The sequence below is a fragment of the Sparus aurata genome, chromosome 8, assembly GCF_900880675.1.
Source record: "Sparus aurata chromosome 8, fSpaAur1.1, whole genome shotgun sequence".
Lineage (NCBI taxonomy): Eukaryota > Metazoa > Chordata > Actinopteri > Spariformes > Sparidae > Sparus > Sparus aurata.
In genome coordinates this window covers 24,647,355-24,756,233 of record NC_044194.1, presented here as the reverse complement: position 1 = coordinate 24,756,233, position 108,879 = coordinate 24,647,355, and the positions used below count along the sequence as shown (strand labels likewise).

The 108,879-nt window shown below is 43.7% G+C and overlaps 1 protein-coding gene across 1 annotated transcript; it reads right to left on the bottom strand.

Moving 5' to 3' along the window:
• Positions 1-3,547: 3,547 nt before the first annotated feature.
• Positions 3,548-108,345, bottom strand: tmtc2b (transmembrane O-mannosyltransferase targeting cadherins 2b). Its single transcript, XM_030426122.1, has 12 exons — positions 107,789-108,345; positions 62,518-63,094; positions 39,099-39,945; positions 36,374-36,488; positions 35,761-35,846; positions 33,771-33,955; positions 32,287-32,365; positions 28,761-28,882; positions 21,304-21,385; positions 19,302-19,416; positions 13,540-13,603; positions 3,548-6,028 (listed from the first exon to the last, which is right to left on the bottom strand). The coding sequence occupies exons 1-12, from the start codon at positions 107,869-107,871 to the stop codon at positions 5,849-5,851; spliced, it is 2,535 nt and encodes an 844-aa protein (XP_030281982.1). The 5' UTR covers positions 107,872-108,345; the 3' UTR covers positions 3,548-5,848.
• Between the last annotated feature and the right edge of the window lie 534 nt (positions 108,346-108,879).

The window sequence follows — 108,879 nt, the reverse complement described above, 5'->3', positions numbered from 1 at the left end:
GCTAACATGTGCACAATGACAAGCTATGCTAATGGTGAGCAGGTATAACGCTCGGCACGTTTATCGTGTTAGTGGAGCATCTTAGCATGCAATAAACTAAACATATAGCTTAGGGTGGATAGAATGTTGGGACATACTGAACAAATTAAAAATTTGCACTAGATGGAAAGTCAGGGGATCACTGAAGTTATTAGAATTCATCCAGAGGGGAACATAAAAGTTTGAACTTAAGTTCTCTTAAAACCACAAACGTCAACCTCATGGTAACTCTGGACTAAAATCCAGTGATCACCAACATCACTATGATTCATCCTCTAAGCAAACGGTATTCATGGTACTCCAGTCTGGTCCAAATGTGTAATCACAGGCCAACAGTTCTATGCTTTTTGGACACTAACTTAATTAGCTGGATTTCCCAGCGTCTTCTGAGCTCAGGGCGTGGAGATTTACTGAATAAAACTGTCGAGCGAAATGCGTTAAGCACATTGAAATTACCTCACATTACGTCTTATTTTGATAGTGGTGTGAACGGCTGACCCAAAACTGTCTACATGTGTTCCATTTGAAACAATAACTCCAAAGTAGGGCATGGCTTACACATCTATAACAGTATATTTACCTACAGCATACTGAGATATTTGACGCAGGAAACACCTGCGTTGTGAACTGCGCCTCGCTTTAATGAGCACTTAGTGTTTAAAAGTCGTAGCTTCTGTTACGCCGGGCTACAGTAGCAGATATTGCACAGTAACATAACACCAAAGAAAGACAATTTCCTTTCTGGACATCAAAACACTTCAGTAATATGAAGCAGAGTCTCATGCTTAATGCTTCTTCTGTCAAGTAATAACAATGGATATTGGGTCCAGAGGAGAAGACTTGTCAGCGTCACGCACAGCCGTCCACTCGGAAGAAACTGGCCAGCTGCTACGAGCGCCCGGCTCAGGCACTTTAGATCAAAGTGCTGATAGTTCATCAGCACATACCACAACATATTTGCTTGATATCAGCTGGCAGATTTGCTAGATCACAGCCTTATAAGATAAATTCCTTTCTCCCAGCTTAAACTCTTCTGGATGATATAAAGCAATGAAGTTTCGAAGAGTTGAAGGCAGACTTTGGATTTCCTTAGGTGCAGTGTATCCAGGGTTTATCTAATGCCGTGAGAGAAATGTCAATATTTTGATTTAAGAACAGGAAATCAAGTGTTTTCTCCAGAAGTAGGGATATTTTTTTTTTGTCTCAATTTACTTTACAAATTCAACAATCTTCTCCCATGTCATTTTTTAAAGAAATATACAGACTTGAATCAGTATTAATCAGGCTGTGATGCCATCTAACATCAATTTGTAATTCTTCAGATGATTTACAGGCTTTCTGTTTCACGTAATGACATAGTGTCAACGGGAAAGGATCCTGGACTTGGATTATCATTACCGCTCTCATTCAAGCCGTGCAGTACTAATAACAACTGGCAAAAATGACATGCTTGCATAAACACTCTGAAGGCAAATGAGGACACGAGAGCCCAGAAACATCACTGTTTGTTTAAAGGCCACTGACACTGAGATCCAAATAAACTAATAAGCTCAACGTGTATCCGCTCAGTTCGTTTAAGGAAAGCTTGCATGAGTGTTATGGCTGTAATAGCATACTATAGCTAGATTTGTGTAGATAATCTGAACAGTAAGTGGTGTTGCTGCATTACCCCATTTTAGCCTATTTACTATATTTAAAAAAAATCTTCTAGAACAGGGCGAAGACAAAACTGCCCCAACTTTTCAGTGTTGCAGTTCTGCTCAACTCATGTTTGATGCATTGTCTTAAAAGTGAAGTCAACCTCTGTTAACATTCTCTCCATGAATTTATGGCCTCCGTCGCTAGTTTAAAGTCTTCTTCAATAAATCATGATGCTCGTTTTGTAAATCATGGTCCCATTTGAAGCAAAATGGATGACAACGTGGATTAGGCTTCAGGGTGGGACTACCTTGTGGCTGACAAGATGCGACCGCGACACGTCCTCTAGTTCTCAGTCAGATCCAAGCAGAGTGTCCTCCCTGACTCCGCACTCGTGACCAAATGGCCGAACGCCAGATGTAGTCCACACACCTATGGGTGACGTCATGGTGTGGTTGAACTAAATGTTGTGAGGTGTGTAAGGTCCTGCTTAGCTAAAGTGGTGATTTGAGCTGGAAGCAAATGTCAGCATGCTAAAATCCTCACAATGGAAGGTAATGTTTACCACTTTTTTCAACATTAGCGTTTAGCGTGTTAGCTCACATTACACAGACTAAGACTGAGTAATGTCCTTCGTCTTGCAGCTATTTGGTCCCAAACCAGAGTATCAGACAGACTGAAGTTTTGACACGTTGATGGAACTACATAACCAAACTGATCACTGAGGGGAACATGAATGTATTTTTACAAATTCCATGACAATCTATCCAAACGCTGTGAGACGTTTCACTCGAAACCGCAAATGTGAGCCTTCCAGTGCTTGAGGAAAAGTCATTAGGGTATATGATCTTTGACAACGGATGTCTGCACGAATATGTGCCAATCGATCTAGTAAATGTTGAGATATTTTACAGGTTAAGTTAAACTTTCATCTTCTGGTGGGACTAGAGGAGAGGTCAGGGAATCATCCAAGTTATTATGATTCATGCTCTGGGGACCAAAAATCTCTGAACAAAATTGTAGCTCCTCTGGTGGTTGCTGAGATACTTCACAACATTACCATCCGTTGAGGGTTGGAGCTTGCATTTCTAGAATTGTTTAAGACAGGGCATTGACTGAGAAATTGCCTGCACAAATTCTTACTCAAAATAGTCTGTACTCTGCTACTGCTGCAACTGCCATATGTAGCGAACGTCTGATTTCCAAGACAGCGGTATGTCTAAGGCCTGCAGCCAAAAAAACGAAAGCACATTTGTAGCGTGATTCCACGGCCCGACAAACCAGCAAGCCTCACTATTTCATTATTTGTCAAGATAAGTGAGGCGCACCTGTGTTATGAGAAGAAGATTCAAACTGGACCGGACAGTGCAGGAAGCCTCTGCGCATTCCAGTCCAATAAGGAAAAGCCGGGCACCATGGTGAGCGACGATCATGGGAGCAGAGCCTCCATGTAGACATGTGAGAAACATCACAAGGCAGACTGCCTCGCTCACAGGGAAGGACCTTTTGCCTGTCAGCGGGGTCTGAATTGTGGGGGCGGCTGTATTCGAAGCACACCGGCCATATGTAGACGCCGCGCTACCCCTTCCATATGGAAATGTTTTACATGTCTTCTTTGTTGTTCAGACTTCAAAGCGGAGGAGATCCATTTGAGTTGATTTTATGACACATTTTAGCAAATTTGCAGGGGGGAATTTTAAATGCCTTGTAAAACCTGTTCCACAGCGTGCAAGACCACCCCATTAAGCCCGACATCCCACGTGAATACAAAGGAAATCTGACTCAGAACTGTACTTGCACTTGCTGCTGAGTGGGAAGGAAATGGCAGCGAATGACAAAATCCATAAATGAATCTGCACAGGACGCAACACAAAAGCAGAAACACCATAAATTTATTGTGGAAAAGAAAGCAACATCGGGAAGAAAAAAGTCTATCCTGGCACATTGTTCATCTTTTTTTTTTTTTTTATATTACAAAAAGGAGAGAAAGGCTACAAATCTCGATAATTTATACAAATACAACAGCTTTCAAAAATAAATCTTTAATTTAGTAAACGCTCTGTGAACACGATTCTGCAACAACCCACCGCTTGAGATCCCTGAGCAGAGACACAGAGTGAAACGCTTGTTTTTTTTGTTTTTTTTTGTTTGATTTTCTTTTACATCTTCACTCAAGCAGTAACGATTATCAGTGTTCGTTCATAAACACTTTATATACACACACGAGAGAAAATGATGAACGCTGCTTGACTATGGGGTGTGTGAGGGGTGTGTGGGGCGGGGAATGAAATGTGAGGGGCTTTTACTGAGCGTGTCACGAGTGTCGACACTGCTGTGACTCCAACACGTGACCAATATATTCGAAGTTTTTTATCCTCCGTTGTGGGCGTTGCTCTGTATTGTATTTGTAAGGGGGCCAACCAACTGCGCTAGGACATCACGTCTGCTAACTTCCTTCATTTAACATGTAAAAACAAACACAGTGCCAGCTGGTTCTGTTTGCTCGGCTAACACAAAGCAATAACTTTACAATGTATAAACTCAGGACACAGATAGCTCAGGAGGTTTTTTGCGGCCAATAACAACCAAATGATGACGACAACACTGTACATATTCTTACTTCGGGGGGGACGGTGCCGTTTCACTTACTGTATGCTGACGACAACAAGCAAACAAATAGACAAGTAGATGTTAATTACACAGAATATATACAAAGTGAGACCTTAAGACTGAGCTTTGACAATATTGGAAATACTTCACGTGAGGAACCAAACTCGCCCAGAATCTGAGCTTCCACTTTGAGTCTGGCTGCTTTTATTTTCTTTTTCGCTGCATGACTTTTTTTCTGTATACTGTACACAATGTAGGTATATATTAGGATTCATTTATACAAAACACAATGAAATTAGTTCTATTCCAATAAAAACAATAGGCATTAAAACATTTTCCCTCAGACGTGCTGTGTCTGTGCATTGTTCTGTGATGAAAAAAAGGTGTGCATCGGCATAGCTTTTGTATTTGGTTATAGAAGAGCCTTCATCTGTTTTGACCCCACGCGCTCGTTGGTGGAAACGTACAAACACGCTGTCACCAGGTCCGCTGTACCTGCCTCTGTGTTGTCTGTGACTTCCATGGGAAGATGGATTCATATTTCCATGTGTAACTTCTCACTGCGTCTTTGCCAGCACCGAACTTGAAGCAGAAGTGGTAAAAAACTGCCACCTGCATGCTACTTTACACTGCCGAAGAAGATTCACACCTTCTATTCTAAGGCATTACTATGTGAAAGGAGGCCCATTTCCTTTGCTTTTGAGGTCTCTTGCCAATACGTACTGTGTTTGGCAAAATCCAGCCTTCAGAGAGCTTTCGAGAGGCTACTGTTGTGCTGCGACGGCTGCCAGATTAAATTCCCTTTTTTCAAGTTTTTCACCAATTATGAGGACATCTGCTGTTTGCAATGATGGCGCTAATTTTCATGTCTTCATTATGAAGTGTGTGTAATCTCATTAGCAAGACAAAGTGACCCATTGAGGATGTGCATGGAGAATTAAGTGATTTAAACTTGATTAAATCGGTGATCCTTGATGGTATCGAATTCTTCATATTGCCTTAATTTCTTCATTATCTGATCAAACCAAGAATTTGATTAAATGATGATGGAAAATCCCCTCCGTGCAGCGCTCTGAGATTATTTTCTTTCTTTTTATATTTCATCTCACACCGCTCAGGGACGAATTGTCGCCGCTTTGAACTACAGCAGCATGTTTATTAAACCCTAATTCATCACAAATGTTGAAGGATGTACCTAACTCACTTCAAGTTCAAGTGCTCTAGTAATAGAAGAAGAAAAAAAAAAAGAAGACCAAATAAAGCGTGGTTCCTGTGAGAGCACTAAGTTTCAAGAAAGTTCTAAAGAGTCCAAATACCATGTAGCGCCTGCCAAACTGTGAGCAATGCTTTAGAGAAAAGCTGCTGGCCTGAGGTGTATGCAGAGCTCAGGAGTTATTAGGAGGGCCTGAGCGGCACAGTCACGGCCTCTCTGAGCAAACATCCTCCCTGAGTCTCCCTTCCATCTCTCCCGGATGACAAGAGCGAATGTGGAGCGCGTAGGCCATCCTCTCCCCCAGGTATGGCGTGCAGATGGCAGGTAGGCGGGCGGGCAGGGCTGAGCTCAGGGGCTCATGGTCCTCAGGCCCTGTTTCTCCATGATGTTCCACAGCTTGCGCAGGTTGGACTGGGTGATGGTGTCATCCGGTTTCAGATGAAGTGCTCGGAGGTAATTGGCTTCGGCTTCTTGCAGTTTCCCGTTGAGGTGGAGGATCGCCCCCAGGTTCATCAAGGCTGCAGGATACTGAAACCCAAAAAAAACAGAGGATATCTCAATCAGTTTAGGATCAGATCAGATTCATACACCTCGGGGTGGCTTAAAGTGGTCTGTCCAAGAATAGCAACACACGACTTCACCCCGTTATTGAGGAAGCAAAGAGTAGCAAGAGAGCGATTCAGCTGCTGAGACCAGAGTGAGCTGACATACAGTACAGGCAATAACAGTTGTTTACTCACCACCAAATGTTTGTTTATGCTAAGGATTGTTTTTGATAAAAAATGTACAACTTCAGAGGCCATGTGTAGATATTTGGTGAGATGAATAATGCAAATGAACACTGGGGGTATACATAATTCAGCAAGGACTGGAATGTGACCAGAAATGTTTTATATGTCAGCCACATCCAAACTTTGAACAGATTTAGATCTTATTTCTGTAAATTCTAGTATAAAAACCAAGGAAAATGTCAGGCTGAATGAACACATAAAGCTATAGGAAAAACAATTATTTTGACACCGTAAAAGAGCATCTGGTCATCTTGCGAGGCTTTAAAGCAGACCCCAACACGCTATTGGTTCCTGTTTTTCAGATTACCCAGACTGTGTTTGGTGTTTGGTTACCATGCAGCTTTTCCGCGTCCCTGTGTCTTGTCATGTCAGAAGGAGCAACCACCGCTTTGAAGTGAGTCCGCATGAATGAACTGTATAATCCTCCTGGTGCCGAGGGGCAAAATCGTCATCAGTGTGACAGAGGGGAGGGGTGGGTGAGTCACGATGAGGACGCAAATACAGAAAAGTGTCCGGGATGCAATCACAGCAAGACCGTGAGGTATCGAGGCCAAGGGAGGGACCACATCTGATCTCCATTTGAGTTGAAAGTGTGGAAAAGATGTCTAATCCTGCAGCGAAGCTACTGTTTTACTGCTTCAGACCATTGTAATTTATGTAATTGAATCTCCAAGGAAACAAGGAATGTTCAAATAAAACAGTCTGGGAGAAAATGGCCAATCATGTGCTTTAACTGCACAGTTTATGACCTGTTGTCCCGTAATTAACACTTGATTCACTGTGATCATCCAGACTGAGACATGATTATGGCATCTTAACATTTACTGATGTGTTGAACCATAAGCCTTCATTTTTTTCCCATGACCTATTGAAAGGTGCACCATGTAGTTATGGAGAAGAAATTTCAATTGGAAGAGGCAGGTCGTCATTGATTGAATTGTCTTCGTCTTTTTGTTTTCATGACTGATCAAACACACTGACCTTGAAGGACAGCACCATTTCTTTATTCTTAACTCAGTTTATATTTGTGGGCCCCTGCAACCTCTCTATCTTTGAAAAGTGTTCTGGGAACTTTATTTTCCTCTGCGAACAGCTTGTTTATTCAGTTATGGAAAAAATAAATATTTCTGTGCGTGTATTACTGAAACTATGTAGTTTGCAAAAAAGGGCAAGCGACCACAGATGACTTTTTGAACCTAAACACTTGCCGTACATCTATTAGAGTGAGTCTGAAGTTCATACTTTGTATTTTCACGGTTTACTTATCCATGCACCGAGAGTGTTTACCAAGCGCAACCGCGCCTCCGATCGTTCAGCCATTTATCTTGCTTTGTCCACGCTCTCGGGTTGTGTGAACTGCCCTCCTTTCCTCGGCTGTTCCACCCTCGTCTACCACACTCACAAAACTCTCAAAACATCTCGCTGTTTTTCCAGTGTCATGGTTGGATGAGTGATACCCCATGCATGAGAATTTCAATGGGAACAATATGTCTGATTGTGCTGCTTTTCTCATAGGCAGAATAAAATTGATGAATAAATCAAAGAGACTCTGGAACAATCCTGATGTCCCTTAGAGAGGAGCCAGTTTTCCCTCAACACATATAAAGCTTGCAACAGAAGCCCTGGGCCAAAGTAAAGGCTGGCATGACCATCACTTCTACTGCTGCTAACCAACCCCAAAAAAGGGCAGCATTAATGTTACTCGACACCAACGCACCACACTCCCTGCATATTGTGCAATTAGATTAATCCCCAAGCAAAATAAGATTTTCTCTCTGTCTTTCAATTATTGCTCACAGGAGCAGCCAGAGTTTTTTACTTTAATGGTCGGGGTAATTCTGAGGCTGTTGGCGCAGTAAATTACCTTCAGTTTGACCCGCCATTTTAAGGTCGAACCACAAAATAACGCTGGGGGATCAATTTGCAAGTTAGGGATTTTTACAACTCAGAATAATGCAAGCCAAAATCTAACTGTTTATACATATGGACATAGTTGGAAGTGACAGTGAAGGGGCCCCACACATAAATTATGTATCAACAACATGTAGGTGACAAGTAGGTGTATATTGGCAAATAAGTGTTAATGCTATTAGTGCCGTTGGTGATGATCCAGGGTTAGTGAATTGCTATTATCCCTTAGCCCCAGTCGAAGGCATTAAGTTTGGTTTCAGGAGAGTGTGTGTAAAAGTGTTTGACAAAAAACCCCAATCTCTACAATGAACCATTGATATAAAATGATGATTATTATTTCATTTTGATCTTTACTGCATAGATTGCCATCAGTTCTATAATCTGAACATTTCTGTAGTAGTCTGAAATCCTCAAAAGCTGCAAGCAACCCCAACAATCACCACAAATGCAGGGTGGCCTGTGTGTTGCCTGAGAGACAAAATTCAGGGCAAAAAACATCTGTCTAACCTTAACCCCAAACCTAACCCCAAACCTAAACTAAAAAAAAACAATAATACATTTACGTTATATTTTCAAAACCCAAGAAAATCTACAATTTTATTCAAAGTGACACTGTGCTTCAATTGGTCACCTGTCACTATGACACCAGTCGATACGTCAGAGGGTGAGGAAGTATGACGGCGAACATGACTAAATATAATGTAAATAAAACTTGCATATATTACTTCGTCATTGGCAATGATGATTGTTTAACAATGAAGACAACAACTCCCACGATCCCACAATACTTCACGACGTCATCAAACTACGTTTACTGTTTCTGTCATTTTGATTGAGAGAGCCCTAGTGGCAGAAATTACACACTGTGCGTTTAATCAAATTGAAACTGTAAATGTGAAGGGGGAAAATGAAGGATTCTGAAAAACAAATGGAAACATCCCCCCATCCAAAGTGGAAATTATGCCCTCAGTCTGTTCCTACGATGCCATCCAGTTGATAAGGTAACACGACTCAGAATAAATGGAGCCTCTGCAGTCACTAAACGAACAAAGACATTGGTCAACTAATACCCTGCTTGCCATGGGGAGAAACAGCTACTGTACATCTGATCGCGTGTGTGGATTAGAGCACTGGCAAATGTACACAGGAATGTTTCAGTGACAATAAAAGCTTCTCGTATCATTCTCTTTTGCCTGTGGCAATACAGTGCATTTGTGCTCTCACATAACAGAATGGATGGAAATGTCTCTCTGAGAGATGAAACAGGTCGCTGAAAAGGCTAATGGGGAGCAAGCTTTTCAAAAGATTTTTGCCAGAGTCAAAGGCATCTGTTCAGGAAAGAGTAGGTTTAAAATGGATGAGAGTTTGGTGAAGATCAACCACAATTCCGTGATGGGATTTGGGGATATAAATTGAAAACCTTTGTTGAATCATTGTTGAGACTGATCTTGAGAAAGAAACTGACCTGAAAGCCCAAACCCCACACTACTGAAAGCCTTCTGAAATCCAGCTCAGGCTCCTGGGTAGAATATCAACCAACTCCTGGTTTTCCTCTCAGTGCGTTGCAGCAGAGACCTGAAAGATCGCTTTCTTTTTCTTTTCCTCTTTGCAGAACTTATCAATTCCTGAGTTTAGTTTCCTTCCTCCATTCTTCCCTGCAGGTTCCCACCTTCTTCTCACTCAAGCATTCTCCCCCTACTTCATTCAGCTAAGACTCTTGATTTACACCCCTACTCCGGCATTCATCCTCACCCTGCAACACTTGCAACACTCTGCAAAATGTTCCCTTGTCAAGAGCTTTAATTTTTTCCTCATTTCCTGCAGCTCTGTAACCTCTCTGCCTCCCTACCCTTCCCAAAATTGGCATGTAGCAGCAGAGGCAAGGCCAGATGTGGAGCATATTAGCCTGGACCATAAAGCAACATATGCTATAAAGACTGAGAGTTAAAAGTGAAGCTAAGTTGGCCTGACCATAACGACTTCAGATTGGCATTTAGGTAAAGTCTATCGACGTGGAATGGGAAACTTTGAAAGGACAGATGTCAAAGGGTGCAGAGATCGACCAAAGCAAACCACGCATCCGATAGGATTTAGCTCATCTAGATAGTGGGAACTGTCGGACTAAAGGGCTAAATCCTTTGAATGGAAGGAATTGTCCTCTCTCACTCAGAGCGAGCAAACACATGTGCTTAATATAAAACACCAGGGCCTTTGGAGAGTGAAGAGTCAAGCCGCCGTAAAGCATGAAATGACAAATGAAGACGGACAGGGTACATGGCTTAAGTCAAGTCGCATCGGGAAGAACAAAGGATAATGGTAAGGAAGATGGATGAAGATGCTGAATTACAGTTGCGCCTCAGCTGTAAGCAATACAAATGGCAAAAGGCATCCAAGCAAAAGTGACCAAGTAGGGGCAAAAGAGTGCCTCTGTGTTTGGATGTGGACATCAAATGCGTGTTTGTACAATTACAAATACCAAGAAGCAGTAATGTGAAAATGTGAAGAATCTGGCCCTGTAAGAAACACAAGCATGTTTTTAATGAAATACATATCCATCAGTGGGTGGCAAAGCCGTGGTCTTCTCAATGGTCAACGCTGTCTCCCCACAATAACTCCCACAGGGTCCAAAGGCCTTAAGTTGGGAGAACTGTGGTGTGTAATCATGAATCATGAATGTGAAAGAACTGAAAACCAAACACCAAAATGCAGCTGTTTGTTTAATTAAAGTTGCTTGTCCTATTGCGCTTCCTGTTTTGCTTCTTCGTTGCGTGGTCCACTTCACATGTGTATTCGTGTCTCATGGTGTCTCACAGTCTTCAATACTTTGTTACAGACAAAAAGCTTTTCAAGGCTCTGGTAAAGTGTTACTAAAGTGAAATGGCTAGTCAATATTAACCAATCCTTTTTGGTTGCAGGGGGCATTTTTGTTAGCAAAGCTCCCTCGCCTTGTCATAACTCAGCCATGTTCCCTGAGAGGTGCAAAAACTGGCCTCTAAAGAATGATAGTTGATTGTTAAGTCTCACCCCCTGGTCGTCAAACACTGCTGCTTTAGGTTGGTAGATCAGGCTGACCACCAACCAAAAGCGCCAGTAATTGATGACCTGGGAATGGAATTCAACAATCAACTACAAGATTGCTCATTTAGACATGTATCGTGACTGGTGACTGAAGTATAGGCTACCTCTCGCCCAGTGCATGCTGAGTAAGGTCCAGGACCCATGACCCTCAAGGGTCCAATTTGTAAGACAGTTGAATGTTGAGTCTCAGTCCCAACTGGTCAAATACTGAAGTTTTGTGTTTCCCAATGTCAAATACTGACCCATCGGGCTGCTGTCCGGCCCGTCTGACTAATCAAAGCTTCAGTATTTGAACGCGCTGTGAATGAGACTGAACAATCAACTATCTTACAAATTGGACTTTTAAAGGGACGCACAGTTATTGGAAATGATTGGAGCCAGCAGAACCAACCACTATCTTATGTTGTTGAAAGAAACATATAAGTCTTGCTGGAAAATCACACTTTATTGGGCTCTTGGTCAGGTCGAGTCCCAACTACTCAAACATGCTTTATACTACTCAACACAATGTGAGAGTCAGCCTCCGGCTCTTCTCTTGAACCTGTTGTTCTGAGGGCAATTTGCACGTAATTTACACTGTCCACACCAACTGGACAGTTGATTTGTGAGGTAACACCCTGCACCACCAGGTTCCGTTCACATGATTTTGCAGCCCCTGAGTCCGTATGTGTGAACAGTCCTTTAGACCTCAGGGTTGGCAGTGGATCGTATTCACATATCACGCCGCTGTTTATTTAAATACAAGCTTAGAGTCCATATTCTAGTAGTCCTGCCTGCTGCTTATGCATTTTCCAATAGCTCACTGATGTTGCCAGGAGGAGACTGAACAAGCAGTGATCTGCTTGTGAAACAGTACCTGATTGTAAAATGAAGTGTCCCTTCAAGATTTCCAATCTTTTCTTTAAGATAATCCTTTCCTGATCTCAAGAGGAGAATTTCGGGAATTCGTAAATTCTTCAGCTCAAAACGTTCTGCAACCTTCTATAAACAGATAAAAACGTAAGCAGTGATTGGATGGAAGTGAGAGCATTCTCACTGCACAGAGAGAGAACTTATGGAAACATTCCCGCAGCTCACCTTAAACTCTACAGTTCTCTTACATTATGTGTGCATTTGAATTGAAGCGGCCCTTTAACCCTTTATCAGAATTCATTGATGGCATTTACATTAACAAACGCGACAAACAGACATTTCCACTATGCTGCCTCCAGCTGAGGGGATTTCTCCTGCATAACTGTGGCAATCCTGGTATTATCATGATGTCGTTTATCTGATGGAGATAGAAAGGGTTTTTTGTTCAAAACAGCATGCCGTCAATTAAGTCATCAGCTAAAAAAAGATTACTGCTCCATTAGTAACCCGTGTCCCTACCCTGCCTGTCTGCAAAGATATTAGAGCAGCGATACAGCTCAAACAGATAAAAGCGTAAGCATTGGTTGGATGGAAGTGAGAGTGTTCTCACTGCACAGAGAGAATTAATGGAAACATTCCCACAACTCACCTTAAACTCTACTGCTCTCTTACATTATTTATGCAAGCGTTTGAATTGAAGTAATGCGACCATTATTTTTCTTACATCTGGGTTTAATTAGCTGTTGAAAATAAACAATTCTCTGGCAAAAGTTAACTCTCCATCGACACTGAGAACAACAAAGGGGACAGGAGCTCAAATTTATGGTTACTGTAGAAATCTTATATTTTATCCTTTTGTTCGACCCAGGCTGTTGTTTGTCTTTTTGTTTGTCACTGTTTGTATAGATTGTGCTGGGGTTTCTGCATGCAGAACCAAACTTTAACGTCTCCATAACATTGTCAAGAAATATTTTGATCATTAATCCTGAACAGATTTCTTCTAATCAAGACCCAGGAACAAACAGGGGGACCACATGCCAAACATATTTCGCTCCCTCTGCGGACCTCGCTTTAAACAACGCGACCCCTCCTGTCAAAGCTCTCAGACTGGAACCCATCCATTTTCAAGATGTCAGAGTCCCCTGACCGAGTGTTATTATCATTATTCTTTTCAATCTACTTACCCGGGCCCGGCCTTTGAAGTTGGTGATGGATGCTTTGCAAACAGAGCTCTGAGCTTAGTAAAAACCTAGCCCTCATGTTTCTGACATCCACTGACAATGAAGGCCCTTGTGACAAGGCAGACTGGGCAGTAATAATGTTGGAAAACCACCCAGACTGTGATTGCGCAGTGTCAATCATGCTACACAGTAATGGGGATGATTAGCTAGTTGAGGCTGTACTCACATTAGGTCTCAGGCTGGCTGCTTGTCCGTAATACTTCTCGGCTGCCTCATTCAGGCTGGCTTGTCTGCAAAGGGAAAACAGGGAGAGAGAGGCAATCATTACTCATCTTTATTGCCCCTGGCTTGGGATGAGGCCTTGAACCCGGCTTGTTTATTGGCACTCAGGGGTCACTGAGAAAATAACAGGAGGGAACAGCGTGAGGGATGAGAGAAGCCGATCCAATCGCCTTTAGGTTCCTTGTCCGATAGCATCTTTACACTCGATAACATCTGTGCTGAGCAATGCACAGCAAGCACTTTCTGCTCTAATTGAACCTTGAGGTCAGGACATTTGGCTTATTGGGTACTTGCAGAGAACTCATCAACACACCAAAGCTGATCAGGAGCATTCTCCATACATTTCTGTGTACAGCCTGTGGTTTCATATGCTTGATGGAAGCTGGGAGACTGATTAAATGAGTCTGTGTTTCCACACTGTTTGCATTTCATCATACTATCATAACAACCCGGACAGCAGAGTAGATGGCAAAAAATACTGTATATGCCACACTGCGGCAAAAAGGATTTTTGGGGCAGATGGCTTGTCGGCATGACTCCCTGGAACCAGAAATGCTTTATTCCTGAGGACAAAAAGAAAAAAAAAAAAGAAAAAAGACTGCAGTCAAGTCAGGAATGTCCTATATTATGCTTCTTATCTTCTTTCATAACCCCCTGCTCTGCCTACTGTTATACACAAACCTATGGCTCCTCTGTTACAAGAGACTTCCTGTTATTAATACACCGGTATCTGAAAAATCACCTTTATGGTCCACAGCTGCATGCTATTCACTGATGGTAACAATCTCATTGCAAACAATTTAACTTTGACGAAGTCAAGGACAGAGTCAACGACGGCTGGCTGTGGCGCCCCTTAAGTCGTAATGATCAAAGGCAGCGAGGCCGTCGGAACCAAAGTTTCATTTAGGCTGTCGCAGTCTATTAAGGGATCATCATCCATATGGTTCCAGATAAAAGGCAAACCTTTTATTTAAGGATTACTGAGTCAGTGGTCTAAGTAAACAAATAGTATTTATATTTGGTCTGAAAGACGATGTCTTGTGTGTTTTAATATTGTAAACTAGTCTACAATGATGAATAGGTAGGCAATACATGATTTTCAGTTACACATACCACGGTGAAACTTCAAATGCAAATGCCTGGCCAATTTTTTTTTTTTTCAATTTATATCTTAAATGTAATACCACATGCACAGAAATAATGACTTTGTAAGTCAACTGATGTATATAAAAAATAAAATGTTAAACTAATTACTACCAAGGAAAGGCATTGGATATTTAAACACAAGTATTGGGCATGTTTTTGACTTTGAGTTCATGGGCACTGGAATAAGTAGGAGAAAAATAAGACTAAGGATCAATCCCAATTCCAATTTTTACCCCTATTCCCCCCTAGAGTTACAAGGGGTACTAGTTGAAATAACCCTCTATGAAATGGGACCACCCCTCATACTTCATCACTAGCAGTCAATGGCATTTACGTGACCAACAGACATTTCCACTATGCTGTCTCCAGCTGAGGGGATTTCTCCTGCATAACTGTGGCAATCCTGGTATTATCACAATGTCATTTGCCATTTATCTGATGGAGATAGAAAGGGTTTCTTTGTTGAAAACAGCATGCCATCAATTAAGTCATCAACTAAAAAAAGATTACTGCTCCACTAGCAACCCGTGTACCCTGCCAGTCTGCAATGACATTGTAGCAGCGGTACCGAGCACAACAACTTTGCTGTTGCACACTGATGTTTAGCAGGTATAATATTACCATATGCACCACGTTACTTAAGTATGTTACCATGCAAACATTGGTTATCAGCACTAAACACAAAGTACAGCTGAGGCTGATGGAATGTCAGCAGTTTTCCGGTTCATAAACATTAGTATTCGACAACTTACAACAAGTTTTGAACTCATATAGGAAGTACGAGGGTAAATCGTTCACATGGTAATAATTGTTGAGACATTATTGACATGACACAAATGTCCTGTTCATGGTAGCACTAGACCCATGGTTCTCAAAATGGGGCACAGGGACTGCCGAATGGGCCCATGGGGGAGTTCCAGGCCCAGAATAATTTATTTTCACTATAATTCCAACCATAATAAACGTTATGACAGAATGTAGGACTCTTTTGGTCATGGGTTTCATTCACTCAGATCGGGGAAACTGCAACAAAATCTTATAAAATAGGTTTCCATGGTCTAATTATGGGTACTTCAGATGAATACTCCGGATCAGAAGGATTCATCCTCTGGGACCCATGAATACTTGTACAAAACTTAATGGTAATCTTACAGATTGTTGGCTGACCAACCAAATCATGTTAACATGACTATAAAACAGCATTTTCATCTTAAAAAATCCTCTAAAAAGACCGGAGTTATCCACTTACATACTTGACTTATAGAGAGTGCCACTGCTGTTTATTTTTTTCAGTACTTTATTTTTCCAGCCATGTTCCAAAGAAGCATTTTACATTCCAGAGGCAATCCAGACACCGACTTTAGTTGCAGAATTTGTCCTGAGATTATAAATGCGGGTTTCACGTCCAACCACAACCATATGTTTGTTTGCCAGCGTAATATTTAGAAAGCACAACCTTATGAGCGAAAAAAAAAGAAGCACAAATCTAATTCTATAATATCATTATCACGTTTATAAACACATTATCAGAGGAGAACTGGACAGCTGCCACGCCATGGCCAAAGGAGCAGGGAGACCTCCAGGGGCCGTCTGCCTGCGGGTTCTGAGAGCGCAAAAGACAATGGAGGCCAAGAATGTAAAACCACTGCCTGGGTTTAAACCTGAGGAAGAGTCAGTGTGAGGCTACAAGAGCTCAGGGACAAAGAGAGAGGGAGGGATGGGAAAATGGAGGAGAAATGAATTTAAAAAATCCCCTGAGGTAAAAAAAAAAAAAAAAAAAAAAGATTCTTGACCATATTTCAAACCAGAAACTCCACCACTGATCTTTGTACACTGACATCTTGTTGTTTCGAGATGGTTTATTAACCCCAGACATGCACAAATCACAGCACTGACAGTATTGCTCATAAGCGTGACACTGTTGGATACTAATGACTGAGTGAACAAATTGCATTTTCAACAACAGCCAGATATCCGTGCTGAAACCGCAGCCGTCCCATCTGTCTGGAGTGCGGGATTACAAAACCCTTTCTGTTAGAATGCTACACTGAACACAGACAGCTTCCCTGAGGCTAGTGCTGAATATGGAGTTCACCTAATGTAACTTGCTACCATCTCCTTTTATTACCATTATAAGGTTATAAATTTAATCTAATTTATACACTTGGAAATTGGAATGGACAAATACGCACAAATTGGCATACCTAACATCATGACATGCCAGTAATAGAAAAAGTATGGTGTATTATATTATTAAATACGACACATGGTTTGGATCGAAATACAGGAGGTGAACTAAACAAGCATTATCTGCTCGGGTGTGTTTCTTCAGAGGTTCGTTTTCCCCTGACGTCTGTGAATACCTACAGATTTAACGTTACTGTATGATGTCACAGTTTTCACTTTCGCCGAGTTGTGACACATTACAGGCAAGTACACGCACAATCCCACTGGCCTCAGCATTCACCAACCTCTGCTGTCTTATAGTCCTACTATTAACCAGTTAGGTAGGAAAAAAAAGAAACAAGAAAGGAAATGTTCAAAGGAGGCAGAAGGAAATTATTAGTGTAGAAGCTAAATGGTTGAAAACCAAGTGCTCAAGAGAGTAATAAAAGACATTTGCACATCTGAGAGCCTCTGCCCCTCCTTTTAATCTCTTCCGTTCCTCCGTGTAGATTCACTTGTGTCCCCTCCAACCGAGGGCCTCTCCACGTCTGCGTCCAAGACAAACACATAAAGACGTTGAGCTGTGGAGGAGTGAGACCCCATGCCAAGCAGGCGGAGAAAAGTTCAGCCCCAGCGCTGCTTGAAGCTCTCTTTAGCTGCCAGGGGTCTGGACCCTGGAAGAGGCCCTCAGTACTGAAAGCTGTTGGTGGTGAAGATCCTGCGCGATTAGAATGGTGGGGGAAGAGCTATGCATAAAGCAGCTGGGTAAAAATCTTATACAGACTTGTGTAGCAATGCTGTACCCTTTGGGTAAAAGCAGCAGCTGCTTATTGGACTCTGGTGACTCAAAACAATAGTAAATGGTCTTTAATGGTTAGGTTTGAAGGAAGGGAGGAAATTTATACCACTCTCTCTTTAAATATGAAGCTACAGCCATTAGCCGGTTAGCATGGCTTAACAAAAAGACTAGAAACTCTTAAAAAGCTAATTAAATTCTGATAAAAAAAACTGTGTATAGCTCATGATAATCAGCTAAACTGATTGTATCTGAGTATTAGAAGATTTTATTAAGGTCTTTCAGCAGTGGTGGCATTGCAGCCATTTCAGCACAAGCTTGTTGGCGCCAAGTTGGCAATATTGTCACAGCCAGAAACAGTTCTCATGTCTGTGCTGGATAGCTGTTTCTGCCCGCCTCTAGCTGGCTTCATTAACAGTACAATCGCTTTTCTCACCTAAGCCTTGGTGTGAAAGATGCAAGATGTGAGGCAGGCTAACTAAGCTAAATAAGCTAGTTAAAGTCGCAATATGCAATAAATGTATCCAGAATTGCATTCAAATTCACAACATAATATGAACAAATAACCGTTTTGACGTAATGTTATGGCCACTTCCAGCCCAAAGCTAATGTTCTAGCTTGGTAAACAACACCAGCATACCCTCAGTGCTCCAAGCTCCCACACCAGAACACCAGCTGCTAACCGAGCTAACAGCAGTTGGCGGTAACTCTGTCGGCATGCTGCCCCCTGTCTGTTTGGAGTATGTACTGAAGAGGTGGCCAGTTATCACTTAGCGCACCTATAATGTTACAGCTCAGCAGAGGATGGCGACATTAATGTTTACGTCTGTTCGGTGGAGAGCAGGAGCCTCTCATCAGTGTGTAGATGCAAGCTGCTACAAAACTCTGCAACTCACACCAAAACAACCTTGACGGTTAAATATCACTTCTGGTAAGAGGAAAAATAAATATATTTGATTTTAGGGTGAGCTGTCCCTTTTAAAGATAACCATTTCCTTTCAGCGAGCTGTAATTTAAAATGATGATGTGTTTAAAGAAGGAAATCGCCACACTGGGTCATGCTATATAATTGTGTAGGTTTATTCAGTGAGTGGGGCGGCGTACTGTCAGTTGTCACTTGGCGGTGTTTATAAAATTTCCACTCGTGGCAGACAACAGCTTGTGGGCTGCAAAGGCTCATCATCAGATGAACCGAGCGCTGATTTGGAAGCAGACTCTTCGAGTATGAGCCAGGGCCAGCAGAGAGAGAGTGAGACGGAGGTAAGAGAGAGCGAGGGAGAGCATATGAAGATACATAGCTGCACAGCACGCTAAGACAAACCAGCAGCTCTCTGGCTGGCACTGCGGCGAGAGAAGAGGATTACAGAGTACAGCCAAGTAAATCACACTGGCTGAGGAATAATGTAAGCCCCTGGATAAACCATGCAGACAGAAGACCTCCCTCTCTCATAGGCAGCCTTTCTACTCAGCATTGGAAAACTGCGGCCCACCCATCTCAGCTCCAAGGAGGGAGATATATCCACTGTCCCTGTGCATGTGCTGGGGTTGTGGAAATCACCAAATAAAAAAAAAAAAAGAAGATCTAATCAAACACTCACCTGAGCATGTGGGCCGCGCTGAAGACCACATCAAACTCCCCGCTGTCGAGACGCGCAGCCTTCTCTGCCATCTCCGCCGCTTCCAGCAGCCGCGACTCTTCCAACAAAAACTGACCTGAAGGCGGGGAGAGAAGAGCGCGGCTGTTAAAACGCTGAGGCATCCCCGCAGACGCACAGAGGGATACGGCAGTCTGCAAGTGTTGAATTTGGCCCTGATAGACAGACAGCCTGGTCTGCCCCTGAAAACGTACACTGAAACACCAGATATGAGTGTAAAATACCATCATTCTTTGGCCATCTCTCAGACCCATTTGTTCACATTAGCCGACCTTGTTAGATCTGTTTCTTTAAAATGAAACTGTGTCTCGCCGGAGCTTTGTGTCTTATTGCGGGTGTGGCTGCGTTGGAAGTCAGCCCCCGTGGACCTGAACGAGACAGGGTAGTGGTGGCTTGACAAGGCCATGAACTGAGGGTGGACCCCTCGGTATGGGTTAGGTTTAAAGTGGAATTAATACCCTGTTGACTTTGGTTAGCCCCACTACTGGACCAGGATGCTAACCCACTATGTGAACCTAAGCATATTTCCTTAATAACTGTGGAAGAAACTGGCGCTGTGAATACAAGCCTGAGGTGAGAGACGGAGGTAAAGTGAGACCTCAGAGCATGACTGAGAATAAAATAAAAATAGCTGTAGGTTACGAACACCTCTGTAGTTATGGAGGGAATCGTAATTTATCAAATCTATGAGTCACAAAGGAAAGAGAGTACCATCAATAAATGCTAGTGCCCTGTTATATTTTTCAATATCTTGTAAAGGTGCTCTGTGTATTCAGACTTTGGTGATGTAATCATGTAGTGGGACTTTGAAGGGAATATTGCAAGATTTAGCTCTGAGCACAGAACATGTCCAGCTCCATGACAGTGGGAAACCCAATGGGGGTTTGTCACCTTTGTTAAATTGAAATTATGAATTTCCAGCAGTTCACAACACAATTGTGTGCATTTGCTTTTGATGGTAAACTGTAAAACATATGAAACATACCTTTATTGCCCAAACAGGTTCTTCTTCCTTATTCACAACCCGATGCCTACATCACCCACAATGCAAGTGTGCTAATCTAACCCTAACTCAATTTTAACCCTTTTCTGAGCGTGTTGTTACTTTCAGACAACTTGACTAGTGTTCATTTAAATTTCAGTATAAGTGGCAGCGGAATTAGTTGTTCATAACATGAATATAAACAGATGAGCTGAATTGTTTGTGCGTGAGCCAATAAGAAATCAGAGTTTGCTAAATGTGTATGCTTCATCATCAATAATTTGCCAACTGCATCGATGAATACCGTGCTTTGCCTTGGCAATGACACTCTTTCCTTGTGTGGATCAACACAGCTTATCTGATCTTAAATATAGTTATTAACCTTTAAAGGCGACAACTCAGACAAACGCTGCCTCAAAAACTCACCATAACCTGGTGAAGAGATGTGTTCAAATGTCAAATACAAGCTGGTGCGATGGTAGCAGCGAGCTGACACATCAGTTCATTATAAAATGCTGCTTCTGACAGACACGGCTTTAAAGGATTTTAAAGGAAGGAAGGAAGTAAGTTGCTTGTCAGCTTATTCAAACTCAGTTCTGCTATGACAGTAATTACATCTAAGAAGTGACGCGGCAACCTCAAGTCATGTTGAGTCGCGTGGAAAATAATATGAGCGGAGAGATGCTGGAAACGTCACGTATTCATCCGTATCCAGATTTCCATCAAATTAAAGAGCACAATCTGAGGAAACCATCCTTTCTTCTTGTGATCCTCCACTAACCACGTACAGACTGACACCGCGGCTGATTAGAGGAAGGGATGGCAAAGAGGTCAGCCAGCCCTGCTGTCCGAGCAACCTGCCAAGGTGTGCTAGTTCCTGCCTTTGTGTACGCATCCAATGGCCAAATTCAATATCAGAGGCTGTAGGATGAAAGTTAGGATATGTCACAAATCTATGCTTACCATAATGCATGTAACAGTTTCCCTTTGTGGGATCGAGCTGGATGGCCTTCAGGAAGTACCTCTCCGCTTCTGTTTTCTGCCCCTGAGGAAAGACAGATTAAACACAGTGTCATTATTGTTTCAACTGCTCCTCAAAACTACTCATTATAAAAACACCACTCTCGGCTCGAGGGCCAAAATACCTCTGTGTGTACCTCATGTCCCTCTCCAAACCGCAGACCTACTTTAACAATAAATCTTAATAAATAGACATGAAACACATGCACCACCAGGGTTATTCTTTCAGGCTCATGTGTCGTCCTGTCAAAGGGCACATTGTCATGCTTGGCACGGCCCACCAGACGGGGGCAAAGGCTCATTCATTACACACTTTTTCAGTGCAAATAACACTTCCAGAGCATAACCGCAGATTGCCGGTGTGTGTGGCCCCACCGCTATGAAGCAAGATGGAGGGGAGTGGAGGGGATCGGAGCGAGAGGGTGGAAAGGAGCGAAGGGGAAAGAGAAACGGCGAGTTTGATCATACATTTATAGGAATCTTTGTCATCATGTAGGTGCAGCCCCGCACACACACACACACACACACACACACACACACACACACACACATACACACACACACACACACACACACACACACACACACACTGATGCTGTGATCTGTGTGGGCGACGTTGTTCCAGCCTTTAGCGAGATGAAAGAATCCATAATGGGAGGGTGAGCATGCCATGATGAGGGAAAAGCATCACGGAAGCCCTGTGGACCTCAAGAGCTCCCCCAGGTCCTTTCCACTGTGACACGTAACCAATCACGGCTCAAACAGAACAGAGCAGCTGGCCAATAGAAGTGCCAGCTGGGACTCTGACACGTCCCTGCTCTCAGTTGGGCACCAGATGTCATCTGATCAACAATTAACAATGTGCACTCATCTCTAAAGACTGATGTTTTAGCATTAGCAATGCAACCATTAGTTTGCATTTCATTAAAATATAATGCCTTAGCATGAATAATCGCATATATTGTTCAACTGGACTCGTACCAAGAGTATAATGTACTTAAAATCAGCGCAAAAACACAGCAGTACTTCAGTTTAGTCAAACAGAAGAATGGGCTCCGATCCAGTCACAGGGTAGCATTAATGACTGTATACTTAGTCAAGCATATACGCTTCCAGAGAGCTGTGGATTCAATAAATACATAATTTTCTAATGTAAATATCTAAGTAGGGTTCTCCTTGATGCTGTGGAAAAAGCAAGCCGGCGATAAGCACATGTTTAATATAGTCGATAGTGTCCAAGTAGTGATCACAGTTCTCGTCTGAGAAGCGTAATCTCTGTATATTTTTATACTCGTATGGACAGATGTAGGAATGTGTATGTTTGAGGGCCAGCTGGTTTTGTAATAACAGAGGCCTGCGTCTGTTTGTTAGACCCTCAGAATTAAGTTTTCACTCAGTTAAATGAGCTGCAGTTGTGAGCGGATGGAAGATTTGGATTATGACACGTCTAAGTGCTCGAGTGGATGCCATGCCCGGAGTGAGTTTCTCATTATTCGTCGTAGAGGAAATGTTATTGCAGTTCTTATTAATCCCTCCGGAGGCAATTTGTTACACTTGTTATATTACTTCACCACTGAACCCCTTAAACTGGCAACTGTCTCCTCTTTCATCTACACATTTCTGGATTATAACTCATTTGGCTCACCTGTACGTCTCTATAAATAATCATGAAACACAACCAGCACTGGTGCTCAGGTTCCTTGTTTCAGTTTTCTCTTTTTAACAACATCTTTAACAACTCCAACACTTCTTTATTGAATATCTTCTTTGTCCTAGAAGCTCCGCTGCCTAACCTTTGCTCTGTGCGGATCAGGTTTGGTTACTGTCAAATGCAATTGAATTTTCTCTCCTTCTCTCTCTGACTGCGCCAATCTTTTCCGTCCAAGTGTGTTGTGTGTTGCAACAAGATATGCATTTGCCAAGTGCGAAGACGGAAAAAAAAGAGTATGGCCAAAAGTGTTGCGCACGCCTGGCCGACTACAGCAAACAGTCAGCGAAGAAAAGATGAGATGAAGCAGTGCGATCTCCAGTTCGGTCTCTTATTTGGCATGCTAAAATGTGCTAATTAGCACCGCAAAGTCAGGTTCTGTCAGGTTAGGACTGGTCTTACCAATATCACATTTTTACGATGATATGTGAATAGGATAGATGTGAACATAGATATAGATGTGTGGGTTTTTTCTGGCATTACGGGAAATCAATTTTTTCGGAATTTAACAGACAGCTCAACTTCTACAAATACCTTCGCCTTTACCCTCTTAGACATTACATAAAGATTTCTAATGATTATTTATCAAAAAATATGGGTTAATATTTTGTTAAAGTACCAGTGGTCATCCCTACAATATTGTCGCAGTGATATGAAGGTTTTCGGTCAAGAATATCGTTATGAATAAGAGTTTGTCACCCAGTTCTATAATATTTGCTTTTGTGGATACTGGAAAACATTAAGATATATCAAGATATCCATCGTGGAGCGCAATATAGCTGAAAAAGTACAATATTTTTTTAAGGCCATATCGCCTTTAACATGTATTTGGTTGTTAAACAGAAGTATCATAAAACCAATAATTTGACATTACACCGCTTTTTTTTTTTTTAAACCACCCATTTGCCATTATCCTGGCACGTTTACCTGATTTAATGCTGCCCTGTATTTTTCCTCCCAAAGTGTAACCTAAATATAATATCTACGCTTTGTGACACGAGTGCTAATGGAAGAAACTCAGGCAGGGATCAGCGGAACCCACAGCCAGCTTGCTCGTTGTCACTTTCCATATTTCCTGACACGAACGCTCCTCCGATGCTGAACTGGAAGCACCCTGAGGCCCCCAGCTTTGGCGAGGAGGGGGTACAGGAAGTTAATAACAAAATGCCAGACACCCTTCAAACCAAACTTTCCATCAAATACATCCACTTCTCATTCTAGTCAGCCCATTATGTGGATACAATATCCTCTGTCTTGATACACACATGCTGAGGCTTGCCGTGCGTGCCTCACACATTAAAATCTCCTGATATCGTCAGATGAACTGCAGATGTAGCTCTGGCTCCGCCATTGCCGGAGTGATTATGAATAAAGCCTGAATTGCATTAGCCGAGGAAGTGACAAGCATGTGACTGAATCCGATATTGCAAGCTTGAAGGAAGCCGAGTCCATCCCTGACCTGCTCTGTGTACAGAGAACTCTAAATTCATCCTGATTCCTGGGGTGTCGGCGGAGGTGTGGAGGGGTCAGCGCAGTGAGAGGCCGATACTGATATGTGTGATTAACTCTGCCCCCCACTTTTTTTTTTTGTCCTCCCTTCAGCCTCAAATCATAGCAGCTCTTAGCTCCGTGTGCATCGGGCCACCGGCTCAGCTCCACCGTCCTGCTCGTCACCCTTCCCTGACCCTGCCGTCAAGCCTTATCTCGCAGTCTTTCTGCCTCTCCCGCAGGGATCTGAACATCGAAGCCCCTGACAGTATCTGAAGCGTCTTCATCACTCACAGCGCTGCCACAAGGAGTGTGGGGAGGCAGGGGATGAAAGAGGCGAGGGGGTGGTGGGCAGTAAACTTCAGGCGCTGGTTTTGATCACGCTTAAACGCTGTTGTCATCAGGCACAGAGGCCACCGCCGCAATCGGAAGAGCACACATGAGACTCTAATTCACGGGTGCAAACTTTCCAACACTTTAGTTTAAAAAGTATTCTTCTCTTGTCTTTCTAACACCTCTAAACCTGTCCAAACAACTCCTCTGATGACATTATTTGCCCTCAAGGGATTACGGAGGCTCAGAGCCCCTCCACCATCTATCATAGTCAGAGATCTACAGATATTCATCCCTGCAGGTTTGAGCTCCGCTTCCCTCCAAAATCAATAACAGTGTCGTAAATAAAATGAGTTTCTCTTCACGGCCCACTGAATTCATCCCTGAATCCACTTCACCAAGTCTTAACACTCTCCTCTAAAGAACACAGTTGTCCCCGCCGACCGAGGTTGCTCTCCGATCATTTTTGATGCCTGGTGGCTTTTGTACAGAAAAGGAATTCATGTCAGCTTAACAAGCAACTTTTATCAGTGTTGTCAGCCGGACAATTCTTTAAGCTGACCATCAGTCTGACCACGGATGGGAAAATCAATAAGGTTTGGTGCTGGGGCTCAATTTAATTTAGACTCACAATGATTTACAAGCGTGAGACTGCTTCACTGAGGATATACTAATGGCATTATCGAGCCAAAAACACTTGACACCCATTAGGAGGAACAAAAGTGGTTTCAGTTTGACGGAAAAGTTTGATATGTCACCTCATTGCATTGAGTTAAATGAGATCATCCATACCACTCTCATGTCTGCGCGGTAAATATGGGCTAGCATCAGCACTGGGCCAACCGTAACGTGGCCTTTTTACACTTCCCTGTTACGGACAGTGCCAAGGCTAGCTGTGTGCCATGTTCAATGTGCTAAGTGCTAACCAGCTGCCAGGGATACCTTCATATTTGCCATTCAGAAATAAAAATATTCTAACTTTCTGCAAAAAAGTGAATATGCGTATTTCCCAAACTGTCAGGGCCAATGTGTTGATGAATTGTGGATACACAACTGGTTGGATAAAGTGGAAAAAAAAATAAATCAGTTTTTCCCAGCAACTTTTGGTTAATGGGGTGCCAGTATAATTCTTTCACACTTATCAATTATGAACACACAATCGAAGAATTTGGAAAGGCTATGAATGAAAAGAACTTGAAAAAGACTTTGTTTCCATAGAGGAAATGAAAAGGGACAGGGCCGGGAAGACTTTCTGTGGAAATCCAGATCCCACTGCTCCGGGCCTTTAAACACATTTTCTTCCTTTCATTAAGGCCCAGGCTGTGAGGGAGAGAGGGGTGTCGGCAGAACGCTCCCTCCCTTCTCCTGACCTTCTGTGCAACTCTTCCTCTAATTTGTTTATTTTCCTTCCGACAGTCCCTTTCAGCTCCTCTCGTTCAGCTCGACTCCAAAACGCGCCTATCTAGCTGCGATCTGTAACGGATGACCGTGTGACCCGACCACGTGACCACCTTCTCGTAAACTCGGGGACACTGGAAACTCCTCCTGCCCCTGAGACCTTTCCCTCGGAAGGCAGCTTTTTTGGTTTTTGAAACACAAGTCAGCTGTGTGACCCTAAGAGGTTTTTTTTTATCTCTGCTGTCCTGGCGAACGCTGGGCGTAGTGATAGATTTCTTTTGTTTACGATTTCAATTCTGTATTTTGCAGAGCGGCGTCGCAAACCATGCCAAATATCTGACGTGGTTTTGCGGTTGATTTAAAGCCGTGAACGCAGGACAAGCCAGGGCAAGATTTTTAATCAAGAAGCCCCCATTGCCATGAGAGACGGGCCCATCTTGAGAAATGTGACCACCTGCTCTCGCCGCTCACTGGCTCTCTTCCAATCCTTTCTCCCTCTCTCACCTACACACTTATTGATTGACTGTGGAGACTGCAGGACATCACGACCACCAGTGAATAGCTGGAGAGAACAGATGAAAAGCCGGCAGAGATGAAAGAGATTGCAATGAAGAGAAAAGCGAAAAAAAGAACACGGAGAGCGCTCGTGGAGAATAGGAATGGTTCGGGGAAGGAAGAAGGTGGACGACGTGAGAACAGGCATGAAGAAGGCAGCCGGGCAGACTTCAGACCTGAAAGATACGTTCAGTCTACCTTCACATCCAAGTATGAGAAAAGCTGTATTCATCTGTCAATGGGAGTAGGTTTTAAAATAATAATCGAGCATTGGATTTCACGTGTTGATATCACCACTGCAACACTAGATGCGTGGAGAGCATAATCCATGATCGGGCCACATCAGGCTTTAGTTATATCCCCTGCAGAAACTGTGTTCACATTGTTTCATTTACTCTGTGAAGGACACACACAAAAGCCGCCTGGTTCACACAGAGCGACTGAAGGTCTGCAGTGTAATAATCACTCAGATGTTTGTTTGTGAAAAGGAGACAGCGACTGAGAGTCTGTCATTAAGCTCCTTAATGTTGCCTTCAGGCTCAGCAAACTCCACCAGCAAATAAACAACCCCGTCCCCAGGAGATTATACTTTTATATTACTAGACAGTTTTTATAATTACGTTGCGGTGAAACAATTACAAAGTGCAGGACTGCCACACCAGGATCCGGGGTTTGAATCCAGACTGCTGTCTGCGGTTAGGTTAAGGCACCAAAAGCACTTTGGGCAGGGTTAGGAAAAGATCATAATTTCACTTTAATGTTTATAACTAACCATATGTCTTAAGTCACTGATTCGTTTCTTCATCATAACAGACTATGAGCTCTCTCTAACCTTATGTCATAGAAAGGTAACAAGGTCTGTCATGAGACCTGTCATTAAACTCTGACCAATGCAAGTAGAAGAGAAGTCTTGACGAAGGCCTGAGGGCTGTTGTGAGTGAACACTTCACTGCTACGTTCGGCTTCAACATTTCTGTGACTTTCCAGGTACGTGAATTAACAGAATTTACTCATGTTGATTAAAAAAAAAAAACATGATTTGGTAAACATTACCTTTCCCTCAAAACACACTTGCTATTACAATTTAGTTGTGAAATGTAATTTCTAGGAGACAGGGATGATCCTAAACATGTAGGGGAAGACATAAGCAGCCAATCACAGTTCGTGTAGTCCCCAAGTGTTATCTCAGTCAAAAGTCAGTGCAATATGAAAAAATTGACCACCTGTAAATATCACACTCAAAACAGAGGGCAGCATATCAGCTGGAGAGTAACCGCTAACTGCTGCTAGGCTAACTGTAGCTGCCATTAGCCAGTTTGCTCAGTTAGCTGTTCAGCTAGCGGTCAAGACTGGGAGCTCAGAGAACTGGAAGTGTTGGTGTTTACACTGCTAGCACAGGACCAGAAGCAGGTAGCTGGTTAGCATGCTTACTTCAGTAGATATCTCACAAATGTTATTTCTTCACAGTCTGTTGACATTTTGAATTTTTCTAATGTTTTCAACTAAAATTCTTATATATCATGCTTTCAATGCAGATGTACTGTATACATTCAGTTTATGAAACTCCTAAGTAAAGCTACAGCTCAGTGGTTAATTGCATCAGTCTATAACTGTATGAGTTTTGTTGAAAAAGTCCATTCATTCAGTGAACTTACTATGGCCCGCAAGTCACATGCAAAGATTGTTATTACATTTGCTCACACTAGCCACTTAAAGCTAATGGACATACCAGACCAAGAAAGGCTGCAAGTGCAGAACCAAAGAGTGTAGTGAAATAATAAAAAAAAAAAAGAATTGTGTTCCTCAGGAATTTAACTTTTCATTTGTAAAAGATAAAAACAATGTTTGGTTTCTTTCAAAAGTAACACATTCTCACCTTTAAGGAAGGGTGACACAAAAAAAAAAAACCCAATCTTACCGTCATAGCCAGGAGTTTGCCGTACGTGAGGTGAGCAGGAATGTGGTCCGGCTTGGCTCTCAGGGACTCTCTGTACCAGTGTTCAGCTTCAGTCAGCTTGTTCAGTCTTATGTAGGCCTCTCCTGTGAGAGCAGAAAGAGGGTCGAGTCAGGGGGTCAAGCTGTCAAAGGTTAAGACATCACACATCTTCCCATTGTTCAACTGAGGGTTTCCATGACAGTGAGACGGGACTTCAGTCCAGTTGGGCTTGGAATCCGGCCATGGAATTATTACTTACATATCTGACACTGAACTGACGGAATGGAAACATCAAGAGCTCTACATTAGTACTTCAGAAACAATAAGACCTACTTTTGATGTCTTTCACAGCAGCAATCATGTGATACTTAACAGGTAATGGCGATATATGACATTGGACATGTTTTTATTTTTTTTTCAAGAAAATACCCTTCAGTTCTGAACGATAGGAGAACATTACTGGGCCTACACCACACTCCCTCACTTTCCCCGATCTGTCAGACATCACCTGACACCTCCTCCACCGCCAGCCCTGACCCTCCGCCTGCTCACACCTGAAAAAACAATAACTCCTCTTTCGTAGCCATCCGATAACACTTGTGTTATTGCAGGAATCTGACAGCATCAGCTGGTAATTGAACACGGTTAAAAATCAGCATCATGACATTATGAGGGGAGGAGAATGACTCTATCCACGTTGTTAAAAAGTCACTACAACCTCGGTCACATGGTTTTTATTTCAGATGACAGTTTGTTTAGGCTACGGTGGACTTAAACTTCGGATCCCCGTGGGATCAGGACTTCCTTGATGGGAAACTGTGATAAGCAGCAGGTGTCGCCCGTGTAATCGCAACTTGGGGACCCGATTAATGATTTGAAAACATACTTTCTCGATAACGCTGTGTAATGAACATACTACTCAGCACATAAGTATGTAAAAGGCATCAAATTTAAGACGTAACTTCCTTTTATTTGTGAAAAAAATGTAAGAACCAGACTAAAGACTTTTCCCTTGAGGGGCAAAGTAATACATGAGAATATACTTTCAAGATGATATCCATCAGTGCAGCTCGTATGTTTCAGGTTTAAGTGCTGGAAATCCATGATAACGTAGCTACATAATGAAAATGATCCTTGTCAACAGCTCACATCAAATAGAGTAAAATAATGGATTACAGAACATCGCAAATCAGCCTCCCTACTGTTGCCATATAGAGACAGTTTTTAAATATTCCTTTACTACCATGGCCAGCTTCAATTTAAGTTGAATAAATCAGATGGCTTTCAGAGATTCACCCCCAACCCAAGGCGCTGAACTATTTAACAAAACGTATGTTCAGGTCTGCTCTGAAGTGACCTCTTCATTTGTCGACGGGTTTAAAAAGCAGCCAAAATACTCGTCTCGCCTTCCTGGCAGCAGACCTCCGCATGAGATTGGCGCAAACATCATCTTGCAATAAGAAGTGACACCGAAAACCAGCTCCTCGGTGTGGAACATTCCTCGACCCACTGGAGAGTGTTGGAGCGGGACCAACGGGGTGCAGATTACCACCCGGGTCTGCCTCTGATGAAAGCCGCTGCTCTTTGGCGTCTCACAGACAGCATGGAACTCGAAATACATACGAGCAGGTGTGCCAAATGTGCAAACCAGTCCGGCAAGGAAACAACGCTAAGTGGCAGAAATTACGTAACTCTGGATCGGTGCCGCCATTACAGACGTAGAGCTGCTCCTTAACTGTGAGTGGAGCTTTCATCAACATTTTGACATAATCTCAGTCGGCCTGTCAAATTGCATTATGCCAACACATAAGTAAACCTGTGGCACTACCTAGTCTGGATTACAGACATGTTTCCAATGTGTGTGTGTGTGTATGTGTGTGTAAGTGGCTGCATGTGTGTGAGAAGGTTAAAATAAGAAGGAAGACAGAGAAAAAAAAAAGGCAAAGAGAAAGCAGCTATAATGAGTCTGGAAGCAGCTGTTCTACAGCTGTAGTCTAATAGGCTGGGTTGTTCTTTTAGTGAAAAGCAAATTAACTCCAATTAACATTGGTATTGTAAACCTTACAACCATCTGGTCAAAAGGCTGTAAACAGCGTTAATTCAGATTCAATTTTTCATGGATATTAATGGATATATTACTTTTTGCTTGATGTGTATCTAAAGCTGATTTAACACAGTTTTCTGACAATATTTTTCACTGCAACACTCCAGAAAACTTTCTACAGTATACTCATATATCTCAGCCCTGGTTTAAGATAGACACTATTCCACATAAAGCTAGAGTGACCTCTATCTCGTTTTCATCTTCACATTCATTAAGCAAGGGCTTACAGTAAGCCCCTGGAAATCTGAACCTGGGGTTATTATCTTTTGAAACCTCACAGACGCTGCATCACAATCAGTGCGTTTACTGGAGGGGTGTATGTGTGATTGACAGTAGACGGCAGACGAAGAGCGAGCGAGTTAACTGATTGCTGATGGCGTCGTTCTCTTGTAAGGATAAAGAAAAAATAAGATCATAAAATGCTAAAACCATTCGCCAAATATACTTGAGAGGACTGCGCAAGTAGAGTCTATGTGTGGGAAACACTGATACAAATGTTTTACCTCCACTTTTTTTACACATGAAAATATTGAATCATTAATGCAAAGCTACAATTAAAAACAACTGTTGCTTTTGTTGCAACCTCAGCTCAAGCCGGTCATATTAACCTGCATTTTTGGGGCAAATTCCAGAAAAAATCTGGGGTAGCTTTGCTCCAGACTGGGAGGTATCCCACATTCAGAGCTGCCAGCAGTGCTTACTGAAAGTGTGGTTCAGTTAAAGATATATGGTGTAATAGTTACATATAGTAATTAACTTTCCAAAAAGAACAAACCTCTGTTAAATATTCTATTAAATTGTTTACTTACATAATAACTTACAAAACTCAAAACTATTTTAAACTGTTAAAATTCCTCCACTGTCACACCACGTTAGCCCCTAGAAACAAGCTTTAACATGTTTTGGCATCAAGCATTTGTCAGGGGATTAAAAACTTAATTCTACATTTTAAATTTTTTGATTATACCAAATGTTACCACATGAAGTCTGTCTATGTGACTACAAATCATATCAAACTTTAATACATTACCTCAGCTGTGAACCTGATTTTGCTCGAGTCGCTGTCAGATAGATTTTGATCAGCAGTGGAGGTGGTTTAATAATGAAGACAACATCTCCCATGATGCCACGCTACTTTATAACACCATCTAACTCTGTGGTCGGTCTTTTGTTGGCATTGTTTTTAGGCAGAGATGGACAGAAAATACATACTGTGTGTTCAAGGTGCATGTCCAGAGGAAACGCAAAGGTTTTATGTGTTGTGGGACCCAGAAAAAACAAAGAAATAGCCGCCAATTGCTGAAAAATTAACCCAAAAATAACCTTAAGGCGTTCGTTCCACTGTCCGGCTCCACAAAGCGACAGATTTTATGCTCCAGGTCTTGAAACAAAAGCTGCTCTTACCCATCATGTTGTAGAGGCTCTGTGGTGCAAATTGTCTTGGCATTTTCTGTATTGCTTCTTTAAACACTGTGAGGGCCTCCTGTGAATGAAACAAATAAAAAAAGAGAAGGTGGGGGATGTTTGCATTAGAAAGTGGAGAGAAACTGGAGTTGGAGTAACTAGTCATTCCTCCCCTGCAGCCAGGGGCCCTGACACAGTGAATACACAGCGTGGAATTGGGGGTCGCTGGGAGGCTGGTTCATACAGAGTCTAAAGAGAAAGGGTCTATCCTCTGTGTCACGGCTGTTTAGACGACTAGAGCGGTGTCACATATTGACTCTGGTATGTATAGAGTGGAGGTAGAGCGATTCACCTCGGAGTTTAAATGGTGGAGGGAGCTGGAACTACTTTATAGCTGAAAGGAAATGTTGTGGTTAGAGGTCGGAGGAAGTGGGACCGCTCGCTTTCTCCTGCACGCCAACAATTTATAAAAGCCTTTATTGAATCTGCAGTACCGCTGCTTCAGTCCTGATTGAATCAGCAGCATCAGTGCTTGTGTACAATATAAATGTGCAGCGTTGGAAAAACGTTATTTTAGCCGGCACTGTAGGTCTTCGGGGGCATGAAAGAGAGCGAATTTGTTAGAGACAGCCTGAAGATAATCTGCACAAAACACTCAGTCCCCAGTGACACAGCCAATTCTGGAACATGTCCATACAAAGCGGAGCATTTTCTCAGTGTCCCCCAAAGGCTCCTTGGGCGACTGCGTGCATTTTATCTCAATTCACCACGGTTTTACATTTTCCAGCGTGTCCTGTATGAGAAGGAGCACTCTGTGAACTCTCTTGTTAGCAGTGGAGCTGTTTGATTGACACAGCAGGTCACAGATAGGTCGCGATATACACTCAGTGGACACTTTATCCGCTGACCTTGTCCGTAACGTATTAATTCAACAATATGTTCACTACTGAGTTCAAAGTTAAAGGTCAAGTCACACTTTACGATAGCCATCATTTATTAAAGGTACGCTGACTATGAAGTGTCAGTAAAGCTGGGTTTGCACTCGACAACAATACATTCAAATGTGTTCCTATTTGTTTACCTTCCTACAATATTTACAGAACAATAGAAACACCACATACATTGTGCTGTGTTTAATTTTTCCACTGTGCCTAATAAAGTGGCCACGTACAATGTGCAGTGTAGATTTGTGCATGTAAACTGTTTTACATTTAGTCCAGGTATTTTACTACTACTACTTCACACTTTTTAGAGTATTTTGAGTGTCAACAACAAATTGGCTGTCTTATTACACTTACTCCGTACTAATAAAAAATAATGCATGAGGCAAACAAGGCAAAGCCACTGTTCACAATGGGAGTTGGTTCAACTAAGCACTTAGCTACTGTAAGTCTGTTATACGCATTTCGTTATGGTAAACTGATGCTTTCAATGAAATTATATATGATGGAATTATGTGAACCTAACACTAATGGGGTCTTTACCTCCTGGTGTCCCTGCTCATGGAGCAGCTTGCCCAGGTTGTACAAGCAGCTGGTGACGGAGCTCTTGTGGGCGTGGGGGTCCTTCAGGTTCTCGTCTGGGATATCAGCGCAGGTCAGGAATGTGCGCTTGGACTCATCTAGACGACCCTGGTTCATCAGGATGATGCCCGTGTTCAAGTAGGCCGCTGGTGGGAGAACAAAACAAGTAAGTTCAGGGAGGAGTACTTGAGTTCAGGTCACTACAACCTGACTCACGATCTACGGCAGATGTTCGGGCCAACACCACTTGCTTGCTCCCCCATCCCATCCTCCTCTCTACTGTATGTGATATTGGTTTTATTGTTTTGTTGAGTTGACTGAGATTTAATGTTCAGGTGTGTGTTTTATTAAGGGAGGTTGGCTCTTCCAGCAGAACCTTGTCATTGCTTGGATTCTATGAGCACTCCGGCGAAGACAGGAGTAATTAAACAGACACGTTTGTGTTTCTGCAGCTGGGGCTGTCGAAGTGCCGACTGTTTTCCCTTAGTGGTGGATTCCATGACATGTTTCTCTAACTGGCCTGAAGCAACAGACATCCACCATGGTAAAGAGATAAGCTACGATCACCTTCACATAAAACAATATTTGCGTTACTGTATGTTCGACCTTTGCACGCTTCCTGGGGGTATGCTTTGGATTTTTGCTAAACTTTTTCTTGAGTGGCCAGAGACAGCATCAAATGATCAATATGTAGGCGATAGTAATTAGTCTCTGCGGACCTGCCTCTCTAAACAACTCCCTATCAAGTGTGGCTGTTGGAATACATTAACCTGATACAACAGATCAATCGGGAAGGCTCCTCTAGAGGCCGCTGACGTATAATCAAGTCATGGGGGGGGGGGGCTGATAATCGAACAGCCCTGTTTATCCTTCAACATACATGTTATCTTCTCCTCTCTGTCCTTGGAATGTGTTATCACAAAAGCTCACATTATTTTTTATTCCACACTCTCAATACCTCACGGTCTCATCAGTCCTGCATGGTGTTACACTTGTGGATCAATAGCTTCACTTTTGCACTGAGAGCGGAACAGAAAAGCAAAAACCCACAAAACAGACGGACAAAGGCAGGTTTTTTTTCTACTTCATCAGCCTTCTTGGGGGATTTTTTTCTATGTGCAGAAAAATGTGACGGAAATCAATGGCACGTTATCACAGGCGGGATAGCTCTGCATATCAAATAAAACTGTGCCACAGCTTGCTCGAGTTGGCTCCCCAATTAGGCAGTGAGTGATGGTGTAACCTTGAAAAAAGGCTTTAACTGTCACATCCTCGCTCTCCTTTCAACATGTCTTCTGCGTAAGGTAATTAATTAACCTTGTTATCGGCTGGAACAGAATGAATAATTGCACGCTGGATGGAAATTTTAACGTCTAACCGGGATCTTGATTAGGTCTATAATTAATCCGGGAAGAAAAAGGAGGGGACGTTTAAGATTCTCTGTTTATCTGTCATTGACTGATGCCGGGAACAATGGGGAGCTAATTTATTGCATGATCAGGTAAGATTGCGAGCTATTTGTACTAATCAGGAGAGTGAACCCGCTGAAGATGACGCTGTATGGAATATTTCTTTTTTCCAGCAAACGCAGGAGAGGAAGATTGAAGAGCAAACGCAGGAGAGGAAGATTGAAGAGCAAGGTCTAAAAAAACTGACACATAGGAGTAGATGCAGCGAAGGAAGGAAGGATGAAATGAAACTCGAGTGTCACGGCCTGAATTCATAATAAATGACATCATGCAGTTGCCTGATCTGTTGACGTGAATCGGCTCTGAAAGCCAAGTCAGACAGCTGTCTCGAATGCTGAATTCAGTCGTATACCCACTGCCCTTTGCCACCTATTACTCTCCCTTCACATAACCACAGCCTGTGTTCACTGTTGCCTGGACACAGCACAGCCACAACCACAAGAGCTGGAGATTGTCAATAAAAAAAGAAGAGCTGTACTTACAAGCCAGAGTTGGCCGGCTCCCAATGGCCAGCTTATAGTAGTGGAGAGCCTCTGAGAACTTGTTGCTCTCCTGCAGCAGCAAACCACTGAAAGAGGCAAAAGCAAAAACAGCGCAGACAGTTTAGAGCTTGAAAACCTCCAAAGAGGAGAAGCCGAAAACTTAAAAAGCCTCCGTCAGGATCAGATAGGCAGTTGATTAAACTGAGGAGGGAGATTTGGATCTTAGCAAAACCGCAGACATTTGAGCACACTGCGAGTGTTGGCGGTGGATGTTTTTGCGTTTCCCCCTCAGGCTCAAACAGCATCATTAATAATCCTGTCAGACAGACAGCACCCGGGGGAGTACAAGACAACAGGCACTTCCTCTGAGAGGGGAGCTCTGATCAATGGACGCACGCACGTAAGCGGAGAACTCGTTCATTTGTTCGCACACAGTCGTATGTCATTGGAACAGCCGTGAGTGGAGACACACTCAGAAGAGAGTCGAGCACAAAAGCCTCACAGGCACACACTCTGACACAGACGGATACTAAACGACGCGAAAGGCAGACGAGCATTAAGGGTGAAGAAAATGTGAACTAGAAGCAAGAAATATGAAAAAACGCAGACTCACAGGTTATACAGCATGTCGGCCATGTTGCTGCGGTAATACAGGGCATTTCTGTACGCCTGCTCAGCCTCCTCCATCTTGCCCTGGCTCTTCAGGACATTTCCAAGGTTGCCCCATGCTGACGGATCACAAAAGAAAAAAAAAGATTAATCGAACAGAAAAAAAAGGAAAAACTTCTTTAATACAACTTTCACAGAAAGCTCTTTGATTGGAGCAGCAGGAGAGGCCATTTCTGTGTCAAGTAATCATTCTCTTTTGTTATTCCGAGCCACTCGCTAACATGGGTTCAGTGATTTTTAATCTCTAAAGAAAATGCTGCTCTGCTGCAGCTGGTATACCAAGAGGACATTAAAAGTAAAGAGGGCTGACGCACCGGGGGAGGTTTGTGCCATACGCACCACAGTGAATGAAAGGCGGACCACCGCAGAGCTATTGCACAGCTAATGGCAGTAGTGTTGAATGGCAGAGTGAAGTAATTGACAGGTGAAATAAGGTTTCTCAAAGCTTTTGCACATTTTGTGCAGACACTGTGGAGAGTAAAAAAAAAAAAGAGGTAGAGAGGCAGGATTAAATAGAAAGAAAATAATTGGATGTGAAACAGTAGCCCAGGTTGATAGTTATATAACATAATATCATCACTGATGTGTTTTTAAGGTTATTTTATGATAATAATTATGATTCCAGAATGAATTTCTTCAGAAAAAGACAACTGAATCACACACACAGACAGGGATGAAGAGTCCATGCATGGTGTGTACATTTGGACAACACGATTATACAAAAAGAACTTCTAGCAAAGCAATCGTATTGGCCAATTACACATTTAGAGTGTGATCAAGGTGGCATGAAAGCTCTCCTTGCTCATCTAAAAAACCTTAACATATTACTTTGCCATTTCCATGGCAGTACTCGCTTACAAAAACATCCAATTTCAGGTCTTTTTTTCTGCACATATCTGAGTTACAACAGGATTGAGCTGGGAAGGTGTGTGGCCTTTATTTAGTTAGGGAAATTACCAAATCTCTAGAAAGAAATAAATTGGTGTAAGCTCAAGTTGGATGGCTGACTCAACAGGGACTAGAAATCATCTCAAGGCCATTACCAAGGGTTAGTCTACTGGAGTAGTAAAATAAGTTTCATTACATAGAAGTCTACTGACAGGGATTGTTTTCAGTCTGACCAGCCAACAGGAGATATGTTTTTTATTTTGAAAGGGAAATGCCCCAAAACACATTAATACATTATGATGAAATCTTTTATTTTCTTGCCAACTGCTGTAAATTTGCAATAATAGATTGACGGGTGAACTGTACCATCATAATTGGCACGGCAGTAATGCAGATAGGATCATTTCATCTCGTTTTAGCAGCAGCAGACAACTTTTCTCCCCTAGTGTTCAAAAGTGGTATTATTGTTGGTGCACTGTTGCAAAGATTATCGTTTTCCTCAGAGTCAAATATTACAACAACACAGGACAAAACAAAGGTCTTGTCACTTAGTCTATATCAGAAAAGGATCACCTGCTAATTTCTTTTTCTCTGTGACCGTGTGTTCGGTGGTAGACAAAATTGTAGTGATAGCGAGGTTTAAAGTGAACCAAAGTAAACGCAGATGGTTCTGACATTCTACATCAATAACACTGTGCAATCATTTATCATCATCAACATTTACTTCATAATGATACATTGAAGCAGAAAAGTCTGTTGCCAGTTTAAGTTTAAGAACAGTATGTTTAAAGATGTTGTTTTACCACTTGGTGTATAAAATAGAAATACAAAGCCTTGGCTCATGTTGCTTTTGTAGATAAGTGTCTGAAGTGCGAAAATATGCAGTGTGCCTTTAAGCAATGCATTCACAGACTTCATTTGTTGAAAATCATAACATCTATGCAATCCTAGAAGACGACTCAGTATGAAAAAGCAGAAAAACAACCCAGCGCTGCCTTCAACTGTGTGTCCACTAGTGGCATGAGTTAACTCATGACATTTCTTTTAGAGCAAAGAGTTGTGCATTCTGAATTTTCACAGTCCAGAGCATCCGCTGAGTGTGTCTGTGTTTGAGCCTGGGCCCTGTTCAAATCTCATATTAGCCGTAATGAATGTGAGTCGAGGACATTGCCGCTGCTCTGTTCGGCTGATGGCCTGCCAAAACAAACAGCTGTCATGCCTCAGCTCTGCTGCTGAATCTGAAAGGGAAATTAGCTAACACAACGCGTCCCGCTGTTGCCTTGCGAGTACCCTGCCCTGCTTTCCCTCCTCAGAACTTTGCTCTGGATGGGAATCTGCGTGTGATGACCTTGACTGCGAAGGCTACTGAATATTTTATCTGCTGTTAAAGGTGCCAGTCAGAGACGAGCGATGGTGCCCTTCCAAGTGAGACAGGGCATCTGGTGTCATTAAACAGATAGCATGCTGGGTATAAAAAACACGTGCAATAAAAAGAACAACGGCAAAATCATGAGCTTTTAGCCTCGACTGGTTACAAAGCACACCAGTTTAATTTTGCTTCTGGGACACAGAGTTCAACTTGTGAGTGCTTGTATATTCAGTGGTAAGGCTGAGTGATGGAGAGAAGACATGTCGAGGCAGCTTTACTTTGAATTATTCATGGCGGCAGTAGTTCCAAACCTTGCCTAAAAGCTTGCTCACTCTTCAGACAACCAAATATGATGGATGAAAGAGGATTCGGTGCGTTTAACAGTGCATGCGGTGCATGTGTTGGGTGTTACCTTTAGCAGGATTGACATAAATCCCTGACTTGTAGAGCATCTCCTCATTCTGCCAGTCCCGGTTCCTCAGGACAGTTTTGACACCAAATAGCAGAACCAGGGCAGCGCTGCAGTACACCAACACAGCCCTGGAGGACCTGCGTCGCAGACGGACGTAGAGGGACCTCATCCCCACTGCCACAAGCAAGCAGAAGCCCATGCTGGGGATGTACAGCACTCTCTCTGCTATCACAAAGCCCACATAGAAAAACAGGTTTGTGGCAGGGAGGAAGGGGATAGCCAACAGGCCAAGAGAGAACACCACAACATTTTCAGTGGTGGGCAGTGGAGTCCTGCTCTCATAGGGCTTTTTGGTACCATTTTGTGCACTATTAATATGAGCATCTGTGTGGGAATTGTACACATGTTCATGATTGTTATATTGGTAACTGTGTCCATTTGTGTTCCCATTTTTGCCATTGGTGTAATGATGCGCTTTGCCGTTGGTGTCCTTGCCCTTAGCCGCGTGGTGCGTCATCAGGCTGAACCAAGCCAGCAAGAGCAATCCAAGGTAGAAGGCGGCCGTATGACAGTTCCTCCAATCAGCAAGGCTCCTGATCAATGGCAGGGCGTCCATTGACCAGTCAAAGCTGAGCATGTCCGGGCAAAGGAGGAGCCAAAAGTTGATGGCAGGCAGATAGAAAAAGGTGAGCACCCTGGTGAGGAGCGAGGGCGAGTCGGCTGCCGGGTTGTCAGAGTTGGAGAAGTTCGGGGGTTTGTTGCCCATCCAGTAGAAGCGGCAGGCCAACAGGATGGCTCCCCAGGCTGCCAGGAAAAATACATTCAGCAGCAGGTGGACGTTCTTTCTCTGGAAGACAGAAAACACAGAAACAGGAATCAAATCTTCAATCCACTGGAAGGGAAAAGAAAGATTGTTGGAGAAAATATACTGCACATATGAGAGCATCAAGGCAAAGCTAGTTTTCCGGATGGTTGTAATATTTATGACTCTTGGACCGTTATATTCACTCTGACCAGGGTTAGGGATTGATCAAAGGAGCGCCTGATCTCACATCACTTCACCTCTCCGGAATAAAAATGGCTAATACACAGCCACAACAGAGCAGCTGCACAACGCCATCTGGAGCAAAATTAGTTTGAATGACAATTTACAAAGTGTTGACTTTGTAGAGAAGTTTTTATGTGTCTCATGAAAAAGTTTTGTTTACGCAGATCGGTTCACTGCCATCTGTATCTTTTTTCTTCTCGACTCTTTAAACCACTTTCTCAGCCAACCAAGAAGCGGAACACTAACTTTTATTGAAGCCAGATCATTCACACTGAGTCAATCCCTTCATTGTTTATAAATGAAGGTGACCTTACATCATAGCTTTCTATTCATGCTCCGTTCTTTCCTCCATGGCCTCCACAGACATTTCAAAACAAACACAACTATATGAACTCCATTCATCAAAACCCAGACTTATTATTAAACACTTTCCCGAATGCTGTGGGGAACCGCTTATGAAATATTTATAGTGTGTTTGGTTGTTTAATACTTTGCTGGCAGAGCTTTGAAAAATGACTGGACATATTTCCCTGCAAGCATGTTCCAGTGTTAGGACCAACTGACCCGTCTTATTGCGTTCATGTTGGAAATGCAACTGAAACAACCGCATTTATATCTTTCTCTAGATTCAGCACAGCAATGTCCACTTGTTTCCTGTGGTTTTAACTTGTACTACTCCTCAAGAATGTAAAATAATGTAAAAAAATAAAAAATAAAAAAATAAAAAAATAAAAAAATAAATATATATATATATATATATATATATATATATATATATATATCGATAATAAATAAATGAACAATGCACCAGTGGCTTGTTGTATTTCTCTCAGCAGTCTGACTCCTAAACTCCTGGCCGAGAAGGAATCCTTTTCATTACTTAAACTTAAACCCAAGGAAACCAAGTTAACCTCACAGTACCTTTGCTTCAGTGACTGTGATCTTTCTCTGTCCCCACATGCCAGAGGGCATGAGCGTGTCTCAAATGTGATCATAAACGGGATTGATTTCCACGCCTGCCCATTGTCATCTCCAGATCTCATCCGTGAAGAGAGGCTTCAGTAACCTCTGGGGACGTCTGACTGCAGGGGGAAAAGCTTTGTTGTCTGCTCATCATCAGCACTATTGCAAAGAGCTTCAGCCAAACCCTCCTCACAGGAAATGAGACTGGAAACACGGGAGTCAACATGAATGTGCAAACAACCAATTGCAATTCTTACTGCGGTGCGATAAAGGACTGAATGCAACAGAAATGTCTGAAACGCAATGCAATTAGATGCAACATGTTAAGCCGCACAATCTTGAGTGGTCAGTGGAACAGCAAGTGTGGCTGAATATTGGTATACAATATTCAAGGCCGGGTTTTTTTCTTTTCTTTTCAAATGTAAATTACATGAAGAAACAACATCCATAAGGTCAGCTCTGTCAAAAGCTGTGGGGAAGAGCTGACAACAACCCGTAGTGCCTCGGTATTTCATGAAGATATGCCACTGCTGAAGAAGTTATTCAGTCGCTCTGCAACAAAAGGTCAACATGTCAATCCATATGACCATTTCTCATTAGTTCGAGCAACTGCCAAAGGTGATACTGTCAGCTCCTCGTGAATCATATGTAGACAGGACACAGTGAGCTATTTTATATGGTATATAGTATGAATATAAAGAAGGCTAGAATTATGAGAAATAGTATCAGATGCTGTAAAATGACACTAAATTATGAGTATAATGTCAAGGTGCCGTGCAGGGGCCTAATGGATCAACCACTTCCACCATTCAGCCATAATGAACCTACTTTAGCTGGAAACCCACTGTGTCAATGATTGCTCGAACATAAAAACGACCACAGCCAGGCAACTGGATATCAACCATAGGAGTTTATGCCAAACAATCATCATTATCGCAATCTTATTGAAACTAACTAAAAAAGGAAAAGTACTACCATCTGCTATTTCATACAGATACGACTGATAACATGGCTCCAAATGTGGCACTATAACAGGGTTCTGTCCTGTGAAAACCAAATGTGACTACAACTGTGCCAGAGCCAGAACAGACTGCACATGGGTCATGAAGCAAGAATTATGTTCAAATGGTCCAGTTAAAAAAAAAGACGTAAATAAGCCCGCTTCCTGTGGAACAAAGGTTAATACCATGTCCATGCATCATTTTAATTATGCTTTAAGTGACAGACAGCAGTGTAGCCTCACTGTTCCTGCTGATTGTGGGATTCACCACAGAAGCAAACAATTACACAACAACGAGGGCGGGATAGAATTCTTCTATAAAGGTTAAAAGAATAGTTCATTATGTCTTCGAAAAAACATTGTTACCGTTCCTGCTGAGAGTCAGATGGAAAGTTTGACACCACTCATGTCTGTATGATAAACATGGAGCTACAGCTAGCAGCCCGTTATGTTAACTTATAAGAAAAGTCTGGCATATAACACACTGTAAACCACAATGTGACATGTTGTATTCTCTTAGTATGTATTAAACAATATGTTAATTTGTGAACTTTAAACGTGCTGGTAAGTAGATTGCGTTGTCTTTGGACGGAGCCCAGCTAGCTGTTTCCCTCATTGCCACTCTTTCGTGCTAAGCTAAGCTAACTGCCTGTTGTATGTACCTTCATAGTTTTTATTGTACAGACTAAGGCTGGGCAATGTGCAATATACGATATAGAGAATATAACTATTGTGAGACTATATACCATTTGACACTTTGGACATTGGACATTGTTATATAGTGATATGGCATCATTGTTGTCTTTTGCAGTTTTCTAAACTTACCAAATGTTTCTACTGGCCTTTACCCACTCAGTCATTATATCTACGTTGGTAATGATTATTTATCAAAAATCTCACTGTGTTACTATTTTGTAAAAGTACCGGTGTCCAGGCATTTGGTCAAAAATATGCACACATTTCTGAAGTGCTTTTGAGTCTGATGATAAGTTTCCAGCAAACAGTATGACTGTTCAGGCTCGGGTGGACAAATACACATAACAGAAAAAGCAGCCACAGACAGTCCCTCAAAGTAATATTCCCTCCAACAGTTCAAACTGAAAATCTGCCATCTAAACTTTACATGAACTCTCTGATGGATGGATGGATGGATGGATGGATGGATGGATATATGGAGAACATCCTCTTCGAGTCTCACACAGCTACTTTCATCGTGCACTTGGAGACAATCCCTTACAAAATCACTGTAGCGGAGAAGCAGAGGTCCCGTGGCCGCTCTTTAATCTAAGCAGGTGAGCAGAATCTCTACAGAGAAATGAGGTGGACTGAAGGGGTCTGTGAGGGTTACACTGTGCCAACTTTTTCCGACTTGCTGAGCAGTGTTAATACATCTCAATCACTGCTTCGGGGAGATCCAGCTTTGGATTCACAAGGCTTTCAAGTGGCCTCTCTGGCCCAGGCAGGAATTTATGAGACACCACCTGAGAGTTTGCTCGTGAGGAGATACTAGAAGAAAAGCCTCTTCTATATTTGGAGGGAAAATTGGGTGTTTTACGGACGGGGCATGGCACCCAGATCACCTCAGAGCAAACTTCTGTGCGGTTTATGGCTGACTTTTGCAGAACCTTTGATTCTTTTTCTCCTGCTGTGATGAGATGGGGCACTGTTAGGGCAACAGTTAGGTACACGTGTTTCATGTTTTTGAAGCCCTTAAAGTGCCGATGCCAGCCACTTCCATACATACTCATACCTGGCTCTGCTACAAACAGATATGTCATCCTGACTCTTCCCAGACGCAGCACACACTCAGACACCACCACCTTAACCACGTCCATATGTCTATCCTGAGAAGCTTCATTTACATTCCTGTGCTTCACTTGCACACTGAGATTTCCATTTCTCTGTCTTTCAGAGTAAAGTCTTTGGGCAGAACTGAGAACACAAAACAATCCTTTGATTGCACTTCAGCACACATTCGTAACCCCGCCGCTCCTCCTCTTGGCCTACTTTGCTTACTGCGCTGACTTTCTAAGAAAAATAAATGTGAAAGCAAAGAAGTGTATAAGCAAGAAGCAAACAGGAAGCGCTCCGGAGATGTTCTGGAGGACACATTACTGGGGGGGATGACATGAGCCCGAAGTCGATTATCTCTTGAACAAACATATGCACCCTCCCTAATATGCCTGCGGTTAATATGTCTACCATTCAAAAACATAAGTTCAATTACCAGCCGGGCAACGGCTCCCCGGGTGCTGTGGCTGCTATTATGCAGGAAAACCAAGGCATTCCAGCTTTGTGTCTTTTGTCTATAATCCAGTTTAGTTTGAAATAAGTGGTTTAGCACAACCCTGTAGGAGGCATGAGGGCAGTGCTTTTTTTCTTCCCTTTTGTGTTTCAAGCGCAATCAGTTCAGAATTGAAACAATTTAGCCCTTTATAAGGCAAGCGTGTGAATAAAATATCCTTGGAGATGAAATGCAAAGCAGGCCAATTACTGAATCCCCATTTGTGCCTGTGCCTGTCTCTTTACTCCACTACACTTTGATTAGGTTGAATTGACTGAGGAGAAAACTCGATCTTAAAAGTTCTGTTTTTCTAAACATCCGCTTTGGTGTTGTGAAAAGAGGCAAAATAAAGTAAGAAGAACTCTGAGAGAAATGTAATTAATTAGTTTGGAGAAGGAACCCTATTCCCCCTGGTACACACTCAGCCTCTTCTGCATAATTGGCTGACGCGCACCATACCATTTTTCAAGAGCGTTTTTAAGAACAATCCATCACACGACACATCTAACTAGCCCATCAAACTGCGACGCCGTGACTGGCTCACACTACAGCGAGCGCCGGGGAGAACAATCCTGCGAAAGAAGAAGTGGCGTGTCCGACCTATCGCCTCCTCTTCATCATTACTGAGATCAATTGTCTGCAGAGGGCCTTTCATCAAGATCCTGCTTCACATTGATGGACTCGTAATGAAAGTGAAAATGAGCTCAGGGTACCAATCTGAGAGTTAAGCCACGTTCAAAGCCTCCGTGCGCGCGCACACACGCACACACACACGCATGCACGCACGCATGCACACACACATAAGAACAGAAAACGCTCAATTTCAGGAAGAACACCAGATCCCCTTAAAAAGTCTGCATAAATCTTTGTACTGGTTTGATGGATGGACATTTTCTCTACCTGTGTCCTTGTTCCTCGACTGCAGCATCGACTAATCAGCTCGTGGCTGATGAACCACAAATTCACCACCTATCTTTTGTCTTTCTTATCAGCTGCAGCCGCTGTGATCCCCTCCTTAGAGACAATAAAGTACCCGATAGTAAGCAGGCAAGACAAGATAAGAAGCCGACTATTTCACTTCCTAACAACCTGTTATGGATTACCACCAGCTGGCTCATGTTTTCAAAATGTGATTAAGCTTATGCCTGACAGTTTGTCCTCACACACAGAATGTGTAAGCTTTTGCATTTTGTGGTTTTGTCCGATTTCATGGTGGAATAACAGAAATAAATTGGGGGACCTCTTCCCAATGATCAAATTCGCAGACAGGGAAATATGCTAATTTGGTTTGATGGAAGGAGTTTAATTAATATGAAGCTAAAGAAAGCAGCCAGTTAGCTTAGCTTAGCAGAAAAGACAGGAGATAGTGAAATGGCCAGTTTGGCTTTGTCCAAAAGTAGCAAAATCTGCTTATCAGCACTTCTAAAGCTAATTAACTACTATGTTTTACGTCGCCAATTTAATCTGTACAAAAATGCAAGTGTAAAAACAACATGTTGTCAATCCAACATGGTGGTAACTTTCTGAAATATACCTTGTTTCCATGTTTCCAGTCATTGTGCTTGGCAAAGCTAATCAGCTAGCTTGTAGTGTCAATGTTCTCATTTAAAACTTGACAGATGAGTAAAATAAGCATATTCTCCATATGCCAGACTATTAATGAATTAGTTTGGAGGACCTCTTATGGCTCTGTCCAAAAGAAACAATCAGTTTAACAGCACCACTTAAGCTATTTAATTAACATGTTTTACAATTTCACTTGTACAAAACATGTTGCTGTTCCAACATGGCGGTAAATTCCTGGAATCTCTCTTGTTTCCCTGTTTTCAGTCATTGTGCTAAGCTAAGCTACCCAGCATGCTTCAGACATGAGAGTAGTATCAATGTTCTCATCCAAAACTTGGCAGGAAAGCAACAATGCATATTTCCCAAAATGCCAAACTGTTAATACGGGAATGTAACACTGAGCTTTGATAAATGTAGAGGTGAAAGATGACAGGTGCACTTGCTTGTCTCAGAGAGTTACCGAACGCCCAAGAGCTGTCTCCTAACAGTTTCTCACAGTCCACTGTATGAACAGATGTTCAAATCAGACTGTGGATCATCTCAAGGGCACATGCGATAAATTCACATTCCTCAATTTGTCACGTTGCTACGATAAGCTACATCAGCCCTGTCATCACTTCAGATAACCCTCTATAAATGAGCGTTCATAGCTGTGGTGGATAGTTTACTTTAAGTCAAGTGGACAACTGCTGGATTGTGGGGCCCCACGGTGCGAAAGGCCGCGGGGTCAAACGCAAGGGCGGACCTGCCTCGCACTGCTAATCATCAAAGCTTTCAACCCGTTTGAACCCATCAGAAAAACCCACAGAGTCAGCCGGTCGATCTGGCTGGTGGATAGAAGGAGCAGACAGACGGGAGAGCGGGAAGCTCTGGAAGAAGGCCAGCGATGAGCAGGAGTCAGTTAGAGATAAAAAAAAAGCAGGCTTTTATTGACTGTGAAACATTAAAGATAAGAGACTTGAAGACATGCAGCTTCCAGCGGCGAGGGAGACCGCAAAGGAGGCAGCGGGAGAGAGACCAAGTGCAACACACAACACGATGAAAGGCACTGACAGTATTCATTTCTAAACTGAATATGAAAACATTTTCTTCTTTAAGCGTCGCTGCTCGTTTCCAGAGGCCTACTGTGAAAAAAAAAAGGTGAAATTTAAATGTGACGAAAGCAAACAAATCCGAGTAGGAACATTTCCGACCGACACGTCGTAAAAACAGGCCAGCTCATGCTCTGTTGGTCAGCTTTTATTAACCATAATCACTGAACCAACACGGGATCCATTTCGCCCAGAACCTTTATTCGACATTCCTGCTCGTCTCACCCCTGCACACGCTTATTTGAGATGGCCCGATCATGCCACAAAATGTCTCCCTGTCATGCTGAAGCCAGACGATCCTTGTTCGGGGTCAGAGAGGGTCTCCCTCTCCCTGCGCCATAATCAGCGCACATTTATTTTGTCATCAGCGGCAATCAGACGGCGATAGATTCATAACGGGATAGGAGAGATCTCATGGTGTCACTGGAGGCGATGAAATCGGAACTTCTGGCAGACTTTAAATGGAGAAGTGTGTTATAGGTAAGCAGGAGGACGTTGAAGGAACGCCTAAGGCAAAGATACATAAACAAGTTAATCAGCGGAAAATCCTGCAGTTTGCCAAGTTCTTAGCGGTGGCTAAAACCTGAGTTGTTAAAGTGTAGGCTATGGAAAAGCAACAAAACGTCTCACAATATTTCCCAAAAGTCTTGAGAGTTTGTCCTCTTAAAGTTCAGCTCACGCAACAGTTCAACCCGTTGACTCAAAGCGGAAAAGAAAAAATACCAAAGCCATCTTGTTTTCTGTTGTTTTCAAGATGTACTCTGCCAGTTGCACCGAGGTCACGCATCCCAGTTCATTAGCCAAAAATCCCGGAAATATCAAGAAACTCCAAATTCATCTTCATTAGCAGTCGGTACAGACTGAAGTAAAAATCCGGCAAAAAGGCAAAAGCGCAAGGCCGACCAAACAATAAGAATATAATGACAATGGAAAACTAGCGTCGAGTCAGAGTCCTTAAGATTTCAGAGGAGATATTTATTGGGTGAAACCACAGTAATTGTTTGAAAAATAAACTGAGTGTTCCTGATTTCTGGTCTTTTCGTTTCCCATATTTATTTGTACTGCGAGGGGCCAACTAGCCTGCGCGACCACTGCTGCAAATTTGCTGTGACAAGATGCTGATTCAAGCTCTACAGAGGGGGATGAAATGTGGGTTTGAGGGAAGTGCTTTATGCTCGCGGACCCTCAAGGACTTTGGTGATAAACGGAAAAGAATATACCAAAAGAAAATAAACCAAAATTTACTGTTTCTGAGGGATGCTGCCAGTTGTATCCAAACCAGATTAGTCCTGTCCATGCGCGGATTCACAGTCATTACCATGCATTTGGGAGATCAGAGCCTTTGTATCGCAGGGTTTTACAGAGGCGGTAAGCTCCTACAGAACATGAATGGACGAGACACACAAAGCGGGAGCTGGGTCTGCAGCTAAGCAGATGTGCTGTCAAGAGGGATGTCAGATGCTGGATGAGGAAAATTGCTCCGATTGCATTTTTTTAAATTTTTTTTATCCAAACCGCATTTTGAAAATAGCTCTCTGGTGTGTCATGTTACGGTTGACCACCAAATCCCAGTGACAGCATGCCATTTGTTTCTGTTTATACTGGCTAGTAAGGAGCACGAGAGGAGCTCAGCAGATATAAAAAAAAAAAAGTTGACTTGCGGTCTGGGGTGATGACGAAGAGCAGAGACAAGCGTCGGCCATGAAGCAGTCAAGGTCAAGATCCAGTCCGAGCTCTCTCATCGGATGATAGCGGTCCACTTTTTTAACCATGTGGTACTTTACACTGAACGCTCTTTCACAGCTAAGTTAATCTCAATGCAATTGAAAACGATGGCACACAAGGTGAAAGGGGTCGTCTGCCTCGTAACGATGAACTCGACGTTAACCATCCCCTGAATCTAGCAGCTTTACAGAGATTTATAGTGAGTCTCTGCTCATTGTTTTCCCATCCGGCCCACAACTTTACGGTTTTGGTTCAATCTCACCACTTTCATAGCATCCTTTCCAAATGCAACAGGCAGCTGTTTTTTAGCCAAAAAAAAAGCTGTAAAAACCTCCCTGTACACGACCAACTCAGCACCAAACGACAGACAGGCACAGTTAGCAACTAGCTTGTGAATTCAGTGGAGCGTCTGGCCAAGAACACCGCTCCAAATGAACGACAACTGAACTTTAAAAGATAACAAACAGTATTTAGACAAGATTTAATGGCTTTCTTTCAGCATTAAGCAACTCTATTTGTCCAACTGAATGTACTTATGTTGGGTCTACATAATGTATACTCACTGTATATACAAGGGTTTGGTCTGACTTCATTTTTATCTCAAACACATTAAGTTGGACCAACAGAATTATTGAATGCTTAAATAAAAGCAATTCAGTCATGTGGAAACATTCCCCATGCTTTAATTCAACAAAGTTAATTCAACAAATGCAATGTTTCTAATACGCACAACGAGCATAATACAACAATTGTATATCTATTTGTTCTCACATCTGGGATTAACACTTCTGTACTTACTTATTTCTGTAGATACATTTTGGTACTTACTACTTTCTTACATATTACATATTAGCTGAAACAAATGCTAATGTTAACATGCTAAGAATAACATCCTTAATGTTTCTCAGCTAGGCTACTGTTCACTAGGTTTACATTCTTTTGTTCTCGTGTGTTAGCATGCTAACATTTGCTACTTAGCATGTGAAGTACAGCTGAGGCTGATGGGAACTTCATTGTTTTCAGATATTTTGTCCTAAACCAAAGTAATATACAAGCTTAAATTTTAGCTAGGTGAAAACTTAAGGCTGCCAAACTTGTTACGACTGATGGGAACATAACTGTCAAAACTTTAAAGGCAATCCATCTGATAGTTCTTGAGATAATTCAGTGTGGGCCAAAGTGGTGGACAGACCAGATGCAGCTAGCGTGGCTACTCAGAAAAATAAAAAAGTAATCCTCTCTTTCCACTCAGTCAGTAAAGATAAACACTGTAAAAACACAAGTGCAATATGCACAAGTAATAATAACGAATCACTGGCAGTCCCGACACTTTATTCATGAGAAACAAAAGAGAGTGCACTTTCACAGAATAAAATCATGGAGTTCACAGAGAAAATCACCAGGTAGAATGTACTCAGGACACCGACAGGGCCCTGTTCAATTTAGGAGGTCACGGTGCCATAGATGAGACTCATAAAATCATCATAGAATTATAAAACTCACTGGAGGACCTTGAAATTACTTTAATTTGTAGTTTTCAGCAGAGACTGTAAATCACGAACGGCCACAAAGACAGAAATATTTAGAGCACCGAAGAGGGAATGTCAGGGAAAAAACAGGACTGATGAAAAGACGGAGAGACAGAGACCCAAGAGATCAAACAGAGAGCTCGGAGACTGTTAACTTGGGCATGCCAGACGTCTTTCTGTAGGTCTCTGAGCCTCGACGTGTCTCTGTACAGAGTTGAACTCCCACAAGGGCATGATAACTCAATTCTGCACTAATACGCTTCCAGATTACCAATGAATCTGGGGATTGAGAGAAGAATTCCCACATGCGCTGGCACAGAAATCAAACACCTGTGTGTCTCCATTTGGTTCAGCACTCAACCCGTCCGAGACACGACGCTGAGACGCAATGCCAGAACTTTTTCTAACAATGTTTTAGAGCCAGCGAGCTACAGTTATTCGGGCCGAGCTTACGTGTTGTTGCTCACAAAACAAAGGCTTGACCGCACAGGATTTCATCGATGTGAGTCTCAATACTTAAATTTCCTTTTATAGATCCTTCTGCGGGGGAGGATTCTTTCCACTATTTACATCGATGTTTACAACCAGGCAGATTGTCCCGTGTGGCTTTCACTTTACCGCTGCGATAATCATTCCAATGTGTCACAGAAGAGAAATTACAATTGGGTGTGGGCCAGGGTCCATTTCGTCCGCACGGTCGACTTAACGTTTAAGGACAAAAACTGCAACTCAGCAGCTAAACAAGAGAGACTGGAAAGCAATTAGGTAGCAGTGTAAGAGCAGGAACGGTTTGGGAAAACATCTGAGGAGCAGCTCTCAGTCTTTGAGGGGCTTGCAGCAGCACCGGCACTGGCGATGGGATGCATTTGTTTGTTCACAAAGATTTTGAAATTCATCATAGTGCGAGACGGCTCCCCGGCCGCTCATTCATCGCTTCGCTTTAATGCTCTGACATATGAAAGAGCATATAATCTGAGAGTGTGTCATCGGACTGAAGATGACACTTTAGTTAGGCTGAGAAATTAGATGAATAAAAAAAGCACTGTGAAAAGAGGTGGAGTGGAAGAGTCTCGAAGTAGTTCAGAAGAACTAAAATGTCTTCCTTGGTTCATCTCACAGGAGAGACGAACTCTTGATCATCGGATCATGTCTGGATTTAGTTGATGAAATAACCATTAAAAAAAAGAAAAACACACACACACACACACACACACACACACTCCTTCCCTACACCGTTATTATTACTCTCACATAACGACTGTATTTACTGTGGTTTAAGATGGATTACATTGACATTTTGAATTGATCCGCAGTTCCAATATCTGCACTCACAGTCCTCGTGTGACCACTGTCTGAGTGCAAATGTCTCTTTAAACATCACCATTACGTATGCTACGTGGACTTTTCCTCTGGTTTCAGAGCAGAAGAAATCAATCAACTTTATATTAGCCTTTATCTTCCTACAGTTGTACCAGTTTCTGTTTCAACGGCTATCAAATCCTTTTCAAAATTCCTCTTTTCACCAGTTTTTTCCTGCATTTACAAAACATATTTCACAGGAATATTTGTGAAAATGAATTTGGGTCCATGCGTATATAAGATATATGTTTCTGTGTATTCATATATGATATATACAAACATTTTTTGCAGTGATCCCTCAAATGTGGTCATCAGACACTGACAGAGTACGTTTTGGAGGCAGGATATTTTACAATTGCATGATTAAAGGCGCAATATGCAAGAATATGCTTCCATTTCAATTCAAACTCTTAAAACCTAGAGGGCTTAGTCACAGCTAGCTGCTCCCAATAGCTTGTTAGCTCAGTTAGCTGTGCACATAGCAGTCTAGACTGTGATATAGGGGCAACAAGGGAGTGTTGGTGCTTACACTGTTTGCAAGGGCCTAGCTGGTTAGCATGCTAACTCACGTTGATCTCCTCAACACAATACACTGAGAAAACAGAACGTCTGTTTTCAAATCTGCACATAACAGACAACATATTGTAACATTATATGCAGATACAGATCTATGATATATGGGTTGGGCTCTATAATATACATATGTACAGACTCATAGACACTTATGGAACTGTAGCTGCAAGTTGTGATCCTAAATCTTGTCCTGAACTCACCATCTTCCTGGAGAACACATCTGTACACCCTGCGCCTACATAATGTCTACAGATGGGGCACATGATCAATGACGTCAATGCTAACAGTGTTACAAATTGTGTTTTTGTCGTGTAGTAAAGCCTCTGAATCATAACTGCACGTTGAGCCCAAGACAGCTGATATCATCTCAGGCTGAGCAGCACTTTCAGCCCTGAGCTCTGAGCACATCACAGTTAAATACAGAATAAATGTCTGAAATGTTACTGAACAAATACATTTGTGAAATTGAGCAGCGGGTGCAACTGAAGGTCTGCGCTCTGAGAGAAAACTCTATGACTGACTCATATCCTGTGTTTACTACATCGCTGTAACACCAGCTTGGTATGAATCCATCTCTACTCCGTGTCCTAAAATAGAGCATCCAGTGGCTGATGGTTCATGGGGAGTGACAGGCCATCTAACAGACGAAATGCTCAGTGAAAACGTCTCGGGCAGACTCTCTTCCCTCTCCCCCCTCGCTGTCCCCTGGCTGCCCTGTCCGTTAACGTCTCCCTGCCTCCTCCTAAGCACAGTGTTGCTCTGTCTCCATCGCACGTGCTCTGTTTCTCCTCAGCTCTGGGAGAGATGGGAGCGCCCACGGTGATGATAGGACCTCTGCAGCAGTCCTTTTGTACAGACACGCACACAGGGAATGTCTGCCGGGACTGAACCTATTCAGGTAATAGAACCACGACACTCTGCCTTCAGGAGCCGCTGTGGATATTACAGAACACGATGAGATGAGGCAGCGCTGTTTTTTTTTTTTTTTTTGCAGATATCCCCACATTTGTTTCTCTTTCCCTTGTTTGTTGAAATAGGCCGTCTGCCCATTCCACATCTGAATGATTTCATTTCTCTTATCCGTCTGAGAGGTTCTGGCAGCAGTTTGGAGTTTATTGGATATCTGGTTATGCTTGTTTTGATTAGGATTCCTACAGGCCGTATTAACTGTACAAAGCACACAAACAACCAACAGGAAAAACTCCCGGGTGCACAGTAAACCTGTCACGAGGCTCTTTGAGCTATTCCCGTTTTTATAGTCATCCTTTTGTTGAGCCTCACCAAACGATAACTCAACAAAACGTCTCAAAACTAATTGAGTTTGTGAACAACTGTGGCTTTTTTTCTGCTTTGTGTCAAATTATGTGCATAATCAGAGCAGTATTGTTTTGGATGAAATACCCCTTTGAGTGTAATTAGAGTAACAAAGCGACGTGGAGAAACAGGAAGAGACGCTTAGACTCCATCTGAAAGTACACCTCCCGTCCACATGAGGCCTAACAAAGGCCTTCACCAGTCTTCTCTTTTTTTTTTTTTTTTTTTTTTTTTCTACTGGTACTGTGGCTGGAAGTCTCAAGTAATGCAGTTCTGGCCGACTGATTTTACATGCCAGTTTATTTGCTGAGACCATAAAAAAGGAGCCGTAAATAGGAGCTATGGTCAGCGACCGAAACAAAGGCCCACACTATATTTCACTTGTGTTGAAGGTCTAAGCTATAATTTGCAGAACTTTAAATGTAAAATATCAATTGACCTTAGAATGAGCTGGAAGAGCTGGTCTCAGGACTGTCCAGTGGAGGAAACCAAAAAAAAAAAGCGAATTAACACACTGAAGGCATGTCAGTGTTCATTTAAAGTTGTCGACTTCCTTAACTGTGAGTCTGTCATTTGCGGTAATACTTCTGGGTGAATCAATTATCCCTTGTAAGAGCCTAGACGATTTACAGAAAAGAGGCAAACCGGCGAATCCATACGGCTCGATTAAGACGACCCGATGCATGCATTGCGGGGACGCTGGTGCTGCTGTGGGACATTCCTTTCCACCGCTGAGGTCTTACATAACATGCCACTATCGATTCACAGACACGCCGGCTATAAAAGGAACAGGGCGTGCGATCGTTTTCAGCGGGGAGCAAAAGGCGAAGGGACAATGTGAAATATTTTCCTGCTTGTTTTTCACATTCGCCTCTCATGCCCTCCACCAGGCTTTTTTTTTATTTTAGGGGGATTTTCATTCTTCTCTACCGGCTTCCATCTTTCCACATTAAGCAGAGCCAGGGTCACGGCACTGGCTGTCGCTGGCACACTGCCTGTCAGCTTCACTTATGCCTGATGGACGGTGGGCTGAAGCAAAACCCAGCCTGAGTCACTTTCTATCAATATCGGCTGCTCCTTGCCTCGTTTTACACCGAAGCGAGGACTTTCAGAGACCTGTTCAATCATCTGTGGCTCGGAATATAGTTTGCTTTCACTTTTACTGCTGCTGTGTGTCTTCAGAGTGAGTCATGAAACAGCCGCTATCTCATTAGCAGTGTAGTGTAGTACATGGTGAGCAGGTGGATATCACCAGCTCTATGCTAAATCTGAAGCTGATTTTAGCTCAACTTTTATTTCTGGATTATCAAATGTGTTATTTCAAGTTCAAAGAATAAATATAACTTAAAACGACGGATGTGTATGAAACATTCATATATGTAGGAATACATTTTTTCACTATACAGACATAAAAGTTGTATTTTCATTTGATTTTCAGCAAGAAAACCATGCCTGTTTCGAAAAAACTGTCCGAAAACATGAAATCTTTATGTGTTACCCTTCGTCTACAAATGTGTTTCCATCGTGCGTGCCTCCGACTGCCCATCGCCATATCCAGACCAGAAGCGGTGGTGTGTATCCCCATGTGAGAGGCAGGTGGGTGAGGGCAGGGGGCACTAGCAGAGCCCACCAGGCCCAATCCATCACACGGTGACAGGAGCCATTAGAGCATGGAGGAGCATCTGTGGAGCCCCAGGTAAGAATGTATTGGCTGGGTTGTGTTTCCTTTTACCCCATCTAATACACAGCGAGGGTATGTATGGATGTCATATTTGGTATGCAGGGTCTATAGCTCACACACACACACACACACACACACGTGCTGTAAACATAGCTGCATAGCTGCATATGTTCGGTGGGACCTCCCTCCCTATTGCTAAGGTCAGGCCTCGCCGGCCCCACCAGCTCCCCGACACCTGAGCTCTCGGCACAGGTAAACTCTGTCAGCTCCGTCACCCTCCAGACACATAACACACACACACACACACACACACACACACACACACACACACACACGTGCTGAAAGCAGTGACCTTGCGCTAATAGCCAAAGTGTGAACAGAAAACGGGAAGTGTGAAAAGATAAAGTGCGTGAGCTTGACATTCACTGAGGGCCAGCTGGGTCTCGTCCCAGATTTGGAAATCATTTTCCGGTGGCTGCGTCGTCGCACGATGGGCGTGACCAAAGGCGATCGTCAGAGGAGCACATCACGTTTCTCTCAAGATACATCTGAGCCTCTGTGTGGTCCTACCGCGCCAACATGACATCACCAAGATAAACCCCCTTTATACGGTCTACAATTTCAAAGCATCAGATTGCTCTATCATGTTTTCAAAGGGTGCTCCAGTCGTGAGCATCAGGCCCTCGGGTGCTGAGGCTCCTACAGTACCTGTGTTCTAACAGCATCTTCTCTCCTGTCTGAAAAGAACTCACTGACACTTTCTGCTTCTGGTTACGAATGTGGATGAGGAGTGTAGCATTATGTGGGCAGGACTGTCAAACAAAAAGAACAATGGACCGCCGTGATTAAACAAAGCCGCCCATCAGAGGAAAATCATAGTGCAGATGTTTACATTGATTTATAGGGCCAAACAGGTCTTGTTTTTTCCCATGGTTAGAGCTTGTGTTCAGGCCCATTTCACCTCTTCAATTGTCCAAACATTTATTGGTCAACTAACAAAGGAAGACCGGCCAAGTTCTCAGGACAGACGATCCATTGCCTCATGCTATGGAATAAAAAAAAAAAAAAAAAAACACTGTGAGATCACATTAAAAAAACATTCCTTCCTCAACTAAATCACGAGCTCCAATTGTGTTTCACTATCTCTCACTGAAAATGAGCCTTATTAACCGACGCTGTGCAGGAAACAGCCTCGTAAAAAAGCATGTTTTTTCCACATAAACCGTGGTCACACCGCACACCCGCTCTGTTGCCAGCTATGTTACATTTGAATGCAATAAACTCATTGCCTGAGAGTAGCTCAAGACAGAAGAACACATGGCTGTAAATGCTTTAATCAGGCACAAAGGCAACTGGAGAATATCAGCACCGTAAAGGTCAGTTTGAGTAAACAGTTTAATGACAGGTTTTTGTACCACGTTTTTGAAGACAAGTCTTGGAAAGAACTAATTAGAGCACACTGTAGGCTGGCACCAGTTATGGACACTGTATGGGCTGGTGGGCTCGGCTCTTAACATACACACTAATGACTGAAAGCAGGGAAAAGAAAGAGGGGTAATGTTTGTACAGAGGCATACAGGAAATTATGGAGCATGAAAAGTTCAACTTAATTCATGCATATTCTGTATGTATATATTCATTAAAGGTACAATATATATAAAAAATTGGACACCTGTCGAATTCTTACAGACAAATAGGGGGCAGCATATCACCAGCTAACTGCTGCTAACTGTAGCTGCCATTAGCTAATGAACTTGTAAACCATGCAGCGAGCGGCCGGGGCACCAGGGGAGTGTTGCTGTTGTTTACTATCGGACTATCACCTCTTGACAAACTCTTGCATGGGGGCTAGCTGGTTAGCATGCTAACTTCAATTTACATCTCTCCGACACGATACAAAGGCGTCTTCCCCGCGATCTCAAAACTGTTACTTCTCTACATTCTGTTGACAGTTTTGTTCAATTTTTGAATGTTTAAAACCAAAATTGTTGCGTGCCGCACCTTTAAAGCATCTCTCTCAAGACATGATGGCAGACTCGAGAGCACTGGGATCGTCCTCGAAAGGTCACTCACATGCAAAGGTTACACCAAATCTCTTAATAAGAGCTTTCCTCACAGTTCGGACGCCAAGGGCTTTGACTCCGGCGTCAGCGTTAACCGAACATGTGCTTATTCAATTACTGACTGGGCACCATTGTTTCCCCTCACGCCGCCTTGGTTCCCTCTACGAGTCTCTCAGCGAGAGAAGTTCCCTTGCTCACTGGAACACAAGCAGGAGGTGTGCTCCACTTGAATGAATGACTCTGAATACTGAATATTTAAAGAGTCTATTGGAGAATATGTGTTAGTCTAATCCCTTTAAGGATTTTGTACTGCCCAGGGACAATTTGGTTTGATGAGTGGAAGAAATGGATCCTTGTAAGCCCTAAAGCTGACATTACACAGACAAAAGCATGCAAGAAGAAACCCATGAGCGGTACACAAACAAATTATAGTCTTTTCAAATTGACAATATGATATGGCCCAATTTAAATACAGCATGCTTCAGCGCAATGTCCCTTTTTACACAATAATTTCTTTCATTTTGCTAAAATCCTGAGAGAAAAGCTTTCATTTTTTAGGTTTATTTTCACATACAGTTAACTGTGGAGCATGATTCTTTTGTTCTGCCACATATAACCAATAAACCTCCGTCCTCTGCGTTCCCTCTTCCCTGTGACTTGCATGCAGAGAGTTCCCATTTGAAGTCCTGGTGACATGAGTTATGAACCTACGCGGGATTACAGGGAAGCTCTCAGTCTCCATTCAACCTTCGATAAAACCGCACACAGAAGCCGTAACGACGCGACGGGAGATTTGCAGCAGATACGGAGCTGTAATGTAATTGACTGTGTGCCACGATCAGATAATCAGGCCCCATTTCACCCGTTTCCGACGTTAAATGTCAAATGACTGCAGCTGGAGTGGAGAGCCGGGTTGATAAAGCGTGGCGCTGGCCAATTGCGGCCCGTCAGTCACGCGAGTGGCCGGACTCCTTAGTTCGAACTGAAGGATGACTTTTTATGTACTGGAACAAGTGGAAACGCTGCAACAAGGCGACGGCTCCTTTGTCATGCTTGTGTGCCTTGTTTCCCTCTTATCACACGACACTAATGTTAGAGTCCTGCTCTCCCATCTACAGCGCACACTTCCGTTTGGGGAGTTAGCCGCCACGTTTTCAGCACCTGATAGATGTGGAGCCCTAACTTGAGGCAGGGGAGGGGGACTGTATTCGTCTTCACTGTGAGCGTTTTCAGCTCTGTACATAACTAATGTTCAGGCAGGCGGCGGTTGGAGGCTGGACTCGCCCCGAGGAATAACTCCCGCTGCCTCTCATCACTCAAAGCGGCTGCCTCCCTCCTCAGAGACAACGAGACAAATGCTCGCGGCTCCACGAGGACAACAGATCAGGTCGCAACACTCGCACATATGAATCTATGATCACAGAGCGCCATCCCATTACAGAGCAGACTTGTATGACAGAAAACCCCCCAAGTGAACATGACTGAAGCGACGATGACAGCTCCGCGTCTCCGCTTCCTTTTATGTCGTCTGTGGAGCGACTAAATGACATGCTGCCATAATGACTATTGTCAGCTCAAAGTTGCGCGTCAGGAAACAGCGAGCCATATATGGATATATATATTTTCAGAAAAATGCGCTGTTTTACGGTCTGTGAGTGAAAAACGGTTAGTTGTTTTGCTGGGTGTTTTCTCAAAGTGCCTGACAACTCACACAGCCCCTTATTTTCCTCTTCGGTGCAAGAGCTACCCACAGCGAGCCTCTCTTGGCCTCTTTACTGCAAGAAAAAGGATTTCTTTCTTCAGACTCTTTTTATCTATTTTTTATCTTTTTTTCTGGCCATTTCACTTAAAATGATTTTTTTTTTTTTGTTATTTAAAAGGAGCACTATGTAGTTTTGGAGAACTCAAACTCAGAATTTTAATATTTACAATATTAATGAGGTAATAATACACTGACATACATTTTTTTCCACAACTGAATAAACAAGCTGTTCTCAGAGGAAAGAAGGTCCTCGGAACACTGTGGCAGGGTCCGCCACATATAAACAAAGAGAAACAGAATAATATTGTGTTGTCCTTTTCTCTTTTTCCCTTCTGATTAAAATGTCTTCCCCAAAACTACATAGTGCATGCAGAGGTTTTTCCACAGGTCACTCTATAGACTACTTTTATTTTGTATTAGGCTAATACCTTACAAATGAGTGTGATGTGATGAATCTTTAGGCTCTAGCTGTTCAAGTACACCCTGCTGCTTTAATGCTTTAAATAGAAATGGCTTCAGAGTTTCTAATATCACAAAGGTCTCAAGATAGAGGGTGTCGTAACTGGAACAGACTGTAAAGCTGTGACTTTGACATTGCTATATTACCAACATTAGCTGCACTTGCTGGGAAAGAAAACCATCATTTTAAGAGGCCTAAAACCTCCTGCCAAACAGGTTCAATAAGTAGTAAAAAACAGAGTGATTCATTTTTTCAGCTGCTTAGTTTTGGGGCCATTGCACTGCTTTTTTTAACTGGATTACCCATGAAACTAAATAGATTCAGCATGTAAAAAAAGGGCTGCCTGAGCCTCGACCAGAACAAGTTAAAGAGAGCAAATCATCGCACCCTTTTCATCAGCTCCACACCGGCTCCCCGTCTCTTTAAAGTCAATCTTAAAATCTATTACGGCTCTGAAAGATTTAGTACTTTAATACTTGGTCCAGCTGTGTCTCCCTCTGTTCTCCTACCCTCCACTTAGGTCATCAAACACTACAGCTTTGGATGTTGCAACAGTTAAAACAGAGAAGAATCAAGAAGGCGCCTTAACGTGTTACTGACCAAAAAATGTGGAAAAGCCTGGTCATGGACATTCAACGCGCGACTTGGAAATGTAGATCGATAAAAACATTTTCTGAAAAATGTTATTATCCACATAGTTTCATTGTATTCTAAATAATTTTAATCTTTTCAGTGTTATAAGAATTGTTGTGAAGAGCTTTGAGCTGCTTCTTAGGTATGAGAGGTGCACATATTTACTGTATGAATTGTTCCAATGGTCACCACTGAACAAAGATACAATTTTACACAAACCCTCACCAACATTACAAATGCTGCTCTCTGAAGTAGAGACACCCCACTGGCTGTGCCTTCCTCCAGCCTAACACATCTGCCCCTGGAGACCCTTGCCAAGTTAGTTACCCAAGATGGCACACCATGAAAGAAATCTGTGGGGCCTGTAACTATCTGCCAGTCCATTTCTTTTTCCAAAGACAATGGGATCAGCAGGCTTTGTGGATTTTCAATCAAAAAGTTGAAAAACTGTCAGCTATGAGGCATCATCTCCTTCAGCCCTCTTGGCCCAGCTTCCTCTCTAGTCTAGCCATGCCTGACAAGCCATTAGAAGGCCTGTCGGCCTGCGGCAATGGATGGGCCATACTCCAGAGGACGCGGGGAGTCAGATAAGGCTTAAATCATGAGAGGACAGTGAGGAGAAGATGGCTGCAGAGGCCCTCATGCTTCACTTCAACACTATGCTGAGCAGGAAAAAGGAAAGGCTGGATTTTCTCTTCACTTAACCATTTTCTCTCTTTGTTTCTCTCCCTGCTGACCCCTACCCCTCCTTGACACAAAACACATCTCAAAGCCAACCTCTCTTTGGCTGCTCCGGAGGCCTATTGTCACGTTTGTGCACAAGCCTTGTTGAATTTGTTATGATGGGTAGAGAGTCATGGGTGTCACATTGACTAGAGAGCAAACAGTAAACACTCCTGACAGGAGCTGTTGGAGAAAATGGCAACTTAATGGCTGAACGCTTCAGAAGCGACAAGAAAATATAAAATGGTCATCGCTTTTTGTTGTCTCAGCAATTTCCTTTGAAACATGTTTTCAATTTCTTTTCTCTCTCTCACCTTGAACGATGTGAATGCACAAACGTGGGTGCGCGCACATTCACACACACACACACACACACACACACACACACACACTAATGTACAGGTATATACAGTATTGCACACACATACGGGGGGAAACTCTTGAAGGCAGGGACCCAAAAGCAAACACCTACAGTATAACATTTCTAGGATGCAAAATGGTACTAGGATCCCTACTGACTTCAAAGTGTCAGTCTAGTTCATATTTATTTAAAGGTGCTATATGTAAGAATTTACCACCTGTCAGATTCATAACACAAACTCAAAGGTGGCAGCATTTAATCAGAGTTAGCGCTAAATGCTGCTAACACTAGCTACCATTTGCTAGTTAGTTTGCTATGGAGCTAGTGGTCCAGACTGTGTGCTTGGACCGCCAGGGAGGTGTAGGTGCTTACATCACTAGCGCAAGAGCTTTGGACTAGAACAGGCCAGGCCAGGGCCAGCTGGTTAGCATGCTTACTTAAGTAGATACCTCTTCAACATGATACTTCACATTCCTTTGATAATTTTTGTACATTTTGTTAATGTTTCTGACTAAATTCTTCCATGTTTTAGCTTTAAATATAACTTTTTTTCTATAGAAACATCTGGCGTGCCAATTTTAACCTTATGGCAGGCCAACTTTTGACCAGGGGCCTCACTTTGAGCTTCTAAAGAGACTTGCACTGAATGATTGGTTGCAATGCTAATGGGCACCATGTGGCAAACAGCTCACTTTTTGTCATTATGTTTTATAAAGACATCATCCATTTCAGGATAATAAACGCTAATGGGTCAATAAGCTTTTCATTCTCACACTGGGTTTGGTTTCATTAACTTAAATTGGTTCTTAATTTGGATGTTTACAATTACATTTTTTCCAAGACAAGAAAACAGAGAGTCGCATGAGCAGACAGATTTGAATTCAAACAGGCAACAATTTGAATTATAAGACAGGACCTAAAAAGCGTAACAGGCCAGTTAGTTTAATTAATTCAGATTATTCATCAATAGATGCAGTTATAAACACCTTCTTCACAAACTGAGAGAGAAATATTCTGTTTGCTTTCCTCTCCTTATGTGCGTTTCCTTGCGTTGTACAGAACACACAACAATCTGGTGTGAATGACACAGCTGTGCATATACCGGCAAATGATGTTCGAATTATATTGTGATGAAAAGCAAACAGAACACACATATATAGCACACACACAGGCGCACACGCCTACAGTGTATCGACTTTCCTTTGCTGTCTGACTTCATCAGCAGGTGCAGGAAATCTAATGCATGTGAAAAGCAGCAAAGCGGAGCAAGAGTAAACTGTGTACCTTGTAGAGGAGCATGATGACCTGCCGCAATTTGAGCCTGTGGAAAACACAGACGTCGTAAAGCGCTGATACAGCCAGGACGGTCACTCCAAGCTCCTTCCACAGCATGCTGCATGCAGCGCAGCCCAGGCTGCCCAGGAACCAGGCCAAGAGCCGCCAGGGCCCGGCGTGGCCCCGCAGCTTACAGTGACGTATGTAGCACAGCAGGGACAGCAGAAAGAACAGGGCGGCGCCTTCATCAGCCCGACCCACGACACCCGCTACTGCCTCGGTGTGGATGGGGTGAGAGGCGAAGAGCAGGCCAGCCAGCAGGCTCCACAGGCCTCCTCCGAGCAGCAGGCGAGCCAGGGAGGTAAACAGGCCCGTCACAGCCCCGTGGACAGCCACGTTAACCAGGTGGTAACCCCAGGGCTCCAGCCCACCCATGGCGTAGTTGAGGCGGAAGGAGAGGGTGCAAAGGGGCCGATAAGACTTATGGCTGCCACTGTGAGTGAGTAAGGTGCCCCAGAAGTCATCGTAGAAGATGTTTGTCCAGGGGGTCTCTGGAAGCAGGTCCTGATTGGTCTTGATTGCACGGCTGTGAAGAGAAGGGGAAAGATTAGAAGAACACGTCTTGGGAAAGAAATAGATTATTTATATAACTTAGACGGAAAGATCAAAAAAACATTTGATCCAGTACTGAACGCTGACACTTCTGTCATTTCAATTAATGTCAAACTGCCTCCCTGTCAGACCACTTCATTGCTCTGCCACATTCGGGAAAAGCGCTCCGTCTGAAAACAGTGTTTATGGTATACAGCACTTCTTCCGGCAATGCACGGCGAGCTCTCCGAGGAGGATGCACATCTATTCTTTACCAGTGCAGACTAAGCAGAAAATATAGGTTGCAATGAAATGAGACTTTGCATTTGCTTACAGCTTTACCCCGGGAGTGTGGTCATGTGGCATTCACAAACAGAAAATCAGAGGGCGAGCTTTGAGCTCTGGGCAGCTTTGCCACCACAGCCACAGCTCTCACAGCTGGGGAACTGGGGATTAAGCAAGAGCGCCACGCCCTTAACCACAAACATATACTGGCACGCAGTAGGGGAACGCCATGTTGGCAAATGCAGCTGAGAGAGAGGCGACCTGCGGCGACAATGGTCATGGCAGCTCAGAGTCTGTCCGGGGATGAAGCTGCAGTGGTGCATGAACAGAGATATGTCCATTTTTAAGGACAATTCTAAACACATAATGTATGCTTTCAGCTCGACTTGGCAGGCATGGCCACTAGGTAAGGGGCCGATTTGACTTCCCTTGTCAGGGATGAACCTGTGTGACCTAACCTAACGACGCTACATCAGCCACAAGCTACGAGTGTCATGGCTGGGGAGACGGGCAAGCGGGGGTCAAAGGAGGGAAAAAGGAAGGCATGTGCCCCTTTCAGGAATGTTAAACGCTTTCTCCCATCTTTTCTGTCACGTCGGCTTTTAGTGGGACATGTCGGTGCCAGTGATTTGAAGGCAACAGAATAAACCTCCGCAGAGAGAAGGCGGTTGGCAGAAAGCAGAACAGAGGTGTTGCAATTAAAGGCGAGATAGATGGGACGTGAGGCGTGATAACAAGCCAAGTGCGCCAGGTTGCGATGTGTCGTCACAGCAGTCGCAATTAGCACACTCAATTAGTTCAGAAAGTGATGGGTGGGAAAAAGGTGGGAGGGAGCCAGAGACAACACGAGGCGAGAGGTAAATTACTTGTTTTATCCGTGACCAAAATCAACATAAATGTGAGGGAGATTAATGAGACAAAGAAGCATTTCGCCCAAAAGGTGATGAACGTCTTCCTCGGCTGTTCTGAAGCTCTTAAGCCAAACACTTTACCTTGGCAACTGACACCTCCCAATACCAGAAAGCTCATGGGGAGTTCGGTGTTGGTGCAGCATTCATCAAATCACAAAAAGGACCAGCTTTCTCTGAGAAGGGTCGGCAGGTGTGATAGATCTAAGGGAAATAAAGACTACCTGGCCCCAGGATGTTGGAAGAGGCAGAGAAATAATCAGCCGGGATCTAATAGAAATGCCTTGGATGTCAGCGCACGGATGATTGGGTTTCTCGAGCTTCTCCGACGGACTGGCGGAGGCTCCGGCCCTTCACCAGCAGGCTTTAGAGTCGGTAGCCCAACTCTCTACTTAATGACTCAGATATGCCAGTTTATTTTCTCTGGCCCATTTGTCAACTGAGATCTTCAGTCCACCGCAAGATGCTCACATAAGAGGTATTATGGTTCAATTACATCTCAAAGCCGTTTTGGAGACAAGTGCGCTCTTTTTCCATTGCACAGTGCGGTGGAGCCAGCGAGGCCAGATACATTATATATTGCCTTGAAACCACACTCAAGTTTTTTGGCAGCGAGGGAACAGACAGGAGCCAGTGCCAGTCGCTCAAAAGACCACCGCGTTTACAGCCCTGGTGAACCTCCTGAGTTCCTGTGTAGGGGGCTCCCAGATTGTCTGCTACATTTAAGTGGCAGAGGTAGGCGAGGACCTAACACACTGTGGTTGACAAGCAGTGACTAGGGAGAAGAGAAAGAGGGAGATGTAACGACTTAACCCACTCTGCAACAACTACTCAAAATGGAAGAATGCAGCTGATGTAACACATTTGCATCACTGTGATCAGTCTTCCAAAATTCCACACGTCCACACCAGAAAAACAGCTGTACACCTCATCCGTTTGAGCAGTTTATTATGAATCATATGTATGTTTGTTGGGTGTCAACCTCTAGGGGCTGTGATGATTTTGATGGGAACAAAGGAGGAAATCAGGTGGCATAGAGCGTCATAATACCCAAAGTACGGTTGGCTGGATGGCTGGAAAACGCCCTTATTACCTTAACGGTCATATATGGTATGTCGTTGTGGGAGCAATTCATACGACCCCAACTCCAAAACACCTGAGATGCTGGGTAAAACAAATAAAAACAGAATGTGATCATTCACTTTTTGATGTACATTACATTTACTAAAAACAGTGATCTACAATATAATGTATTTAAAGGTGGGAGTCATTGGCAATCTCCGAATCAAGACTTTCAGGTATGAGGACGGGTTGTCCCAATCTATGTCAAATCACTAATCCACTACAGATCTTCATCATCGTCAGACTCTCTGAGGGCTAAAAGGCCAGCTGCAGAGGTAGATTGAGTTTCTGCGGCTGGCTGGGCCCATTTCTCAGTCGAGCTGGAGGTAGGGAGGACCTCTCTGTGCACTGCAAACCCTATCCAGCTGGGAGCACATTCCTCCCCCAACCGCGCGCCTGTGCACCGACTCCCTGAGGAACGGGGGGATCATGTGGCCACTAACAAGAGAAGCCCCTGAAAAACTTTTTACCTCCCATTACTCAGTCTCAAGCATCTACTTCACGCTGCCAACCTCAATTCCACCCAAACTTGTCTGGATCTCTGTCATGTGCCTCAGTCTGTTTGCTTGGTGAAGTCAGGGCCTTAAATGTTATCCTTGTTTGGATTTTCTCTGAGCACGCAGAGTCACTTTGAGCACTTTGATTATTAAAGTTAAAGTTTGTTTACTTATAGTATGGAATATGAAGACAGATAATGCTATGATCCAAGCTTTCTGTGCCTATACATTACACTGTACACAATGGCACTAATTAGAATAGCTGTGCTGAACCCGGGGACCCTCAAAATGTTAGCAGCGTTTCCTCAACTCAGTATTTTTAGAATAGTGCTGCATGACTTCACCAAAACAACTGTGAATCCCGCTGAAGAGAGAAAACAAAGAGAGCATTGTGTCGGTTGCTCATATCACAGGCTCTGACTAACTCTTCCTACAGCGTCACAGAAAAAGATCATTTGTGCTTCAACACAACAGACGACAGGACGAAGAAAACAAATAACCCATTTCTTCCGAAGCGCAGAGACCAACTGCTTATGCAATTTAGTTTGCATAAATGAGCCTCGAACAAAAGACAATGGCTGACCGTGTAATTATAACCCGAGGGTACAGTAAAACCGATTCCCGTTTAGGTGTACCCTGAGTCCTTTCTGCTGAGTTCAAAATCATTTCCATGAAATATGCTCCCACTATCTCCTTATCCCCTCAGCTGAGAAGTAATCGCATGAGAGCCAACCTCTTTTTCCCCCGGAACAGCTTCACTTATAATGTGAATGCTCCAGTAGGGTGGAGAAAAATAGGCAGGTCCAGTTACAACAGGATCTCACGTAAAGAGGCTATCTAAAATTGAAGATTGATTGGCTCTTTGCAAGGAGTCTAAGCAGCGGGCGCGCACAGGAGATCGGACTTAATATTAGAAAGGAGATTGAAAAGCAAGGACATGTCATCGGGGCTCTTCCCTTTGCAATCACTAAATGAATTTGGGATGAAGCTGTGAGTGAAATAGAGCTGTAGGACCAGAATAAAACCTTTATAAAATCCTTCAAAGCGTGGTGGAAAAGCACTTAGAAATAGGCAAACTGCTACGACCAAAGAATGTATATGTTGGGTATCCATCTGCAAATCATACAGGGTGCACTGCACAGCCACAACCTTGATCCTATTTCAGCAATTATAGCGGTTTTCTATTGAACACGATTGAGAATCCGATGATGAGTTCAATACCACTCTCACGTCTGTCAGTTCAAAATGAGGCCGGAGCCAGCAGCTGGATAGCTTGCAGTTAGCTTAGCTTAGCTTAGCTTTGCATTAGCACTTGAAACATGAGGAAGCGGCTTACATACATTTACATACAAAATCCAACTACCATCACTTCTGAAGTTAGCTCATTAACACATTAAATCAATGGCAGAGTAAAAGATAGATGTTCCGGTGTTACCCCGGATTATGTGCCAGACCATTTGCTGACCGGAAGCAGTGACCTCCTGAAGTCTCAATCTTTTTACTTTTGACACCCTTTCAGGCTAATTGTTATTTGTTATTCTGGGATATATTATTAAAACTGACTTGACTTACCTGGCAACCTAATGGTGACAGCAAGACTTAAAGGAAGTAACTGACTCACAGCCAAGAAATAGTCCCTGTTTCCATTCTTGGTGTTCAAACTCAGCCGGCTGCTGGCTCCAGCTTCATATTTACCAGACACGAGAGGAGTATTGATCTTCTCATCCAACTTTTGGCAAGCAAGTGAATAAGTGTATTTCTCAAAATGTCAACCCATTCCTGTTGGGCCAGGGTTTTGAATGGGAAGTTTAGTGTTTGGTTACACTTGCACTTTTAAACAATCTGGGTAAAAGTTTGTCAAAAGCCTTCAGACAGAAAAAAAACAACAAAAAACTTCAGTTTTAATAAGTCATAACCTTTAATACTTGTCTCTTATTTCTACCACAACAGCTGCCTTCAATTGAGTTGCTTCTACATCCGACTACCACCTGTACCTAATCCATTGAGGAAGGGAAAGTATTTTGACACTGATGTCACAAACGTTAACAGGAGAGTAAACAGATTAAAAGAATGACAACGCAATAATAAGACAAATTATCTTCCGAGATCCTCAGAAAACTCACTAAATGGACAGAAAAACAAAAGAATGACAAAGAAAACCAATTATTAACGTTCACACTGACTCCACAGCGGTTGACATAAGCACACTAACAAGTTGCCCAGTTTGGATATTGGAATGCTGAAGAGAAAATCAGCCCGTTCAACTACAAGGCAAATAAGGATTTCCATTTGTGACAGCATGTGAAAAGAATATCAACTCTGGTGGGAGTTTGGGGAAAGTGATCGAAGGTCTGCCAACTATATGTCATCAGCCGGCTTCAATATCTGAAAGAGGCACAGTGGTATTTTTAGACAGCCCGCAGAGACACCGGGGTAGCCCGCTCACTGTTTCCGGCAAGCTCTTTTGTCTAATGTTTCTTTCCCATGGGCACGCTAGCAGGTCATTAATGGCATACCTCCACTGCACTTATGGTACCTAATGTAGGAAAGACAGTATTTTCCTATGGCTAAGAGTTCATATTTCATATGTTTTTTGTATAACTAAGGAAATTAATTAAAAATAACGTCTTAACAATAACATTTTAATGGGCTATTTAACAACAGGTTTTCCCTGAAATCCAAAATAAATAATGTTCTATTTTCTGGCTGCAGGGTGCTGTGATTAATGTATTCAGTGACATCAGAAAAGCAATCCAACTCTGAAGAAGCTCATTTGAATACATCAATTATTAATGCAGACAGTGATGGAGATGAAATGCACAAAGACGGAGGGGGAAATTATTTGCCAAATTAGAGGGGGGGAAAATTACTATTTTGGGGTATTGTTACGAATAGCTTCCTAAAGCATGGGGATTAAACCCGCAAACTACTGGCACGGGTTGCCAAACAAGATAAAATGTAATCAAGCTTTAACATTTTAAGTCTAGCTCAGCCAGGGGGGGAAGAAAAAAGCACCAGGGTCCCATTCAACATTGAGAAAAAGTCCACATTTGCTTTGGCTTCTATTCAGAACTCTCCATATCTTAAGGCTAAAATGTAATTAATAACTCCAGAATCAAAGTGTCACTGAATGTTTTGATATTTTAGCTTTAACAAGAGGGCCGCACAGCGAATGAAAGATGAGGATGGCTCGAGGACAAACAGAGAAAGTGGTTGCGGGGAAGCTCACTGTAGCCAACACACCGCCACTGAGGGTGCCGTAAAATCCCTATTGTCGAGAATGAATGGCTGCTTTCTTCTGCTTGACATATGTGATTAGTAAGCCTGTAATAAAAGCCCTTGATAAAAGAAAAACAGCCTCGGGGAGTGTTGAAGAGCACATTTTTTCACACGGGACAAAAATTCATTGAATTTCGTATTATTTTTTTTGTTTTTACGCAAATAAATACAGTATGTGATGCTATTTCATTTTAATGAACAGACCTAAAAATATTCAGCAATTAAGCAGAAGGTGTTACACTATTATCTTTGGCAGTGGACACCTGATGCCTCCCTCCATCTTTGTATGGTAATTGATGAAATGCAGGAGAGTAAGGATGGATGAGACCGTAGCAATGGACAATCAGGATAAAGGTCAGGGACGGTGGTAATTGGGAGTGGATCTGGGCTGAATCTACTCTGTGCTTCTAATGAACAATTCTTCCCTTCATTGTTCTTGTACACCTGATACTTTGAGTCCTTACTGCATCATATTTGTTGATGTTTTGTGTAAGTTAGTCAGGAATGAGTCTGAGCACTTCCTGTTCCTTCGTCTTGAAGTCAGGGGGTTCTTTGAATGGGTTTGAGATGCCTGAAATACTATCTGTGGTAAACACAAGCTTTTCAAAAAGAGATCTTGGAGCTTTATTTCTCAAGTTTTTTTCTTCTTTTGAAAAGGCCGTTGGTAAGTGGCTAAATGAGACTTGAATTGTTTGTAACCTAATGTTAGCAATGTTAGCTACTTTTAGCAATTGTATTTACGCTTCAAAAGTAATAAAAGTGGTGATGACATCGGTAATATCTTCTTACTGAACAAATCATGTAGGAATCATAAGCTTGTGTTTGCTCCAGAACTTTTTTTTCTTGGAATAATCCAAAATCCAATTCAAAAATACCACAAGTATTTTGCCAAGGGAAACACCGCAATGCTAATTTCAGGGTAAGCCGAAAAATATACACCATCCCTGCCGTTCTCTATAGTCATCCTGACAAGATTGTGGAAGTATTCTTATTGTGGTATTTAGTCAAAAATGTCATGATTTTGTTGCTTTTGAAGAGATTTCAGGCATCTTCAAGTTGTAACTTGGCCAATCAATCAAGAAAAATGCTCTTTGGAACAATAAAACAGATGTATGAATACAGGATCAATTGCTTCAATCACTGCTGAAAGTGTAGATTATGTTGTGTAACATTAATTCTTATATTGCACCTCGCAAAGACAGCTCACGAAAAAGGATTTAAGAGTTTGTCAAAGTGCAACATGCAGCAGTGTGTCCAATTCATCCACAACACTCGCTAACTAAGTGGAATGGGTCTTCCCTACAGGGAGGGTATTTGCATTGCTCCGCTGGCACAGTCATACACACTCACTCCATTTCATGGCACAGTAGACAAGCAAACACTGAGACACTGAGACACTGAGTCTGGAGCGGGGCAGGCTCATCCAGCGCTGCAGTGTGTTTTAGCTCTGTAAAAAACCCATGCCTGCCGTTTAGCATCCCTGATCAGCCCTTTGTCCTGTATGCCGTGGGCACAGTAGGGCATGACCTGAATGCTGATCTCCAGAGCTAACCAGTCAGCGGACCAACCAACCAGCGAGCCACACTTCTGTCCAGCCAACCAGGCTGACAGAGAAGGAATCCTGGCAGCCCAGAACTGAATGGTGAACAGTTGCCAGGGGCAAGTATGAGACCTGCTCAATCCTCTGATGTCCAGCAGAGTCCTCAGGGCCACTGTTCTGTTTGATAAAGCTGTCTGGAAGTCTGTCTCTATTACTTTCTGACCAACTAGATAGCACAATGGGCTACTCTGCCAACACCTAAACAAGGTTTTGCAGGCTGAAGAACCTTAAATATAATTGAACTTCGGTTGAAAGGAAACAGTGTTTTTTCAGTGAGGTAGAATGCGGCCTAGTTTGACCTTACAATGGCTGGGGATGTTGTCGCTGCTCTTTGTGTGCAAGCTAAACTTGAGAAGGCTGAAGCACGCTGATCTCTGTCCAAACCAGGATCGCTCAAAACAAATCACAAAAGTCACATTTTGCAGCCAAGCGTACAGTTGTGTCATGTTTATAGGCGATTGCAGGTGTAGGAGGCAATTACAGGAGCTGCCGGCGCAGTGCAGTGCAGAGCAGAGCAGTGTGATATACACTCTGATTATTGTAGCCAATAAATCTGTCAACATGTGCAGGGCTGTGGCGAGATAGTGAGGAGCTGCTGGGTCACCCATGTAGGCTTCTCTCTCTCTTTCTCTCTCTCTCTCTCTTTCACACACACACACACACACACGCACACACACACACACACATAAAAACACACACACAAAAACACACACACCCCTCTCCTTCTCAGGCAGGCAGGCAACTCTTCTCTTTTCTTCTCTTCAAACAGAAACTGTTGCCTTGGCTCTCTCACTACCCCTCTCTTCAGATTGGGAGAGTGCGGTGGGCAGTCAGAGGTAAGAACTTTCCACAGCTGCGGCTCAGATGGTTTTAATAAGAGCCGTTTCCCTCCTGGAGGGGTGAAATTCATTTGAAATCACATACATGTATTGACATACAAGCACCTGTTTGTTCAAGTAGGAAAGAGTCTGCAGCCGTGCTAGCAGCTCTGAGAGGTACAGCCGGGCAATATCTATATACAAAATACAAAATACATTTTGTTATCATGATATGAGTCTCTATATCATCTTAGATTTTGGATATTGTTCCGTCATAATACCCATTTTGTCATAATTTACCCGTTACTGGTGATTATTGATGTTGTAGTAGGGCCTATTTGGTAACAAATATTGTGATATTGATTTTGTTGCCCATTCCTAACATGTAGGAAGCATGCTTTTGAGAAGACTTTGCTATATATGTATATATATATATATATATATATATATATATATATATATATATATATATATATATATATATATATATATATATATATATATATATATATATATATATATATATATAATAGTGATATCATTTTGAGGCCATACTGCCCAGCCCTACTATGAGGCTATACTTGAGCTAAATGCAAACATGATCATGCTAATGCACTGATGCAACTGGCAGATATAATCTTTACCACGCTGGTTTAGCATGTTAGCATTCTAAAATTCCTAATTAGCAAACACCAAAGTACTGACTGTCACCTGATCCATGCATTATGTTATGCACAATGTTAAAGAATGTGGGAAAATTTCCTGGATCCGTCCCTTTGTCCGTGTCCACAACAAAATTTATTGAGGTCTATTCTGGTCCTAGACCAAAGTTTCTTGGAAATCTGTAATTCCTTTGTTATCCTGCTGACAAACCAACCAACCAATGGACCAAGGGCCGAAACATAAACTCCTTGGCAGGGGTTAAGATTTGAGTGCCTGCATCGATGCAATCCATCCAGTAGTTGTTGAAATATTTCTGTCAGAACTGAAAGAGAAGGACCGTCCAACCCACAGACTGACATTAGCATCCCTACAGACATGGTAGTGTTGCCAATAAAAACAGTCTTACGGCTGAAGACAAATGGATTTCAAAACAATGAAAGAAAAGAGAAGACGCTGATACATCACCATTGAATAATTCCTGGAATAAAGGTTAAAAAAGTGGTTTTAAATACAGATCTGCCAACGAGACTGCCAGAAAGCTAATATCTTCATGAACTTGACTGTCTATACTAGTAGAATTCCTTATGATGACCACCAAATTGAAAAATGTAATTTCTCACTGTCTTTTCAGGCCATTTAGCCAATTTAACACTAAAGTGGAACATTTTACCAAACAGGTTTTTATTAAATTAGCGTCACGGCACAATAAGAAACAAGAACAAGCTCTTTGTTCTCTAACTAGTTCTACCTCCATGCCTCCCCTCAGACTGACCCATGTCTAATGCTGCCGTAGTCACACAGGCCGTGTTTGGAGATTGGGGGGGGGGGGGGGGGAATACTCCACTGCACTCCTCCTCACAACAGGACGCCTTTTGTCATGCTCTGACCTTTTCGGCCGTGTGGTAATAAATTTGTTTGATTTGTTCCTCCTCTCCTGTTTCGAGTGCTTCTCTTTCACACGGAGAGGCCGATCAATGCAGGGAGGAGTCCGCTCTGTCCGGGCTCGCGGCCGCGTTGCGTGCGAGACCCATCCGGCCTGTGCGACCACTGGGCTGTTTAAAACATTCTGGTTTCGGGATCGGACGATGTTGACCCATGGATGGGTTCAGCGATACCCAGCGCCACATTGGAGGGGACCGGCAGAGAGGGACGGAAAAATCCTGCGCAAGCCAGAGAAGCTCATACGTCTGAGCGGAGAAGCAACAAATGAGTGAATGGATTCTCTGTCCGGCATTTCCCATTCTTCTTCCCAAACCTTTTGTGCATGGAGGGGCTTTTTTACGAGGCACAGCAGCCCTGAAGGATGAGCCTGAATCATGGCACATCAATGCATAGGCCTCCGCTCACTGATGTTTATTGCGTGGGGGGCTTAGGTGCAGGAAGAGCCTTTGAGGATGCCAGTGGAGCAGAAAGGAGAAGACATCTTTAGTGCCCCGACCATCTTACATCTCTGGCATTTGAAACAGCTGTGACTTGTCCCAGTTCTGCTCACGGCCATAAGGGCTCTTCTGTTTAAATATGAAGATGCTGCCTAAGTGCAGGAGGGCTCCGGGGCCGTCGTGATTAGTGGCTACTTTCTGGAAGCCCTGTGCAAACGGATTCAAGAGCAAACCAATCAGCTAAAGGCACCGACAGCGCCGGAGAAAGCGGGCAGATGGAGCCTCGCAGAAGAGAATTGATTACTTCATTCGCTGTCATTAGCTTTATATAAACCTTTTCTTTCCTCTCTGCTCACCACGCGGCAGCAACCACAGCACAGCGTGAAAGCTTATTCGGTGAATTGGAACACAGGCACGCACGCACAAAGAGTCATTACATTAATGAATGACAGCGTTCCGAGATGCAGCTCTGAGTGATCTCATTAGATACTATCACAACAGGCCAGTGTTCTCATACTGCTCTCCACCCAGCCTTTTTTAACCTCTCCCATTTGGGCTCCAGTCGCGGGCCCTGTAATTGAAGGCACATGTAAGCAACTCACAAAGAGACGGAGAGCCCCCAATCGGCGGCCACGTGAGTGCGCGGGGGCTGTCAGCATTGACGTGGAGGGAGGGGGCCTGGCGTTCCTCCCGATGACAGACACATTGAAAGCTAGCTGATATTGCCGGCTTGTTAACTTCTGCCTGCTCTGACATAGGCAGTGTGAGCTGGGAGGAAATCAGGTTAGGGCATGATGGTAATCTGTTACCATTTTATCTTAAATTGGAAATGGAAAACGAGGCTTGAGGGGGGCTGACGCCGAGAGCTCAGCTACACTGCAGGTTAAAGGTGCATTACGTAGTTCTGGGGAAGACATTTTAATCTGAAGAGGAAGATCGTCAGTGGTTGATTTTGTTCATGCCTGAACAAGCTAAATAGACAAACTCTATTTGTTTTCATGACTGAATAAACTAAATAAACACACTGAACCTAAAGGCCAACACAATTTCTTACAGTTTTACCTTGTTTATGTTTGGCGGACCCTGCCACCTTCCTTGTCTCAAACACTGTTCTGGGGACCTCGTTTTCCTCTGTGTCCTGAATTCTGATTTTGAATTTATTTTCCAAAACTACATACTGTCCCTTTAAGGATTTTTTTTTGTTTCAATGTGCTAAGAGTGAAACAGATGAATATAATAAGCAAGAAACAACAACAAGAAAGGCAAAACTTTCTATCAGGTCCATCTCCATGGCCCGGAGCTCGCTTTTAATGCAAAAGTAAATATCTCCAGCGCTGCCTGCCATTGCGTGAGACAGCGCTGCCTGGTAAACCTATAAACATGTCCAAGAGGAACACAAATAGCCTCTTACGTGTTTCTAAATGCTTTGTCTTCCACATGGTGTCAATTTGCATTTTTGCAAAGGAGCTCATTTACGCATTTGAAAGTTTATGGCCACCAAATCACTCAAACCACACCGCCCCCGTAACCAGGGCCTGCGCTTTTAAAAGACTTTGGATTTCCTCATTTAGTTTTCCACTATTGAAACTCTCTAAAATACATAAATCAACACGAGTAAACGCAGTGACCGGACTGAGGTTGATTGCATGTGTTCAAATCATCGTCACACACAGCCTCTCTTTTTCGTTGCTCTCCTGACGGTCAAACATGTGCACAATATTCAAATTTTGTACACTGCCGATAGGAAAAAAATCAGCTAATCACAAATGGATGAACACATCAAAACGCTGTTACTGAAACAAATCCAGCGTACAAACATTTAATGAAAGGCCTTTGTGTCCTGAAATGCACAAAAAAAAAACCCCTCCTTCTTTAACCGTAATGTTTCCTCCCTGTGTCTTCATGTCGTCTCTGTATTGTATTGTAACTCCGCTCACCGCACCACAAAAGACTCCAGCAAATCTCCTTCTCTGACTCAATAACACTCAGAGGCAATTTTCTTCAGTTCCCATTGTTGGCTTAAATTGAATTCCAAAATAAGATACGGCGTACAGCGCCCCAGTCAGCGCTACTGGGTTCTCTAACACCATTCGTTCAACAGAGGCAGTGATGGGCTTACAGAAGGCCTCATTCTACAATATATAATACCAGAAATGAAGTAATACTCATAAGAAAATAAGAAAAATCTAATTAACTGTACATGTTGATGAAGCTGCATCATTAGCTCCGAGTTACTGCCGGATGAACTGAGCAGAGTCGATTGGATGGAGCGGGCAGTAATCAATGTGTTCGGCTGAGTCTCCGGTATCACAAAAAGCCGATCTATAGCTCCTCTGTCCCGGGGGCAGGCCCGACTATTGAACAGACAGCTGCTTGTTTTCTTGTTCCTAATTGGCTGACATAAATGATCAGAGTCATGTGACTCCACGGGGAGACTTGCTCAATTGTAATATTCCCTCAAGAGGCCCGTGATGAAAATTGAGAAATAGCCCCAGGTGATGACATGGTGACCATATACCTATTACAGCTGCATGATAGGATAAGAAAAAATCATATTGCGATGGTTTTGACAGATAATGATACACAGTCAGTGGGGATGACACACTCTTGCATCATTGCTTTTTATTTTTGCTGAAAAGTGATTTGAATAATGGCGATGTTACACGATGTTTGGGTCTGTGCTACACAAATATCATTTATTACATCTGGACAACACGATTTTCTGTCCAGCGTTGAGTATTCATCATGTGTCGTTTTGTGAAGTATTTGAATCAGATAGACGTCATGAACAGAGCTCTGTAAATGAAAGTTTTCCCAACCCACTGAAGCATCAAAAACTTATTGGCCTTTATAAAAACTGTGTCAGATACTACCGGCAGCTTGGTGACCTGAATGAGTGGAACGGGAAGAGAAAACAGGATTCTTTTTCAAGGCCCCTGCGAAGGCTACCCAAGAGGTAACTGGCTCCCTTTGATGTCTCCCCGCACTGTATCCCTGGTTTGCGGCGAAACAACAAAGGACCATGTGGTGTGGAGGACTTATTACTTGAGTGGACCGGCATTAAGCGCCGCAGTTCAGCTTCACTCCTGCGGATCTGCGCACAACCGCACAACAAATCAATGCCACTCGTACCGACGCGGTGGAGAATGATTTCACGATGGAGCTAAAATGACATCCCTTTAACAGTTTAAACTGTTCGATATGGATTCCCAGTCAAGGAAGGATGGGGACTTTCATTACATTTACATCATTACCGTCAGGCATCACGTTAATAAAGCGTTGGGTGGTACAACTGCTGCGACGCCTGACAGGAGTTTTTTTTTAAATTAGCAAAGCCTCCAACATAATGAAAGAAAAGAAGAAAGAAAGAAAACCTCGCCGACATGTGTGTCAAACATCAAAAAGCTCTGATAAAAAGAGAAAAAAGCAACCTTAATAAGCCCTCGGATATAAAGATTTATGGTTGCAAAGTCAGGCACGTTGGTGGACGTGGAGACGTATATTGAGTTTTTAGTGTAGTATCCAGACTTCTAACGACGTCTGTGTTCTGGCCCTATAATTCAGTCAAGTATGATAAATATGTCTACAGGTTTGATCAAAAAAAACCCTCTCTTGGATTCATGTGGTCTGGGATTGGGGTTACTCAACTGGCGGGGACTGCCGGGTCTGAGGCCTGCTCCCTATTGTTGAGTTGTCTGCAATTAAAGCATGCATGTGGTTTTAATCCCCCTAATAATACTTGCATTTCATTTAGAGCTACGTTTTAGATGCTGCAGCACGTAAACAACGATCCCTCACTCAGGAAAAATGTTAATTAAACCCCTTAAAGCAAGAATCTCATTTAGTAAGGGAGGGAATGCTGGGGTTTGGTGTATTCCCATGAATTTATTTCTCCACATCGTCGGCTCGGCTCAATAAACGGCCCCAAATCGTCGGCGAAACCTCCCGAGCAACGCGAAATCAAAACCTCCTTTTTTCCGTCTTTACTTAGGCACATTCACGCTGACAGAAAGACCCGCATTCATTGCATTTCTGGAATACTTGTTGGTGGCATATTGAAGGTGGCGTGAACAAAGCTGAGGGAGTGGATGCTGAGGCACCGGGCCCCCAGATAGGAGGACAAAGGGCCAGGGAAGGCTCGGGCTAAGTGAAAGGGGCCCCAGACAAAAGGGCTGAGAAGAAGAGCGCTTCATGGGCCTGTTGGAGGGAGAGGAGGGCCTGTGCCCACGCACCCAGGGTCCAGGTCTTGGTGAGCTGCTGGAGCACGACCATGTGTGGTCCATTATCACACCCAGCAAGCAGCGAGCGAGCGCCACGCCTCCCTCAATTGGAAGACGGATGCCCCCTTGCTGATTGCCCCAAAACCTGTTAAGAAAGGCGCGCGGAACAAAGGCACCCGCCCCGTTGGGAGAGGGCCATTGAAAAGGTCGCGGGAGCATGCCTGCATGGGCTTGCTCTTCTTCAGGGGGGAACAATGGAGCTGACAGGTGTTGGAGGAAGACGGACAGGGCAAGAGAAAGGGCACCGTTCGAGGATGGAGGTGGACGACGAGCTGAGAGAAAGGGGAGACACTCTGAAGAAGGGACGGGCTTCCTGAGGGCAGCGCAAGCATTTATGTCCTCCATTTGAGTTGGCTTGTTTATTGACGGAGCAAACAATGGAGCCCCGCCGAGTAAACACGGCGATGTTGAATTGAAACAGTTATAGACAGCAATGTTGTCAGCGGAACTGCTCATTGTTTATCTGTTTGTGATGATGCCTGACACACAACCACCCTCGTAGTCATTTAACAAACATGTCAATATTTTTCCGCCGAGCGCGCCCGAGCAGAAGGAACGTGTCATAACAGGAGTGCAGAGCCGTGACTCATCCTTCCGTTTATCCATTTGTCTTCATCCGATCTGACTGCGAAATGCCGCAGCCGTCGGGAGCAGGAAACAGATGGAGCCGCGTCCTTCATCAGGATCAAAAAGCCAGGCAGGCAGTTCAGGCCTTTCAGTGCCTCGTCTGCAGGCACTACAAACACCCAGCCGCCGTCTACGTCAGCTGCTCCCTGCGCTGTTTCCAGGTCAGGCGCCCGAATGGGGGGGCAGGGCAGGGAGCGAGGTAGATCTCAGGAAACCTTTCCTTAAGGAATTAGGGTCAGTGGCTCTGCTCCGATGACCTCCCGAGCGCTCAGGATCACAGATCAGGGGAGGATGGAAGGAAGAACGGGAGGACGCTTACGTCATTCCCTGTCCCCTCCCGTCCCGTCTTCTGTGACCAGGACACTTACACAAGAGGCTTTAGGGCTGCATTATCCTGGTGCTGTTCATCAGCCACCACAATCCCTGTGCTGGGTGTCCAGCACACCATATCCCACAACTGTCACTACATATCCATCAGCGCTGAGCACGCATGGCACATGAACACGAGCACTTCAAACATCACTCAGCAACCTGTCGCTGTCCGTGATGGATTCCCGGGTAGCGGCCTGACTGTGCCCGAGAGGTTTAACAGTACTCCTGTGTTTGAAATCAGCTCTGATAAGGTTGAATAAACGCAACACAGAGAGCGCTTTTTACTCCTGGACACAGCGGTTTGTCTCGCTGCTGTAAAACACGGTGAGTTAATGTCACAACGCTGTAAAAGCTACATATGTTTTTATATCCAGGCTGCTCTCATGGCAGTATTTAAGCAATAAAATGAGCAGGTCAGTCTGACCGCACGTTCACACTGTGAGTAACAAGATCAACAAGTCACCAGAGGGCCATTCACGTCTTATAGAGAGCAGAGCGGGGACACTCAGACTTGTGCAAGAGGTCCGTGTGAGCCTTTCATGGACATCCGCCATTAATATCCAGTAAATGTGTATGCTCTAATCATTTCAATGTGATATGCAAAATGACAGTTTTTAGTGTCTTTGTATGTTTATGATTCAATTAATGCCATTAAATCAGAGCTTTCTGGGATATGCAGATGCTGAAAATCAGTGAATTGGTTATTATGAAATCATACAAAGAGTACAAGGTAGGGTAGGGCGATGTCTCAACTGACATAAGGGCTTACAACATACGGCCAGTTGTGATGTGTGTGTTTGCGACATGGTTTTTGGGGAGGAGAGGGGAGTCACTGTGTGTTTCTGAGGTCTAAGAAGTGTGTCCCCTTAGAGTTGCCATAAAGCAGGAGTTGCCCATTAGCACACCACCGTAATCATGCTGATGGAAACAAAGCTAGCCGGCTCGCTATACCGAGGAAATGCAAATAAGAATGACACAATTGAGAGAAACACGCCAGGTCACAAATGACAGCAGCACTTGCCATACTCTTGGGGAACACCCTACTTTTTTTTTTTTTTCGCTCTCTCCTCTTACATCACGATCTAACGATGGTACAGGGGTCAGAGGTCAATGCTGTTCTGGTGATTATGTTTAAAAACGGGGGAGCTTGTAATATTTGAGGACTAGACATTCACGCATTTGGAGAAGCAGATGTTTCCTTTTGCTGCACCGTTGGCGAGTTTCTTTAAGCCTATTTAGACTTAATCAGCCTGAAAAGTTCTTAGTTCAGCTTGACCTGCAGGACTTTCTGATGACTAATGTGAGGCGATTAACTGCAACAGAGGAAAACAACGTGAAAATGAGTCAACATTTCCAAGAGCTTGAGAGTGTGTGAGAGTGTGTGAGTGATAAACAAATTGAGGGGTTTTTGCTGCGCGGACAAGCTGGCGCATAAGTGATTAGGCTCTGGTTTAATCGAGGTATTTCCTGTTTTACTTCTACAGAAAAAAAAAAAAAGACTTAAGGGGGCTCCTCCGACTGACAGTATCTCAAGGAAACTTTCCAAAGAGGACTAGTTTGATATGAAGAGTTTGTTATTATCAGAAAGCCTATTTGCAAAAATAGATTTTGGAAAGACATGGTCATCTTGTAATCCAACTCTTCTAGTCTGGCCAAATGATAGTCCAGTGTGGGTTCCTCCCTCGGAGGGGAACAACCCATCTGGCTCACATTGTGAACGCTCTGCGAAAAACAGAGGTGCCGAGAGCTGATGAGACCATCATTAGAACATCTGGAGGGGAAATATCACAATGCCAGTTGTGTGGCTTTGTCTGTTAAACAGTGTGGTCGACCAGCTAAACGCCCCTCATGTGTGGGGTTAATTTTTTTCTCTCCAGATTTAGGATAAAAGACAGAACCAACATTTGGTTAACAAACAAGCCGAAGCCATTGTGCAACAATCGCTATGGGTGTGACCACCCAGGTCCAGCATCTGGGATCTAGTCTGGAAACGAGTCCAGCAGTGTGCAACACAAAGACAACCCACATGTTCTTCCTGTAGTGCAAAATCAAAGCTCTTCCCTCTAAGATAAATATCACCCATCAAGAGAATCACACGGTCTTTAATCACCAGGCCAAACATGGGGGAGGAACAATCATTTTACGGTACGTGCAAACATATAGGCTAATTCACAAATGTTGAGGGAGTCTGAGGAGGAACAATAACGCGATCGCTGCCAAGAAGCTTTTCACTGTATCTTTGTTTGCAGCCAGTCCAGCATGCTAACCTTTGCTGCACAAAATCCCTCGGCTTATTTCTCTCTGGACTGTTTGAATTAGCCTGGGATGCGCCGTATCACACCAGCGAGACAGGAACATTTAAACAAGGGAAACCGAGCCAACGATGGTGAAACCCTCCACATCATCTGTCTGGCCAAAGACAAGGTGATAAGTTCATCCTTACTCGGCCTCCTCCAATCACCGTCACTCCATTCCCAGATAAAGACACGACGTCCAGATATAAACTGAAAGAAGAGATCTGAGATGTTTGACTGGAGCGGGCCAGAAATACCACTCGGGGGTGAGGGTTTTTGTGTAAGTAACAAACTGTCATTTCTGGTACGTGCTACTGAATATAATTGGCTGGGAAGGCCCTCACAAAGGTATATTTTTCATCTTGCAACACCTCCAGCTATATTTCATGCACAACCCTCAAGCACACGCAGAATATTAATAAATCACGACAGAAAATCATCCAGAGTGCTGCTTTTGGATGTTTCCTGCACACTGGGGAGTAATTTGTTATTGCAGGTGGCCCCTTACAAGCCCAGTGTTCCTTCTCAAGTATCCCAAATAAAGAAAACAAAAGGCTCTCAGATTGGATATAGAGCTTTCTCTTTCTTTGCTCTTCGCAGAAAACAGAAAGTATCAAAAGGAAAGTAAAAAAAAACAATATTTAAAGGGGCAATGTGAAGTTTTGGAGAAGAATTTCAATTTCTGAATTTTAATCTTGACAATGATAATGAGGTAATAATACAAACTAAGACTTTTAAAAAATGTTTTTTAATAAACAAGCTGTTCTCAGGGGAAAATAAAGGCCAGGAACACTGTTTGAAGCTAGAAAGATGGCAGGGTACGCCAAATATAAACAAAGTAAAACAGTATGGGATTGTGTTGTCCTCTATGGTCGGTTTGATTATTCTGTTTATTCAGTCATGAAAACAAAGCGGGTTTGTTTATTTGGTTTGTTTACGCATAAAAAAATCCGTCAATGAGGGTCTTTCTCTTCTTCCCCAAAACTACGCAGTGCACCTTTAAGCAGTTTCTGCTCTCTAATATCAGCGCTTGTGCAGCACAACACTTTGCATAAGTAAATTCACAGAAGTAGATTAGTCTGTTTCTCCCATAATCCCTTTGTTGCCCAGAGGAAGGGATTTGTGGGTCAAGCCTGAGGGGGGGGGGGGGGGGGGTAGCCGGGTGGGTGTACGCTCCGTGTTCACCTACGGCAGCGCGGCGAGAGAAGCTGCGATGCCTCGGCCAGACAGGCGGGCGAAGCCTCCGCGCCTCGCTTCCCCCTCCCCCACCAACCCACACACACACAAACACACACACACACACATGCATACATCTCCCCTCAGACAGACCAGTAACAAACCATAATGGCACAATGACCTACAAACCACAACCCCACAGGAATTATTCACAAGCTTTTAAATCAGATTCCATTAAAAGTCAGCTGCAGCAGGAGAGGAGGGTGGGGGGGGGACGTACCCAACCCCACCCTGTGCCCCTGCATTCTAACACACCATTGTTTAATGAGCTCAAAACAAAAGACATTCATGCTAAACACTAGCGCTTTGTTTCCAGCCTACTGTATATTGGCTCAAATAGTCATAAACCGAGGACAGTGGAGCGTCTCAAGCAGCAGAGGAAAACATAAAATGACATTTTGTTCTTCTTATGCTGGTGGTGATATTAAAATGTAGAAAAGAACATTAAAAAAGATGTACTTGTTGTCAGCCATACAAAAAAATATATCAAAGAATTCAATATCCAAAGCTCATATAATGTTTTTCCATGCCGAGGTATTTGCAGATATATGGATCTTCTTATAATTAGATACAAATATGATTGAGGTAATTAATGAAACCCAATTAAAACTGAAAAAGTGTAGCAGGGTGTAATTTCAGATAAGGGCTTCACCGCAGGAAAAAATAAAAAAAGTTTCCTGTGAGGCAGATAAATCAGCAAACTGTGCCGACTCATGAAGACCAGAGTTATTCATCATGACTCAGACATTTACCGCAGCAGCAGCTACAGCTGGGAGCTCGGCAGAACCTCTCTACATGTTTATCGTCCCCGTTCAAGACCGGTAACAGAGAGAAGCGTAAGTAGATTTAGACAAGGTCAGGAAATAAAATGTTCCCCCTGTGCTAGGTGGCAAATACTAAAATGTTCTGTATTTTCGCCTATTTGTCACCTCTCACTTCTTGCAATTTCCCCTCCTCTTCCTTTTTGTCAGTGTTTGATGAGTCACTGATGGCAACATGCTAATATGGTCGCACGCTGCAGTAAACCCAAAGACCAGCTAAGCCACTAGATGTGTCAGAATCTACAAATCTGGACCTCATAGCACCGCCAGAGGAAAAGTCATTGGATTCCCAAAGTCATGAGGATTCATCCTCTGGGGACCATGCAAGACAGAAGTTTGATGTCAATCCCTCAAATAGTTGTTGAGATATTCCAGTGCCTGACCAAAGAGGTGGAAAAAACAGCCAATGGACCCACATCGTCACCCTGCTAGTAAATAAAAATAATTGTGTAACCTTAGTTAGTTCGATAAAAGTAGTTTTGTCAAAACGATACAGCCTAGTCCATAGCATAAAATGTCGCAATTGTACATTTCTGCAAACCACCAATGAGTTAAATTTGAACGTTTCATACGCATCATGTCAACATGTCATGCAAAAAGGTTCCATATCCAGTTCAGATTTCATGTATAGTAGCTGCTTCCATGTCTAAAGTTGGAAGGGATTTTGGTACAGCTACAGATGGCTGCCAAGCCACAAACCACTGTTCAAGGCAGCATTTCAAAATTTGTCAGCGCAAACCATTGTATGTTATCAATGTCAGGACAATTCAACGGCAACATAACCGGATGTATTTGAAGAGACGTCAGGAGCTTGCAGCTGTGCTTGTGGCGACAAAACAGGTGATCTTTTCCCAACCCTAGCCTTTGTCTAAGTCTTTGTTTTGCTCTAGCCATTACATTTTCAAGTGTAGTACTTTGGCATTTAAAATAATGCAAAAATGGGACTGAATTGGACGGCTGCCAATGCTTTACATACTTATCTTAAAGTCATTAAAACAGCTGCTGCTTAATAGTCCACTAATAATCTTCCCGAAAATATGGAATCAGCCGTGTCGTCCACATTACATAAACTGGAAGTGCAACTGGAAACAATTAACACTTTTACGGCTCTTTTTATTCCAGCTGTATAAACTGTGCCCCCGTTTTATAAGGTCTTGATGTGGGGATCATGAAACAAAGCAGCTTGTTCACGGCAGAACTCAGAATGTATGAAATGTCAACAAACCTTAAATCAGCCAATAAACTGCGACTACCTTCAAGGTTTGCTGAAGTTGTTTGATCGCTCGCTCAACAAAACCTCAGAGCATCTGAGGCTGCCATTCGCTGATCCAAGAAATATTGTGTTTATGATTCCATTTCCTCACCGGGCGGAGAAAAAAGTAACACCAGTGGTACAGAAAAAAAAAAAGTAAAGCCTCTCCACACGGCAAAGAAGCGATTTACACACAATCTGCCTGATTCCTCTTGTAGTCCGCGCTCTGATGGACCACCTGTTAGACTTGATGCTCATTAGGCTGGAGACTGGGAGGCCGCCATGGGGCTGTTCTATCAAACAGCCAGACTCATCCTGGAGGAATCCGGCTGTAAAGCGAACTCTCGCTGGGAAATCGCTCAGACGAGCTCATAAAAAGGCGCACACGAGCATTTACTCACACACTCACACGTGTACACACACACACACACACACACTTAGCCCGAATATGCACAAACAAACACACTGAACTGTGTACCAGCGAAAGCAGAGGCAATCACTATCAACGGTCCTGAAGGATTCAAAAGCCCATTATCCAGCGGGTTTGATTTTCTGTTCGGGTGGCTCCAGCGTGACAAGTTACTGGTGAAAAAAGATTATCTCTCCGGGGAGTGAGAAATAACTTCCTCCAGCACACAGCAGATGATGTCTTGTAAGCATTCTGCAGTCCCATTCTTCTGATGGAGTAAATGCTGTCAGCCTTTACTGGTTTCCATTACTATAGTAGCTGCACCATATTCTCACAGTTACATATATAAGCCAAAGACATTATTTACACAGTTTAGGAAAGTGGTCATAGCTACATGAAAAAACAGCCTCACTCTGCAAGTCCCATTTTTGTACTTTCGATTACCCAGAATTCCCCCCGCCAGAGAGACCAGATGATGCCAAGCTCACCTCGGGTATTTATAGGTGTTAAACGAGCACATGCTGTTTCTTTACATCGTCTGCCGGGCCCTTTGTTATTTATACGACTGTTCTTGGGAAGGAGAATCGCCTCCACCGCATCACGGAGGACGTCGACTCTCCGGCAAACTATTTTTTTCGAGTCTCTGGATCAGGTTACAGTGTTTTACATGAACACGGGAAGTTTTTCCAGGGGTAATGAGAATCTGTGCCAGCCCCAGAAAAAAAGTGCAAAGCACACTCAGCGGGCCCCAGGGGCAGACAAAACAGCATTAAGTATTAAGGCTGCTTAAATGGAAAGAAATTCACTGTGTCAACCCAATTTCCTTGTGAAGGAGCGAGGAAGCCATGATCGAAAAAAATAACATGTTGACAGAAGGTGTGCGTTCGTACTGCTACCAGCGCCGTGGCGGTAATGACCAAAGCAGCGAGGTGCAGGGAAATTAGACCGGCCCCGGTTTGTGATCCTCTGACTCACAGGAGCAGATTAGTAGTGATGAAATATTCAGGACCGCTGTGGGAAGGAATAAACCTCCATCCCAATTCACCTGACATGGTAGTGTATGATATTCCAGAGTAAAAACCGAATGTTGAAGATAACCTGTTAGTGAAATGATTAGCCACGTGACAAATTTGTTCACGGTGTGTAAAGGTGTTTTGATGAATGATTAACTGTCATTTATGAAGCAAACATGCCAAATATATTTTTTCCCAAGGTTCTCTGATATGACGATTTGTAGCTTTTCTTTCTAGTTTTTGACAACTTTGGCATTGGCAAAACGACCAACTTCAAAAATATCGCCCTAAGCTCTGTAAAACTGTTATTTTTTTTCACAATAATTTCACCAGGGGATTAACCAATTATAAAATATACTAATCATAGACTAATCCATAGAGAAAGTTAGCTGCAGCCATGAAGCTATTTAGAAGTAGTCTACAACCAGCGTCAATGCTAATGTTAGCACACTAACAAGCTGATGTTGCACTTGACTACCGGTCACGATCTTGGTTTAGCATTTTAGCATGCTAACATATGTTAAGGTATTGGACAAAATTAAATTCGGACCAGATGACGGTGGTAAGAGAAATGTCAGAGGGCCACCAAAACAATTACCTTTCACCCTGAGGCTTAAACGTCAGAACCAACTTCAATGCAACCATCCAATAGTTGTTGAGATATTCCAGTCTGAACTAATGCGATAGACTGACATTGATATCCACAGAGCCCCAAAAAAGCATTACAGTAATTGATTTTTGTTGTATTTTTGATCGCCAGAGCTAAACACGGAACATCACAAAACATGGTAATGTGAAGACTTAAAAAGTGCTATCAATGTCAGCATATTTAGAGGAAGAAGGAACCGGGCGAATTCCCACAAAACACTGAAAGGTAAAAAAAATCTTACATGAAGGTGAACGAAGGAAATGAATACCCCCCGCTGGTAAACACAGCCTGTTCCCTCATGCGGTAGTCATGTCTTGTAGGATAAATGTGACATGAATTCTTTCAAAACACCTGCATAGGTCATCTCCATGGGGTATTTGTGGTGCATTCTCTAAACTGCTAAGCTTATGTGCTCTGCAATTCCTGCGGCTTCGGTCCAATCAGTGTCAGAAAGGTTGCGTGGGCGAGGTTTTGTGTTTGCATATCTGCGCCCGAACGGGAGACAGAGACAAACTGTCGTCCCTACCGCCAGAGCAAGTCAGCGCCAGTGAGCCCCTTAACTCACTGATGTACTTAATTAGGGCCCGACTGCATGCTTGATGATAAGCGGCAGGGCACAGCGGAGGGCAGATCATGTCGGAGTGATAGGGAGTCAGAAGGATCATGTAAGACACCGCTGCATGCAGATTCGAACAAAGCAGTGGGGTTTAATTATATGAACCTGCAAGCACGTCAGGTCACTGATAACAGAGTTGAGAGGAGGACAGGCCGTCTCAGAGGAGAGATTTACCTTCCTGCTTGACCTAGAAGCAGTCGGAGAATTAAGAGTGGGAGGAAGGATTCATCTTAGCCTCCAACCTAGTGGGCCGATACAATCTAGAATTATGATTAGGTCAAACATTTTTGGCCACGTACTAAGTCCATCTATTTCATAGATCTAGACTTTTACGACGCAGGTGCAGAGCAAAAAATACATGTTGCAATATCTGACATTGCGGTATCTGTCAGTTGATCGCATGCCACATTAGTTCCGCCTACGATAAAACTATGAAATTCATTGCTGTGACATTTTGTATGGACATTCATGGTCCCATGTGGATAAATCCCACAGGTATTCCCCTGACTGATCTCCAGCGCCAACAAATAAGCATTTGTGATTCGAAGTGAAAAAATCTTGACAACCACTGGATGGAATGACATTGGCATTTGCAACAGATATGGCCTTTTCCATGTCCCCCAAGGATACACTGTAAGAATATGGTGATTACTCTGACTTTTCATCCCTGGCAATCATTAGTTCAAAGCTGACTTTACAGACACAATCAAAACTGATGCAATTCCCATTGATCTCAGCAGTGCTTTCTGCAAAGAACTGTCACCAAGCTAGCTAAACACACATTCTAATAACATAGACTGAGAAGAATGTAAACCTGATAACTATAACCTGTCTATAATTGTCACCGTGGGCCCATTAGCCTGCAACTAACTACAGTTAGTTAGACTACAGTGAGCAGCAGTTAGGAATTACTCCGGTGTATGCTGCACCTATTTGTTTGAAGTGGCTGTGCTTGGACAGGTGGCTAATTCTCATAATGCACCTTTAAAGGAGAGCGACTACAAATCGATGAGACCAAACCACTGCCGTCTGAGCTGACAAACCCCGAGATAATTCTGGTCTCAGCACAAAGAACAAAATAGGAGAGCTCTGGATGAAGGATGAATCAAAGCGCTCATGTGTCTGTTTATACACTCGTAAATTCATCCACTTAAGTTCAGAATCACTGCCAGAAAGTAGCAGTCAGTCTACAGAACAATGTAATCACTGGCAGCAGATGCAACAGAGACAGCCCCCCCCCTCCCCCCCACTCTCTGCCATGTGCAACACAGCGCATTCCTGGATTATTTACTTAGCAGATATCAAAAATATAAGTCACGCAAACTGGGTTCAAACGGCACACAGCGCCACGCGGATTTAGTCCAGCTCGGTAGCCGAGGTCTCAGGCCAGACTCGTGCTTTCATGGCAAAGAAACGCACACTTCAGCGCTCCGGAGTGTCAACTGGCAGCTGCGGCCGTCCAGAGGAGCCAGCGGGAAAAGGCTGCTCAGCCATCACTCAGAAAAAAAAAAAAGCGAGAAATTCGTGATGTTCTGTCACTCCTGTATCACGCTGAATCTGAGCGAGCAGGGCTGAACACACACATCAGTGGTGTGAGGGCAAACATCATCCTCTCTACCGCCCTCCCCATCACTTCCGTCATCCCCAGGGACCGCTTTGAGGGCTGCAGGTGAGGGGCCTTCAGCGAGAGGCCTCCAGCAGCAGCACTCGAGGTGTGCTAAGGTTTTTATGAGGTGCAAAGTGAGCTATTATTCCCTCCAACCCCTTCAGCTGCCTTTCCTGAGGGCCAAGGAATTCTCTCTAAACCCCAAAGAAAAATACATGTCTATGGATTTTTATGACTTGAAAAGTGTACTTGCAATTGACCTATCCCCTTTTTTGGCTTTGAAAAAGCCGAGTTGGAAAGCGTTGCTGCCAAATACTGCACTGTATGGTAGGATCCTATACTGCACCAGGCAAAGAGACGAACAAAGCCCGACGGCCTGTCTCTCTTTTAAAAGTCGGAGACAGACCGCAGAAAAAGGCTCGTGGCATCTCTGCACTGGTGTCCTTCGCTTGTATTATTCATGTTATACCAACAAATTATTTAGACCTTGCCTCCAGCAAATACCAGCGTTTGGTGAAATTAATGGACGCCATGTTTCCCCCCACACATCAGGTGTGGTGCGCTGCAATCTAACCTACATCCCAAAGATGTGAGATCATCTACTTCCAATAGAGCAGAATTGCGGCTATTAATCTTTCTAACGACTTCTTACGTGGCGTTTGAACTGCACGTAATACAGCGCGTGTGTGTGGCGTTCTCCACTCCTTTGTAGCGGTGACTCCATTACATTGTATGTGAAAAGCCTTTGTTTGCACTTTATGTCCGTGATATCACTTAAAATGATGGGCGGTTAAAAAGAATGATCCTCCGCCTGTTGTGCGGAAAACCACATGGTCAAACATATGGCCAGTAAAAACAAACGGCCTGTGTCACTGAGATATGTTTCTTCTATAATAACATTAAAAGTGCTCTGTGGCAATACGCTTGGTTTATAGCTGGGGCCTGGCTGAGAACAAAGAGCCGCGGCACCATTTCCACACCCTCATCATGTAGTATTGATCTCCTCTGTGGGTCACGGACCACCTTTTTTCCCCCCTCTGTCATGCCTCCCTCCACTCGACTACGCCTCCGGACTGTACTTGTCATCTCATTTCACCGAGCCAGCAGGGGGGCTTTAACAAATCAATTACCAGCCTCTTGCTGGTTAGCTCTAATGGAGGCCACCACCAGCCCCTGGTTTGGGGGGGGGGGGAACCACAATGTTTCAGTCTGCTGATACAGCTTTACGTTTGACTTGTTCGAGGCAGCGAGGCTCAACCAGACCAGCCCGTCCACAGTGTTTAGCCTCACCTGTCTGTGAAGACAACACCTTTATGCGGTTAGGTTACCAATAACATACAAGCTCCGGTTCCGTTTTTGAAAACAAAACACCAAAACTACTTAAAGATGGTTGCGCTTAAAACAACTACTTCCTGTCAACAGTCACCACGGCTGTTTGCCTCACGTGGGTCTCAAACCTTAATCGCCAGGGTGAAAAAAATTACCAATAAAATAAAAAAAATTGTGGTAAAAATGCTATTTGGGATGCGCTGATCGACCCTGCCGATGATTGGTCGATCTCTCTGCTACTAACACTAAAAAACAGCTTTGTCCTGACATTAAGCCAGCAGCGGTCTTCAAAGGAAATGTGACCGTATTATGGAACAAGTGTAGCCAGAGCCAGATATATCTTATTTCTCTGTGCCACAGAACGCCGCTGTTGTCCAAAACCACATCAATGAGCCACACTGTCGCACTGAGCGATGTGTTCCATCATTACAGTGAGCGTAGGCACGGCAGTCTAGTTTATTTTCAATCCCACATCGCCCTGCTTGTGTTTAAACTCGCAGACTAGAGCACCAGCAAATGTGTATATACGCGTATTCATGCCCCGCTGAAAGTAGTCCTCGACAAGTGCACTATTTACTCTTTAACTAAATGTTTACTAAACCCGGCAGTGCCCAGCTGTTTAAAGTCTTTTCCAATAAGGGGAAATTTGTGATTCTTTTTTATTTTCTCGTCTTCAGGAACAACCCACGGGCGCAGGACTGAGAGCCACAGACAGGTTTTCAGCGAAGACGAGTAACCCCGGCACATCTGTTTCAGTCTATTTACAGCTAAAGCAGCGGGATAATTACCTTGGCTACTCAACATCGCTAAGACGTGCAGTTCCTCCCAATCACAGCGCATTCAGGGACATTTAACAGGTATTTTCTGTTCCTTCTGAGCCAGGCAAATCAGTGGTTATCTGCAAGTCAGCGTCATTTAGCTGCACCGAAACCCTAAACAACACTGAGCTGGTGTTTCATCCCCCTCGTAAATCTCACAATTATCTAAGTGGGCCTACTGTATCCTGCAGAAGCTGGTCCCAAACAAACAGCCTTAAATCCTGCTCAAATAAACACAGTCCCAACAGCCATAAACACATCACTAACCGAGCTAATAACCCAAACCGGAGCTGCTCAAACTAAAGCGAGCGAGTGTGCGCTGCCAGGCCCTGTGAGCATATAGAGGAAAATAGTGTTTACTTCCTGCATTTGGCGGAATGATGCTGGAGATATGCCAGGATGTTTGTGAAAGTATTGAGTTTGTACATGATGTTCTTTCCATTGTTGGACTGCTTCATTAACCTGCGCCGTTTGCAGGAAACACCATCAGGCATTCGCGAGTGATTTCATATTTCTCTGCTCCCATCCAACAACACGCTGTGTGTTCCTCCTAATAAAAGACTGCTTGACCTCCTAAGCATTTGCTAATGAGGGCATTAGAACAGAGTCCAATACGTATGGCGTGAAAAAATAAAAGCAGAAAATGAGCAAAGCAGCTCTCGTCGTGATAAGCTTAGCCGAGTGTTCCAGTGAAACTAAAGCTGGCTACTGAAGGAAGCCGGCTGGAAGAGAGAGAGTCATAGATCAGCCAAAGGTTGCACCACACACAGCTAGGCTTGCATCATGGCCGCTTTATGGGATTGACAAGGTGAAGGCTCGCAGCTGCCCCACATTTTACATTCACAGTCAGACTGAAACCGGTGTTCTGATGGATCGTTTACTAAGGTAAGCGTGCCGAGACTGACAACTCCGGATTCATTATGATGCACGATGCACCGTCACAACGTATTCTCGTAGAGAGAAGCCGCCCGTCACTGTTCTTCATCCTTCATCCTTTATCTTCATCTTCATCAACAGGTCACCCACACTAGATCATACGCAGACCCGTGAACTGAAGTTCCAGGTAGACTGTACGGAGGTTTTTGAATACGCAGGTGACCTCCGCTCAAAGGTTCAGATCTGTCAGAGAGTGTGGCTGCGTTGAGGTGGAAACACTGTGCATGCACTCGCAGAAGGAGAGACTGGGTTTTATCTTCAGCTGCGGCCAGGAAGAAATGTTCACTCTTTGATCAAATGTTTAAATATGATGAAGATGTTTGACCAGTTGCGATACACTTTGATCTCAGTCGTCTTTTCTTTTTTGTTCAGAATACTCTGATCAAGATCAAATGCACCTTTTCTTTCAACCCTCTCCCTTTTATCTTTTCATCATCTTTCAGTGTGGTCAAGAATCAACGGGTTGATTATTATATTTTTACTTTCTAAAAAAAAAAAATTGGACAAAGTTTAGAATTACAGCCCTTTGCATGCAGAAATCCCCTACAAGAAAGCTATGGATCTAAATAAAGAGACGTTTAACAGCCTCTCGACCGGCGACTAAAAGGTTTAAACTCTTAATCTGGTTTAGACTGCAGGCGTCTACTGCTGCAGCAGCTGACTCACCCCTGGGAGTCCACTGACAGTTACACAGAAAGCCTCCTAAGTCAGACAAATCTGCAAATAATTTAAGCTTTTGAGGGAATCCTCTGTTTTATTAATTAATGCATGCCAAATCTAATTTGCGGATAATTTGTTTATGTGAGAAAAGCATCTGCTACACGGTTTCAGATGAAAAGAACTCTTACGAGATGTGAGCAGATTATCAGTAGTGGTTCGAATGAAGGAACCAAATACAAAAATCTGTTTTTTCATTATCGTGGACAACACAGTAACTATGCTGCATGTATAAAACCAGGCAGCTTACAGCAGTCAATGGACCTGAGGGCTTCAGGTTTCTACTTCCCACAGAGTCCTCACTACCCTTTCTTCATTCTCAGGCCAAGGATCTCCCCTGCTCCCAATGATTAAAGATATTTGAACAGAGATGAACTGGTTAGGTTATGAACTGGAAATGTAATACTGCAAAATAAAAAAAAAAGACCGCCGATGGCTTCCAAGAATAAATAAGCCATATTTCATACAGCTTATTTTCTCCGTCAATCACGCGATAGACATGATGTGAGACAGCAGAGCTGCTCTCTTGAAGAAAGCCAGAGGTCTTCTTAATAAATGCCATGAGATCATCCGTAATGATGATTATGTGATTATGGCACGGCTCCGAATGAGTCCTGTCCAACCATATCCTCACACAGGCGGTGTATTGTAAAACTATTAGGCCTTGGCAAGATGCAGCAAGAATGTCAGGACAAAAATCCAAGTAACATATTGAGGAAGCACTTTGCAGCACATTATTTCAAATTCGCACCGAAAATGTTCTTATTTCTATTTAAAATATTGATTTTTGAGTCACTACAGCAGGACGACCTCCTCGCGTTAAGCAGGTTGCTGAGAACGAGCACGGCCTAATCACGGCTCTCAGATGGGAAATCATGATTGCGCGGAGTGAAAGCCAAGTTTGCAATGTAGTGTGAAAACACAAACTACCCATGAAAACAACAGCCAATTACACTGGAAGAAACAGAATGCACGATCACAGCCAAAACTGAGAGCGAGGCATAATTGTGTGTGCTAAATAAATAACTACAATAAAGATTAATAAACTAGCAACGGAGGCAACTGTGAAGTGTCTTTAAATAAGTCGAGGGGTACTGGCACAAGAAGAGAAGGATCGTTTTACTGACTAATGCCTCATGTCAAAGAGCTTTCTCCCAGATGCATACCACCACTTTTCTTATGCACATTTCCTTCGAATGGAATTGCATTTCTGTGCAATCAACACAAAGTTCCCATCAACACCGTTTCTGGTTTAAAGCCCACTGAGGCAATGTGATTGTGATCGTGGGCTATGTAAATAAAATAAGTAAAATACATTGATTTTATTTTAAAGCTTCAAAAGGTGCAGTATGTAAGAATTGACATCTTATTGAATTCATACTCAAAACAAATACGGGACAGCGTATAACAAGGATAACCACCAATGGCTGCCTACAGTAGCTACCGTTAGCTGGTTAGCTCAGTTAGCCGTGCAGCTAGCGGTGTGGACTGACAGCTCGGTGCACCAGCAGGGTGTTAGTCTTCATACGGTTTATACTGTGACATATCGCGAGCTCAAGAGCTTTGGACTGAGACTGGTGAGGGCTATCTGGTTAGCATGCTGACTTCAGATAGACTTCATGCCAGCAAAACTGTTTGTTTTGTTAGTTGTTTAGTTTGTTTTTTACTCAAATTCTAACATATTGCACCATCTGCAAACAAAATGAATCGTTGTCCTTTTGTCTGCGGTCCAGAGAGGAAACGGCTCTTTGATTTGTCCACTGAAATCTCATTTTCTGCTTTCCAAAGAGCCCTAATTTGCTGATGTCGAGTCGTTACCGCAAATTAGAAGCTCATTGTGCAGGAAAACATGCCAGCGTGTGTCCTGCCAACTCATCTGTTCATTGTGACAACCTGTATAAATCATTCATCCGGATGATTTACAGCCTGACGTCTGCAGCGGTGGAGCGCTAGATGGATCATCAGCTCACTTCTGAACTGTACTTGTTGGCCACATGCAACAGACTTTGTGATGTTTCACTTCCACAATGCGAGCACACCTCCTTAATAAACGTGGCCCGCTTTTCGGACGCTACCCTCTCCCACAGAGAATATACTTTACCTCCAAATGGGCGATGCTGTGACGCTGCAGGAAATAGGCGCACAGTATAAGTCATTCATTTTTCATTATGGATTTGCACTTCATTAAATGAATGAATGGGACAGCTGCAGGAAGAAATAGATGAAATCCTCATTCAACTAATAAGGGCCGGCCATCTGTGTGCTCGCTGGGAAACTATGGTGGATTATTCCATCGCTAAAAATCAATAACCTCTCAATGAGCTGCCAGCGGTTCATGCTTAGAGTCCCTGATGAGAATGAGAATGCGAGCTGCAGGACGCGCGGCTTTGGGGAGGTGACATAATCATAGACGCCAATCAAGGTCTATTGTCTCCACAGCAACGAGGTCCCGAGGGAGACAGCGCGGCAGGTACCCCGAGGCCTGACTGCTTTTTTTCAGCTGTCATGTGGGAGAGTCATCAGCTCCATCAATCAAGTGGAGTGATGGGTGTGCTGCATTAGCAAATGTTTCGCTAGTACTAAATGAGAAGCAGAGGCGGGCAGAAGCGGCGCACAAGTCATTTCATCTAATGTTTAGTGCTGAAAATGCATTTTTATCATTACACAAGTGAAGGAAATCTGCCAACTGATTCTTTGCAGGCAGAGATCAACTTGCCTCAAGAAGTTTCTTAAAAAAAAGGTGTCAGTCTCCTCAGCATAATTAGTCGTTTTCTGAGATGACAGTGCTTGTTTCTATAAAAAAAAAAAAAAAGCAATCAGCCGGAGATTAAGTCTCAAAGGCTTGCTAAGGTTTAAGGTTTCTGAGTGACAGTTTGTTTGAAAGGCGGTGCGCCTCATGTGTCTGAAGGTTAGGGTCTTCATCAGGACCTCAGCAGTCACTCACACATATGAAAACAAAGCTTATAAGCCAGCAGGGCCGTGGATGAGTTTCCGCTTAAACTGCTTCCTGATTAAAACAGCCGCTGATGTTTCTAACATGTGTCTGAGAGAAATATGTCCACTGTACGGGTCGGACACGTTCGGAGGAGCCACTTGGGGGATCCGGTGTGGTTTCGGGCCCTCTTAACATCTCATCAGGTAAATGTTGTAAGACCCTTAGCAGCTGTAGGTCACAGCCAGGACAACACGTGCCCGAGGCCTTCACTGCCACACTTAAACAATCAGGGATCAGACCTTCCATCTAATGCCATAATGCTATATCCTTCATTCTTTCTGTCCTGCCAGCTCAATTTCTGTATGTTGAAAAAAATATTTTTTCCTGAGAGCACTTTTATGAAGTCTCATTATTCTGTCAGAGCGCTCCTACCCAGATCCTCAAACTCCAGGGGCTGCTATAAGAAAAAACACTTGTGCACACTTTCTCCCAACCCAAACTTCCTCCTCGGATCAAAAATAAACTCGGGCCAATTGTGTGCATCCACCTCCCGCCGGGGAGGAAGACCTCACTTGGCAAAATAGCCAGAGGGTAAAGTCACACATGCGAGAGGTCAAGGATGAGGAGGAACGCCGCGGCCCGCAGATACTGAGGGTCAGCGCTCAGCCAAAGTAAACCACTGAAGTCAGCCCCGTAAACCATCATGATTCCATCAATCTGTCACCGGCGTGATTTTATTCATGATGACAGAGAGCGAGCGAGAGTGAGCGCGAGAGAGTGAACGAGAGAGCTGGCTCTGTCTGTGAAATACAATACAACACAAGCTGTTCCCCATCTGGAGGGATGTCAGACTCGTCTGCCTCGCCGAGCCGTGACAAGCTACATTAGAACTTGTCAATTTACACCACACTTGATTGGATTTGGGAACGCGGCATAAATGCATGCAAACACTAAAAATAAACGGCCCAACGCCTTCCTCGACACAACTAATTGAAAATTAAATCATTTATCTCACAACTGTGTGTGTTTTACAGGTGTAGCCGGTGTGGAAACAGTAGCAGAAAGCCAGCACCAACAGTAGGAACTTAACCTACATACTGTATATATCTGGTTTCATTCCTTCATAACCCACACAGGCATTTAGTGAAAAGCCCCCTAAGGCTGAGATTGCAGCCCTGGATTGGATTCAACTCTTGCCCTCTCTCGCTGTAGCTATTTGATGAAAGGCTTGGCAAGGGTCACGTCCAAGTGCAGTGGGTATGTTTTTTTTCTAAACTTACTTAAATGAAAGTATACGAGAACCCGGGCCAGACTGGTCGTCGGGTTGTAAATAACCTGTGGTGTCCCAGAGGGTGGCATTCTGCAGGCTGTTGTGCTTTGCACGCATTTTGCAGAGTACTGAAACCACGCACTGGGTTCCCAGGGCTCAACGGTATCAATTAGAGGCAGCTTGTGAAAAGATGTGCTTCCTCCGCTGCTGTGGTCTGACAGAGGTAGGAAGTGAGGGAAGAGAGTGGGAGGAGGCGACTCCGACAGCGGGAGGGGACCAGAATTCAGCCCTCAATTTGCTCTGTCAGCTTGTTCACAAGTCCACAAATAAAGACGAGTGTGTGTAACAATACTTGAGCAGTCCCTCACCATTTCCTCCCTCTCGTCTGAGGTGTACAGTGCGCTCCATCCGTACAGATGCATCCAACGACCGGAGAGAACACGCAGCATCGGATTAAAGGCCACAGAGGGCACATGTTTAGTTGTGTCCCAGCGTTACAAGCCCAAGGGGAGCTGCAGGTTACCCACAGTGGCCTAACTGGCCAGACCGCAGGCCCTTCTGCACTCAACGTGACTCACTCACCACACTTAGGAAACACCAGATACTGTAATCATATTTGAAAACCACTTTAACCACAACAGTAACACATGTCAGAGAAATCCCAACATGTGTGCCCTTCAAGAACTGACCCCAAGCTTGACAAGATGGAGGATACTGGCGAATTAATAGAACCTTTAGCACAATCGCTCCTCTTCACTGATGGGTATCTATTCCCCTGGCGTAAACAGTGGCATGCAGATCAAAGTTGACCATTTCATTTGGTTTATTTGCCACTGCAGCTGTGTTTAAAAAGCCCCCCCCAACACACACAGCACTCCAGATGTCACTGACAAAAAACATCATTTGAATCTGCCGTTCAAAACGACACATGGAAGCGTCTTCCAAATTTTACGACCTTATCAGCAGGACGAGCATTTGTCTGTGTTTCTCAAATCCATTTCAAACCACTTTGGAAAAATAAATACATTTTATGATGTGACAATGCTATGGTTAGGGTTTGGGTAGGCTTAGGCACAAAAATGACTCGGTTAGGTTGTGGGAAATATCATGGTTTTGATTTAAATGGCTACATCGTAAAGGTTAGGGGCGCTATGTCGTCATGGTCACAATGATAAACATATGCTTAGGGTTAGGGAGGGATCGTAGTTATGCGAAAAGAAAACGTTCAAGTCTGATGTCTTGTTGACCCAACCATCCACCATGACCTCCTCCTTATGCAGACTTTACTTCACAACAACAATGACTTCCTCCTTTGCTTCGGTCATAAAGTCTACAGGTCATTCTGGGACACTTCTGGGGTCCTTTTTACGTATTCTTCATTTGGAGTTCATTTGGAATGTCGATGATCGGAACAATTTGATGTGAACATTAACCCACAATTCAGTACAGTAAACTGCAAAATGAAAATGAAAGAAAATCGAAAAGGAGTAACCACACACTGTGCAACACGCGATAGGAATGCAGCAAGTCAGGTCATTCTTGAAAACTTTACAACTGTTTACTTTGTGCTCAAACACAGCAAACCTTCCACAGTGAGAGCACCACCAGTCTCGGTGTCACTGTTTCATTCCTACAATATGGCTTATAATTACACCAGAATATAATTGCTCTGATCATAAATGACTGAAACATGGCAACCATTCTGTCAGCTTTGGCAACTGAAAGCTGATGGACGGTTTCCAGCCTGGCAACCAGTTCTAAAACTTTTCGGACCTCATTTCCACGGGAGCACTGACTGACGAATCATCTTTCCAGCTAAACAGCCATGCCACAGGTTGAACAGGCGTACCCCTAACACAAAGAAGCTTCTGTTAGCTCAGCTTAGCTATGAATCCTCTGCCCTTCTTGCTCCATCTCGCCTCTTGAAAACGCTAACCGGAGCACGTACGACCGTAATGAGTTCACCCGATTGGTTCTGACAGGTTTGGTCCGCTGAGGTCTTGCGTCTTTGTCCTTCATAAACAACAGGCCAACACAACCAGGGCTTAATTCCCCTCTGTTTAGGGGACAAATGGCCTCCTTCATTGGGTCCAGGGAGAACAGAGGGACCACACAGCCCCTTCGTCTTAGAATGGACAAAGGCATTGCCCCCGAACCGGCCAACTTATGTCATAACCTTATCGAAACGAGCCAGTGGTCCTCATCGGAGAATAAGGCCACCGAGATGGAGAGGCCCAGAGAAGAGGGCCTTCTCCTCTTCCTTACTGAAAAGGACAAACTATAGCATCCCTGTTGGGTATGGGGGACAGGGGAGTTTTTGTTTCTAATAGCTTGGGGTTCTCTGCTTACACGTCGTGCCCCCTCTCATCCACAGTCCTGTTAATCCCATTAATATGAAGAGGGCCAAGAGCCTGAGAGTGGCCACAGCTTAAGAGCCATCAGCCAGCATTAGCCCTCGAAATCCAAACCCTTGTCTAGACCCATTAACAACTTAGCCCCGGCAGAGTCAAATCATTTGGGACTCATGTTTAATGATGGGAGCATAACCTATAGCCAGTGTTTACTGATCTCTGCTCGCATTCAAACGTTATTTTCAGGAGCCGCTACACCAGATACATCATGACTAATCTGTTTCTGTTGGTCAAACAGCACATTTGATCCATCACTTTGACTCAGTGTATTCCTTGGCAGCTTTATTGCCTTTCCCACTTTATTGAGTAGCTGTGTTGAACGTCTGCCACGCAGCACTGACCATGTGATGGATTTGCTTATTGGATGATTCAGTCCGGTTTTACACACCATTCCCATTTAAGGCGATTAATATCACTGTGTGTGTGTGTCTGTCTGTCTGCCTGTCTAAGTACACTGTATGTGTGTGTGCCGCTATAACCACATGATGTATTAAGAGAGATTATCTGCTGGCTTTTAATTAAATAGCCAGGCAAGGAGAACTGAGAGTATTCAAAGAGGACTAAGGTTAACGCCTTGTGCGGCGCAGCGAGGACAATCTCTAATGTCTCAATCTACCACTAGGCATCTACATATGGCCCATTTCTCATCCCACTGCATACCAGGCGGGTGATTTAAAAGCATTAGAGCCTGATTAATGCAGCTTTGACGCAGCCTGCTCTGGCCGGGCTTGAGCACAACGAGGGCTTTTCAAGAAACAATGGGCACGGGGACCACTCATGAGCAGCTTTCGATCCCACAGTGAGACCGGTGACCTAGCGCTGCAGTGTATCACAAACGACAATCAGCCGAGGCGGGCAATCACAGGAGTGATTCAGTGATTCTCTTCACCCTGCCAGACGTATTCCGTTTCAGCCAATGGCAGATTGCAGTTTGCTCCAGTAATCAAAGGAAGGTGCCTTCAGCTCCGCACTGTGATCAAGCTATCACAGGTATTTAGGACTAGTGTGTGTATCGGGTTTCTCAAGAGTCTAGACGTCATTTGTATCCAGAGGTTATGGGTATCTGGTGGCGTTGAAGGAGCATGTTTCCTGTGTAAAATGTCATTCAGGATGACTGTGAATGAGTGAACCACTTGCTCTGCTCTACAGCCTCCTGTGTTCACACACTAATCATCTTCTTTATAATGAATGCATGGTCTGTGAATAATTCTCCGGTTATCTGGCTTTTAACCCACCTGATATTTTAGTTAAACACACCGAACACATTATATAATACCATACATTCAATGAGGATCTCTTTTTGACACAACAGGGTAAGCTGCCAATTCTGGCACACCAGGGGACGGCTTATACTCCCCAACAGGCCCAGCAGTGATATACGCTTTGAGAAAAGAATGCGGCAAAGAGGCTGCCTTGAAAATAAGAAAGGAGTTGCGCAAGCATGGTGATGTTCGAGAGGGAGAGAATGGCTAACTGCAAAATGGACAGGATGCTATTTAAAACCATCCAATCTATCTGATGGCGGACCAAAAGTGATGGGACCCAATAACCAAAGTGATGGACTGACCGGCCTACATTGCCATCTGTAATAGAGCAATGCTGCTGGTGTGGCTAATTAAGCTGTTGTTGTGGGTTTTCGTTGGCACGTCAATACTGCAATTATTTATCAGCTGGCATGCTTGCCTAGCTGAAAGTGCAAAGTATTGCAAGCATCCAAAACCAAAAATAATTGTTACATTTCCTCTGTTTCCTCTGGAGAAAGAAACTCTTTTCAAATCTTCTCAATTGCCAGAGCAGTGACAGAGCTTCTGGAAGGAGAATGTTCGCCGAAAGCCAGCCGGCGTCACACCCACCAACACACAGATCACAGTGGAAGCTGCCTTTCCACTCTGGGCCACACAGCAGTCTAAGGAGCTAATTTAACTGTTTTGACAGTCACTGACAAAAACCTGGTGACCCAGAATGGAAAGGTAGAGAAAAGGAAGTCCACAGTTAGGCAACAGGAATGCACTGCTCTGCTGCGATGTGTGCATTTCCACACGTTTTACATGTTAGGGAGCGCACCAGAAAAACACTTTCTCAAATTTAATTGCCATTGCACATTTTCCAGATATGCAGGTATTTCGGATTTTTCCTCTGTGGTCTCACTGCAGGGAGTGCAGCACAAAGGCCAACATTTTTAAAAAGGTGAAATTCAATAACCAAGATACAGTATAATGAAGTCTCATTCTGGGCCTGATGACAGTCAGGGAGAAAGAAGGAGCATCATATCTAGTCAGCTGTTTCCTATTGACCTAAATATGAACTCACTCTATCCAAGACTCCAACCCTTCAAGTAATTCTGTAGGGTTTTGTGGGTAAGGGAAACAACTCACAAACATATCGAAACCACTCATTAATGATATTTTTAGACACAAATGTCTTCTGCCAGGCTAGCTTATCTTGCAATTGTGGCAAGGGTGAAAATAATTTCTACCCTCGTCGGCTATCTGTTGGAAAATGAGAGGTTAGGAAAATGGAGATCCAATCTATCTGTGGTTAGACACTGAGCTGATCTTTCCAGGCTGGCGTAGCTCGACTAAAGCTGGTAATGGTGGAGGCATATTCTAATTAGGGATTTACCCAATTTCTGTAAAATAACTCGATGTCGGGAGATTAGTTATTGTTTCTGTGTTGTAAAATGGGAAAGTAATTAGACTGAAAATTGCTGAGAACTTCCATTACATCCAAGTTTGTTTACTCACTCCTGTGCCAGGAATGGCACAGTCTTAAGTTGGCGCAGAGTAGTTGTGAATGATCTGTAAACGTTGCTCAGAAATCTTCAGAAACACCGTCTTCCCCTCATTTGAAACAATCTATCTGAGATAGTGTGGGGCCAATACGATTGGGCAGGATGCCTCCCACGTATCTTTCTCCTCTCCTGCCAACAGATTGAACTCCCTGGTGGTTTGAGGAAGGAAATGCAGTAACATCAAAGCTTCATCCTCCATACAAAAAGATTCATTGCATACTGAAATTAGCCGCTATCACACTTATCATCAGTCCTTTGTACCATCAGTCTGTATTTATACTTTACATTCATTTAAACTTGCAATAGCTGATTGTATGTGCCACTTGGGTCCAGTGTTCACAAGCTGTTACTAAGTTGCTACAGCTAACTTATGGCAAACATTTAGCTAGTTGCACACCTAGCATGTACATAACATTGTGAGCATAAATTTTGAGTCATATTAATTGGCCATCTAGCAAAGGTAAGTCCAATATTCACTCTCCTTTTAGCTCTGTTTTTGTTCTCCACCAACTCTTGAAGGAAAATTGTTTCTTTGAAGGTGGAATATGTAAGAATTTTACTTTAACACATAACAGAATATGAGGAAATAACATTTGATGTTATGTCAATTGTGTCAATCTATGTCAATCTGTTATGTATTGTGTTGCAGAGATATGTTTTAAAGGAGGCATGCTAAATGGCTAGCCCCTCGCAACTTCCGATAGCCAACAACACCAACACTCCAGACAGCCAGACAGAGTCAGCTAATACGACTGATGGCCATATTGTCAGCTGAGCTAACTAGTACAGGCCAGCCATAGTTAGTGGTAACTCTGGTGACATGCTGCCCCCTGTTTGGTTGGAGTGTGACCTTGCCAGGTGGACAATTCTTACGCATTGCAACTTTAACTGTTGCAAATGTGACTCCATGTTCACTAGCTAGATGCTAGCTAGTTGCTAAGTTGTTTATCTGCCGTCTATTGCTGGAGAAGTAGTGTTGATTTTTAAAGCTATTTCAATGAAAAACTCTACTTACTGAATGTTGAGACTGGATCAAAACAGTGAATCTGATGGCCTTAAAATCAAAACAGTTAGCCAAAAGATGCTAAATATACATATCGTTGAGGAGAACTGGCTACTCTGGTTATATCTGTTGGCTCGTCACCACGAGCGTCTACATCACTCATCCACTGATACTTTAAAAATATTGATTATAGCTACTTTAAAATGACTGGAGCATGAGCGCATGTGCTTTTGTAATGAGGCCATCCTCACAGACTCTATTACGCACTGTCTGTGTCGTTTGGGAACTTTGATGTCTCCATCCTGGCAGCTCCGAGCAAACACAACATCCTCCATTTGAATCCACTTCAAACCTTCCGCTTCAAACTGCAGAAGGGAGAAAAACCCTAAACTGCTTACCAAACGGGACCATCTGGAGGCAGTCGTTGGATGATGGGAGCTGGAGGCCTGAAAGGCTTTGGGGGGTTGCGGAAGAGAAGGCAGACGGAGAAAGAGAGAGGGGAGAGGAGAGAGAGACAGTGGAGCAGCTACGTCTACCAAACCATGTCGTGAGTCCCTCTCTGCAGACAGGACGGTAATTACAGGGCGCAGATGGAGAAAGCCTTACTGGGGAGGGAAGCGGAGATACTCAAACTGCTGGGTTGCCGCCCTCAACATAACCGCAACCAGCCCATCCTACAGCGCGGGCCATGAGAGGAGGGTTCCAGATCATTGCACTGAGGGATGGTGCCAAGGAAGAGGCAGCCACGGCCACAGACGGAGTCCACGTCAGGCCAGGTAGGTCAGCACAGGCCGGACCACACAGAGCCTTCAGCAGGGCTGTGCAAAAACTGACCTCATCGAGTATTTGATCTACTCCTCCGGCTAAAAAATTATGCAAAACTTGAAGACATAAAAAACACACCAAACAGTAAAAACAAATATGTTTACTATTGTTTCTTTTCCCGGTTAGTACGACCACTAAACAACATGAGTCACCGCCCGGAGAGCCATGTGGCTTCTTTGCCGTCATCGACCCGGAGCTCACATCAAAAAACTGCATCAGCATGAAGCGTTCGGTTCTGCTCCCCCACCACCCACACCCCTCCCCACCCCACCCAGTCCAGACTTCTCTAACCAAGCTTTCAGGGGGCACGGGGCAGAGGGGGAGCGCGGTCGCCTTTACCAACTGTCTGAGCGCTATAAATCATCGGCCATGCCCAGGGAGGCTGCGTCCTTCAGCGTGACCCGCGACCTTCACACATCCTCACACAGTCAGACCTCAAGACATCACACCAGGGCGGAGAAATGAGGTGGGTGCAGTTCATCACAACCGTCAAGCTCCAGACAGAGAGCGGTAATCCATAATGCCAGTGTGTGTGTGTGTGTGTGTGTAGGCTGAAATATGCCATAAAAAGAGCTCTGTGTTTTCAGCTGTTAAATGGAGAAAGTCTTCCCCCGATGTTTTCACCTCGGTTGACCTGTGGCTGAAAAGCCTTTTTCTAATTCATGAGTGGAGCTAGCAGTGCCCTCGCGCCTCTACCAGGCTTTTGGTGCTATAATACCTAACGTTTGCAGTGTGCGGCCTCACGGCAGATTGCACCAGTATTTCTCCTCTGACATTTATCTGGGCTCTCCCGCTCCTTCACTAACTGCAAAGATATGAACTCCATGACGTATGATCCCCGTTTTCCAGCGCAGGTGTCAAAGCTGCGTACGTGTCCGTGATGAGTGGGTCCATGGGAGGGGGAGGAAAAAAAGCTCCCCGAGGGCGATTTGGCACCATGGAGCAGGCCACTCGTCCAGGCTGTCGGGTTTTTTTTAATCGAGGGAAGGGGCCGCGGCTGACAGCAGGGTCGAAAAACGGCTTTGCAAAGCCTGACGGATAACATGTAAAAAAAACAGTTTGGTCTTTCCTTTAACGGTGACCTCCTGCTGGCCTTGATGCATAAAGTTTGCTCAAGTTAATGTGTAACCACTGGACTCAGCTTCAGTGCTGTTCAAAGTACACAAAAGTCATTACTGAGTGGATCGGGTTAAAATATCACTTAGGTAAAAGTGAAAGTCACCCATACGAGTACAACTTGAATAAAAGCATCTGATACGAGATGCACTTGAGAATTAAAAGTGAGTGTAAAAGCCGAGTATGTTACTCAACAGCACAACCCTCCCTTCACCACGAGAAGGATGAATAAAGGGGAAAGCAGCCGATCATTATGCATTCCACCGCCATATACAACTCGCCGATCGATCGCGGCTCCGCGGGTGTCGTTAACGCCGGCGCCGAAAGGAGCCTTGAGCCATCTCACAAACACCCGAACGCGCACACGCAACTCTGCATCCCAACTTTATGCGAGCTAATGCATTGGTCTCACAGCCAGGAGCGAACTGGAGGCACAATCTGTCTCCTCGCAGAGAGGAATCAATGCTCCACTGTGACAAACTATCCATATTCAACTCTTCTGCAACACTGCAACTCCTCATCGTCCTCCAGTCTCATTCGACGGAAGGGAGACAAGAGTTTGGTCTCATTTAGAGGAGACATCTTCACTTTTGGGCCTTTGCATTGTGGAGCGCTGATGCCAAAGTTGCTGAAAAACATCTGAATGATCCATATATTACTGTCAAGACTCGCAGCTGAAATAAATCCTTCCTGCGAGCCGCTGGGGTAACGGCAGAGCTCGCCGTTTGATTTATTGTCATGCACACGTTCACTTTTTTTTTTTTTTTTTGACAGCTTCTTCGCACAGTCACATCAGCTTCTTTCCCTACACTGGCACAGCATTACCAAGTTAGATCAGTCTGCGTGTCCACGGCTGGGAAATTATACATCTCCGTCTGCCTCCCTCCCCCAGTGGGAGCCCGAGGGGACAGGAGACGGCTGCTAATTACAAGCCCCAACCAAAACACATGGTGTTAAAAAACAGATAATGCTGCCTGACAGATTAGCCCCGCGATGAAAAACACGTCAAAGGCAGACGACAACAACAAAAAGAAAAACCTTAAAATATCCCCGGCTGGCACTGAAGAGCTGTGTCATTCATCTGTTCCCTAAGAAGCCTGCAATAACTTGGCCCTGAACCGGAGTGCTAATAAATAACATTATGCTAACATCTCTTCGCTGAATGATCATGGGTTTGGATCCCTGTCTTGCATTACAATCTTGGAGGCTCTCCTGCAGCCACACAGAAGCAGCAGCAGCAGCAGCCGAGTCGGCAAGCGTCGGTAGCCTCCTCTCACCTCTGCACGGGGGTGAGGCCGCTCCCTGACAGGTTTATGGACGCTGGACGCCATCGCTCTCACAAGGAGCTGCACCTAGGCGCGACGCGGAGCAGCGCAAAGAGCCACGCTGCAAGAAAGAGCAGCAGACTTTTCAGCAAGGCCTCGGGGAGTGTGTTACACAGGAAGTGTTCCATACACACAGCAGTGAGCGAACATGTAAAGGAAACACAGCGCCGGTTGATGTGGAGAGTGTTAATGCGCCGTTTCTACACCGAGCTGCTCCCTCTGGGTGTGTTTTAAAGGTGCACTACGTAGTTTTAATCGGAAGACAAAGATCTTCACTCACTGGTTTCTCTTTCTATCTCTCTTTTCACAGTGGAATAAACTGAATAAACAACAAATGGACTTTGAAAGTAAACACTTTGTTTGTATGTGGCGGACCCTGCCACCTTTCCAGCTCCAAACAGTGTTCTGGGGACCTTCTTTTCCCCCCCGAGAACAGCTTGTTTACTCAGTTATGAAAAAACAATGTTTGTGTAATAACCTCATTAACGTTCTCTTCTCCAAACCTACACAGTGCCCCTTTAATATAAACACCTGCTGGCACGTACAGCTGTTTAACATCCACTCCTAATATTTATGTCTCTTTATTAATCAACCTTTATTAGCTGGGAAATAACGGCAGGAGGAAAATAACGATGCCTCTGACCCACATCAAGGCATGGGGGCTGCATTAATGAGCCCGAGGCTCTGACAACCATCCAGCCATCAAATATCAAAAGGCCAGCTATGAGTAATGCATTACCCCGCTGAACCCGAGCACCGAGCTCCATCCCTCAAACTGATGGTTTCAAGCAGAGGGTGACAACTCGCCCGTTCATTTTTTTCGAGAAGCGGATTCAAAACAAAACACTTTCAGCAGGCTGCACATTCAGAACAGTTTGGGACTCGTTCTGCGGAGCACGAAGACATAATTTCTCCTCCAGAGATCAATTATTTCCTCCAGTGCAACTCAGAGACTCGGAGAAAGTTCAGACTCTGGAGGCTGCAGCACTTTGCGTCGAGGCTATGTACTTATGATTTCACTGCTCATCCTGCAAAATAAAAAATAAAAACGACCCCCCTCCTGCTGCAGGGAACATGACAGGAATATGTGGCAACAGTGTAAGATCACAACCGCGTGAACCCTCCAGAAAACAAGTGTCTGCAGGAGACAGGAATGCAGTGATTCTTAAGTTTCTGGCAAGCAGAAGAAGTAAAAGAACACCAGGAAGAGCACTGCATCACAATATCGATTCTACTGGTGATCTGATAATCACCCTAAGGGGCTGACTGGTTTTTATTAATGACAGGCTGTCAGTGCCAGGTGCTGCGGGTGCACCGAGACACTGCTCATTCAGAGCTATGTTATCACAATGAATGAATGAATGAATGAGAGCAGGTCGGTGATGCCATGCTGTGGTGTATCAGAGCCGATGCAGAGGCACACAGTGGGGACAGCGGTGTTAGTAACACGGGGGGCTGGACGTCATTCATTCAACACCAACAAGTACCTGTCATCGTAGCAGAAATCGGCGCCCAGCGTGTTGACATACAGGACCAGAGCCACGGCGCCGCACAGCAATTCTGCGAACATTTCTCTGTCTCGCACACACGCGGAGGGTGGGGGGGAAGTAATGAAAAAAATAATAATGATAGTAAAAAAAATAATAATAAAATAAAATCAAAACAAAAGAGATGCGAAGCGAGACAGAGAGAAGGCAGCAGCGAGTTCCCGATCTCCCTCTTCAGTCCCCGTCTTTGTCAGGATGTCTTCGCGAAAACAAGTCCGGCTCCCCCCCCATCATCCTCGCTGAAGTGCACAAAGTGGATAATCCATAAGGTCGCTCCTTGTCCTGTCCTCTCCTCTGTCCTGTCCTCTGTCTCTAACCCATGTTGAGTGGGAGCTGTTTTATCCTGCTGGGAGTTGGACAGGAAATAAAGGACGAGCGGCGTTCAGTGGATGTGTGACAGCAGCAGAGGCAGCAGCAGCGTTCAGCACGCCTTCCCTCCCGACACACAGGAGGAGGATCAGCGCTCTGATGCTCAGCGGCCGCTGCCGGATCAACGACGTGAGCCACACCGACGTCAAGACAGCCTCAATGACGTATGCCACTTCCGGCAGGACTTTCTCAATAAAGCACGTTGCTAGAGCTCACACGTTATGGGCGACACATGGTGAGAAGAGAAGGTTTGCGTCTGGTTTTATGACATTAAAGCCCTCTGTTAACCGCATCAGGACAGAAAAAACCAAACATTTTTTTGACAATGTATGAACTTGAATTTCCTATTATCTCTGCCATTTGCACCTTATACATTTTAGTGAAATGTAGCCAGTCACCCAGCTGCATAAGTTGATATTTAACATGTAATGCAGTTAATAAAAAATATTCATATTATATTCATATCATAAACTCGTTTTTTTTTCAACGATACATTAAGATTACGTGACGTGAGATTACATGTTCAATGTCTACAGGTGAAATTCATTTTGCCCAGGTCAGGACGTTACAAATAGACAAAACCTAAATATATAAGATACACATCATTTTTAAAAACGTGATTCTAAAAGGTAAATCACCTTTAATCATGTCCCTTGTTAAGT

Coding starts and splice junctions, on each gene's coding strand:
- tmtc2b (XM_030426122.1), bottom strand. CDS start 107,871: ATGTTCGCAGAATTGCTGTGCGGCGCCGTGGCTCTGGTCCTGTATGTC. Junction 33,956..35,760: donor GAGCCGGCCAACTCTGGCTT/GTAAGTACAGCT, acceptor TTCTCCCACCAG/CGGCCTACTTGAACACGGGC. Junction 21,386..28,760: donor GCAAACTCCTGGCTATGACG/GTAAGATTGGGT, acceptor GTCTTTCCTCAG/GGGCAGAAAACAGAAGCGGA.